This window comes from Vigna umbellata, chromosome 1 (assembly GCF_029865625.1).
Source record: "Vigna umbellata cultivar VRB3 chromosome 1, Vumbellata_1.0, whole genome shotgun sequence".
In the NCBI taxonomy this organism is placed as follows: Eukaryota; Viridiplantae; Streptophyta; class Magnoliopsida; order Fabales; family Fabaceae; genus Vigna; species Vigna umbellata.
This window is the reverse complement of record NC_142165.1, coordinates 10,114,519-10,220,535: the sequence shown is the minus strand read 5'-3', so window position 1 is coordinate 10,220,535 and position 106,017 is coordinate 10,114,519. Positions and strand designations below refer to the sequence as shown.

The window sequence follows — 106,017 nt, the reverse complement described above, 5'->3', positions numbered from 1 at the left end:
CCATACAAATACCACTTTTTTGTTACCATAATCAAACAATAGTTTGGAGAAATTGTGTAAAAGTAAAAGTGAATAGGACTAAGTACATACAAGGATAGAGACATTTACTTTAAGATGTCGGAAAATTAGGTCATGTATTTGATTTGTTATAATGATTAACAGGGGTCTTGCATGTTTCATGCCCGAAGGCCATAAATTTAGGTCTTCACATCTCTGAAGATCTCAGACCTTGATTTTTCTCCTTTCGCTATTTTGGAAGATCATTTTTGGTTTTAAAAAATGTAGGAACTTGGTTATCTTAGTTTGTGATAGGAATAAAATGAACACACATGTGATGGTTGGGGGACGCCACCATCCTCCATGTGATTAATTAGGGAAGATGAATAATATTTCATTTCATCAAGTTTCTGGCTTCAGTTAGACACCATAAAATTCCATGACATGGTTTGAATGTCAAACTTTTTCTGCATGGTATTTACTTAAAGCTTGAGATCGGTACCTTCTCAACAACCCTATTGATAAGGCAAATGAAAGTGTGTTGTGCACAAGAAGAATTTTCTGGCTTTTGTTTTGAAATAAACTTCTACTGAGATGATTGATTTCTGAACAGAAAGTGGATACTGTGCTATTTTCTGCCTATAATATTAATCAATAATAGCATAAAGTTATACCTTTATCACTAGGAGTGTTACCGAAAATGAATGGTTAACATATATTAAAGCCATCATGTTAATGGTTTTAATAAAGTAGAAGGAACATTGAGAATATCTGGTTTATACTAAATATGAAAAAACATCTGTGTTGTGTTAACGTTTTTTGATTTGAACATATAAAAGATACGAACAAATATGATTTTTCTCTGTTGATATGGATATCATTATCTTTTTCTGTAAATTTAAGCGAAAGAATCCAACTTTGTAATGATTGTATAAAACGAATATTCTTCACCGTCCTTGTGAATAGTAATTCTTTAACAAATAAACATATTACTTACAATAAAAACAAGAAAGAAGGAACAAAACTTATCCTTCATGAATAAAATAGCACTAAGAAAAGCTGGAAAGAAAAGAAGAAGCTTATAGCGAAAGTATTAAGGAAAAGAAGCATATTTCCATGAATCAAAATAATACTTTACACGCACATATAGTTTGGATGGTTCTACGTTAATTTTTTTTATATACTTAGATTCAGCTTCTAAATAACAGATCAATAGTATTTTTAAGTGCAGCAAACATTATTCTATTTCCATATGTTGTGAGACTGAAAATTTGTTTCGAATTTAGTTAAAATTAATTTCAGGAAGAAACCTTATCTATGTTAGACTTGGATACGAATTTAACAAAAATGGGTATAAAACAATGTTAGACAATTATTGTAATTAAAGATGGATTAGACAAACCTTTGAGAAGATTACAAATTAACCCCTTGTGTGGGTTTGCGAGAACTTAACGAATTGCAGAGAAGGACAGTTTGCGTTGAGTTGTGATAAAAAATTTACCCACATACTTAATCCAAAATTGCAAAAAGGGCCTTAGGTGAATGTAAATGGAGATCTACCAGACCCTACAAATGGGCACATATCTCATTCAACAAAGATAAAGCATCTATGTACCTTAATTATGTTTCAACAACATAGGTTTAGTTTGCATGTATTGCTATAAGCACATGTTCTAATGTTTTTTTTTTCTTCAGTTGGCCTAATTTGTGAAGCAATGGAGAATGAACAAAAATATTCCTACTGTTTGATATCTTTTTACTGGAAAATTAATGTATTTGCATTCTCTTTCAAGGAAAATAACAATAAAAGGGTTAGTATATGGGAGAGATTGAATAAACTATCAATAAATATTGTATCAGTAATACTTTTGTATATAAAATGAAATTATTGACCTAAGAATTTAATTATCTGTATTGACTTTTTTAAAATTGAATAACAATAAAATTATCGAATTATTTTTATTTTTATTTTTTTAAAACTATATTTAATCTAATAAGATAACAAATAATTATATATAAAATGTGTGAGATATAAACTTACAATCCAATGAAAAGCTTTAAAAAGTAAAGTATGATTCAATTAAAAGTTATTAACCATTATAAAAATTACTTTAGTGGAACATTGTCTCCCCCTTGGCTTATTATACTTATGAGGGGAATTCGAATTGCGTCTATGGTATTCAAAACTCGCTATTAGGTAGAAAATTTACTTCATAGTGATAATAAATTTAATACTTTACATTAATATAAAATAATTTAATGTCTTGATTAAATATATAATGGCTAATGTATGGTTTTTTAAATATGATAAAAATATATATAATTTGATAAAATTATTATTATTATGAAATTCAACTTTTAAATATTTAAATAATCTCATATGTAACAAATGATAATGAGTATAAACAAATATATAACATATAAGTTTATAAAATGTATTTATAGCTTTTTATGAAGAATTATAGTTTTAAACTTTTAAAATATATAAACACACTATTAATAATCACACTTGTATGTCTCCCTCATATTGTCATTTGTTTATATAGTTGACAAAATAAGTTAGTCCAGTCTATGGTTGTTGCTCCTTCCACCATCCCAAGTGTTTCTGCATCTCCCCACTATTTTCTTTTATTCCAAAAATACTTTACACCTCTCCACTAATTTCTTTTATTCCAAAAATACCTACACCTCCCCACTATTCTCAATAATCTTTCTCTTTCTCTCTCAGCATTAATGAAGCATTTATATGGCTTATATTTAAACTTGTGATATATTGCAAAATATAAAATTCAGAGAAACTTCAATATTAGTGCTTCTATCACTTTCATTTTATAAACTTAAAAGTTAGATGCAAATACAAAATAATAAACATAATAATATTAATAGTAAATAATATATTATTATTATATACTAACTTTATAATGACGAAAGAACTAAATAATTCCAAATCTTTAACAAATAACTTTTCTTTTATATTTTAAGTATTTAATAATATTTTTATATTATTTATCTAATAAATTAAATACTTTATTCAAGTTATTTGAGTCAAACATGTCGGTAAGTTAAAACATAATATAATGTTAAAATTATAGATATTAAATGTTAATTTATTAGATATTTAAGCTTGCCTCTCTGTAATTTCCAAAAATCATTTTTGCCTAGCTACAATTCTACTTGCTTATCAGCAATTTCCTTTGGAAGTTTGTTTTACCTAGCTCGCCCAAAGAACTTTAACTGCCTAGTGAGTGGAAAGGTTTGAAACTCTTTGTGATTTTATTTTTTGCTCTCATTCAATGGAGTTTTGGATCACCTAACAAGTCTACATAAATAAAAATGAGAGTGATTTATGAGTTTGATCAATTGATTATAATTGGTGTTTGTATCTCTTTTACAGACAATGCTTGACACAAATTAATTCGAAAAAGGACTATTATGAGCCAATTGGTCCAAATTCATATACATATGCTCAAATATTTCATATATCATACATCAATTTAGCACACAAAATTTTACACAAACATTTCACAAATACTAATTTACTTAAGTTCATGAGAGGTTTCTAACTCAACCAAAAATTACAAACTAGACATAATACAATTTCATTAGAAATCAATATATAAATCACAACAAGCATAAACATTTATAAAAATATTACCAACTTCCCTTATTTGGATTATAAACCACTAGTACAAAATTTTTCGCTATCTTTAAATACCTCTACTCATACAAATAACTCATATCAATGATTTGGTTATACTCGGACGATACTAACGAGGAGAGATTCAACTTGAACTCTTAAACATTACATGCAAGCCCAAAAAACCCAAGTTTAAAACAACTCAAATGCAACAAATTTTTTAAAAGACCAAAATAAAGGACAACAAAATGAACTTATCTTCTTTCATAAATCAATTTTATAATATTACCTCGACAACATAAGTTCTATTTTGATTTTAAACAATTATATAAATTCGTTAGAATCTTAAAGAAAAATTAGAAGAGAAAAAAATTCAAGAAAATAATGATTTTCATAAAATAAAATTGAGTAACTCATACTTCTGTATATAAATTAGACTTTTATTAATAAAATAATTAAGTTTATTTTTTAAAAGACACTTATTTTTTTACACATTTTCTGTTCCATGTTAATTACTTATATTTAAATAACATTTTTATTTTCAAAATTTCAAAGTTCCCTTCCCCTAGACTAAATTTTATACTAATCTTATATTATTTGTATAGATGTAATAAAATTTTTAAAATATACTAAAATATGAATAATTTCATTATTTTATTACTTTTTTAATTTTTTCACAATTTAACGGAAATATTTATGATGATATAAAAACACATGCAACTATTTTTATTCAAATAAAACAGGTGAGTTGGGAAAATACTTACTTTATATATATAAACTTATTAACTGTGCAACTAACTATTCCTAAAAGGTATACTTAAAATCACATTGTAAAACAAAAAAGGATTACTCCAAATTATATTGCTAACATAGCGTAACTATACATAATGAAAGATAAAAAACTTCACGTAAATAGAAAAATTAAAAGGTGACAATTTATGATTTAACTTATAGCCTTTCTTATTCTCACTGCACCTTGATTTAACAAAATATTTAATTTGACATAAGAAATGTAAGAGAAGTTTAAATATTATGTAGATAACATGAAATTCTAAAATAATTTGTCAATTCTAAACATATACATCCAAATTATCACAACTTGTTTGGACATCTTGTAGTCCAATAACTAAATTGCAAAATAATTTTACTATTAATAGACAACATTAAATACAAGGCTTCTTACATAAAATATCAAATTTTATAGTAGAAATTTATTACATAAAATATCAAAATTTTATAAGATTTCGAGTTTTTGTACTTTTTTTTAGCTGCTATGTAAAATACCTATGAAAAATTCCCTATCAAACTATAATATCATTACATTTTCAAATTATAACAATTTTTTAATTATTATAAATATATATTTTAATATATAACTTAACAATTGTTTCGGTGTAAATGTTTTCCGGTGTGTCTTTGTTGCTTCTAAATGTCTGGGGCGCTCTCTTCTCCTCCATTGTTGTCATTCGCGCTCCTTCAGCTCGTACCGCTCGTCTACTTTCGCCAAGGGAGGGGAAGTACCTGCGAAGATACTCCGACGCTCAAGTCAGATGTGAGTTATGGAACCTCAGCTCTCAAGAAAGTGATTATATTATCACTGTAGAATATTATCTAGAGTTCCTCGGGCATAAGTGGAACATAGAGGAACGTACCTGGACTTTTGCCGTGTCATTGTATTTATAGGCCAATAAAAATAACCTTACCTAAAAATGTGGTTAGTTACTCATAAATATCTTAACCGCTTAAAATATCTAAGATATTTTATCCAATAAATATCTTACTATACATACGATACAACAATTATATTTATTATTATGCTTTTCAAATTGACACTTTTTTTTATCATTCATCCAAACATAGTTAAAACATGAAGTTACTTTAAAATGGTTGATAATAGGCATGAACTTTGATTTTAGTTTTTATGAAAAATAGTTTTTTATTTTTCAAAAATTTAAATTACTATATTGATTTAAACATGATTTTTTTAACTCAATAACTAGTGTGATGTGATATTAAGAAAAACATAATAAATTTTAATTTTAGAGTAATTAAAAATATTTTTTTATGGAAACCAAAATAAAAAATATCAGTATTAAAAGTATATTTAAGCTTAATTTAAAATATATTTAGATAAAATTATAAGTACATAAAATTAAATACTATTTTATAAATGAAAATGGTCAATTGCTATTTACAAATATAAAAAATGCAGAAAGTGGTTCCACTGCACATCACCCTAAACTTGAGTAAATGTGTTTTCTCTGGTGTGCTGTGTGACTCCATTTCTTTTGTTTATCATTGAGAACTCTGAAGAATTGAGCAAGTTTTGATCTGGATTCCTAATGCTGTGGTCGTTTTGTTAAAAATTTCAGAATCTCAATGGAAAACTCAGACCACGACGAACCCGAGAAGAAGAGGCCTCATCTCACCTCTGTTTCTTCTCGCACATCTAGAAACTCCATCAACTCTCCTACCACCAACAAAACTGTAAGCCCTTTCTCTCGCTATATGTTTTTGTTGTGCATCCATGTGTTCATATATATGTTGCTTTTCACCTCTTTCATCACACTATTGTGCTCTGTTGATGATCCGGTTCTGAATTTTTGTAGAGTTTGCTTTGAATTTGGTGTATAATTGCATTCTTTGAACTGCTTGGTACTGTGGACACAGAATGAATTGTTTCTTTTAATCTGGGTGGATGAAATTTTGGATAAAGTTTTGATTTTTATGACAAGGGGGTAACAGCGAGATTGTGCTTATTGTCAACTTAGTAAAGTCCATTAACGAACTTAGCTTCTTAAGATAATTATTGGTGATACTTTTTTACTAGTTATAGGAAAAGTACATGATGTATGCTGTAAACAAAAAAGAGAAAGGTAGTGAGAAAGAGAATCAAAATATCTGTAGTAAGTTTTAAACTAATCTCGTGACAGTTGAGAATTCTAATTTATGCATATATCATTCTAAAAGAGAATTACAAACGAAAAAAATTGGTGTGGTTGCTAAGGGGTTTAGCTCACTTCATTGAGCAGTGTGTGTGGGCTGCCAAGAGGGGAGTAATTAGCAAGGGTGACTTTGATGTCTTGTGATTGTTGATGTTTTCATGACACTGAGAGCCTTTCATTTAGAAGATTCAGGCAAGGGTTTTTATGAGCATTGAGATGCTTAACTAGATTCAGGTAAAAAAAATGTTTGGTTTCTTGTTTATCATGCAATTACTCTTTCTGTGTGGCATCAAGATTCTTTTTCAATGTTAGTTGTTCAATAGTTTTACTTGTGTAACGCGGATGGTATGCTCCCCCAGGCTGATGCAGGAGTCTTACAGTTTCAGAATCAGCAGCTTGTTCAACAGATCGACGTCCAGAAACATGCTTTGCATGGCCTTGAAGAAAAAATTAGAGAATTAAAAGGAAAGCAAAGTTCTTATGATGACTTGTTAATTGCTTTGAACCAACTCTGGACTCAGGTTATTCTTTATCATCATGCTCTGGTTTCTTTCACCCTCCGTTGAGTTTAGTGTTCTCCTCTCTTGAAAATAGCACTACCATATATAGAGTATGCCCGGGATGTCATTGGATGGCAGGCAATGCACTTTTTCTCATATTCCTGTAGGATAATATGCTATCTGGCTTAATTTTCTTATGTCTTTCTAGTTGGTTGACGATATGATTCTTCTTGGAATACAAGCTGGGAGAGGCAAAGGCAAAGACAAGTTGCGGTATTTGACTGACATTGAAAATCCTGAAGGTATATACACACCTACAAGTACTCTTTTCTTAGTGTAAAGGTAATTCAATAGACTGACTTGACTTACTCTCTAGGTTCACTTCCTTTGTGTCCTGCTGAGGATATATTTCTATGTAGATTAATCCAGAAAGATTCCATTAAAGGAATCAGTGATGATGAGATCACTGGTTATGTTGAGGAGGCCCTTGGTTTGCGTCAATCATCTACAATAGAGTTGTTGAAACTCCTAAAAGATATTATTGATGATCAGATGGAAAGATCAGGCGGTATAGCTCAGCTTTTGGACGGAGATATATCTTCAGAAGGTAAAAAATAGGATATGCAATCCTGTTGTTGAAGCATATAGTTTTTGTTTAAAATATTTTTATATCATATATCAGTGTTGTAGAATAGTTAGAAAATATTTATACAAATGACCTGTTGTTACTCATTCTGGTTTGCAGATGCTATAACCCTAATGACTAAGATTGATGATATGATGAAAGAGGAGGCAAATAATTTGCAAGAAGTGATTGATACTCTCCATGCAAAGCATAAAGAGTATACTGTTGGTATTCAAAATTTTATCAATGAGTGCTTACAAGAAAAATCTGATATTAAACATCTAGCAGGTCTGTAAAATGTTCTTTTTTTTCTTTTTCTTTTAAATTAGTTATTGTGAACTTTAGAAATAAAAAAATGTGAAATTTAATGAACTTGATTATCATATGCTATGGTTTAAATGGATTACAACATGGTTTAATAGAAGAAGATTTCCTCGTATTTAATAGTCCTTTTTTTTTCTGTTAAAGTGGTAATATTATATGTTGTATGAATAAATCTCCCATTTGATCCCCAAATATGTATCATTCATTTAGACTGAATTTATGTAATAATCCTTCTAGAAATGAATTGAATGTTTTGAAAAAATTTCAAGGACCAAATGGGGCCTTGCTCCAAAATTTTTGGAGCTTCTCTTACTGGAAAATTGTTTTTGAATGTCTTGCACACATTATTCTTCTCTTATTGCTTTGGTAATTGATTAGCTTTTTGTTTGAAAATTATTTTCGTTTTGTAACTCTTTCTTTATAGATGAACGTGCTTAAAAGGTTAAGCTAAAGTTAAATTAGGAAATCTTTTATTCAGTCTATATGATGCTATGTAAAAGAATGCATAGTACTTTGATTAGACCAGCAATCTTCCTAAGCGATAGTCATTAAAAGTTGAAAAGTCAATCAAGCTACGTAGTTTGGAATGAGCTGATCTTGTTTTATCCAATTGAAAAATGGAAGAAAATTTGTTAGTGCGGAATGAAACATTTTTAAGAAATTAATATGATTTATAGTTGGATTATTTTATTGGAAAATTATAATATTGAAATTTCTTGTTTTGCAAAATTATAAAATAGGTATTGATTTGATTTTGAAATCCTATTGATTTTAGATTTGTATAAATCCTCCATCCAATTTGGTTGATTTGGGTGGATATGTTTTTATTTTAGTTTTAATTGTTGGATATACCAATTCATGTGCACGTTTTAAGGTTGGTGAATAGAAGAACAACTACTTAAAAAAGTTGACTTAGGTCATGACGCTCCCACCAATTGAGGCTTGGGGGGTTGATGTACTTGCCCTACTAGTGGATAGGCTAGTTGGAGGGTTTGAACCTATGGCTGATCACAAGGCAGCAACCTTACCATTATGCCAAGGCTTGCTTGTAAGCTTTTCTGAAATTCAAATATAATTTNGTGAAATAAATTGCCTTAAAGTTCAATTGGTGACAAAAGGATATATACAAATTTATGGACCTGACTACAATGACAATTCTATTGGTGAAAAACAAGCTCCTACAAGCATTGGCACGTAAGAGCTTGTTCCTCTTCCATTTGGAAAGAATACTATTGATTGTAAATAGGTCTATGCTATTAAACTTGGACCTAAGGGTGAAATAAATTGTCTTAAAGTTCGATTGGTGGCCAAAGGATATATACAAAATTTATGGACCTGACTACAATGACAATTCTTTCTCATGGCCAAAATCAACATTGTTAGATGTTTTCTTGCAATGGCTATTATTGTCATTGGACACTTCCCCAACTTGATATTAAACTTTATGACATTAAACTTTATGGTGATCTTGAGGAGAAAACTTACATGGAGAAATCTCCTAGATTTGTTGCTCGATAAAAGTCCGGTGTTGTGATTCCACTAAGCAATAACCCCAAGCTTAATTTGGTAAATTAAGTTATATTATGGAGGCTTTCGGATTGAAGCAAAGTGAGAGAAATCATTCAATTTTCTATTTCCATACTTCTCCTAGGAAGTTTGTTTATATATTAGTCCATGTTGATACCACTAGGACCTCTCTAACCAAAGGAGCATTTAATTAGCCATTTTCAGACTAAAGATCTTGGTTTTTGAAATACCTTTTGGGTACCAAAGTTAGTCAATCATAGGAAAGTGTTATCATTTCACCAAGAAAATATGCTCTTGACATTATATAGGTTAGTGAATTGCAAGCTTATTGATAGTCCCACGGATCCAAATCAAAAGTTGATAGGGACCAAGTTGAAACTTTTCCAGATCCAAAAAGATATAAGAGGTTGGTGAGAAAACTCATTTATCACAATATTACAAGACCTGACATTTCTTATGTCGTGGGAGTTGTTTATCAATTCATGCAGAATCCTCACATTGATCATTGGAATGTTGTAATTCACATTTTCAAATACACCAAAAAGGCTCTATGACAAGGTGTTAGGAGATGGAGTGTTTACGAGAGAAGGAATAAAACATTAAATGCCTAACTACCTTAACTGCTATTGCCTTAGCAGTTAAGAGGAGCAGGGTTATTGGTTGTATAAATAGCAAATAAACAATGGTAGTTGTTTTGTTGATTGTTTGATTGTAGTTCTAACAGGATTTGTCATCCTGAAGGGGGAGGTTAGGCTCTTTGTATTTTCCTAGACATTGGATTCTTACTATGATAATACAAGAGGTTATTCATTCTTTCTGTCTTGTTGATCTGGGGTGTTAGAGAGAGTTTTACCTGGGTTTCTTGATAGGAAACCTAACAATTTGGTCTGACCTGTCAGATCCCAAATTGGGCGCAAGAACGAGTTATGGAGAGAACGACGAAGGGAAGACTGGAGGGGTTGGAGATTACAATGGAAGGAGTGAAGGTTGAGTCCGCCGCCGTACGATAGGACCTACAATAATTAATGCGGATGTTGGGGGCACAGACTAACAACCACGACGGAGACTCCGATGGGAGTCAAACGTCCGTGAATGATAATTCGCTGAGGCACGATGAGGAGAATGGAGGAAGAGGGAGCGGCGATCATCAGGGGGTGAAAAATAATTGGAGGAAGAGGGTGGACTTACCCACGTTCGAAGGGCTGGAACCTCACAGTTGGATCAATCGGGCTGAACGATTTTTCGATATCCAGGTGGCGGAGGAAGATAAGGTGGAACTCGCGTACATCAGCATGGAGGGCAGCACGAGTTACTAGTTCAAGTTTTAGAAAGAAAAGGCCACGAATCGTTCGTGGGAGGGCCTTAAAGCAGCCATGATCGACCGATTTTGGAGTGGGTTTCGGGGGTCCGTATTTGAACGAACGGCGACGTTGCGGCAAGAGGGAACCGTGGAAGATTACGTTCGCGAATTTGAGATGTTGGTGGGGCAAACCCGTGGCGTACCGGAGGAGCAGGTTTTTGGGTTATTTCCTCGCCGGTCTACGCGAGGACATCAAGGGGCAGGTTCGAATTCTTGATCCTCAAAAGCTAATGGTCGCAATGAGAATTGCGAGAGACGTGGAGGACGCGACAATCAGAGCGAGAGGGGGAAGTTGGAATGCGACAAAGAATTCGCAATCTTGGGGACGAACGGTCGGGGCAATGACAAGAAACGAGAACAATCGCCCTAATTCTAGTTGACCGAGCGGGGTGGAAAGCGTAGCATCGGTGAGAAGAGAAGGACCGAACGGTATGGGAGGACTGAGTGTCAACACTAGACCAAACGGTATGGGCAGATTGAACGGTATTGGAGGGAGCGACAATCGAAGCCGAACGGTGAGGAACCTACCCTATCCTGAGTTCCTGAAGAGAAGAGCAGAGGGACGATGTTTTCGATGCGGTGGACCGTTCGGCCCTGGTCACCAATGTCCAGAGAGGAGTTTGAGGGTGGTACTCTTAGCAGAGGATGAAGAGGGTGATGAGGAAGTAATGACCGAACGGGTGGAGGACATGTCCGAACGGGCGGATGACTTGACCGGTCGGGAGCAAAGGCACATGGAACTGTCGGTCTTTTCAGCCAAAGGTTTAACTCAGCCCAAGACCATGAATTAGGGAAAGACAGTGTTGGTGTTGATAGATAGTGGCCCACAACTTTATTAGCCGGAAATTAGTTGAGGAGCTGAAACTACCCATAGCAGACACACCACCTTATCAGGTGAGTCTAGGAGATGGACAAAAGAAGCTGACCCGTGGGTGGTGTGAGAAGGTTCGGATGAGTTTAGGGGAAGCGATCGTGGAGGAGGAATTCCATTTGTTTGAACTGGGAGGTGTGGATATCATTTTGGGTGTAGAGTGGTTGGCTGAGTTGGGAGACGTGATGATAAACTGGAGAGAGATGACTATGGTGTACAGCCAGGAGGGTACGAAGGTGAAGATAAAAGGGGATCCGACGCTAGCCAGGCAACTAGTAGAACCGAAAGCTTTATTAAAGCTGACAGAGGTGGAGACGTGGACGTTGGTTTGGGATCTGGGTCTAGCCGAGAAGGAGGTGGAAAGTGAGGGGCAGATGGAGTAGACAGATGTATAGAGGGCAGAGCTAGATAAGGTTCTGAAGATACATTCCAGTGTCTTTCAGGAGGTACAGGGGCTGCCCCCAAACAGAGATATGGAGCACTGAATACCTCTTAAGGAAGGGGTGGATCCAATTAACGTTCGGCCCTATAGATATCCTCACCTCATGAAGGGAGAGATTGAAAGACAGGTGGCAGATATGTTGAGAGCTGGGATAATAAGACCAAGTACTAGTCCCTACTCTAGTCCGGTCATCATGGTCAAAAAGAAGGATGGGAGCTGGCGGTTCTGTGTAGATTATAGAGCTCTGAATCGTGCGACTATACCGGACAAATTTCCAATTTCGGTGATAGAGGAGCTCCTAGATGAGTTGAGGGGGGCTAAATATTTCTCTAAGATTGACTTAAAGGTCGGATATCATCGGATTTGGATGGGTGAAGGAGACATTCATAAGACCGCTTTTAGGACTCATCAGGGTCATTATGAGTTCCTGGTGATGCCGTTCGGCCTTACCAACACGCCGTCCACTTTTCAGAGCGCCATGAACGGCTTGTTGCACCCACATTTGCGGAAGTTTGTGCTGGTTTTTTTGACGATATATTAGTGTACAGCCCGACATGGGGGAAACACGTGGACCATGTCAAAATAGTATTACAGGTGTTGGAGCGGAGTAAGTAGGTGGCTAATAAGAAGAAGTGCGAATTCGGGTAGACGCAGATTCAGTATCTAGGGCATCAGATCTCCGAGAAGGGGGTAGAGATGGACTCGGATAAGACGAAGGCCGTTCGGGAGTGGGAGGAGCCGAGAACCTTGAAGGGTTTGAGAGGTTTTTAGGGCTTGACGGGGTATTATAGGAGGTTCGTGAAGGACTATGGCAAGATAGCAAAACCCCTAACTGAATTGTTGAAAAAGGGGCAGTTCGCTTGGACCGAACGGGCCAAAGAGGCGATGAACAGATTGAAGGAGGCGGTAACCTCGACACCAGTTCTAACGTTGCCAGATTTTAACCAGACTTTTCATATAGAATGTGATGCTTCAAGGGGAGGAATAGGGGGAGTGTTGACGCAAGGGAAGAAGCCCATTGCTTTCTTTAGTAAGGCGTTGTCGGAGGGATCTTTAAATAAGTCAATATATGAAAAGGAGTTGATGGCTTTAGTCTTGGTGATCCAACATTGGAGACCTACTTGTTGGGACAGAAATTTATAGTGCACACGGACCAGCGTAGCCTGAAATTCTTGTTGGAACAGAGAATAACTACACAGAACCAGCAGAACTGGATAGCAAAGTTACTGGGATGTGATTTTGAGATTCGGTATAAAGCTGGCAACACAAATTGGGTGGCGGACGCACTGTCCAAAAGGGGAGAGAGCGGAGAAGAAGAGGAGAAGGAGATAAGGCTGATAGCAAGGCCATACTGGCAGGATTTTGAAGAAATATTACAGGAGGTGGAGGAGGATGAGGAGTTGGCAAAGGTGATTAAAGATCTTAAGAAGGATTCCGTGGCCCATGCAGCTTTCACTTTAGAACAGGACCGATTGCATTACAAAGGGAGGTTGGTGTTGTCGACAAAATCGGTTTGGATACCCAAGCTGCTAGCTGAGTTCCATGTAACCCGAACGGGGCGGTCACTCAGGGGTGTATAGGACGTATAGGAGGGTTGCACAGTCGTTGTATTGGAGGGGGATGAAGAAGTTTGTTACTGATTTTGTTGCAGGGTGTTTGGTCTGCCAACAGCACAAATACTTAGCAGCCTCTCCTCAAGGCTTACCCATACCGAACGCAGTTTGGGAAGAAGTGAGTATGGACTTCATAGTAAAGCTGCCAAAATCCCAAGGTTACGATGCAATTCTGGTGGTAGTTGATCGGCTGAGTAAGTGATTTTGTGTTACTCAAGCATCCTTATTCGGCCAAAAACAGTAGCGGAGGTGTTTGTGAGAGAGATAGTAAGGCTACATGGGATTCCGGTCTCAATTGTGAGTGACAGGGACCCTCTATTCTTAAGCACTTTCTAGAAGGAGTTGTTTAGGCTGCAGGGGACCCAACTCAGGATGAGTAAGAGTCAGACGGCCAAACCGAGGTGATAAATAGGATTCTAGAAGGTTATTTACGATGCTTTTGTTCGGAACAACCAAAGAGCTAGAGTACAATGTTGCCCTGGGTTGAATACTGGTAGAATACCAGCTATCAGAGTGCAGCCAGGTGCATTCCTTTTGAGATGGTGTATGGGAGAGCTCCACCTTCCCTTAGTAGGTTCGTACCGGGGGAGACTCAAGTAGAAGCAGTGGCCCAGGATTTACTGACGAGGGATGAGGCTATCAAACAGTTGAAATTTCATTTGAATCGGGCTCAAGACCTGATGGTGCAGCAAGCAAACAAAAAGAGACGACCAACAGACATAGAGGTGGAGGACTGGGTTTACTTGAAGATTCGCCCTCACAGGCAGTCCTCTATGCCCTCAAGGCTTCATCCGAAATTAGCAGCTCGTTACTACGGCCCTTTTCAAGTGTTGCAAAAGGTGGGAGAAGTAGCGTATAAGCTCAAGTTGCTGGAAACAACTAGGATACACCCAGTCTTCCATGTGTCCCAGCTAAAGAAGGCAGTGGGCAAAAAGCAGGAGGAGAAGGAGCTGCCACCAGAGTTGCAGGCTGAAGGACCTTCCTTTCGCCGAGTCAGACTCCTGGACAGTAGACAGATTCAACAGGGAGAAGAACTGGTGCAGCAAGTTCTGGTGGAATGGCAAGAGGAAGGATGAGAAGGAGCAACTTAGGAGGACAGGAGTACTATGAAAGACCAATATCCTGAGTTCAACCTTGAGGACAAGGTTGTTAAAGGAGGGGAGGGTAATGTTAGGAGATGGAGAGTTTACGAGAGAAGGAATAAAACATTAAATGCCTAACTGCCTTAGCAGTTAGGAGGAGCGGGGTTATTGATTGTATAAATAGCAAATAAACAATGATAGTTGTTTTGTTGATTGTTTGATTGTAGTTCTAACAGGATTTGTCATCCTGAAGGGGGAGGTTAGGCTCTCTCTATTTTCCTATGCATTGGATTCTTACTGTGATAATACAAGAAGAGGTTATTCATTCTTTCTGACTTGTTGATCTGGGTGTTAGAGAGAGTTTTACCCGGGTTTCTTGATAGGAAACCTAACACAAGGATTGTTGTATGAAGACAAAGGAAATACTAAAATGAAGGGTATTGTGATGAAGATTGGGTGGGTTATCCCATTGACTAAAGATTCACCATATGATACTGTGAATTCATTACAGGGAACATTGTCCCTTGGAAGAACAAGAAACAAAATGTTGTTTCCCAATCTAATGCAGAAGTTGGATATAGATCTATGGCTCTAGCTACTTGTGAACTTATGTAGATTAAACAACTCCTTCACGAGTTGAAATTTTGTGAAGTTGAGCAAATGAAGTTGTATTGTGATAATCAAGCAGCCTTTCATATTGCTTTCAATACTTTGTTTCATGAAAGAACCAAACAAATAGAGATTGATTGTCATTTAGTATTGGATTTATCAGCCACGACCAGCCTCCATACATTTTCACTATGTTCCTGAGAAGGCCTAAAATTAAATTTATATGTTTCAACCATGGTGCATACAATTAATATGCTTTAGCTTGAGGGAGAGTTTTAAAAGTATGACTCCTCTGCAGCTTACATAAAGTTGTTTTTGGGATGTACTTGTACTCAGCTTTGTATACATACATACATACATATACATACATACATACATACATACATACATACATACATATATATATATATATATATATATATATATATATATATACACACACAAACACAAACACGTATATACATCAGCTGAGAATACATAATCACTGATTTTTCATCACTTTAAGTAGCACAGATAGTTTTGGCATTGGGGTTCCTTAAACAAGGTCTACAGTTCAATCCCTAGCTTGGACACAAAGTTAAGGTACTACAGTACTACTTTACCTCAAAAACTGTGACCCACTACGAGGGAGACTACACCTCCTGGTTATACCAAAAAGGAATAAAACCCGCTCCAGTTATAATATAATCCTCTTCCATCTGCTCTACTATTATTAGATGGTCCAATTATAGAAACATCTACAGACATTCTTCTACGCTTATATTCATAATTTAACAGAACACAAAAAGTAAGATGAACAGACTAAGATACAACAAAAACCTCTTACTATTGCACAAGTAACATGTTCACCAATGGACAAATTCTAATCAAGAAAAAGAGTGAAAGCACAACTAACCTTTTGCAATGCCTGCCGGAAATGTTCCACAGGTGAAGCAGTTTTTGATATTTGACGCGCAGAAGTCTTCTTCAGTAGCTACAATGAGGTACATAAACCGTTCAACAATGAGCTGCATTTCCAATATATTTGGAAGATAAAAGTCACACTCAAAAAACTACGACGTTTCAGTCAGCAACATTGCAAGTGTCAATAATTAATTACAAGCGCCAAAAGAAATATCAAAATACTCCAGACAGCTTCACTCGCAACACACATTCTGCTGAAAACTTAACGATTCTTCTCTTAAACACAGGGTTTAAGAAAACTCGCAAGCGAAAATCAATTCAAGTTTCGGTGCAAAAGCAACGGAACTATAGAGGAGGTGATGAACGAATCACACGCTAAAAGTTTTAGTAAGCAACATTACAAGGAGAAATTAGTAATTACAAGCACTACAAGAGCAAACAGAAAGATCTAGGGACTCGAACCAGCATTTTTCGCCACACACATTACTCACAAAAATAAAATAAAAGTAAAAATAAAAAACTAAACGATTCTTCACTTTCCGGAAACTCGCAAGTGAAAACGAACATTGCATAATGAAACGTAAGTATATTCTATAGAGAAGAGGATAAAAAGGAAGCGAACCCTGTCGAGTAAAATGTTAGGGAACAAGTTGGTGTTGGTGAGGTAGTGGCCGCAGCAAGGGCAATCGTTCTTGTTGCGGAGGTGAGTGATGATGCACATGTAACAGAAGCTGTGGCCGCACGCGGTAAGGAACGCGTCCTTGATGATCTGCATGCAAATCGGACAGAGAAATTCCCTGTCCGGCTCCGACGTGGAGGCCGGGAACGTGTCACCAGATGCGGCGGCGGATGCGCCTGTGTCGGCGGCGGCTCTGGAAGCCTCCGGTTTGACGACGGCGGGGACGAGAGGCCCCGCGGAGAGCTCTTCCATGAGGTTAGTTACCTTTTTTTATCGCAGAGTTGAGGTTGAGAACTTGTGATGGTTGTTTTGGTTCGGCTTTGGGATTTTGGAGAGAGTGAAAGAGAGAGAGAGAGAAAGAGAGAGAAAGCGTGTGGGTGTGATGGCTTGCTCTTGAGATTTGAGGGAGAGAGGGAGGGAGTGGGGCCCACAGTTGTAGTGATGTGAGGGTGAGAGAACTCCACGTGACGGATACGCTAGCACCATGATGTTGCAAGCCACGTCACAGAATGCCAACCTCCAGTGCGAATATAAATAAAGCAGAAAATAAAAACATAATGAATATCAACATCTATTTAGTGGTGGATGATACATGAACATTCATTTTTTAAATTATTTTATTAAACAGTTTAGGATTGTAGAAAGATAGAAAGGCTGAACGTATAAATATTTTTCTTTTTTATTGTAAGACATGCCCAATAAATAGAAATTTATAGATCTGAGTTGAATATATATGAAGAAAATTATTATTTATAATATTCTATTTTTCTTGAGCAGCCTCTCATTGTACACAAAATTAAATATCTTTTGTCTCAATTTTATAACTGTCTGATAAATTTCATTAATAATATGTATACAAAAATCAGCACAGTAGATTAAAAGTTGTGCGATTAATTTTCGAATTTATTTTATTTATCCGTTGAGTTTCATGTTTCTGCTAGACTGTAATCTCGTTTTCCTACAAGATCACACGAAACGGAAGCGGCATATTCGTTATGTTTGGAAGATATAATGGTTATGCATAAAAAGGATAGCTGTGAGTTTAAGAAAAACAAAATCTGTGATTTTTACAAATTTAAAATTTATTTAAAAAAAAAATTGCGTAACTTATTGTAACACACTTAAAAAAAAGATAGCATCTCTTTATGTTCAATACTTTTTTATCCAAATTAACATTATTTATGACTTTTTCGAATCAACTTTCTAGTCTATTTTGATACTTTTCACATTTTACAATTTGTTAGTAGAGGAGAAACTATATTTAATTGACTATTTTTTGAATTTTTGATAATAATAAATATTAGTGTAATTAAATAAGATAATAAAAGTAATAAAATAATTATAATTTTCAAAAATCATATATCACTATGAACTATGAACTTTTGAGAATGAAAATAGTTATTTTTTATAGTAAATATCATTTTAATCTTCCTTAAAAAGTATCTCTCTTATATTTATTTTTTATTGTGTATTTACCTTTTAATATCGGGATTGACTAAAGTATTTGAAAAAAGAAGTGAAAATTTAGCAAAAAAAATATCTATCACATTAAAAATATAATATTGTTTTAACCATATATGTCAGTGTTAGATAGTTATAATGAATTTGGAAAGTTGATGGGAGATAGCGGTAGCAGTTAGTAGTATTAATGCATAAAGGTTTGTACAACAAAACAATGAAAGGTCGGACTCACCTTTTGTAAAACATCCTTCCATTAATTGAGGGTAGGTACGTATGATGATATTTTGTGGATTGGTTTAGACCAAAAATTGTATATACATCTTTCACTTGTATAATAATAAATAAATAAAACAATGTTGTGTATTTTACGTGATAATGAGTTAAATTTTTAATACGTTCATGATATAAAATTAAAACTTATACTATTTTTAAGTGGACATTTTAAAAGCTAATAAATTCTAAGTATATCATAAATTGATTGTGTAAATATTTTTCACGTTAGATTAATTTATTCTAATTAGAACTAAAGAAGAAAAAGTTACATTTGTTAATATCTTTTTTTTCAGCCTCTGTAGGTAGACTTTTCCAACTCATCGATGTCGATATAGATATTTTGTTTTATTAAGTAGAGGTTGACATACATCTTCTTTTTTTGAGAAAATATGATCATGATAAATAAAAATAAAAGTTTAAATAAGTTATAAATATCTAATATATTAAAGTGTTCATGTCATTGATTTTGTAAATCTTTTATATTTTTGTTCAAAATATTTGTTGTCTATTTTTTCAAATAAAGTGACCTATTACATTATATAATATTTTTCTTATGTATTTGTTCGTTATTTTTTTAATATTTAGTTTAAGAAAAAAAAATGACATTTTTGTAATGTTTATATTGGATTTTAATTATGATTTTTACTGAGTTTGTACTCTGGTGTTATCTCAACTCGTTTTTTTATGTAATATTATAATTTCTTTTCAATGCTTTTGTTTTTCGTTATGAGCTCTCACTTACCTGCTTAAGAAGAACTAGCAAGACCGTAGGGTGATATCCTTCCTTTGATGCTTGGCTCTGGACAGGGAAGAACCCGGATAAGACTTCAAAGTGAAAGGGTAGTGTAATTTTTCTAGTCCTCCATGCAATTAATATATTTAGCATTGAGCACCAATTCCTTTTCGTTAGGCGCTAGCATTACATAGGTCAAACCTGGAAACTCAACATCCAATGCTAAGAGGCAGAACCCCAGCATCAAAGACAATTATGTTCGAAAAAATGTAGCATTGAGTGGCTTAAACACTTAGCGACACATATGTTGATGTGGCAAGTTTGTTATATTTCTTCTGGTTGCTCGAAGGAAACCAAATCTTTAGTTGTTAAAGACACGAAAATACATCTTTGGAGAGCTTGGAGGTTTGTTAGGACTTGTGGAAACAATCTCTTCTTCCTCTTTGTATCTTCATTTTCTTCCATCTTCCATTTTATAAGCTTGAGCTCTTCATGACAACAAAAAGTTAAACCCATTTTGTTGGGAGTAGATGTAACCACTAAACTCTTGTGTGTTTTGCAAATGTTTATGTGGTCATTCATAGCTTAATACTTGGTTCATTGGGTATTGGAAAATATCTTTTGAAACTTATACTTGAAACAAGATACCTAATGGAGTTTATATCTAAGGATGAAACTTAACCCATTAGTTGTCTTAAATCCTAATTCATAAAATGAGCTTGCTTATTCAAGGGATTGACTTACAATAAGGAAACATAATCTCGTTCTACTGAGGGATAAGGGTTTGAATAGTCTTGTGGGTCGACATTAGGATATTAATGGCAAGGATGTGAGTTTTTTATATCCATGGAAAACTATATTCAATCTTAATCTTATCAGTTTACTACTTGAACGATTTGATACACTTACCAAAATGTTAACAGTCATGCACTAATTTACCATGTTGGTAAACTTGTATGAGCAAACTCATTTCTTTGAAAACTTAGAAAAAAACATAAAAAAATATATTACTCCTCTTTGTAGTGACAATACGTGTTTCCTACCAAGGTAAAAATTAAAAATAATATCAACAAGGATCACAACAAAAAGTAAAAGACTTTTGAAAATTTATCTTACGAAACCATTATTTTCACATGCATGAGGTTATTTGTGTGAGTGCAAGCTAACACCGAACATGTTGATTTCACCACTTTCAATTACCATGTATGAGTCATAACTCCTACAATTAGGTGTCCTCTTCCACTTTCAATATACACCATAACATTATCATCACATTTAATAACATGTTCCCTTTTCTATACCACTACTTACTTTGGCTTTTGTTTCTCGTCATACAAAATAATTTTAGTTTATAATATCTCCTTAAAGAAATGTGTTTGTTTTTTAATTATAACTATAAAAATGTGTTGGAGTTTTAACATATCATTGTTGTTGTAAATTCTTCAACCAACATGTTATCATGTGTTAAGAAAATTTAATCAATACACTGTTAACATGTTGGCAATAATAACAATAATGATCATCTCACTCATTAATGGAAAGATCAAATGGAAAAGATCTTGGACAAAGAATTTTAAATTTAATACATAATTGCATGAAAAAATTTAATGGATACTAATTTTTTTAAGAAATTAAAATTTACTTAGGTTAGAAAAAACTTAAGAATTATTTGGATGATTTCGTGGATAGAAAAGGTCATTTGCAAAAGCAAAGTATGTATTAAGTGGTGTTTCTGATAAAATATGTGCTAACTTAAGATTTCTAACTCAATATTGTTATTAGCTACTGAATCAATTTTACATTTTTGTTCACAAAGATTAAACTAAAATTTGTATGTTGCTATCAGTTTGCTTTAATCAATTTTAAGAAAAAAAATTAAAATACTAATTTATATATTATTATTTGATGCATTCATAATGATTATTTTAAAATAACTATTTATTATATGATACAGTTAGACTATTAGTTTTTTTAATATGATAAAATTATTAATATCTTTTAAAATAATTTTAAATAAAATAGATAAATAAATTATTGATTATAAAATTAATGAAAAATAATTAATAAATATTTTTTTATTTTAAAAATTATATATATATATATATATATATATATATATATATATATATATATATAAACGATTTTTTATGTTTTAAAACCTTTAATATGTGTGAAATGATAATAAAATATGATATATTTCTGGATAGATTTTAATTGTCAAAATATGATAAAATATTATAGGGTTAAATATGTTTTTAGTCCCTATACTATCAAGTGATTTTGGTTTTAGTCTCTCTTTCAAAGTAAGGTACATTTTAGTCATCCTCCTTAAAGAAACTTTGATTTTAGTCCTCTAAAACTAACACCGTTAAAAATTAGCTGACGTGACTAACGGTAGACTGACCTACAATTTTTTTTTCAAGTGTTTCTCACCTTTTCTCCCTCTCTCTCTCTTCCTTCCATCTTCCACCCAACTTCATCTTTCACAGCATCCCTGGTCACATCTCTAACTAACCAGCTTTCTTTCTCATGGAAATGGCAATCCCTTTCTTTGTCTCCTCCATCACCAAAGCAATTTTTTCCCCAATATCATCACACTTAACTTCACAACTCTTCCCTCTCGCAACCTCCACGCATATCCCAACCGCTTCCTCCAACAACTTGTAGTTGTAAAACTGCTCCGCCGCCATCGGCCATCCCGGAATAGGCACCGCCTGACTCAGTGATTCCAGCACCAAGTTCCCCGTAGTGACTCAGAAGCACTGAAACCGCATAATGCCACAAAATCTCCAACTAGGGCGTCCAATCACGAACCACCAAACCCTTCCCCAATTCTTGAACCCTCTCGACAAAACCCTCCGGCAATCCCTTTCAATCCCTCCCAGCACGGTCTCCCTCCTAAGACATTTTCCAAAGACAAGGACGAGTTTTCCTCTGACTTTCTCAGGTTTAGAGGTTTTTGTGTCTTGATGTCGAAAGTTGGGATGACAACATTGGTCAATGTTTGATTAAGTCGTGTATCCTTCAACAATTCACGAGTTATATTATGTAAAAACTCTCCATTGAATTGGGGACCGTTTCCAGGTCTACATGTTGGTTGTTTCATCATCATCAGAAACAGAAACGAAATCACGTTATTATTTGTTGCCGTCAATTGTTAATATTGATTAATAGTAATGTTATTATTATACCCAAATTCATTGAATATACGAGGGTCATTTTGTTTGTAGAAGTCTATAATTTGTGATAGTTGACAGGATGATTTTAACTTATACTTTATAAAAACCTCATAGAAAATTATTAATAAGGATATTGTGAGGGCTGTAAACTGTTTTCATAGAAAATTATTAATAAGTTAGGCTGTGTTGATAGTAGCCAAACTAAATTGCATCTTGAAAGACTATCAGATAAGTAAAAAGTATAAAAGAAATTAGTTAAGTTAATAAGATTTATAAATAAAAAACCTTGAAAAATTTTACATTGGTGTTAGATCTTTTGTATAATCATATTATACTTTGAAAATAGTTAATATATCGCAATTAAAACATTTTCCAATTAAAATATAAAGAAAACATAAATGTTTAAAACAGTTTGTGTTTAATAATGGGAGAAAAAGTTTTACGCATTCTTCATTAAAATATACATAATATGATGGAATGGATTTTATTGTATTATCCTTTCCATTTGGAACAATTTTAAAACTCTGCAGCTTATGTAAGCACCATTATCATGCAGAAAAAATAAGCTCTGGCCAACATTTGCTTAATAATGGTACATGCATGTATCTTGCAATCGGGTTGTGGAAAGAGTTTCATCTGGGTTGTGAGACCACCAATCGGGTTCGACATAAATTCGGAGTTCAGAGAAGATGAATGGTTGCCGGAGGGTTTTGTCGAGAGGGTTCAAGAATCGGGGAAGGGTTTGGTGGTTCACGATTGGGCGCCCCAGTTGGAGATTTAATGGCATTCTGCGGTTTCAGTGTTTCTGAGTCATTGCGGGTGGAACTCGGTGTTGGAATCACTGAGTCAGGCGGTGCCTATTCTGGGATGGCCGACGGCGGCGGAGTAGTTTTACAACTGCAAGTTGTTGGAGGAAGAGGTTGGGATATGCGTGGAGGTTGCGAGAGGGAAGAGTTGTGAAGTTAAGTGTGATGATATTGGGGAAAAATTGCTTTGGTGATGGAGGAGACAAAGAAAGGGATTGCCATTTCCATGAGAAAGAAAGCTGGTTACGTTAGAGATGTGACCAGGGATGCTCTGAAAGATGAAGTTGGGTGGAAGATGGAAGGAAGAGAGAGAGGGAGAAAAGGTAAGAAACACTTGAAAAAAAAATTGTGTGTTAGTCTACCGTTAGTCACGTCAGCTAATTTTTAACGGTGTTAGTTTTAGAGGACTAAAATCAAAGTTTCTTTAAGGACGAGGACTAAAATGTACCTTACTTTGAAAGAGAGACTAAAACCAAAATCGCTTGATAGTATAGAGACTAAAAACATATTTAATCCAATATTATACAATAAGAGTAAAATTCTGACGGTTTTTAATTATTAGTAACTTTTTTTCTAAAATAATATCAACATTTAAATTTTTGTTGCATAAATACTTTTTAACATATAATTTTGATAATTATTTTAATTGTCAGAAATTTTATTTTCGATTATTTTTAACTGTTAAAATCTACAATTTTCACTTTTACAAATGTACACTTTTGTTAGTGAATTATTCTACAAAAGATCATTTTGTGGTTCACATAACTTCTTTGTCTATCTTTGTTCTTCTCTCATTTTGTATTATTTAAGAAAATAATCTAGATTTTTCAAAGCTTATTAAGATTGAACATTATGCTTTAGCATGTGAAATTCAGTAGCTCATTTATATTTTACAATATTTTCATATTTTCTTAGTTCAACGTGTCATTTTATATTGGGACAAACGATTTATCATTCAAATTGTTTCAAATCAAGTTTTTTTCATGAAAAATAACTAAGTATATCAATATTGATTATCATATCATTTTTAACAAGGTCAATGCTTGTTTACTGAAGCTTCTTCCAATATCATACTTCATGCAATTAATTAATACGTATACATTTTCTACTTAAGGAGACTCTCTTGAAAGAGATTTGTTTGTTTGTTAACTTTTTCTTATTTTATTTTTCATATTTACTATACTGAATCAAACTTTTAATCATTAATACAACATATTATTGTTGATCCATGTTCTTTGTGAACATAAAGATATTTGTTGGCCACATTTTCACAATTTTTTAGACATAACTTTGCAAACCTTAAAAGAAACATATATGTTGGAACTATAAGATACAAGATAAAAAAAAAGACTAAATTTGCATTTGCGCTAATAAAAGAATGTTATACTTAATATATCTTCTAACTCACTTGTCTTTTATTGTCTTAAATGTTCTTTGTAGGTAGTAGGACAACTTATGCATCTAAATATTTTTTTAAGAAAAAAATTATTCATTTTTATAAATTTGAAAAAGGAAATACATTTTAGTAAAAAAAAACATATTATCTTAGTCTTGTCATACACTAATCATTTAACAAATGATATTTTTTAGTATGATTTTTTTTCCACTTCTAATTAGACACCTTCAACAATAAATGTTGTGACAAAAGATTTATAATGTGTAATTGGTGTGACATTAAATTAGAGTGGACCATGATGGAAGAAGCAATAATAATGACATAGTGAAAGGAAATACAGAGAATGGAAAAATTACAATAGTAGCATGGTAGAAGAGAGTTATTATTTTGTGTTGAAAATGTTGCTCACAAAGATAAAAATATTTGCAACATTGTATATACTAAAATAAAAGGGTAAAACTGAAAAAGTGCATCTGTGATTTGTGTCCTAAGATCAACAAACTACATTGGTTCTAGTAATAATTGATTTAAAATATACAAAAAATATACAAAATCGTACAAGTAATAATTTTTTATGGTTTATTGAGTTTTCAATAAATTTATAGTTTTCAATTAAATTTATATTATCTAATATTTTTATCAACAAAATGACATACCTAGTATTGTAGAAGTTTCACATAATAATTAAAGATAAGTTGGTTTTATAAGGTTGGATTAGGTTTATCATTTTATTCTTTTAATAAATACAAATTTTTAACTTAAAAAGTTATTTAAGAATAAAAAATTATACAAATTTTTTATTTTTATATTATTTTTAATAAAAGCGTTGTATAGTTTAATTTTTTTTACTAAAGTAAAATATATAAAAAGTTGACACATATGCACTGTTTTCACTACTATATAAAGAGAATATAAGTTAATATTAAATTTATATTTTAGTATTTATTTAAAATATAATTATATAATAAATAGAATGTTGTGGTTAATATTAAATTGAAATTAATTATAAAAGTTATATATACACAATATTAATTTAATAATTTATTTCTTCATTAAATTTAAATTAGTAAAAATTAAATTTAAATACATTGAATGGAAAGTGAACTTCATCTAAATTTGTCAAACTTTCCACATTGCCTTAAATGATCTGGGCATTACAAGTGTTCTCTGTCAAGGAAAGACAAAGCCATCTTTTTTGTTCCTAAATAGATTGAAAGTGCAATGTCTTATCAGACATTCAAGACCAAATAAAGGGTTAGAAAACGTTCTCTATCATCACCTAACACGGATTAAGAAAATATATTTTGGGAAATAGTTTTCGTTAGAGATTTTTTTCTGTTTTTAGAATAAAAAACTATTTTTAATTTTAATTGTAATTATTTTTGATAGTTTATTTTTTGTTTCTACCATATAAGTATATCTTTTGTAGGTAAAAAACTGTTTTTTTCTAGATCCAGAGAAATTTAATTATTTAAAAATTATTACATTTTAATTATAATTAATTATTAAAATAATTTAATCTTTACAACTATCTTAAACACAAATTTAAGCTATTTCATTCCTCATTCTAATAGTAAATCATATATAGACAATAATAAAGTTCAAAAATAACATATAAAAATAGTTAAAAATTTCTCATTTATCTATCAAATAGTAGAATAAATGGTCTAATCAGGCTCTCAAATTGTTTTTCTTTATCATCCTGGCCCCTGCAACAAAGAAAAAAATCAAATAAATTCCTGATTTTCATTTTATAATCCTGATCTGGATATTTAAGTAATAATATAACATATTTTTAACATAAATAAAAAAGATTAACTTTAATTATTTAAACCAAATCCTATTAAAAAATTAATTAACTTCTATTCAGCTTGAGATAAAGTAAAATTTCCAAATGAAATTAATCATTTAGTCTTTAATACTCTTCTATAGAACTCTATACCTCTAGTTATTTGAACCATCCCTTTTAAAAAAGTTATTTGACTTCTCTTCCTATATTAATGTAAAATTTCAAAAATTAAATTAACCATTTAATCATTAATGTTTTTCGGATTCCAGTTATATTTTAACTTGGTATTTGAGTTTAAATATGTCAAAAATATATAAATAATTCAAATATTATCTTAAAATGTGTTTGACACCTCAAACAAATTTAACTTAATTAAATTAGAAAGAATATCTATTAATTTTTAAAATTTAAGAAGTTAAATATATTAAAATTTAAAACAATAACAAATTTCAATTTTACATTTAAGATATAAGTTTAAAAACTAAAAACATATTTAATCTATTTTTTTTTATAAAAACTTAAATCCAAGTTTATAAATACTAGAAATTCCTATGGATAACACTTCATGGTTAGAAGAGTCTTGGCTGCAACATGAAATGCATCTCACCTCTTTCTCTTTCCTTCCTGTTATGTCTATGTGCAATTCAAAGGTATTTCAACATCACATTCCCTTGCCTGTGGGTTTCAATATTAATTCATTGCAAAAAGATAAAGAAAAGAGAGTATTTTATGATCTTATGAACACTACTTTAGCTTACAAGTTTTGGGTTAGAAAAAGTTCATTCTCTTGTATTTCTTTAGTCAGTGTCTCTGTTATTATCTCTGTATTGAAAATATTCTATACAAAAGGTTAAACAAGTGTGTCTCGTTATAATGAACTGAGAAGAATTTGTGTTTAACATGAGAAAAAGTATTAATGTGAAACGACTCAAACCGTTGATTTACTCTTGATTTCAGTGTGTCATCTCAAAATGCTGTGATCCCTCCAAGAGGTTGGAACTCCTACGATGCATTTAGCTGGGTCATTTCCGAAGAAGAATTCTTACAGAATGCAAATATAGTTTCTCAGAAGTTACTTTGTCATGGATATGAGGTGTTGTATTGCAGTCTCATACTCTGAATATGTTTAGTAATGAAAAAACTGTGTGTAACATTTCCTCTGAAAGCATGCAGTATGCTGTTGTGGATTTCCTCTGGTACAGGAGTCTGAAGGGTGACAAAAATTCTATTGATTTTGATATGATTGATGAATGGGGAAGAATGCTCCCTGACACTGAAAGATGGCCTTCTTCGGGAGGAAGAAGAGGGTTCACTGATGTAGCTAACAAAGTGCATAATATGAGTTTGAAGTTTGGGATTCATCTTATGGCTGGAATCAGTACACAGGCATTCAATCATAACACGCCAATACTAGATACAACTACGGTATATTGCTTCTCCATCATCTTTTCATTCTTCTACTATACATTCCAACTCCATGATATCTTATTTAAAACATAAACTTAATTCTACACTTGGATAAAAGATTATTGATTCTAGTTTGATAAATTTTTGTAATATTTAAACTAAGTATTTTTAATTACAATTTAACTAATTAATTATCTTTAGTTTTTATCCTCCATTAATATAATATTAAATTAACAAATATCTCACCCACTCCAAGTTGAAATAGAAAAACGTAAGTAGTTTGGTTTTTAATAAAAAAATGTCGATATTTAAGATTTTCTATGTAAAAAAGATTTTAATATAAATAGTTTTTTTTTAATCAAAGTGCATGTTTGAAAACTGATAACGTAAATAAACAATTTTAAATATTTTGATTTTCGATCTAGGATATTAATGTCATAATAAAAAGAGATCAAAAGGTGAATAATGAACTATAACAGTATGATGTTAGCATGATAAAATTTAAATTTGAATTTTTATGTCAAAATTCTATAAGGCTCTTATAAAAGAACATTTTGATTTTGATTCAAAATTTATATACTATCATCCTTATACTATATCTCTTTATAGGCTAAATTTATCAACAACTCTGACCCTATTGACTAAAAAACATGGCCTACTAATTACTCAATTACTTCTCACTGGATAGTCTTTATTTTCACTAATTTTGATCTCCAATCATAACTTAGGCTTATGATAATTCAAAAAAAATTAAAAAATCTAAAAGAAAATATGATGGGGTGAAACTTTTTTTTCCATGCAGATAACATTAGTGTTTCAATGTCATAGGTTTATATTTATGTCCAAAACATAATCAACATTATTTTAAAAAATAAACTAAAATGACATCAATAAAGATATAAAGTACTAATAATAGGAAAAATATATTTTCGTAGATTATTTTATAAGATTTTGACACAATACTGATTCATTATTTATTTGTTACTGTATTGACATACTCTAAATCCAATAAAAAGATTACACATGTATTTTTATCAAAATATTCTCAAAAAATTATATTATTGCCCTTAATAATAATACATGCAAAATAGTATAGCCTTACATTTTTAATAAACGCTTCTTTTTATTTTAATTAACACTTCTTTTAGTCATACAATTTTCGGTTTAACACGTATATCTATATAAACATTATAAAAATATATAAATTCATAAATATGACAATATAATTTAAAAATAAAATATTGGTGTATAATATACCGGTCAATTTTATTTGAAATATTTTTCTGCTTTTGAACCTTACCAGGGACAACCTTACATGGAATCTGGTCGAGTGTGGTACGCGAAAGACATTGGAATCCCATCAAGGGCTTGTAGATGGATGAATAATGGTTTCATGGCTATAAACACAACAACAGGAGCTGGAAAAGCCTTCCTAAGATCAATTTATGAGTTATATGCTTCTTGGGGAGTTGATTTTGGTATTCAATCCACTATAATACATTCTTCTTATCATGTTTGTACTATCACAAATTATGCAACACATTCATTTCTTACAGTAGATCGTGCATTTTACTTTCAGCTTTGACACATTTATACGAATTTTCTGCTTTGATCTGTTACAGTGAAACTAGATTGTGTATTTGGTGAGGACCTGGATTTGGGTGAGATAACATATGTATCAGAGGTATACTGCAAAATTTTAAAAGCCAAGACGTGGAAAACATTTCCTCATTTAAGTTACATTGTATGCAGATTCTGAATGGCCTTAACAATTCCATTGCATTTTCTTTGTCTCCTGGAGTCAGTGCAACACCAGAAATGGCTGAGATGGTTAGTGGTCTAGTTAACATGTACCGTGTAACAAAAGATGACTGGGATAAATGGCCAACAATCTTATCTCATTTTAATGTATCAAGGTATTTGATAAAATGCCATCCAATGTTTGACTTCAAAACATGTCAATTTCTCTTCAAAATATGTCAATCTTCGACATTTTTCATTCGTTTCATTTACCTTTCAGAGACTTTGCCGCATCTAATTTAACAGGAGCAAAAGGTTTAAAGGGACAATCTTGGCCTGATTTGGACATGCTACCATTTGGATGGCTAACTGATCCAGGTTAGCCTAAATTCCCTTGCATTTCTACTTTTTCCTTGATTCATTAGGATCAATGCATAATAGTTTTCTAATTTACATTCAGTGAGTTTTTTTGTTAGATGTTTAAGAATATAAAGTACAAAAACTTCTTTTTTTCTGTTTTGTTTTTCCATAGACGCTCATGAAGGTCCACACAGGTTTACTAACCTTACTCAAGATGAGAAAAGAACTCAGGTACATATGCAAAAGCACACAGCATAATTGAATTACTGTATATTGGAGAGAGGACATATATTCATGTAAAGTAATGAATTCTAAGTGGTGTTATTCTCATCTCACAGATGACTTTGTGGTGTATGGCAAAGTCTCCCATTATGTATGGAGGGGATCTACGGAACATTGATCCACAGACCTATGATCTTATCACAAATCCTACCCTTCTGGAGATAAACTCTTTTAGCTCAAACAATCAGGAGGCACGTGAAAAATTTCTTGCTTTTTCTTTTGCAATCAATGTTTCTTAAATCTTACACTGGCACTGTTTCTGCTTTTTTTATGTAGTTTCCTCATATCACAACATTAGATGGTGCCAAGACCGCAGGACACAATGTCACAAAAGTACAGTCTACTTACTCCAATCTTGCAGCTGAAGGTTATCCTGATGGAGTTAGATCTTGGATTGCAACTGGAAGAAACGGTTCGTCTTAACGATAACTAAATTAAGAAACTACTAAAAGTTTTGTCCAACTAACATTAATTGTTGTTTTGGTTTTGGTTTCTTTCAGGGGAGGTCTATGTTGCTTTTTTCAATCTAAATGATGGGAAAACAACAATATCTGCAAACATAGTAGACCTGGCTATTGTGCAACCAGGTGGAAGCATGTTGAGACTTTGCTGGGGAATCGAAACATGGAGTGAAACATATGTAACAACGAATGATGCATTATCAGCAGAAGTGGCAGGTCATGGAAGCGCATTGTTTGTCCTTCGTTGCTTTTAAAATTTGGCATCAAATCTTATTTCAATATTTATATTTTCATATTTCAACTTCAATCGATGCTTTTAATTTAGCAAATATTTTGTTCGACTATACTTCTATTAAAAACACAAATCAAATGTTTATATAATCTCATGTAAGAAATTCTTGACTTTGTGAGAAAATCGAACAAAGCTTGGAATTGAAAGATCAAAGAACCTATTGTTTTCTTCAAAAATGTGTTAAAATTGTTTTTTATATATATGTATGGGCTTTGGAAAATCCCCATAGGACTATTGGACTCACTTACTTGGCCCAACGGACAATTTCTTTTACTATCCCGTTATTTCTTCCTACAGCTCCATAAGTGTGAAAAAAATCCAAATTATCTATATATCAGGATATTTTATATTACATAATCCGAAAATAAATTTCAAATATTATACAATCTGAATATATATTTTATATCATATAATATAAAATACTTTTCTAAATTACATAATCTAAAAATATGTATTGTATAATATGAAACACGTTTCTGGATGACGTAATATAAAATTTAAAATATATTTTTGAAATAAAAAATGAATTTCAAATTATGTAATTTGAGACATATTTTCGAATTATATGTTCAAAATATTTTCTGAATTATACAATCTTAAACATGTGTCTAAATCCTACAATTTACAAATTTAAAACATGATTATTATTTGTTTATTCTGAAATGGGATGAGGATAATCCCTTGTGTTGAATCCGTACCGTTCGGGATTAACTTGCAGAAGACACTCTAACGCTCAAGTCAGATTTTATCTCCGTAGATCTTTCTTAATTTAATTATTTGTCCAAAAAGTCCTTTTACCTCGAAAGTAAACCCCTATTTATAGAGTTCAAAGGAATCTGACCAATTAATTTACCTCTTAATGATTATTAATGCAAACCCTAATTACTTAATAGTAGCCGTTGTGACATTAATTGCGTCTTAACTCTGTTCAACGGTTGTCAGAACCAAATGATTGTGGAACGCTTTCTTGGACATCCACCCGCTGGGTTTAAATGCGCCTTAACTCTGCAATTTGTCATCCTACAGATCCGCTAGCTTCAGGCCATAGTAACATTATTGTTTTTTTACTTTTTCAAAACCCATTGAAATGAAGAAACAGAGGTAGGAAAAAAATAGTCAGCCAAATGAACATTGCCTGATTTCAAGAACTTTGATGCTATTGGACTAGTTATTTTCAATTTTCATTCTTATTGTCATTGATTTACATCTGACTTTACAAAATAATAAATATTTTAAAAATAAAAAGTAACAAAAATATAAGAATGTTAGAGTGAGATGCGAAAACACTACTTGAAATAAAATATCATATAAAATGTTAGAACTCAAATTACAAAAGAATGTTTATTTACCATACATTGGTAATATGTTACAACTCAAACAAGATAATAATGAAATAGGTGGTAAGTGGTTCCATTTTTTCCATGGAAATTGAATGTGTTTCTCTTTCACATGTGTTGACGAATGCAAAGTTGGTTGATTTTACTTAGCATTTGGGTGTCAAGTTTGTGCATAATATGTTGGTGGCTTCATGCCAAAGTTTGACCATTGTGGCCATGGAGTGCTTTTAAAATTCTATGACCCCACTATGGTTACTGTTGTGACCTTCAAAGTCAATGATTATTATCACTCTTCATGCACCTATTCGCCTATTCTTCTTCATTCAAAGTTTTTTGCATGCAAGTTACCCCTTCTTGCTATGTTATGTTAATACAAAGAATCAGAATATTTGTGGCCAAATTCCAGGAAAATAGCACAAGCTTGAGTGCAATTTTCATGCTATTCGTATTATTTCCTCTCTTTTTAGTCAAAGGTGAACAAATTCCTTTCAAGTGATATTAATGAATCAAATTAATGTATAAAAATAAAATTTTAAAAATTTATTGTTAAAATTTTGAGTTAGAAGTGATAGTTTAATATCTATTGTAGCATTTTGTTTTCCTTGATAGGGAACATATGCAAGTGCATGGAGGAAGGAATATGTGCTTTAGATTGATTATTTGACCATATCTTCTTACCTTTGCTTGATACATTGAAAATTCTGAGTGCTTCTTCCCAAATTTATTCCTTGTTTGACCTTATTTCTTTGTTGCCCAATGGAAGGGAAAATAAATTTCTTCACATCATTGTGTTCTATATTCCTGTATTGGAAATTGTGAGGATGAGAATCATGAGTTTTATTGTTTAGGAATAGTCTATTATTAAATGTTACAAATTATTGTTAATTTATTTATGGTTTGTTTTAAATAATTGAGTTTTCCAATATTGAATTGGAGGAAAAGAATTGATTCACAATATTTTTATTTATTTATTAATTTTGATCTATATTATGTGTATACTGCCTTTTCAATTAATATAAAATTGTTTTAGATTAATTAATGGTGTGTGGTAAAAATTTCAAATTTATAATCATATTAAATATTTAAACTGCTATCTAACACTTTTGTAATAATCTTATTTACTTTAGTATGTTTTTTTTTCCGTTGCCTAAAAATATCACTCCTGCGAATTAAAAGTGATCATGGGCTTTTTTTTTTGGTCTGGTCCAGGTACTATAAACATGAAACATACGATTAACTCGTTTTTTATTCAAATGCTAGAGATTTTAACTGGTGAATTCAATTTGATTCTTACAATATGAATTATAATAGTATATTATTTTTAAAACTTAAGTGAGAAAGTTTTTAAAATTAAAAAAAAAATACATTTTTTAAAATAAAAGAAATGTTTGTATATAATTTTAAAAAATTGAGATATGTTATAGGACTTATTTGTTCATCTTTATAATATAATTTAAAAAAAAAAACATTGTCTATCTTGCATTAATCTAAAATATGAAATTAAATATAGCAATGTCAAAGAAACATAATTAGTTCAATCATTTTAAACAATTTTAAGAACTAAAATGTTGTTGGAATCGAAATTACATTATATCATCAGACAAAATAAACTTAAAAGTTAATTACTAAATATTTAAATATGTGTCATCAATTGTTGTCATATTTGTAATATATTATTTTTGGATAATGAGATTGAATCGTGTCAATTATCATAAATATAAATGGTAAATGGGGTGTCAAAGTAATAAGAATGTCCCCAATATAACAGAAACTAAACATACCAATTAGGTATTTCAATTTCTTAAATTTATGTAAATAAAAAAACTAAAAAGTTATAAAATAATTAGTATGTAACTAAAATATTCATAACTCTATCACTGTTTGGATTAAAAGTATTATTCTGATATTTTATACCAATTTGTTCAATGTTCATTTAAATAAAATCTCAAAAGAAAATACACATATATCTATCTAGCATTTATATGTTAGGCTAAAAACTCTTTTATATCATTCTTACAAGTAAATTTAAAATAATTGTTCGTAATATACAAATTAAAGCCAAATAATATTATAGAAGAATTTTGAATGTGACATTTAACTTCTTGATTGAAAAATGTTGCTGATTACTTGACCTTCATCAATTTACATGAAAATGTTTTTGACCCTTTAGAAACCAACTCATGTTTTTGTTTAACATGCTTGTCGTACACGAGTCTCACTGTCGGCTTTTATTTATTTTTAGTATGACTCTCTTGCAACCACTACTAAATAATTAATAAGTCATGCAAATTATAAAAATTATTAATTAAAATATTGAAACAAAAATTTTAAAATTGAATTTCACTTCCTAGTGTGTATAACACTAGTATCTATCTTCAAAGGAGAAAAAAAAACATAACAATTTAAAATCAGTTTATTTTGGAAAAAAAAAGTTATCAACTAAACCACTGAACTTTTACATGTACGTTTTTTCTCTTTTTCTACAGTCTTTATTTTATATATTTAAATTTTTATATTAGTTAAAAATATAAACTGATTGGTTTTGTATGTTATTTTTTCCATTGTAATAAAATAATTTAAATAGCGTGGTATATATGTAGTCAACAACACTCTCTATGCCTTGTTGCACAATTCATGATTATTGTTGACTCGTTATCTTTATATTTGACTATTAAATATGACGTCACAAACAAGATTATTTTCTAAATAAAAGACTATCAGCATTTTAAAGTTTCCATAAATAATAAAACATCTTAAGTTTTAAATGCATATTTTTTGTACCTTATGCTGAAAAGATGGATGAGTGTTGAATGAAACAATAATGCGTTTTAATACTCAAAAGAAATATTTTCATAATAATTAATTTTAATAACAAAAGTAATAATTTAGATATTATTTTTAAATTAGAAATTATTGATAATTTAAATATTTCTAAGAAATTATAATTAATTTCTATAAATTAGTTTTAAAATTAGTCATTAATATTAATTATCAAAATTTTGATTAAAAAATTATTTTTAATTAAAAAATAATTTTTAAATATATTTTTATACTAGAATTAATTATTATTTAAAAATTTTCTTGTAATTTTCTTATAGTATTATTTATATTTAACTTAAATTACAAAAAGAATGAATCAAGTTCTTACTCATTAAGTAAATAAATTTAAAGTACATTTTTTTGTGTTACTAAAAAATAAATGAATAAATATCTAAACAAATACCATACAAAGATATCTAAGGTAAGTTCCGTGGGTGACAAAAAATTATTAGTTGTATTAATAAAACTTCTATATATATAACAATTAAAATTCTATATTAATAAAATACTAATAACCATTACTATCTAAAAATAAAATAAAATAAAAAAACTTTTAAGTTAAGTATTTGATCCCAACAATTTTTATTCATGTTTTATCTTTATTAATTTTTTTCATTGAGCTTTTCTCCAATTAATTTCTTAAGTTATTATTTTCTCATTAAATTTCGTGCGTTATTGTTTAGTTCATGTGTTTTTATGATAATTTCACTTTCCAGTAATACTAATTTCTAGCTGAGAGATGAAGAGGAAAAAAAAAATTAAATACTACTTCTATTTTTTTCTATGAAATAAAGAGAAAGATAAATTTTCTTCTCTATTACTAAAAGAGTCAGATCACTTTTCATCTTGTTTTGTCTCTCCTGTTATTAAATTGACTATGTTATTAAATTGACTAAATTTGTACATTAACGACAACATCACATGAAAGGACATATTAAAAAAATAATAAAAAATATAATTATCCAATAAATTGGTTTTTAATTTTTAAATTTTTTAAATTGTAACACAAAATTAAGACTAGTCCATTTTCAAAGCTTTAATAAAGTTAATTACAATTTTTATAAGATAAAATAGATTTAGTGTTTTTAACCTTTCATTTTTTTTACACATCAAATGGTGTTTCAGATTGATGTATGAGTTGTTTATATCGTTTGATATTATCTAAATTATCGTTCTGAAATACTATTTAAAACGTAAAAAAAATTAATCCCATAAGTTAGTAAGAGTGTATCCGTTTGTTTTTTAAGTTGAAAACCAAAATGTATTAAAGTTTTAAACATTAACAAATTTTAATTTTGCATCTAAATTTAGAGTAAAAACATGTTTAATCCTAAATTGCAAATTGTAGTTTTACAAATGAAAATATTTATCATTGATTAAAACTTCAAGTGTTTAACAAATTTAGGAATAATTAATTTATTTTTCATTAAACTTTTCTAATTTTAAAATTTTCAATTAAAATTTTAATGTTTTTATTAGTTAGATAATGGGATTCTTATCTCGCTTCTTTATTAAAATTTAGACAAGTCATTTCATACAAGATGAGTATAACAAAAATTACTAAACAAGTTAAAGAATATATTGATTAGATGAGCAAAGTAAAACAACTAGACGAGATTGTGGATGTATTGACATAATAATATACATTAGACAAATCATTCACATATTTATTAAACGACTTTATCAATATATATTATACATATTAGACGAGTCTTTCCACTCACAAATAAGACTAGTCTATGAATAAACATTAGACAAATCTATTCATTTTCTGCTTAGATGAATATTGCAATACGACAAATTTTTTCATACATTAATTATATGACTATAGCAAAAGCCATTACAGATGTCCATTAATATATTAGACGAGTTTATTTATATATTGATTAGATGAATATAACAAAAAAATATTATGAGTCATTCCATACATGAATTAGATGAATATAAGAATAGCATGTATAACACACATCACACGAGTTTAGTTATATGTTAGACAAATTCGTTCATTGACATAATAAATGAATTTATTAATACACATTATGAGTCTTGCAATATAGATTACACAAATTTGTTTGTATACTAATTAATCGAGTATAATAATATATACACATTAGACTAAAATGTCCATAAACTGATTAGACAATCTAACAACTCATGTTGAACAAGTTTGTTTATGTATTAATTATATGAGTCTAGCAATTTACATTACATCATTTTGTTTATACATCAGTTTATATTTTTAGCGAGTAAAACTCAACATTATTTATATCTTTTATAATTTAAAAAAATTTACTCTATTTTTACACATATTTTATCCTTTATAATTTTACAAAATCTATTATTTATGATTTTATAAACAATAACTTTTAAACCTATAAATTAATTTTATTGATTCTATTCAAAATTTAATTATAAATTTTAAAAATATTTATTAACTTTTTCTCAATGCCTAATTTTCTTTAATAAACAGACAAATGAACATCATCCACAATGTGCGTAGACACATTTTAAAACTAATAAATAAATAAAATGATTGAAATTTATTTAGATTAAAAGAATAATAATATTAAAAATATAAGATTAAAACAGTTTTATTTAATATTAATAAATCTATTTGTTACTATTACCATAATTGAAAAACTCTGTCGAGACAATTTTTTTGTTCTTTCTCTCTTTCTCATAACACTTGTTTCCCAATCACTTTTACACTAATTATTCAGTCTAACTTTTCGCAGTTCTTTCTTCGGAATCATAACAGTGAACCCTAACATATTTAAAAAAGAAAGATAACAAATTAAAGTTGAAACATATTCTGAAGGAGCTTATCATGAATATACAATTCCAATCAAAATCAAAGACATAATCAAAAGACATACATACAGTTTTCTTCGGTAACAAGGAAAACTGAATACTGTCGTCAATGGTGACAGTGTTGAACTGAGAACACGTGGCAGAAGGTAGTGACTAGTTGATGAATCATAGTGTGCACTCATCAAGTTTCTTGACTTGGCCAAAAGATACAGTTACAGTTGTATTCATATTTTACTGTTCCTGGAGACCACCTGATTCAAAATTGATTTTGGAGGAATGGGTCATTTGACACGTGTTCGTCCACCATTGGTGGATACATTTGTTCCGACGTGTCGCAGGACCACCAAATCTTACGTTGTCTGCCGTGAGAGCGAAAGATACTCGGCCTCGTTCCTCGTGCCCACTCGCATCGTAATACGTATCCAACGCTCACTTTTTCACTGGGACCCACTTTGATTCACCACCATCACGTTATTTCATTCATCATCAACCTAATATAACAAAATCAAGCCCACTCAAATTCTTTACTGTACAAATTAACATAAAATCATTTCATTTCTAAATATAAATAACTTTTTAATAAAAATAAACATATTTTTTTTTATCATAACTAAATTTAAATTTGTCATTCAAAACATTGCAGTATATGATTATACTAATATACGAGTGATTTATGGTCCAAGTTTTATCAAGATTTCAATTTTCAACTTTTATATGTTCACTTTTTCCCCCCGTAAAATCTAATTAAAAAAATTCAATAATGTGTATTAACAAATTCAATTTGAAATACAGACTAATTTTGTTTAATTGTGCATTTATTTTTTTTCAAATAATAACAAGTAGAAAAAATAATAATAAAAAGTTTATTTCTCGAATTAATTGAAGATAAAATACAAAATTAATAAGTTATAAAAATACTAATATATTAGCATGGCTCTTTCCATGTGTTGGTAAAAAAATAGTTAACTTAGTCAAACTAGAGTGACTTGAAAAAGTTGCAAATCCACTTTTATTATGGGTTGTGAATTATACTTAGGTTAAAGACTAAAAAGATATACTTATACATTAAGTTAAGACTTGAGAATCTAATAGACAAAAATGTTGTAAAACACATAATATTGAGTTACTAAATTAGCCATTAGATGTTACCATAAGTTACTGATAATATTTAAAATAATCTTTGTATTAAAATCCTTTATTAAAATAAGAAATTGAGATTATGGGGTGCAAAAGATGCATAGTAGTTTTAAGGGTATAATGGCATATGGGAAAAAGATAGGTATGAGACGTCCTTCTATAGCTACCTTCCACCCTTCATTTCTAAGAAAGTTTTGAGACACATAAATCTTTCATAAATGAAGCCCATATTTTTTTCAAAAATAAAACAATGATTATGTTGTCTTTCTCATAGCGTGGGAGAACAAAACCAATTTTTTTTTTCAAATATCTTCAAGTTAGGTTTCTTCTTTTCGTGTCACTTTTCCATACTTAGGAATCTATAGTAATACTGATGTATATATAAGAAAAACTATTTCCCATTTAGATCCAATTATATGTATTTTATTTATTTATTACTGTATTTTCATTTATAAATAGATGTGTTAAAAGTTATCAATAGAGATATAATCAAATAATAATAATAATAATATATAAGTGAGTGTATATTTATTATCAGATCTCATACTGCTCTTTATATGTAATGTCTTCAGCATAACAGAGTATTTTGAAGATCCTATATAAAAATATAAACTATAAGTATTATAGATACAAACTTTATTTTAATAAACATATTGTATGACTACGAATTAAACTTAAAATATTTTTTCTTAAGAAGATAGATTAAAAAATGAAAAATAAAAATAATAATAATATTGTGTTTATGTATGAAAAATGTTGTTTATACAACTTCAAAAAATAAAATGTGAAAAATAAACTTAAAAATATGAAATGCAAAAAAATATCTAATGTTAAACTTTCAATATTTTGTAATAATTCAGTAAACAAATACAACACATATGTTTAATATTTATCTTTACATTCATTAAACAAAATGTTTTATTAATTATAATATAAATATTATTAATATATACACTCATATATTATAATAAAATAAATAATAAAATAAGAAATAAAAAATAAAATAATTTAATATTTTATTAATATATGTTTCTGTATTATGAAAAACCGATAATTAAATGCGTGTGTGTTTTCATATTATAATAAAATAAATATTTTTAAATATTTAAACAGTAAATAAAATAAAAATAATTAATTTAGATTTTGAAACTTTTAAAATTAATATATTTATATTATTTTAAAATATACTTTTTTATATTCAGATTTGGTAATATTTTTTATTTTAATTTTATTTTAACCTTTTATATTTCATTTTATATTTTTTAAATTATATATATATATATATATATATATATATATATATATATATATATATATTATATTTCTTCCTGCACCTCACCGCCTTTGTCCTGCACCCCCAATTTTACTTCTTTACCCTTTATTTAACAAAATGTCAAAACTTAATTAATTGTTTTGTTTCCTAGTGGTCGCACTTTGAAATGCATTTTATATATTTATGTTGTTTCCTAACCGCACTTCAAAGTGCGTTTGCTAGTGGTCGCACTTCGAAGTGCGTTTATATATTTATGTGCATATTTTTATGGTACCTAATTCCAAAAAAATTACATATATAATAATTAAATTATTATAAATAAATCCAAAATAATATTTAACATTACATATAATAATTATTATTTAATTCAATAAACAATTTAATAATTATTTCAATTTCATAAAAAATTAAAAACTTAAATAAAATTAAATACATAATAAATAATATATTACGAAAATAATAATATGTTGAAAAATAACAAATTCAACAAAATTTAACAAACAAATAAAATAATTCAAAATATATTAAAACAAAAAATTTTATTTAACAACTAACATAAAAAATTAAATTTATTATACTAACCTAATAAAAATAAAACCTAATAAATAAATATATACTAACCTAATAAAAAATAAAAAAACTAAACCCTAAAAATCTAACGCACTTCGAAGTGCGGTTTGTCTTACGCATTTCGAACTGTGGTGGGTGGGTTTGTGCTTTCCGCAGATCGAACTGTGGTGTGTGGGATCTCCGTGCTTTACGCATTTCGAACTGTGGTGGGTGGGTTTGTGCTTTCCGCATATCGAACTGCGGTTTGTTTTTTCCGCAGTTCGAAATGCGGTTTCTCTGTGCACCTGACCACACTTCCAACTGCAGACGTTTGTGACCGCAACTCCAACTGCGGACGTCTGTGACCGCAACTCCAACTGCGGACGTCTGTGACCGTAACTCCAACGGCGTTTAAGTTCTTCGGCGACGAACACGAACCAACCTCCGGCGCACGAAGCGAGCACCCAACCAAGCACATGCATAGAACAACAAACAAAGCAGATGGAAGGTTTTGCAGATGGAAGGTACTAGACGCCAGAAAAACCTCACTGTGAAAAACAGACGAACCACGACGAACGCAAGCACGGACGAACGCAAAGCACGAAGGACGAACGCTTTGCACGACACGAACGTAGCTTGGCACAGGGAACCCGGAGAAAAAATGGCAGAATACGGGGGAGAGAAAAATGGCAGAATGAGGGAGAGAAAAAGAGAGAGAACTGATCTGGAAAGGGGGTGTAGGGTTTGAGTTTGAGATGCGGCAGACAGTTAACTTTTTAAAAGATTCAAAATATTCTCGTTAAATGTGTGAAAGACGAAGGGTATGATTGAAATTAAAATATGTTTTGGAGATGAAGGGAGAATCATCATATATATATATATATATATATATACACACACATACGTGTGTATGTATAAAAAAAAATATATATATATATATATAATATATATATATATATATATATATATATATATATATATACACACACATACGTGTGTATGTATAAAAAAAAATATTCCATTACAATAATAAACCCATTACAATTTTTTCAATTTTCACTCAATTCAAACAATTTCCCTTTTCAATTTTTTTTTCACTTCTTTTCCTTTCTATTCTCCCTCTTATCCAAACAAAACATAAATATAAAAAAATAAAAAAAGTGTGACATCTAAAAGAAATTTTCATTAACCAGATTAAAAAAATGCTATTTGATTGCATAATTTATATCTTCACCCATAATAAGCTATATTACTTAAAAACACTATGATTTTTTTAAATATAATAATTAATATAATATAATTGATTAGATATACTTTTATTATAGTAAAAAAATATTTATTTTTATTTTCTAATTTTATCGTAGAACCATCCTAAAAGAGTCATTAAATATCAATTAATTTTAGAGATTTTAGAGACAGAAAATAATTGATCACTGTGTTAACTAATTTAAAACTAAAAATCATTGACATTTAAATTAAAATATATTATGAATAAAAAGTTATAATTAATTTATTTATCAAAGTATAAATTGATTTTTAATATTAATTACCAAAATTTTAGCTATGTTATTCTAGAAACAAATTCTTTGGTGCAATTTTTCCTCTTTACTGGAAACATATAGTTCATGCATTAGTCTTATTCCTAAAGTAATGTGGATTGTTACTTGATCTAATATATTTATAATTAATGTTAAAGAATAAATTAAAATTTTTAATTCACAATTTAAATATACATTTTTATTTAATGAAAACTATTTTAACTATTAATAAGTTTTGTTTATAATTTAACAAATTAATTATTTTTTAACTTTAAAATTAATTTTTATTTAATGATTTTGTTATAATACGTGTAAACAATAATCAGGGAGATGCTGTAATAATGCTTCAGATATATTACATCTATAAATTTGTTATGATGTTATTTTGATATGGAAACAAATAATCAGGCATTTTTTTTTTCAAATCAATGCCTGATATTTACTTAAAGGAGTCTAAATAGTTTGCATGATGTATCCAAATATACTGATAATGATTAAGAATTGTATTATATGTTGGCAAGAAAGGATAATGGTTTCACTTTCCAACTCTTTTAACTGTGAAATGAAAAAGAAACAGACATTGTTGTAATTGTTTGATGGTGGATGACACTACTGGAGAACAGAAGTTGATATTAAGACAACCTAATTCTCTGACCAGAGGATGAACAAAAATGGTAAAGAATGTTGTTAATGAGTTGTGCTAGTTGGTTGATGCTTACCCCACAAAGATAATGCCATTAGTAAAAAATACAAATGGGTTAAACATGGACCACCCTTACCCATTCTTAAAGGACACCAATCATCATAATCAACCACATCTTCAAGATATACTAGCCTAATATTTCCTTCTTAACCCAAACAAATCACTCATTTAATATTATTTCATTACCTTTTCTAATTCCCCTTCAAACAATGGATCAGTCTCAATTATATTTCAACTATATTTATTATACAATATTTTCTGGTGAAAATTATAATTTTTTCGTGTATTGTTGAAATGATAATTATGATATTAGCCATACTAATATTACATCATGGGTGTACTGATGATGCAAAAACGCATGCTTCATTGATTAAATTAAAATAACGCTGCCGACAAGAAGAAACGAAGGGCCCACCACTCACTTTTCCAATCAATGGCCAATTCATTTCCACGTGGCGCGTATCTAAGTTAGCTTCTCTCAGTTCCCTTTAACGGCGACGATTTTCGGCAACACCACCGATACGTCAATGCTGCACTGATCTTTTTACCAGAAGTTCTGGCACTCATTTGAAATGACGTCTCTACCCTTGTAACGACCTGGAATATTTCACCGTTCTACACGGTTCCACCGTAAATCGGACGGCGAAGTCCTCCTTCTCGTAATTTGACTGTTTAGATCCTCCAAATTATCATCTCATTCTTTGAAAGAAAATTGAAAAGTCTTCCATTTTTTTCTTCGTTAGTATTGACAACAAATACATCAACCGTCGGTAATATCTGAAAGTCAAAATATATTCAACAAATAAATCCCATTTTTAAATAATTTTTTAATTATACCATTTACAATTTTAGCAAATCATTTATACTATGAAATATAATAATATGTTTTAATCCTAAACGAAAGACTAAAGTAATATCAAATGAGACTTAAATCCTTATCCTTCCAAAAAGAACATAAAAAAAACAAATTAAATTTGAATAGAAATTAAAAAATATAATTTGAGGATCAAATTATGTTTGGAAATCCAACTGAGATTGTACGACTGTGGAATGCGCAGAGACCGTTACACGGTTTGACTGATAAGTTTGTTGAGATTATTTTTTTACTTTCTAAAATATTGCAAATTATAATTATTGACTTGTGATGCTATTTTTAATGACACACATCTCATGTTTCAAAGTTATATTACATGTTAAAATACAATTATTAATAGCTTTTAACTATGTATAAGTAATTATATATATATATATATATATATATATATATATATATATATATATATATTATATATATATATATATATACGAGTTGTCAAAATGATAATAAATAATTTTTTATCGTTTTATTTAACACTCTCTCACTTTGTTATAATGCAAATTTCATCTTATCTTTTTACCAGTAACTAATTTTTTATTATAATAATAAATCTGAATATCATAAAATCTGATATTCACAAATCATTTTAAAATCCTTCGTGTATGAGTGTGGGATACAAACCATTCTACCAGTTAATTAAAAAATGTATATAATTGTGTATAGTGGATCTACGTATAGCTCAACGAAACGTTTCAAACCAACGGTTAACAACAAAGTTCAATGTTGATAATAAAAGCTAATATTAATTAATTTAATAAATTGAATAGATTCTAATATAATTTCGAATATTATTGTTTACGGACAACAAAAATGCAATAAAAAAATTGCAATTAGAAATCTAACGTTACATAACATTACTGAAAAGCAATCGAACGATGGTTGATAGAAAACGATGGTTTTTCATAATGTCAAATCTCCAAAGTAATTAGATTTTAAATAGTGTTGCACCATTATTTTCACCACCAACGGCACACTTACTATAAACTATTCATGAATTTTATTTTTCTAATAGAATAGAATGCTTGAAGAAATTCAAAAAAAAAAAAAAACTATATCAATTTCAAAGTTAAAAACAGGACTAGGCTCATCTAAAAACAAATCATTATTTATATGATATTTAATAATAACATTTTCAATGCATACTTATTTTTGGGTAGTATTAAATGCATAATTCTATCTAAAAAAGGTATGGTACAAATTTATAATATTGGATGTTTGGTTCTCCGTGTCTCAAAAGGTCATACTTTGTGGCTCCGTCCTATTAAAAAAAGAGTTCAATGGAAAGTAACGGTAAAAAGTTGTATACGAAAACTAAGCAGAAATTGTAATAAATACAGATTTTGGATAATTAAATTTTAAAAATTATCGTACATTTTAATCAGATAATAATACTAAAAAGAAATATATATATTGTTTTACAATAATAGCATTGTGGTGCAAAGAATGGGAGAAGAAAGTTTTGAGGCCATGAAATTAAAAATAGGCAAATTAAGATATGAAAATTATGATATAAAAGTGGTATATATAGGGTTATCTGTTGAAAAAAGATGATGAATGGTTGAATATGAAGCTAAAAATGGAGAGGTCTATTTATGAAAAGAATTAAAGTGGTTAATTGAGGAGATTTGAGATAATATTAAGAGTTGGTAAAAACTTGAGAATTCCAAAATTGGCATCTACTTTTTCAGGCTAATTAAATTTTGTTAAGAATCCAAATTTGTAGTAGTGGTTGAAGAGCACGCGCCAAGTGAAGGAAATAAATATTGGTTCACGTAAACGTGTTGTGGAGGTGCCACGTGGAGGGCAATATGGTACAGAGAATTAAATGTTCGTACACGCGCGCAAGAACCTTACTTTAGTATTACTGTATTAACATTATTATTATTAACTTGTCGGGTTTCACATTCAAAGATCCAAAATGTTCCGTAGATTGCAGAACCACAGCCAGGAACTCTAATCTAATTTGACGCCAACTTTCATCCAATTGGAATATTACTAAATCTCTTTTCACGATTTCACATTTGATTCTTCTCAATTTTACCTCCGATTCTCTCTTTGCACCTTTGTTTTTGTGTTGGTTTTAATAATTTTCTTTTCCGGGCAAAGTTTTGTTTATTTTATTGTTTTCAGTCTTTGGTCAATTTTCACTCTCTCCTGATGATCATTTTACCATGTGGGGTGAGTTAATTTGAGAGTGTTGTGCGCTGATTTCTTCTTAAAGGCTCAAAAAGGGTCTTCTGGGTTTGATCGAACAACCAAAAGAGTCTCTTGTTATCATTTCAACGCTACCAGATGCCAGAAAACAGGCAGGTTCTCAGGAATGCTGATTCTACACCTTCTGGTGACAACATTGAAGGTGGTGCAGATTTTTCTGGTGATTCATTTTCCTCTGTTTTTCTGTCATGATTCCTGCTTTAAATGGTCCTGATCATCGCTTAATCATGTTGCCTTTCTTTTGTTTCGCTAGGGAATGTTAGGTATTAGATTGTCTTCACAGAACCATTTTCTTTCGTTTATGATATCGTGGCTTTCTTTTTTTGGTACGACGATTTTGATTTTGAGAATTCTGGTGATTCACACAATGTATTGCGAGAGACCTTTGGGGATTTTTTAAAACATGTTTTAGTTTTTTCTTTTCAAAGTTTACTTTTCTAAGCTGAGCTTTTATGCTTGATCACCCGTGGGTTTACATAGTTGATGAACCTCTTTTAACGATGCAACGAAGGATCGCCTACATGTTTTGATCTTAAAATCTTTTAGGGAACACTATTGTGCTTTTTGAGGTGAAAATGTTAGCTATTGGTTTAATTTGCTCAAATGAGAGCTTGAATAGACTTTGCCTGATTCCTGACTGATCTGTTTCGTAGAAGCGATTCGTCGTTTGAAAATCAATGATAATTGGGACAGAGATGCTGCAGCTCAATCTACCCAATATCCAGATCGACCCGGTGAACCCGATTGCTTGTATTATTTGAGGACTGGAATGTGTGGTTATGGGAGTAACTGTCGCTACCATCACCCTGCCCATATTTCAATTGTAAGAGCTCTTTCTTTTGTTTCCTTTTCATTCCTTGTCTTCTGAATATATATTAAGCAACCCCTTTGGCCAAACACTGGATTAGTTTGTATAATTGTAATCTCTTGGTTCCTATTGAAATTCTTAAATCTGCTTCTCAGTTTTATCATATGCAAACAAAGGGAAGTTTCTAATACTTAATTAGATGTTCAGGGTTCTCATTATGGTGAAGAACTCCCCCAGAGGACCGGGCAACCTGATTGTGAGGTATGTTTATTTTGGTGATCAAAATGTAAATGTTTTGCAACTTTTCCCTCTGTTGAATTTGTTAGGAGTGTAATTTAGAACCGTTCTTGTGTCTCTGCCTAGCAACTTAAGCTTAGTCATAACAGATTATTCTTTATGAAACTGATTGTGGATGCGTTTTTATATTAGAACTCTACAGTGAAATCAAACGAAGTTTGAGGTTTGTTTTGTTATTAATAATAAATAAAATACCTTGCGTCTGTAGAAAACTCCATAAGAAGTTCCAAAGTTATGCGTTTCATATTTTGCAATGTCCCTCTGGCAGAAACTTTACCTGGTCTTTTGCATTTATGTTTGTCCTTTTTGTGGTCCCTTTCAATAATAGATCTGATCTGTTTGAAATGTTTAGCTTACTGATTACTGGTGCACTGATAACAAACCATTAAATGATGGAAAAGAAAATGTCAAACTGAAGTAGCGATACCTAATGAACTGGACAAAAGTAGAGTAGTTATGCTGTCAGTGTAACGTCAACCATTTTGTTTTCTATTGATGATTTGTTTGATTTTTACTGGTCATTTTATGCGGTTTTTGTCTTATAGATCTTAATCATAAGATTTCATATGATGGCAAAATTTTATTGATGCCAGCTATGGCATGCTTGAACTAGGAAAGGAATAAAATATATGAACTTGAGGTACACATCTATCATACTATAAATATCGGGTTACGGAACCCAAGTGTAATCTGAAGAATTTTGTATGCTACACAGTCCATTTCAATGGAAGATTTATTGTTCTATTCCGGTGCTTTTCAATTTGATTAACTTGTTTGAGATGTGCATTGCAGTATTTTCTTAAGACAGGGACATGCAAATATGGATCCACATGTAAATACCATCATCCAAAGGACAGGCGTGGTGCTGCTCCTGTGTCATTCAATACTTTAGGTCTTCCAATGCGTCAGGTTTGCGCATCCCTTTGCACCTTCAGCATTTTTATAATTGATTGCTGATCATTTTGTTTTTGTTGATAAAAGAAACCGTTGCAATCTTTCAACATTCTTTGATTGTTGTTGCATTTAGGAAGAAAAATCATGTCCCTATTACATGAGAACCGGGTCTTGTAAGTTTGGTGTTGCATGCAAGTTTCATCATCCACAGCATGCTTCCATTGGAGCATATCCCTTGGCTGGATCTCCTACCTCAACAATTATCCCTACATCAGGTTTACCATATGCCGGAGGGTTTCCTGCATGGTCAGCAGTGCCAAGAATGTCATATTTATCTGGGCAAGGTGTTCAATCTTATGTGCCACCTTTTCTCTCTTCTTCACAAGGCATTATACCCGTGCAGAGCTGGAACAACTACATGGTTAGTTAAGGATGTTGAATGTCCTGTTCATCTATATATTTGCTCTGGCCTTACTCAGTGTTATTCTGTCGTTGAATTCGACCTGTGTGGCCAGTATTTCTCTTCATGAATGATTGCAAGGGTTATTTACGTTTGCTAATTGTTACAGAAAAAAAGATGGAAGTGGATATTATTATATCTATTCTCTCTTACTGAAATTTTACTCTCACTCATAATGTTTTGGATGGCTGAATGAAGCATTAAGCAATAGTTATTTTTTACTTGGTGGCATCTAAAATTTTGTCGTCTGATTGATGTATAAATGCAAGGGGATTATAGTCCATCGTTACCATGTTTTAATTCCAAGTGTCTGACTGACATGTCTAGATACATATACCTATAGTTATTCATCATACTTTCCATCTATTTTATTATGGTGATGGCGAAGCACATTTGGAATCCATATCCCTGTTAATATCTGAAACGAAAAAGTGTCTTGTTCTTAAGGAAATCTTTGGAGCATCTGGCCTTTTAATGATAATTAATGATGTTGGGTTTTGGTTACTAAATTAAAAAGGAGCATACAGTTAACAGCAGTTTCTGCAAATTGAGTTAAAATCTTTTGTTTTGACTGTGACTTTGTTTCTCAAAATAGGGAAGTATGAATCCAACAATGCCTACTGGTTATCTTGGATCTAATCTTGTTTATGACTTCATGAATCTGGGGGAGTCACTTTTCGGCGGGCAGGCGATAAATTCAGCTCTCCCAAATCGACCTGATCAACCAGAATGTAGATACTTTATGAGCACTGGGACCTGCAAATATGGATCCGATTGCAAGTTCCACCATCCAAAGGAAAGAGTATCTCAATCATTAATAAATCCACTTGGCCTTCCTGTGAGACCTGTAAGTTCAGCTTCTCCAAAAATAATTTGTGATATCACTTTTAAAGTAATTCTTATGAAAGTTCACAAACTGTCGTAACAGAGTGTGACTGCATGATAGTAGGAAAAATCAGAGTATTTATTGCTCCTAATATACTGACAAGTTATTTTGACAATCCATATTGCTACCAAATATGGCTCTTTAGTGTTTAGATTCCTGATTTCAAACTTGGCTTATCTGCAGGGGCAAGCTGTATGCTCTTACTACAGAATCTATGGAATGTGCAAATTTGGTCCAACATGCAAATTTGATCATCCAGTGTTGACTATCCCTCAGAACTATGGCTTGACCTCACCTGCTCTAGCACTTGATGCTCCTCTTATTAGTAACCAAAGAGGGTTGTCAAGTGTACAACCACCTGAGACATCTCCTTCTAAATTATCAAGTGACAACAAGCTTCAGCACTCTGATGCAAAAGCTGCCACAGAAGATTCATCCAAACAAGCTGATACTACACCAAATTCCTTCCCAGCCTCCTCAGAGCCTTTACATGACTAAACTACTTCAAGTTTTATTTTTCTTTGGGACAATTTATTTTTTCCCCACATTTTCAGGAGAAGTATATCATACACACATACCATCGATTCCCCCCTTTTCACCTGCAATTCTGTCGAGTTGGATAGTTTGTTCAGAGGTTGTTGTGACAACCACTACCTTGTGGGGAATGGAAGGCATTTTTTGTGGTGAATAAAATGCAGGTAGAAAGTTTATGACCCTTCTTTTTTCCCTCTCTCTGCTGAGGTTGGTTTGGTATAACACTTAAAAAAGGTAAATGAAAAACTCAGGGATGCATGACAAACTTGTCACCAAATTTTTACCCCATTTTTTAAGGGTCTGCCTAACTGATAACAATTAATAATTTAGAGTGGTGGCTATGTAGAGTTTGGAAGTTCTAGATTATTGTCGGGTGTTTTCCAGCAGATTTGGTCATTTGTGTCTTTCATGTCTCTGATGTGAGTATAAACAAGAAAGACAATAATTATAGGAAGACTTGTTTATCACGTGAGTAGGGTCTATTAACCTTATTTTGTCTTTTTATCTTGTAATTTAGGAAAAGTACGTGAATGATTTAATTGTTCTGTGGCATGGTTAGAATTCTAAATACCAATTTGAAGGAGAAAAACAAGAAGCATAGAAAATAAAATACAAAGAAAGAAGACAAATAAGAGAATACGGAATCCATGAGCATTACCAAATGGGGTGGTGTTGGTGCTGGTTTTCTAATGGATTTAGATTCTCTTTTTCTTAAATAGTAAGATCTGATCTTGTTTGAGTACAAAAGATATTTTTTTTACATAATTAGGAGATTCTCCAACCACTCCTGCCAAGTTTTTGCTTGGCAAAACTTATTTCCAAAAAGATCTCTAATTGAAGAAAATCAAAGGTCTCAATCTCATTTTTCAAAGTTCAAATTATGATGAATTTGATAATATGGACCTTGGCTGGAATAAAAGGCCAACACAGGCCAAACCCTTTGGATTGAACAAATTTATTTAAATTTTGTTTAAGATTCCTCTAATCGTAAACAACAAAATTTACAATTTAGATTGATCAAATTTTAGTACTTAGATTGATTTTAGTGGAAGAAACTGACACTCACAAAACAATACATTATGGTTTAAATTTTTACGTAATATAAGATAAATACATTTACGTACCGCCGTTTTTTCAACAGGATTGATTCTTACGTAAGACATTTATGAAAAAAAAAACATATTAACGTGTAAGCATATATTTAAACACGTGTTGATTGGTTACAATAAAATCTATATTATTTAACTCCGCCTTTTGTTATTCCATTCTCTTTCCTACATTTTAAATCAATATATATGGATGCCTCTCGATTTTAATATGTTAGAACATTCTTGTATTGGTCACTTCAGCTACGACAGAATAAATTTTGTGAGAAAAAAAATTACTATGATAGATTAAAGTATACAAAAAAGATAATAGATGTACCAACCATTATATATAGGTTTAAATTTGATTTTCCAAATTAAGCAGGAGTTTATTATCCAATTAATATAGTTGAAAAAAGAAATACAAAAAAAACAGGAATGTTCCCGTAAATGAAAACAAAGTGGGGGAGAAAAAGACAAGCAATATCACATACATTCCCTTCCAATTAGCAATGGTACATTAAAGTTGGAAGAGTTAGGCCAATAAATGATTAACTCATCATTAATCACACTTATTGTAAGAATTAAGCGTTGATTAATGATATATTACTAGGTAGAATTTAGCAGGCGATGCATTAAAGTTGGAGACATCAACATTGTGGAAGTATTTTGGAATATTGGAGAAGAGAATAATAGCATTAAGGGTGTTGGGTTATACGTTTTCATGTCACACCACCATCGAATAAAATGGAATGATTGCTTTGGGAATAAAAACACGATGGCTGCACATCGTGGACCAAGTTGCCTACTCGTTTCAATATTCAGTACAATTCAAGACTTACTGAATAATAATTCTCATCAGTTTCGATGAATTGTGACCTATACATGTATTAATGCTAGATACACTGTCTTTAACTTTTGAACGATTTTGAGATCAACATGAAAATTATGCTTGCAAGATATGGGTTATGTATTCAATAAGTATGTAAAATTTGTGTTCAAATTCTATATGCATACTTTTCTATACTTTATCCAAGTCTCCAAAACCAAATGGAGCCTAAAGACTATTGTCTCCTCGTATTTGTAATTTTTTTTTCACCTTTTATAAAAAACAAATTAAAATCTTCACATTTTCAGAAAAATAAAATTCAATGTACTTAAAATTAAAATTTTAAATTACATGTTTGCACTCTAAATCATGTGCAACAAGTTTGTTAACGGAGTTCAATCAGATTATTAGTTAGGAAGGAAGAAAAAACCGTTAAAACATTTATTAAACATAAGATTAAATATGTTTTTAGTTTTTAATTTTGAAAGTAAAATTAATTTTTTTTCTATCTCAAACTTTGATATAATTTGGTTTTCAAAATTAAAAAATAATAAATATGGTTTTCTTAATTCAACTGTCTTAAAAATAATTTTGATGTATTAAATGATGTTTTAAACTTATATTTGAATTCCTCATACTTTTTGATACGTTTTAAGTTAAATATGAGATTGAAACACATTTAAAATATGAAAGAAATAAATAATTTCATTGAGTTAAGAGAACTATATCCATTTTAGAGATGATAATGGGTCGAATCAAATACAAATAGTGTCAATCCGCAATCCGATCCGCAATAAAAAATTCACTTATTACTCCGCTCTACTATCCGCTTGATACCTGTTAAAAAATACCCGTAGGTATTTTAAAACGGGTTGGTACTTGTGGATGCTAGTGAATATTTAAAAAATATATTTTATAAATTTTTAAAATAAAATATAAATAAAATTAGAAAAATATAAATTAAATAAATATAAATTAAAATTTAATTTAATTAAATTTAACCTATTAAAAAATAGAATAATTTTAATTTTAATTAAATTAAATTAATAAAATATAAATTAATTTTTTTATTTTAATATTTTGTGGGTAATGGATACTTCAAGTACAATATAGTACAGGTAGAATAAAATAAGATTAAAGTTAAGAAAAAGTTGATTTATTCATGACATCAAACACACAAAAGTAGATAAAAGTGGATGTTATCTATGTGTATAATTGAACTTTGCAGGACTAAAAGACAAGGGTGTGCATGGGAGAAGGGTGGAACTTCTACATGATCATAGTTTGAATTTTGATTTTTGTGTAATTGGCATGTGATAGTTCAAATTTATTGTTATTGCAATGTGTTGGTATTCAATGTTTGGTCGTATGGGTTTGTGTTCTTTCTTGTTTTAAAATTTGTTTATATTAGAGTTTCATGTTTATATATTTTATCTTCGAAGTGAACACGATTATGAATGTTTTAGGGTGTTTAAAGCACATTTAAATTCCTTTTGGATGATGTCATTGTTTGGTTTCCAACAATCGAAGATTGGTTTTAGCATGAAATGGAAGAAATTTAGTTTTTGCAATGTGAATAGGGCAATTCATGCCACCACCAATTAATACTTGTCTAAGGCTCTTAACACTTGGTTACTTAGTTAAGCCTTATGTGCTTGTAGTTTTAGCCTTTGCCCCTCCCTAACTTTAGAACTAGTAATTCTTCTCTTACATATTCAATGTTTATGTTATTTATGCATTTTTCTTTTCCATCTAGCGTTAGACCTTCCCTAACTTTATGACCAGTATATTCTTTTTCATTTATCTCAAAATAATTTTTTTTAAAATATTTATGGATTGAAACGAGTATCTAGCGGGTACTTGCGGATTGAAAAAACTCTTCAGATTTTTTTGTACGGATAGTGAAACAAGTAGTGAGTACAATTTTTTATGCGGATTATGTAGTGGGTTAATCATATCCGTACTTGACCCGATTCATTACCATCCCTAGATGTGACACACCACTAAACTATCTTGACAACTTGAAAACATAATACACATGTCTTAAACAGGTTGGGAATGTGGTACAATGTCTACCACATAAAAAAAAACTAATAATATTGGTCATTGAAAACTAAATTCATAACTTTCTTAAATGAAAATAGAATAAAATTTGAAAGAAAAACAAAACTAAAAAATAAATAATAGTTTAGAGATTAAAAGTATATTTAACTATATTAAATTTTATTTTTTTATTTTTTTATTTAAGTTTTTTTTATCGACATTTCTTTTATTGAAATACTAAATAAGATCTAAAATATGCTAAAAAGTTGTCACCTTTTAAGGACAACCATATTGGCTTAGCATGTCAAAAGGATGAATTCACAAGTTAAACTCTTGGAGTTATTTTTAACCTTTTAATTCATTAAACTAGTACTAATCCACTAAAACTATCAGTTATAAATTTACATGACTCTCTTTATTCCTTACACAATTGAATAATCAGTTTAAGAAGATGATCTAAATACTTTTTCATACCATATATGTTTACACATAAAAGTGATTCTTAATAATTTGAGCTTAGCATGACATTTTCTACACCCAATAAGCAATAGAAAATATACCTGATTCATATAATATTAGTTAAGAATAATGAGACTGTTTTATACATGTTTTTTTTATACATTTTAAATTATATTATCTGACAAATGTAAGAATTTTAAAAAAATTATTTAATTTCTAAAAAAGGTGCAGACAACCATACACTTTATAGATCTCGTGAAATAATTTTGGAGTAAATGTTGTTGAAAAAATGTAATATATCAAAGTAATATATCTATCAACGATAGATTAATGTAGAAAATATTATAACTTTATGATATTTTATCTTAAGGTCATGTTAGTATATTGAAATCTCAAAATTCATCAAGTGGGATTACACTAAATTCATAATAAATAAAATGTACTCATCATAAAAAAATTTAAATAAATACATTAAGATAAAATATTAAATTATTTTCTAGGAATGAAAGCTAACATATCAGTATAATAATGTTTTTTTACGAAAAACATGATAAAGTTTTAATTGCATATGCATATATAAATACAAACACATTTTATACTATTTTATCCGGGATACATTACATTTATAGTGAAAACACAATTATTATAAACAAAAATAATAAAATTGTTGTTACTATAATTAAAGAAAATAAATGTAAATAATTTTCACAAATTCATTAGAAATAATTATTTTAGTTTTAAAAAGTAGTTAAATTTAAAAAAAGGAAAATGATTAGATTTAAAAAAAATCGGTATATAAAAAAAGAAAATCTCCATTATAAGATATATAAATGTTTAAATCATAACAATTTGCAATTTCAAGAGTTTGACTGATATTATCATGTTGTCTAGATAATACAATGAAGTATAAAACTTACAATAACATAATACTGGTTTTCTATTATAGCTCCAAGAGCAAGTATATTTATTGAAGGAAATAAAAGAACAAAATTGAAAATAAGTTGTTTTTATAAGAAAAAAATACATAAAATAACACAAACATCTCTTACAAAACACAAAGTATAATTATTATTTCTTTTGGTTATATGATAGAAAATAAGCATAGATGTAATTGGTTAACCATCCAGTACTTTTAAATTGTATATCCATTGAATTAGCTCTATTGTATTATTATAAATATATCAAATAATATTTGAAATAGTTTATAAAATACATTATATATATATATATATATATATATATATATATATATATATTCAAACTATTTTAATTTTCTATGTTTAAATTATAATATATCTATTTCATCTTTACTTATAAAAAATATCATTTTCAGTAAACAAAAACATGAAGGTTATATATAACTCAGTGAAAAGTTTCATTTGTTACATAATAAACATGCATAATAGTTTACAAAATTTTTATAAAGTGCACAAACAAAATAAATATATATTTAATTTAGAAACAAAACAATTTTTTTGAAAAATATTTTTGGAACTTAAAAGACACTCAATCTTAAATTTTAATTACTGTACATCCTTTCATGATATTTTCTTAAAATGCTTTAATTTTAATTAATTCATGGCTTTTGTTACATTATTATCCAATGCATTTTGCTTTTTTTGATCGATAAAAGATATTCCATAAAAAATATTAAAAAATTAGTAAAATTCACACACACACAATAATGGATGTAAGTGTAAAAAAATAATTAACCATATAATTTAATCATTTATTGAAATACCATTAAATTTAATTTATTTAGATTTAGGTTTAAATTATGAAACTAAATATGTACGTGTATATTTATTTATTTATTTATTTATAAGGTATATAATGAATAACAAAAAAAATGTTAATTTTTTTTTATTAAAGTCAGCATTGCATCATGAATTTATTCAATGAAGAATTTTTTTTTTGGAAAAAAATTGATTATATTTTTATGAGATAAAAATTTAAGAATAAATTTAATATAATACCAAAAAAATTTAATTAATAACAAAAATTATTAAAGTTCTTTAAAAGATGAAAAAAAAGTGTATTTTATATTGTTAGTAAATTCTTGGAATTTTTGTAATATATATACGTTTAAAATCTTGAAAAGGTTTTGGGATGCTCGAGTTTAAGTGGAGTGCATTCATACCTCTTGTTGCCTCCTTAATACTAATTCCTTTTGGTTTAACATGTTATCATGATGCCTTTGAATTCCAAAATATTTATATACATTTTTTAGTTTTCTTTGTGTGGGAGTCTTACTGTTGGCAGATTGGTCTTATACATACTACTAAAACGGTTTAAAACATATTTTACTTATAATTTTAATATTCAAATATATAATAATTTTATGACTAACTCTCCGCGTTATGCTTAAAAATATTAAATAAAATTTGTGATAATTTTAATAAAAATATTATTTATTTTATATACATAAATATTTATTAAAATATTCTATCATGTTTTAAAACAATGAAAGTTAAAAAAAATTATAATAATAACATTTTTAAAATAATGAAATTCTTAAAAAAATTATTTATATTAGATTATTTTAATATTAAAATAATTAATTTTTACTCTTTTTAAATTATTTTCATTTTCTAAAATATCATTTTTTAATCTTTATAAAACACATTTTTACTTTGTGCTAATCAAAAAGTGTTTTAACATTTTTTTAAAAGAGACATGGTGAATTATGTCTAAGGATATAAAGGATTATGCTTCAACACAATAATTTTTCAAAATTGATTATGTGCTGATTACACTCTCAACCTTACTTAACAAACCAAATAACAGTATTTTTTTTACATTACCTTCATCCATAAAACTTCTAAAGAATACATAAGTCTAATAGACAAAATACTAGAATAGTAATATTTGATTGTGTTTCTCATTTCTTTCTTCACATCTCCAATAGGACACCTTTGTCTTTTTTGTTTTTTGTTTTTTGTTTTTTTTTTACCGTTTCCTCCTCAAACCTTTATGTTGAAATGTGAACAATAAATAACTTAAAATTCAAATATAATATATAAAATATAAATAGGAGACTTTTTCTCACCGTACGCATACACAAACTAATTTAATGTGTGAATACTAAATATCTTAATTCATGCAAACTAAATGAAGCATTACTTGGTATACTTGGTACACTTTTACTTTTTATAGCGTTACTTTAGGTTATAAATCGTGATTTAAGGAACCTAAAAGATCACTAACAGTTCAATTACTGAACAAGAGACACACTATGATTGAAACCATGCTATTTCATCTGTCTATCCATACTTTATTACTTTCCCATTCATTTAACTTTCCAATAGAAGGCAAATTCAAGTTAAACCAACAGAAAATGTTTGCAATGTAATAAATATGCAATGAATAATAGTAAAGAAGAAGTGTGAATATTTGTGGAAAATTATGTTTGTTTTATGAAAAGATTTTAAACATGAATGGTGAAAAGAAAAAACATGTGAAAATTAGAGAAGTGTGGTTAAAAGTGAAAAGGTGTGATTAGAATTGGGAAAACGGTTGCTGAGAATTGTGGTGGTTGGACATTGCGCTTTGGTCCGAATAACAACAATAATTACGACAAGCAAACGCCTAACACCATAATCACATCAGGGGCAGAGAGCCCCCAAACACCACCACACAACGACAAAAGGGTAAAAAGGACATTTAAAGTCACCATAATGAATCTATTGGAGCAAACGAGGCAAGACCACATCATGCGACTCCAAACCTAAACGAGAAAGGAAAAGAAATGGAGAAGAAACGAGATTAAGAACTGGGGTTTGGAAAAGGTGGTCTCTTGCGTCTCGATCGAAACCATCTTCTTCTTCCAAACGATTCCAGTAAAACATGCGACGAGGGAGAGCCACCGCTGCTGTCGCCGCCGTCCATCCCTCGGCGGACCAGGAACCTCCCACCAAGGAGACGCGCTTCCGTGGCGTCAGGAAGCGCCCCTGGGGACGATTTGCGGCAGAGATTAGAGATCCGTGGAAAAAACAGCGCGTGTGGCTCGGCACCTTCGATTCAGCCGAGGATGCAGCGCGGGCCTACGACGCTGCGGCCCGATCCTTCCGCGGGCCCAAGGCAAAAACCAATTTTCCTTTCCCGAACCCGGATACTGACCACTCCCACTCGCAGATTCCGCTCTACCAGGCTCACGGGCTCTCCAAGTTCGACCAGGTCCAGGTGAACCGGCCCACCACCAGCGGCATGAGCAGCACGGTCGAGTCCTTCAGCGGGCCTAGGGTTCCTTCTTCCTCCACTTTCCACCCTCGCAAGCCCATCGTTAACCCTATTGTCCCTCCTCTCGACGATTGCCACAGTGATTGTGACTCTTCTTCCTCCGTCGTCGAGGACGAGGACTGCGTCCTCACTTCCTCGTTCCGGCAACCTCTCCCCTTCGATCTCAACCTCCCGCCTCCCGGCGCCGACGATGACATCCCGGCCACCGCCCTCTGCCTCTGATGACGGATCGGTATAATCCTCCTCCTCCTCTTGATCCTCTTGTTCCATCGATGTCCTTTAATTAATTAATGTTTACAAGTTGTTAGATTGTTGTGGTGTTGTAGAGTAATATTATAGGCACGGAGGGATGGAGGTTTGTGTTGTGGTGGTTGTGGCTGTGTTGTTGTAAGTTATTTGGATCCTGTGTCATAGCATTGGACCTGATCTGAAAACTGGTTGGTGCTTATGCTTTCTTCGTGGATCTCCTTCTTACCTTACCTTACCCAATTAGAACTTACTCTTTTTGTTTTCTTTTTGTACAAAAATTATGGCAATCAGATCATAGAATAAATTACATTCTAATCAATTGCACACTGTCCTTGCTTGCTTCTTCGTCATCATCTTGCATAATCTGCATTCCATCATTGCATATGGATTGGATTTTTTGTGCAACAGTGAGTAGGACTCTGCATTCAGATGCTGCTTTGTTTTATCTTAATTCTTGTTCTTTGTTATGAGAAAAAATCGTTCAAGAATCTGGATTTTTTTCAATAAATCTTTGATGTTAATTGCAAGAGTTTAAAATATAATCACCATCATTGCTTTGTAGACCATAACTTAGTTGATGACGATGATATGGATCTGATTTATAGGGGGGTAGTTCGTATTACTTCTGTAACTTTTTGTTTGAACAAGGACTTTCTTAAAATAGAGAAAGATATGTTTTTTATCCTTCACTATATCTCAAGATTTGATTTGAGTTCATGTAAAATTTTAACATGTTTGTGTAAACATTTCTCAAAAGTGATATATAAGCGATGTGAATATCAAATACTAAAACCATGTGTTTCTTTGAAGATGTTGGGATAAAAAACAGCATATCACATTTTGATTAAGTATTGTCTTTAGGATAGTTTGAATAACCAAAACATGTTATTACCCATACAAATACCACTTTTTTGTTACCATAATCAAACAATAGTTTGGAGAAATTGTGTAAAAGTAAAAGTGAATAGGACTAAGTACATACAAGGATAGAGACATTTACTTTAAGATGTCGGAAAATTAGGTCATGTATTTGATTTGTTATAATGATTAACAGGGGTCTTGCATGTTTCATGCCCGAAGGCCATAAATTTAGGTCTTCACATCTCTGAAGATCTCAGACCTTGATTTTTCTCCTTTCGCTATTTTGGAAGATCATTTTTGGTTTTAAAAAATGTAGGAACTTGGTTATCTTAGTTTGTGATAGGAATAAAATGAACACACATGTGATGGTTGGGGGACGCCACCATCCTCCATGTGATTAATTAGGGAAGATGAATAATATTTCATTTCATCAAGTTTCTGGCTTCAGTTAGACACCATAAAATTCCATGACATGGTTTGAATGTCAAACTTTTTCTGCATGGTATTTACTTAAAGCTTGAGATCGGTACCTTCTCAACAACCCTATTGATAAGGCAAATGAAAGTGTGTTGTGCACAAGAAGAATTTTCTGGCTTTTGTTTTGAAATAAACTTCTACTGAGATGATTGATTTCTGAACAGAAAGTGGATACTGTGCTATTTTCTGCCTATAATATTAATCAATAATAGCATAAAGTTATACCTTTATCACTAGGAGTGTTACCGAAAATGAATGGTTAACATATATTAAAGCCATCATGTTAATGGTTTTAATAAAGTAGAAGGAACATTGAGAATATCTGGTTTATACTAAATATGAAAAAACATCTGTGTTGTGTTAACGTTTTTTGATTTGAACATATAAAAGATACGAACAAATATGATTTTTCTCTGTTGATATGGATATCATTATCTTTTTCTGTAAATTTAAGCGAAAGAATCCAACTTTGTAATGATTGTATAAAACGAATATTCTTCACCGTCCTTGTGAATAGTAATTCTTTAACAAATAAACATATTACTTACAATAAAAACAAGAAAGAAGGAACAAAACTTATCCTTCATGAATAAAATAGCACTAAGAAAAGCTGGAAAGAAAAGAAGAAGCTTATAGCGAAAGTATTAAGGAAAAGAAGCATATTTCCATGAATCAAAATAATACTTTACACGCACATATAGTTTGGATGGTTCTACGTTAATTTTTTTTATATACTTAGATTCAGCTTCTAAATAACAGATCAATAGTATTTTTAAGTGCAGCAAACATTATTCTATTTCCATATGTTGTGAGACTGAAAATTTGTTTCGAATTTAGTTAAAATTAATTTCAGGAAGAAACCTTATCTATGTTAGACTTGGATACGAATTTAACAAAAATGGGTATAAAACAATGTTAGACAATTATTGTAATTAAAGATGGATTAGACAAACCTTTGAGAAGATTACAAATTAACCCCTTGTGTGGGTTTGCGAGAACTTAACGAATTGCAGAGAAGGACAGTTTGCGTTGAGTTGTGATAAAAAATTTACCCACATACTTAATCCAAAATTGCAAAAAGGGCCTTAGGTGAATGTAAATGGAGATCTACCAGACCCTACAAATGGGCACATATCTCATTCAACAAAGATAAAGCATCTATGTACCTTAATTATGTTTCAACAACATAGGTTTAGTTTGCATGTATTGCTATAAGCACATGTTCTAATGTTTTTTTTTTCTTCAGTTGGCCTAATTTGTGAAGCAATGGAGAATGAACAAAAATATTCCTACTGTTTGATATCTTTTTACTGGAAAATTAATGTATTTGCATTCTCTTTCAAGGAAAATAACAATAAAAGGGTTAGTATATGGGAGAGATTGAATAAACTATCAATAAATATTGTATCAGTAATACTTTTGTATATAAAATGAAATTATTGACCTAAGAATTTAATTATCTGTATTGACTTTTTTAAAATTGAATAACAATAAAATTATCGAATTATTTTTATTTTTATTTTTTTAAAACTATATTTAATCTAATAAGATAACAAATAATTATATATAAAATGTGTGAGATATAAACTTACAATCCAATGAAAAGCTTTAAAAAGTAAAGTATGATTCAATTAAAAGTTATTAACCATTATAAAAATTACTTTAGTGGAACATTGTCTCCCCCTTGGCTTATTATACTTATGAGGGGAATTCGAATTGCGTCTATGGTATTCAAAACTCGCTATTAGGTAGAAAATTTACTTCATAGTGATAATAAATTTAATACTTTACATTAATATAAAATAATTTAATGTCTTGATTAAATATATAATGGCTAATGTATGGTTTTTTAAATATGATAAAAATATATATAATTTGATAAAATTATTATTATTATGAAATTCAACTTTTAAATATTTAAATAATCTCATATGTAACAAATGATAATGAGTATAAACAAATATATAACATATAAGTTTATAAAATGTATTTATAGCTTTTTATGAAGAATTATAGTTTTAAACTTTTAAAATATATAAACACACTATTAATAATCACACTTGTATGTCTCCCTCGTCATTTGTTTATATAGTTGATAAAATAAGCTAGTCCAGTTTATGATTGTTGCTCCTTCCACCACCCCAAGTGCTTCTGCACCTCCCCACTATTTTCTTTTATTCCAAAAATACTTTACACCTCCCCACTAATTTCTTTTATTCCAAAAATACCCTACACCTCCCCACTATTCTCAATAATCTTTCTCTTTCTCTCTCTCCATTAATGGACCATTTATATGGCTTATATTTAAACTTGTGATATATTGCAAAATATAAAATTCAGAGAAAACTTCAATATTAGTGCTTCTATCACTTTCATTTTATAAACTTAAAAGTTAGATGCAAATACAAAATAATAAACATAATAATATTAATAGTAAATAATATATTATTATTATATACTAACTTTATAATGACGAAAGAACTAAATAAATTCCAAATCTTTAACAAATAAATTTTCTTTTATATTTTAAGTATTTAATAATATTTTTATATTATTTATCTAATAAATTAAATACTTTATTCAAGTTATTTGAGTCAAACATGTCGGTAAGTTAAAACATAATATAATGTTAAAAATTATAGATATTAAATGTAAAAAAAAACACATACATATATATAAACATTTTTCTAGAAATTTAAAACAAAATTTTACCATTTATTAAGTAATTTGAAGAAAAAAAATATATTGAACAGTGAAAATAAGATTGAATCAAACTTATTTAAGGAAAGTGTAAATAAAATTTTGCTGGTGGAGGGAGTAACACCCCCAGTCTATTTTTACTCGACCCGTTCCTGGCTCACCAAATATTGGTTGAGTTGGGTTGAATTACTAAAAAAAAACTACAAATTGTCACATGTCTCACCACAAGACAAACTCACAGGTTGGCTGGCTGACCACGGGCTGATTCACCACTTTTTTTTAATTTTAATTTTTAATTTTTTTAATTTTTAATTTTTAAAATTTTGTTTGTATTTATAAATAAATATTTAACATATATTTAATCATATAAATATTTTTTATGCTTTTAATTGATTAATAAATATTTATAATTGGATAAATTAAAATAATTATTACATTTACATGTTAAATTACTCTATTATAACTAATAATTGGAACTTAAATGGTAAGTGTTAATAATTTAAATTATAATAGTATTGCATATTTATATCTTTATTGAAATATATAAAAAGTTTAATCTTTAATTATTTTTATTTTAATTTTAAAAAATAAAAAACAAAATGGATTAGCGAGTCACGGGTCGGGCTAGGCGGGTACGACTAAAACGGGTTGACAGGTTCGGCCAAAATAGGTTGACGAGTTCATAATTCCAACCCAACCCACGTTATTTTGGCGGGCTAGCGTGTTGGTTCGTGAGCCGCAGTCCATTTTGACACCCTATATTTAACATACAATCATAGTATGCAAACAAACTACAACATCATATAATAGAGTACGGTAGTGAAAATTTCAATAAGTCATATGCTCAAAAACCCATTAATACAAACATTTAAATGTTCATATTCATAATCACATAATTCAATGTTAGTATAACATTAATTAAATTACATATATATTCTGGACTCAAATTATACACATGCATTGAGTCAGATGCTCATAAAATATTGCATCTGTCATATAATCTCATAGTGTATTGTAATGATTGACCTTGGTTCTGCTCACTCTAAATTCCCCATGATAGGGTTAGTTCCTTCTATATATTTTCTAAGTCATGACGCTATTTCATAAGGATCCCGTAGACTAGGATCTTTCTTCAACTCTTGCCACTTAAACTACATTCTCTCAATGAATTTATTAGTTTAGTAGAGTTAGAATGACTTCATACTTCCCCACTCAATGCACACACTAGATTATACCATATGATACTTCTCCTTATAAATGATCATATTCATACAATCATACCATTCCATCATAATTTCAAAAGATTTTTTACATTAAATCTCAAACTACATTTGAGAAATCATCACCATCACCAGTCGAACCTTATTCTTCCCTTCTCATTCATACAACATATCCACACATAATACAAACTAGTTTCAATCCATTATATTCATAGCATAAAAGACTGGTTCTACTTACACTTACCTTTATTTTGTACAACAAAACAATCACTTTCCTCAAAATTGTGATTTCTCACCCAACCACCATACAATTTGTTTAATACTCTGAGATAGATTATTCCTTGAACTTAGACTCGCTCGACGATACGTGTTTTCGCTCAACAAATTGTATTCTCACTCAACAAAACACCTGTGGAAGTATACTCGCACAATAAAGCCTTGACTTGCCAAACAACGTAGGTCCTTTAGTTAAATTCCACTAGATTCGCCTAGCAAGGCTAGGCTCGCTCAACAACCAAAACTCCTCTACCTCTCTGTAATTTCCAAAAATCATTTTTGCCTAGCTACAATTCTACTTGCTTATCAGCAATTTCCTTTGGAAGTTTGTTTTACCTAGCTCGCCTAAAGAACTTTAACTGCCTAGTGAGTGGAAAGGTTTGAAACTCTTTGTGATTTTATTTTTTGCTCTTATTCAATGGAGTTTTGGATCACCTAACAAGTCTACATAAACAAAAATAAGAGTGATTTATGAGTTTGATCAATTGATTCTAATTGGTGTTAGTATCTCTTTTACAGACAATGCTTGACACAAATTAATTCGAAAAAGGACTATTATGAGCCAATTGGTCCAAATTCATATACATATGCTCAAATATTTCATATATCATACATCAATTTAGCATACAAAATTTTACACAAACATTACACAAATACTAATTTACTTAAGTTCATGAGTGATAACTTTTTGGCAAGTATACCAAATCGTTCCAAGTAATACAGTGAATAAGTAAAAGTATCGTCTCCCAAGGGACTTGTGCAACACATGACAATTCTTCCTTTTATAACTCAATTAGACATCAAAATGCACAAAACAACACAAGAAACTATTTTTGGTATTTTATCAAACAGTTGGTGCGCAAGAAATTTATATTTAAAAGAAACATCGTTGGAATTGGGTTTCATGAATCATATGAAGATAAAACTCTGTACAATATATCATTATTTCATTCAAACATTCACACCAAGGCATACTAGTCCTAATCCCTTAGCAACTAGTTCTAAATTAATATATCAAAATGCTAATCCCTTAGTCAATTTAATATACAATTTGCATTAAGTCCGATGTTAAGAATGATCAAGTTATTGAGTCTATCCCTAGATCCCAAATCACTTAAGTGCTCTATCTACGTTCGTTCATGTTCAAAGTTACTTTCCAGTAATCAAAGACAGTAAAAGAACGTTATATTTTCATACAATGATAATAAATTCAAGAAAGAGCATATGAACAAACAACGATATATTGAGCAGGAAAATTACAGTGAGTTCATTACATCCAATCCCAACGAAAGAGAAATTTAACTACTCCTAATCATCTAAAACGTACACATTTGAAGCAATCCCTTGCAACAATGGTGTCTTGATGCCTTGAAGTAGTCTCCGGAAGTTCCTGAGATGTTTTCGTTTCTTTCTTTTGTCTGGAACTTCTGTTCGAAGGGAATGTTTCTGTCGCTCTGTCACGTCTTTTAAAGCCACTTAAATTCATTAATTCGCTTAGCGCACATGTATTGGTGCGCTATGCGAATTTTGTGTAACCGCTGCCTCTCAACTGATGTTATTCGCACAGCGCACAAGTAATGGTGCGCTATGCGAATTTTCATTTCCTGGCAGTGCGAATTTTGGCTTTCGCTTTGCGAAAATTGGCTGACAGAATCTAAATAATACACCATTCCCTGTACAATATTTTACATAACAATCTACTACCTATTACAACTTTTCAATGAGGAACAACATGAATAATTACAAGATTGAGTTCATTTATAAGTATAAAAACAACTCTTTTTCACACTTATCAATGAGAGGTTTCTAACTCAACCAAAAATTACAAACTAGACATAATACAATTTCATTAGAAATCAATATATAAATCAAAACAAGCATAAACATGTATAAAAATATTACCAACTTCCCTTATTTGGATTATGAGCCACTAGTACAAAATTTTTCGCTATCTTTAAATACCTCTACTCATACAAATAACTCATATCAATGATTTGGTTATACTCGGACGATACTAACGAGGAGAGATTCAACTTGAACTCTTAAATATTACATGCAAGTCCAAAAAATCCAAGTTTAAAACAACTCAAATGCAACAAATTTTTTAAAAGACCAAAATAAAGGACAACAAAATGAACTTATCTTCTTTGATAAATCAATTTTATAATATTACCTCGAAGTTCTATTTTGATTTTAAACAATTATATAAATTCGTTAGAATCTTAAAGAAAAATTAGAAGAGAAAAAAATTCAAGAAAATAATGATTTTCATAAAATAAAATTGAGTAACTCATACTTCTGCATATAAATTAGACTTTTATTAATAAAATAATTAAGTTTATTTTTTAAAAGACACTTATTTTTTTACACATTTTCTGTTCCATGTTAATTACTTATATTTAAATAACATTTTTATTTTCAAAATTTCAAAGTTCCCTTCCCCTAGACTAAATTTTATACTAATCTTATATTATTTGTATAGATGTAATAAAATTTTTAAAATATACTAAAATATGAATAATTTCATTATTTTATTACTTTTTAAATTTTTTCACAATTTAACAGAAATATTTATGATGATATAAAAACACATGCAACTATTTTTATTCAAATAAAACAGGTGAGTTGAGAAAATACTTACTTTTTATATATAAACTTATTAACTGTGCAACTAACTATTCCTAAAAGGTATACTTAAAATCACATTGTAAAACAAAAAAGGATTACTCCAAATTATATTGCTAACATAGCGTAACTATACATAATGAAAGATAAAAAACTTCACGTAAATAGAAAAATTAAAAGGTGACAATTTATGATTTAACTTATAGCCTTTCTTATTCTCACTGCACCTTGATTTAACAAAATATTTAATTTGACATAAGAAATGTAAGAGAAGTTTAAATATTATGTAGATAACATGAAATTCTAAAATAATTTGTCAATTCTAAACATATACATCCAAATTATCACAACTTGTTTGGACATCTTGTAGTCCAATAACTAAATTGCAAAATAATTTTACTATTAATAGACAACATTAAATACAAGGCTTCTTACATAAAATATCAAATTTTATAGTAGAAATTTATTACATAAAATATCAAAATTTTATAAGATTTCGAGTTTTTGTACTTTTTTTTAGCTGCTATGTAAAATACCTATGAAAAATTCCCTATCAAACTATAATATCATTACATTTTCAAATTATAACAATTTTTTAATTATTATAAATATATATTTTAATATATAACTTAACAATTATATTTATTATTATGCTTTTCAAATTGACACTTTTTTTTTATCATTCATCCAAACAGAGTTAAAACATGAAGTTACTTTAAAATGGTTGATAATAGGCATGAACTTTGATTTTAGTTTTTATGAAAAATAGTTTTTTATTTTTCAAAAATTTAAATTACTATATTGATTTAAACGTGATTTTTTTTAACTCAATAACTAGTGTGATGTGATATTAAGAAAAACATAATAAATTTTAATTTTAGAGTAATCAAAAACATTTTTTTATGGAAACCAAAATAAAAAATATCAGTATTAAAAGTATATTTAAGCTTAATTTAAAATATATTTAGATAAAATTATAAGTACATAAAATTAAATACTATTTTATAAATGAAAATGGTCAATTGCTATTTACAAATATAAAAAATGCAGAAAGTGGTTCCACTGCACATCACCCTAAACTTGAGTAAATGTGTTTTCTCTGGTGTGCTGTGTGACTCCATTTCTTTTGTTTATCATTGAGAACTCTGAAGAATTGAGCAAGTTTTGATCTGGATTCCTAATGCTGTGGTCGTTTTGTTAAAAATTTCAGAATCTCAATGGAAAACTCAGACCACGACGAACCCGAGAAGAAGAGGCCTCATCTCACCTCTGTTTCTTCTCGCACATCTAGAAACTCCATCAACTCTCCTACCACCAACAAAACTGTAAGCCCTTTTTCTCTCGCTATATGTTTTTGTTGTGCATCCATGTGTTCATATATATGTTGCTTTTCACCTCTTTCATTACACTATTGTGCTCTGTTGATGATCCGGTTCTGAATTTTTGTAGAGTTTGCTTTGAATTTGGTGTATAATTGCATTCTTTGAACTGCTTGGTATTGTGGACACAGAATGAATTGTTTCTTTTAATCTGGGTGGATGGAATTTTGGATAAAGTTTTGATTTTTATGACAAGGGGGTAACAGTGAGATTGTGCTTATTGTCAACTTAGTAAAGTCCATTAACGAACTTAGCTTCTTAAGATAATTATTGGTGATACTTTTTTACTAGTTATAGGAAAAGTACATGATGTATGCTGTAAACAAAAAAGAAAAAGGTAGTGAGAAAGAGAATCAAAATATCTGTAGTAAGTTTTAAACTAATCTCGTGACAGTTGAGAATTCTAATTTATGCATATATCATTCTAAAAGAGAATTACAAACGAAAAAAATTGGTGTGGTTACTAAGGGGTTTAGCTCACTTCATTGAGCAGTGTGTGTGGGCTGCCAAGAGGGGAGTAATTAGCAAGGGTGACTTTGATGTCTTGTGATTGTTGATGTTTTCATGACACTGAGAGCCTTTCATTTAGAAGAGTCAGGCAAGGGTTTTTATGAGCATTGAGATGCTTAACTAGATTCAGGTAAAAAAAATGTTTGGTTTCTTGTTTATCATGCAATTACTCTTTCTGTGTGGCATCAAGATTCTTTTTCAATGTTAGTTGTTCAATAGTTTTACTTGTGTAACGCCGGATGGTATGCTCCCCCAGGCTGATGCAGGAGTCTTACAGTTTCAGAATCAGCAGCTTGTTCAACAGATCGACGTCCAGAAACATGCTTTGCATGGCCTTGAAGAAAAAATTAGAGAATTAAAAGGAAAGCAAAGTTCTTATGATGACTTGTTAATTGCTTTGAACCAACTCTGGACTCAGGTTATTCTTTATCATCATGCTCTGGTTTCTTTCACCCTCCGTTGAGTTTAGTGTTCTCCTCTCTTGAAAATAGCACTACCATATATAGAGTATGCCCGGGATGTCATTGGATGGCAGGCAATGCACTTTTTCTCATATTCCTGTAGGATAATATGCTATCTGGCTTAATTTTCTTATGTCTTTCTAGTTGGTTGACGATATGATTCTTCTTGGAATACAAGCTGGGAGAGGCAAAGGCAAAGACAAGTTGCGGTATTTGACTGACATTGAAAATCCTGAAGGTATATACACACCTACAAGTACTCTTTTCTTAGTGTAAAGGTAATTAAATAGACTGACTTGACTTACTCTCTAGGTTCACTTCCTTTGTGTCCTGCTGAGGATATATTTCTATGTAGATTAATCCAGAAAGATTCCATTAAAGGAATCAGTGATGATGAGATCACTGGTTATGTTGAGGAGGCCCTTGGTTTGCGTCAATCATCTACAATGGAGTTGTTGAAACTCCTAAAAGATATTATTGATGATCAGATGGAAAGATCAGACGGTATAGCTCAGCTTTTGGACGGAGATATATCTTCAGAAGGTAAAAAATATGATATGCAATCCTGTTGTTGAAGCATATAGTTTTTGTTTAAAATATTTTTATATCATATATCAGTGTTGTAGAATAGTTAGAAAATATTTATACAAATGACCTGTTGTTACTCATTCTGGTTTGCAGATGCTATAACCCTAATGACTAAGATTGATGATATGATGAAAGAGGAGGCAAATAATTTGCAAGAAGTGATTGATACTCTCCATGCAAAGCATAAAGAGTATACTGTTGGTATTCAAAATTTTATCAATGAGTGCTTACAAGAAAAATCTGATATTAAACATCTAGCAGGTCTGTAAAATGTTCTTTTTTTTCTTTTTCTTTTAAATTAGTTATTGTGAACTTTAGAAATAAAAAAATGTGAAATTTAATGAACTTGATTATCATATGCTATGGTTTAAATGGATTGCAACATGGTTTAATAGAAGAAGATTTCCTCGTATTTAATAGTCCTTTTTTTTCTGTTAAAGTGGTAATATTATATGTTGTATGAATAAATCTCCCATTTGATCCCCAAATATGTATCATTCATTTAGACTGAATTTATGTAATAATCCTTCTAGAAATGAATTGAATGTTTTGAAAAAATTTCAAGGACCAAATGGGGCCTTGCTCCAAAATTTTTGGAGCTTCTCTTACTGGAAAATTGTTTTTGAATGTCTTGCACACATTATTCTTCTCTTATTGCTTTGGTAATTGATTAGCTTTTTGTTTGAAAATTATTTTCGTTTTGTAACTCTTTCTTTATAGATGAACGTGCTTAAAAGGTTAAGCTAAAGTTAAATTAGGAAATCTTTTATTCAGTCTATATGATGCTATGTAAAAGAATGCATAGTACTTTGATTAGACCAGCAATCTTCCTAAGCGATAGTCATTAAAAGTTGAAAAGTCAATCAAGCTACGTAGTTTGGAATGAGCTGATCTTGTTTTATCCAATTGAAAAATGGAAGAAAATTTGTTAGTGCGGAATGAAACATTTTTAAGAAATTAATATGATTTATAGTTGGATTATTTTATTGGAAAATTATAATATTGAAATTTCTTGTTTTGCAAAATTATAAAATAGGTATTGATTTGATTTTGAAATCCTATTGATTTTAGATTTGTATAAATCCTTCATCCAATTTGGTTGATTTGGGTGGATATGTTTTTATTTTAGTTTTAATTGTTGGATATACCAATTCATGTGCACGTTTTAAGGTTGGTGAATAGAAGAACAACTACTTAAAAAAGTTGACTTAGGTCATGACGCTCCCACCAATTGAGGCTTGGGGGGTTGATGTACTTGCCCTACTAGTGGATAGGCTAGTTGGAGGGTTTGAACCTATGGCTGATCACAAGGCAGCAACCTTACCATTATGCCAAGGCTTGCTTGTAAGCTTTTCTGAAATTCAAATATAATTTAGAAATAACAACATCCTCAGAAGAGGACGATGGTTCTTTTGTCCTGTGCTTAGGAGGGAGAGAATTTTAGTTATGCAGTTGCATAATTCAATAATGTTGGAAAATTATAAAGAGTTAGATTACAGTGTTTTAATTGGTCTGGTTAAAATTAATCAGGAATCGATATGACCAGAATTAATGTCCTTAGATTTATGCAGAGATTTTATGCGTACTTTTAGAAATCATAGAAGGAGAACTGTGATTGCTTTTATTTTTTGGCTGATTGCTTTTCATAATCATCACTAGAGTTTTTCTTGTCTTATGTAAAGGTGAGCTTGATGAGATTGTGGCTGAACTTGAAGAGAGTAGAAGAAAACTAGTCAATTTGGAAATGCAAAAGGATACGTCAATAGGGATGAATTCTCCCAATGCAGATGCAGTAAATGGAAATCTGTCTCCTGAAAACATTGCGGACAGGACCATGGGTTTGCGTGAGTTGAAGGATTCAATTGAAGAAGCAAAGGTTTTGCTCACGTGATTTTCTTTCCCTGAATCTGTAATTCCTTTGTCCTTGTTCTTTATCTAAAGAAGATATATGATTGCATAATATCATAGATTGTGGATGCTGATCGTATCTCTGAGCTCCAAGAGGCACAGGAAGACAATCAGACCTTGACAAAGCAATTCCAAGATCTTCAGGTTTGTAAGTTTGGATTATCTAGTATGATCATATTTTCTCGAATTGTTGAGATCAGTTCGTTATAGAATCCCATGTAAAAGTTAGTTTCATCTATATTTATTTCCAGAATGAACTGAAAGATGATAAGTACATACGCAGTTCACGAATATACTCTTTAGCTAATGATCAACTTCAACATTGGACATCTGAATTGACGCGGTATAAAACATTGGTAGAATCTCTGCAGGTTAACAGTGCTTTCCTTTTTTTTTTTTTCCTTTAGTTGTATTACAGTTTGGTTTTAATTTCATATTTGCGGTTTCCTCTTTTACAATTTCTTTTAAATGTTATTTTAGGCTGGCAGTGTTCATATTGCAAAATGGGAGAATGAACAAAATTTGAAATTGGAGTCTGCTGATTCTGCAAGGCAGCTCCTTGACAATTCTGATCATAGGATTGATGACCTAGAGCACCAGTTGCAGAAGTGTATTATTGAAAAGAATGATCTTGAAATTAAAATGGAAGAAGCTAAACAGGATGCTGGTCAGCCTTTAACTTGTTTTGTGTTAGAATTGTGCTGGATGTGATTTGATCGCTCAGTTTCTTACAGTGTTATATATTTCAGGGAGAAAAGATATCAAATCTGAGTTTCGTGTCATGGCTTCAGCTTTATCTAAAGAAATGGGAATGATGGAAGCTCAATTAAAGCGATGGAAAGATGCAGCTCACGAGGCTGTATCATTACGGGAGAAAGCACATTCACTAAGAGAAGTATTGAACGTGAAGGTTGTTGCACAAACTCATTTGATATTAATATAATTTGCCATTTCATTTTCTTTCCCACCCACTTTGTGACAAGTCTTCCAAATAAATTTATCTAGTTAGATTGAATCTACAATGTTCTCTGCTTTGTCACTTACAAGGAATTTGGGTTTCACAAGAGCATGTCTTTTAGCTGACTTAATTTTTGTTGTTAAATGTAAAGAAATGATTCAATCAAATGCTAACCTGGCTTGTTTTTGAAATATTACTCTAGCATACCGGAACAAGTAAAAGGACTTTTAATTCAGTATAAAGTGACATTATTGAATGCAATAAATATATCCTTCAAAATTGTTAATTGTTCCTATAGACATTGAATTCCAAGTGTCCATTTCTTTGTTTAATGAAGATGATGCAGTTCTGTATGCATGTTAAATTATAGCAAGTCAATGAAAGACTTCTAAATTGATGCAAGTTAACAAAAAAAATACACTTCCATTGCAATAAATCATGGTTACTGGATAAAACACTATGGTTAGTATATGATAGTTTGTGGTTATAAATAAAAATGGAATTTTTTTTTGTGGACTAACCACCTTGAATTTAATGACATAAAATTGTTAGTTGGAAAAATGAAGGAAGAGCATATGGGTGGAGGGTTTTGCCACTTACCACTAGTAGTGTATAGAGTAGTTTACAGTTTTAATCAGTTTAGTACTTAACTAACTAACTACAGTCAGTTAGGGCGAGCTGTAGTCTAGTCAAAATAGGCTGCACAAGAACTTATTTATTATATTTAAATACCTGAATTTTTAGTTTACATAAACCTCTCTCTCCTTTGGCTTAGTTCTACTTTCTTCAAATACAAACAGTATCCACTGTAAATAACTAACTGCAGTCAGTTATGCTGAGCTGTCAGTTAGCTATGCTGAGATGAAGACTAGTCAGCATAGCCTCCATAGCAAGTTACTGGTTCTACATAGATACCTGTATTTTCAGTTTACATGAATCACTCTCTTTCAGCTTAGTTTTACTTTCTTCAACCACATACAAGATATACCTTATTAGCATTAAGGTTGGCTAATTACTTTGTTGTGATGCAGACAAGTGAACTAAAGAGCCTTGCAAACAAATGTGCTGAGCAGGTTTTGGAAATCAGGTCTTTAAAAATGCTGGTAAGTCTGCCTTGGCCTTTAACTTTGTGTCACTCTTGATCTATAGGCATTTTCTTCTTTAATGGCTTTGCTGTATAGCAGTGACTCTTCTCAGTTTTCTTGTTGGGGTTTAAGTTGATTGATGCCACTTACATATTACTTTCTGAATCTAGAGTATGTCTGTGACTGAATCAGATATGATTGCAAATCTTTTCTGTTGTCTTTGATTTGTATCTTGCATGTGCACGATCATCTTTTCTTCCAAAGGTTACATAAAGATATTTTAGTTGTGATTTTAGGGGGATTCTTGATTCTCTAAACTAATTTTCAAATAAATTGATTGTGATATTTTGGTGCAGACTGAAAAGTTACAGAAAGAGAATCAGGAGTTAGAATTTGTTTTGGATATGTATGGCCAGGAGAATTATGATAAAAGGTATGCTGATTTGAATTATTAAAATGGTGGGGTGAGTTTCTTGAGGTTAATTTATGAGGTAGCATTTCTTATAAAGTATATGCTGAGTTTCTGATACATCACAAATGTAGCGATCTTTTTGCACATATTGTTTGCAAATAATATTTGTTAATGCACTTAAGAACCAGTATGTTCATGTATTGCTTAATAGAACACAATTAGTGTTCATGGGTATTAGTGTGTGATGGTTTGCACTCAATATTATCCCATTAACTAAGTCTCCAATTATATCATACCAAGTTATGTGCTGATTGAGTACAGAGACTACCAATGGACTCTTTTATGGTAGTTCCTTGAATCTCCTTGTAAGTTCAATATTTGTCTTACACTACATGTGATATTTGGAAGAAGGCTCTAAGTGTGTATTTTAATGATTTCCAACAACTGTATGATATTATTTTTTTGGTTTAGCCACCCTCTAGAATCCAAACTATATTCCGATACTTCTAGCATGGAACCCCATACCTCGCAATTGGATTTTAACATAGTGGATCCCAAATAAGCTCAGAATCTTCTGTGTTCTCTATCTCTATATTCATTATTCATGTATCCTTTGTACAGTTTAATCAACGGAGGCAATATCCCAAATAAGTCCGTAATTTTCCTTTGGTCCTAAGTGTTTCCATTCATGGTGTGCAACTTGTTAAGCTTTTACTGTTACTTGAGATTGAAAAGAAATAATTCTTGAGGGCTTGATTGATCCCTCTCATAATCTTCTATTTATAAAAATAAATTGATACAAGATTACATGATAAGTAGGGTAACCTTAGACACAATATAATCATGATAGGGTAACCTAGACACAATATAATCATGATAAATAGGATAACCTAGACACAATATAATCATGATAAATAGGGTAACCCTAGACATAATATAATCATGATAAATAGGATAAATATTCTAACACTCCTCCTCAAGCTAGAGCATATAAATTGTATGTGCCAAGCTTGGAATAAATAAACTCAGTCCAACAAAATCAACTTGTCTAAAATGTCGAGGCAATAGACGTGGTAACTCTGACTTCGAATAAGATGTACATATGCTTCAGAACATCAAGAGAGAATGTCTATAAACCAAATTGGACTCACAAACCAGCGTAACCAAAGAGACTCTTCATAAGCTTATGGAGAATAATATTGGACAACCACGAAACTTCATCTAGCACCATGAACCTTTAAGTAGGATGACTTTGACAAAGTTGATTTCCATCAAAAGTGAATGATGAGTGGTAGACAACGACAAACTGCAGAGACTGGATTTCCATCCAGTAAGGATGGGCCTGCATGGCTAAAAGCGACAAAAATGCAGGGACTGCTATATCTGATTAGTTGGGGCCTATAGTGGCTGAAAGCGAAAAAAAATGCAGGGACTGCTATCTCTGACTAGTTGGGGCCTGCAGTGGCTGAAAGAGACAAAACTGCAGGGAGTGTCATCTCTGACTAATTGGGGCCTGCAGTGGCTGAAAGCAGGGACTGTCATCTCTGACTAGTTGGGGCCTCTGACTAGTGGCTAGAAACATACTCCCCCTCACTGCAGGGACTAAATTGCCATTACTGACTGATGGGGCCTGCAGTGACTAAATTGCCATCACTAACTGATGGAGCCTGCAGGAACTAAATTGTCATCACTGACTGATGGGGCCTGTAGTGGCTGGAAACATACTCCCCTCACTGCAGGGACTAAATTGCCATTATTGACAGATGGGGCATGCATGGACTAAATTGCCATATGGAGCTTGCAGGGACTAAATTGTCATCACTGACTGATGGGGCCAGTAGTGGCTGGAAGCGACAAAACTACAAGCACTGCCATCACTGACTGACAAGGTGATGGGGCCTGCAGTGGCTGAAAGGACAAAACTGCAGGGACTGTGACTGATGGGGCATGCAGTGGCTGGAAACATATTGCAGTGTTTGGAAACATACTCCCTTCACGACAAACGACGAAAATGACGATGGTGTCGATGACAAATCGTGAAGGTGGAAGATCATAATGGTCTCCTTTATTCATCAAAGCATCCAAAAACATATCTGACCAGGGACTGGTGAAATTGTTTGACTTAGATTCTGAATCTTGCTAGAAATAAACTTCCCTCATGCCATGAGGAACCTTCAACCTGTGACTTTGTTGTTGAAATTCCTTGGTGTTAACGAACTAATAGCACTGACTCTCTTTGGAGACTTGTAAATAAATGACACAAGCTATCAGGAACATCACAACTGCTACAATACGCAAATGCTGAAACAGAGGTATAAGGCTGAAATAGAGTTTTTTTTTTTTATTTGGTCGAGCGACAAACAAGCGCCGAAAGCTTATCGAAGAGAAGTCGTGTGTGACAAGATGAGAATGAGGCAACGACTAGGGATGAGTCGCACTCCTCAAGGCGCACAAAACCCCTAACTTCGCCAGAGAAAATGTGACAATGGCGGAGGCGAACTTCGGACAAATGTGGCGTGCATGGCGGCGCCTGGATGAGAGCTAGCCCTCTCGCTCAAGGAGGCGATCCAGATCACTAGTCGTCGGACTAAACTGTGGCAGCAGATGGCAACAGACGACAATAGACGGTGGTCGGCAGCGGACAATGGCGGACGGTGACAAACGGCGTCGGGAACAGAAGTTGATGGTGACAGACTTCTGTGGACAGCTCCTCACAGTGGCAAAACAGGGTTTGATGGACAACGACAAATGGCACCAGACAACGACAAACGACGTCGAACAACTGCAAACGACGCCTAGACAGCAGCAAACTGCGCCGGGACAGCGGCAAACTGCGCCGGGACAGCGGCAAACTGCGCCTGGACAGCGGCAAACGGCACCTGGACAGCGGAAAACGGTGCTTGACAGTTGTGGACAACAACTAAGGTTTGAAGACTGAATATAAATCAGAACGAGACTACTCATTGAAGTATTTCAGAAAAGATGAAATTTTTAAGACCGCCGGTGGCCAGTGCCGCCACCGGCGGCAACAAACACAGAGTAGGAAGAGACTCAGACAACCTGCTCTGATACCAACTTGAGATTGAAAAGAAATAATTCTTGAGGGCTTGATTGATCTCTCTCATAATCTTCTATTTATAAAAATAAATTGATACAAGAGTACATGATAATTAGGGTAGCCTTAGACACAATATAATCATGATAGGGTAACCTAGACACAATATAATCATGATAAATAGGATAACCTAGACACAATATAGTCATGATAAATAGGATAACCCTAGACATAATATAATCATGATAAATAGGGTAAATATTCTAACACTGTTAAATTTAACTTAAGGTAAGTATTTAGTTGTTCGTGGTAACTTGCTACAGAATTTATTTTGCATTGAAATCAAAATTATGTATACTGGGATGATTCGATCTTGATTTTCTGTAAAACTTGGCTATCAGTTATTCAGAGGTTAGAGAATCTGAAAGTAAGGCTCACTCTCAAGCTGAAATACTAAAAAATGCTTTGGATGAGCATAGCCTAGAGTTGAGAGTAAAAGCTGCTAATGAAGCTGAAGCTGCTTGTGAACAAAGGCTTTCTGCCGCTGAAGCTGAAATAGAGGACTTGAGGGCCAAGCTGGATACGTCTGAGAGGTTGGTCTTTAGGTGTACTTCTGTATTGAGTATGGCTTTGCTTAATCGACAAACTTGTCTATCGATTTTACTTCCCTCACAAACCCATATTTGTGCCTGTTTATTTTGGGAGAGAAATTTGTTGTTATGAAGAGTGGTTCTGATACCTTGTCATTAACCAATTAACCTAAAAGCTCAGGCTGTTAAGATACAACATCCCTTTTATGCTTTATATCTTTGGCATGTACAGTTTTATTGAAATAAAAAATCTATTTTGAAATTTGTTTAACTCAAGAATGTCTTGACAGTTTATTTTTATTTTGTTTTTTTCAGTTGTTTGTTAGAGTGTTCTTTATCAGATAGAAGTCCAATGTGTCCTCTTAGTATTTTCAATTTTTTATATTGACTGTTGTCATATGAATGGAATAAACATTTACAAACTAGCTTGTCTGTTAATATGCTGATACATACCATTTCCATGTTTTATCTGTCCATGTTCAGGGGTATTTTGGAGCTAACTGAGGCTATTAAAGTTAAAGAAGCTGAGGCAGAGGCATATATATCTGAAATTGAGGTTTGCTATCTGACTTTTTCTCCCCCTTCATACTAGATGAACAGAAATAAGTGGATTTGTTTACACTAACTCTCATTTCTTGTGATATAATTATTTGATTGCTATCATGAAGACTATTGGTCAAGCATATGAAGATATGCAGACACAGAACCAAAATCTGTTGGACCAGGTGATTGAGAGGGATGACTATAATATTAAGGTATATCTTATTTTCATCTTCAGTAAACACCATCTCATTATGATCTTCACCGTTTTTCCATGAACAACAGCAATGCATAGGTTATTTTCCTGGCTTTTGCTGTTCTGGTTGATGAAAAATATCTGGTTCGACTTTGTAGCTAATATATTAACTTCTGCTGTTTTGTGTAGAAATATATGTCAATATTTTGAAGAACTGATTATTCATGAATCCACATGTAAAAGTTAGCATCTGGTTAATTTATAGAAAAATCATTTTAAAAGGGTGGACTACTTAAGTGGATTTTATAGATCATGGATATAAGATGGAATCATTATTAGGAAGTTTTTTTTTTTGGAGAACGTGTGAGCAGCATATTCTAGAATCAGCTCTGGATCAACCTAGAAATTTGGGATAATCAATTTTGGGAAAAATCTTAGACAATAATCAATTTTCTCAAACATCGTGAAATTTTGCTGTATGAGAATTGATTTTGGCAGGGATAAAATCTCACTCAAACAAGAACTTTTTTACCCAGAAAGTTGTGCAATTTACTAAATCCTAGTGATATTTGCTCAAATAATTCGACTTTTGGTTAGTGAGATTATGTTTTTATAATATTCTGATTCTAATGCAGCTTGTATCAGATAGCGTGAAGGCAAAACAGGCCTACAACACTCTATTGACCCAGAAACAGGCCTTAGCTAAACAACTTCAACAACTAAATACTTCAATAGAAAATTCAAAAGCGAGGATTGCACATAGTGAAGAACAGGTCCAACTTCCCCCGCTGCCAGACCCCTCCCCCCTCCACTGGTCCCTTTTTTTTTCTAATATATTGGGAAATTATGCTGAACAAGTTTGCTACAGCAGCAGTTGCTTACTGTTTTGTTAAACAATATTTTGAATCCTGCAGATGAAAACCATTCTATCTGAAGCCATTAAGTGTAATCAAGAAGAAAAACACCTTGCGGTCACCCTGGAATTTGCAAGGTGGGAATTGGCAGATGCCGAGAAGGAATTGAAGCTGCTCAAGTCTTCTGTTTCCTCTTCAGAGAAAGAGTACGATCAAATTCAGAAAGACACGGAAGCTATTGAAATGGAATTGGAGAGTGAAAGGTATTTTTTCTTTTCAAGGAGGTTGGTCATACATCAAGTCCTGATCAGGGATAGATTTTCAAAGAAAGATTTTACATTGCCACAACTTGCAGATACAATTTCAATTCTAATAATGATCCTCTAGACTCAATAAATTGAGGGATTAGTAAGGTTGGTTAGGGGTTGAATAAACAATGAGTCGCAAAAGTAGTCTTGGAACTTAGGAATCTTGGGATATGTCGTGCAGGAGTTCAAGGAAGAAGCTAGAGGAAGAATTAAGGGAATTGAACAGCCAAATTGCTGAGCTGACTTCTGAAACTGGAGAAACCACAATACAAAAACTTGAAAAAGAAATAAGGATATGCAAGAACATGATCAAGTGTACTGTCTGCACTGATCGTCCTAAGGAGGTAACAACATGCCGACTTATCCAATTTCATTGACTTGTCTAAAAGAAGTGTCATGATTTTTATGAAATAGGGATAATAGCCCAAGTTGATTTGACATATTTTCTTGGACTTACAACTGCACATATGTAGTATCTAAGTTATAATTTACAACAGCAACAAGTAAAAGTTGATGTGTGTATTTGGCAGGTTGTGATTGTCAAATGCTATCATTTGTTCTGCAATCCATGCATTCAGAGAAATCTAGAGCTTCGGCACCGCAAATGTCCTGCATGTGGAACAGCATTTGGACAGAGTGATGTCCGTTTTGTAAAGATATGAGACAGATGTTTAGATAACTTGTAGATAGGAGTTGATTTTATTGTTTTGGTTCCTTGGTTCCTACTGTTTGTCATTGTTACCTTCATTATATAGGTTCAAACAAGCATTCCTACCTCATGAGCAATTAATATATGCATTAGAGAATTCACTTTTTGTTGCACTTTTTTGTGTCACATACTCCTTCCTTTCTCACACGATATAACTTCTCAAACTCCGACATTTTTTTACTGAATTTATACGATTCCAAACCCAGAATACGTTTGAAAGAAAATTAGTTCATTGCAGTCTGACTGAAGAGGCGTTGACCAGCTTTATTTAACCACTTGAAGTATTTTTCTGAGCTACTTTTTACAGAACAAAGCCCTTTTTTCTTTGTTTATACAGGAAGAAGTGTTGACATGTTTTACTACAGTCTAACATATTTTTAATATGCTCTGGCTTAGGAATTAGAATTAGAATTGCTTTTATAATATGCATTGTTGCGTTTCGGAAATAATTACGATTTTTATTCAGAAATGTTTGTTTTGCCAACGTAAAAATTCAAAATTTCCAGGATGTTATATCCGGATACTTTTTTCTGTAAAACGTGTCTTGTCGAAAATAATTTGTTTAAAATACTTTTATAACGTGTAATCAGCGAGCTTTTTAATAAATTCTAGATTTGTATCTATTCACATAAGTATTTTGTATAATATCTAACAAAGTCAGTTTATAACAATTCTCTATTACAAAACACAACTTATTTGTTTTACCATAATAGAATATCTTAACAACTTAATTACATTTATTTTTGTTTATATTTATACAGGGATAGCTTCTTCCTATGTAATATATCATTTAATACCATACAACTATTTACATAATCAATATTTAAGAATAAATAACTAACTAACTATATATATATATATATATATATATATATATATATATATATATATTTATATAATTAAGATAATGTTACATTGATCACAAATATAATAAATATTTTCAAAAAAAAAAACTTATACAAAATAAGATCACCTTAGATTTATACTACAAAACCATCATCATTTGGAATTGTATCCACCACTACGTCATCATTTGCTTACACTATTAAGATAATCATTGTAAACAAAGAGAACACAAACAAAAACAACACAGAAGAAAATGCTAAGCTATGTGCAAAAAAAAATTCATAAAATAGGTATAAAGATGTTAGCATACATAACTCATTCATAACAACAATCATATCACATATAAAGACTCATACTAGACTCAATGATCTGGATACATGTTTTGATATCAGACTTTAGCGAATTATGCACTTGTGGTGGCTTCTACTGCTATGTAGAGTCATTGCTAATGGTTTCACCCTACCACACACAAGGATAGTATATTAACATCTTTAGCCAAAATAAAGCTCCTAGACTAAGACTTCATGTTCCTCTCTCCACATACCTTACCCTTTTCTATCCCATTCGCAAAATAGGACTTTCAACATCACCCTAATGCCGTTGAACGCTATACTAGATATCAAATCTATATTTTGTACTTTTTAAGAAAACTTATACATGTTCAATTGATTAAAGGAATACTTTTTTCTAAGTGAATTAGTTCAAAACAATTTTAAATATTGAAACTTGTACTACTTGACCAATTACTCAGATTATAACTCTTTTAAACACACAAAAATCAAATCCAAACCAATAGGTTCACAAACCAAACATTCCAACAAAAATTATCAATTCATCAAAGTTCACCCTACAACATAGTCATACAATTTTTGAGCCTACCCACAAATCAACGAGACTCAACACACAATTCAATCATTCAATCAATTAACCATACAATCATACAATTCTATATTTCAAGGTATACATATCTTAAAATAAAGCAATTAGCTTCCCTTACATGAGAGACAAACCAAACTGTTCAACAACCCTTAAAACACTTTCAGATACATAAGAAGTCCAACTGCCTCTAAGAACAATACAAACATGTAATCAATAGAGACTCCCATAGAAGACTAAAATACTACATGTGATCTAAGGTGAGTCACATACATAGAGAAAACATATAGACCAAAAAAAGTGGCAAAAAAATCAATTTACTCTATTGAAGAAATTGATCAGACAAAAGTGGAGAGTTTGTCTCAAGAATCACTCTAACAATTTTCAATCTTAAAAAACATGAAGAGAAATTAAGAAAACCTAGAGGAAAGGAAGATAGCTCATGATGAAAGGTTTTTAAAAAGATGATGTTTTTAAATAATAAAACTCAATTATAAAAATTCTATTTATACTTTAAACTTTTGATTTTTAAATAATTGAATAACACTATTTTAAATATAGGGTTAAATATGTTTTTGATCCCTTAACTTTCAGTGAAAATTGGAATTAGTCCCTCTTCAAAACTTTGGACTAATTTAGTCCCCAAACTTTAGAAATGTGTAAATTTAGTCCTTTTAACCAAATTTTGTTAACTTTATTTGATGTTTCGAACACATTTCTCAGTTAACATGGAAGCAAAAATGTGTCAAACGGTATAAACAACTCAAATATTATAATGAAACGCACTTGAAACATCTAATAAACCTAACAAAATTTAGTTAAAAGGACTAAATTCACACATTTCTAAAGTTTGGGGACTAAATTAGGCCAAAGTTTTGAAGAGGGACTAATTCCAATTTTCACTTAAAGTTAAGGGACCAAAAACATATTTAACCCTTAAATATATTATCGATTCTAAAACACCCATCTCCACAAATTTCTCCTTTATTTCCTTATATATAAAAAAATCTAGTTTTGTCCAATTTAAACATTGTAATTTGAAAGTAAAAAATATTTAGAAACTAGATAACTTTTAAATGGTGTAATTTGAAAGATAAACATGATTTGCAAATTATGTAATTCGAAAGTAAATAATAAATAAAAAATATTTTTCAAATTACACAAGTTTTGAAAGATTTTATTTCTGAATTATATAATTTGAAAATTATTTTTAACTTTTGGATTGTTTAATTTAGAAATCATTTTGGAAGGAAAAAATTGGCTTCCAAATTGTAAAATCCAAAAATTTAGGTTACATAATTTATATAGGTGCACTAAGAAACTACCATATATAGGTAAAGGAAAGTTTATTAACATTTTGGGTCAAAGCCCAAAGGTGTAGATGAAGCGAATGAGAAAGGTGAATACTGGCTTGAGGAAGAAGTAGAAGAAAACGTTTTTCCCTGGCAGTTTGAGAAAGCGAGCACTGGTTTTCGTGATTTGGCGTGGGAAGAACGCTTCTTCTCATAGAATCGCAAATGCAGCGATTAAGGAGTTCTGTGTTTTCGGCGCCCAACCTTAAGAAAAAGTATCTCAATTCACGGGCTGCGATTCAAGACACTTTTTTTTCCACAAAGGTTTTCTCTTTCTTTCTCTATCTCCATTCCCTTTTCTCATCTCAACTCACATCTCTCTGTGTTTTAGGATACGTTTGAGAGACATCGCGTGGTCTTCACTGTTGGAACTTCCATTGCTTCCGTTGCCACTGCTTGGTTCGGTCTGTCTTCTCTCTTCTCTTCTACTCTTTGCCCATTAACCACGATCACTCACTCACTTTTTTTTTTTTAATTTCATAGGTTACACCTTGCGCCATTTACATGACACCAAAGTGGATCAAAGGCTTCAATCCATTGAAAATGCTGTATACATATAAATCACTTTGCTTCTATTATTGCCTTTTCCTTTATCTTGTTTGAAATTTATATCATGTGCTCTGTTCTTGTCTCTGTCAGATGCAAAACAATTCCAATCTCCATCATACCGAAATCAAAGACATTGTCGCAGGTTCGGGAGGTTGTAGCATTCCTGCTTGTATTGCTACCGCGGGAACTTCCTTGGTTATCGGGTTAGTCTCTCCTCCCTCACAAACAACAACATGCTCCTTAACATTACTGCATCAATTTTGAAAAATTTGCGTGGTTAATTTACCAAACATAATTATTATAGCATGCTATGATGGTTGTTATTCATTACGAAATGACCGAAAATTGCCGACCTCATTCTATTGGGAAAGGGCTGTGGTCGCTGTATAATGGTAATGCTTTGATTATAAAAAGCAGAGATTAACAAGAAAATAATAATTACTTAATTATGTAGCTGTAATGTTCTGCTAGAAATTCCCAACCTTTCATGACTCTTGATCTGTTATTCAGAACCTTGTGAATCTTTTTGTTTCTCGCAGTTTGCATGGATTAAATTAGGTTACTTGATGCTGAAGGTTGAACAGTACTTAATTTTCCTAATAATCCAGTGATGTGGTTCAGTTTTCCAACTAGTTTTACATCGACTGAGAAGGGACCAGTGGTGATACAACTCTCCTGTTTTAGCTGGGCCTGGGACCGGCTATTCTATAAGACTAGGCACAGTAAATTTTCCAACTAGCACCTGAGAAAAAAATTGCAAAAGGAAAAGAGAGATAGATGAAAAAGAATTTAAAAGGATAGTTGGAACCAATAAAATTATAATGCAAAACTCAACATGTTAGCAAACTAAATTTTAGATTTTTTAAGAGGATGAATTTACCATTCTGATTTTGGCATAGCATAGCACATATTAATTTACTGGCTCTAGCCCTATTATTGTTTGGGTTCCTCATTCACGCCTACAGTTAAATCTATCGCCCCAACATTCTGCAAGTTTACTTTACATACCGTGCTACTACCCTTGTCTAGGGATGGCAAATGAACCCATCTATGAGGATGTCTAAAGTCATCCTAATTTTAATGGGGAATCCCCGTATTGACTGGGCGTGAATATGAATAATACTTAAGTTTTTAAATTGGGTATGAGGATGGGATGATAACATGCATATGACCCCTTTATATCCATTCCCATGCCCATTCCTGTCCCCGTACTTATTCTCATTTTAAATTACTAAAATCCTTTAATTTATTAAGTAATCTCACAAACTTGCATTAACCTGTCTTTGTTTTTTAGTTTCCTAACTTATTTCTTAGGCACACATTGATCAATTTTATTTTCTTTAACTCTTACCCACACCTGCCCCACCTCTTTGCCATTAATTACAAACCTCATCAATTTATCTATTTTAGATATTTCTTGAATTTCTTTTTTATGTACTGGGGAAACATGGGACAGGATATTGATTTTTGCTTAGAGATAGCGACACTGTGATCAAGGTAAATACACTGCGAGGAGGAATGTGGATGACAATACTAAAATGTTACATGAATGATTTCGTGAATTACAATTTTAAACCCCACATACCAACATCTCTTTACACATAAATTTGATGCTTCTTAGCTTCTAGATCTCAAGCTTCTAAAATTTGGGGATGACAAAAAAATAATTAGGTGTTGTTTTGCAAATCGGAAGGACTTTGGGTGTGGGAGGAAAACAGGGAGGGGGGAGGTGTCATTCCATTTCTTATGTCTGGGTTTTGTTTTCTCAAACTCAAATCATTCTTCCAGTGGATCTGCTTTTGAATTTGGAATATTGTTCCAGTATGATGTCAAGTTTATTCGTTATATGGACAAGATGCCTCAGTTAAAATCACTTAAAAATGTATTAATCTGTGAAAGGAAATACTGCCATGCATTTGACCTGTTGATTGATTCTAGGTGTTGGCGTACATGTTTGACGAGAACATGTCTCCTCTGTTGATTTGTTGTTGCTTGTTTCATAAGCCATTCATATTGACTTTTATTTTCTTTGATACTTTGCTATCAGTGGATTTAAACATTCTGATTTTCTTTTTGCTATGAGTTCTCACTTTAGCTGATATACAGGTATGCCTTAGGATGGAGGGGTGGAAGCTGGTATGCAACTAAGAAGTTCAGAAAGGAGCAAATGAAAATGCTAGGACAGATTACACCTAGAAGATGGCAATTGCTTGGGAAGATAAAACCTAAAGGGTTGCAATTCCAATTCCTTAGAAGGAACCTTACAAAACTCAAATTATCTGATAGTGCCATGAAAACATCCGAGTCAAGTATAAAGGATGCAGCTACTACACATGTTACTGGAAAATCTAATTAGTATACTACTATAAAATGGTTCTTTAAGCAACAATATTTATTCAGATGGCTGTAGATACCAGATTAGGCATTCAATTAGATAAAAATATTAGCAACTTGGTATAACCAATTATCATCAAATTTTGCACTGATAATTTATTTTGGCCTGCAGCTGCTCACCCTTAGCTTCATAAATTCTTCATCCTTCATGATAAGTTCTTTAGAAACTTGTGTTGTATTTGATTGTTAAATTTATAATCGAGTAAATACACATACTTTGATTTTGGTGGGTGGCAAATAGAACTCTCTTTATTGGAGGAAATACACATTAGATTTGTGTTATGTAGGGAATGAACAAGTTCTCGATGGTCTAATTTTACTAACAAAATTTTCGACCAAGATAATATAATTCAAGAGTGACAGTCTAAGAAAAATGGAACAGAAAAGAGAGAATAACGATGAATGAATCTGTGTATAGCAGCTCTCAAATACTTTAATACCCATATAGACATCAAATCAAATAACTAAACATATTACTATTATCACAATTGAATACATTTATTTTGAATTAATTTAAGATACATGCACGAACTCTAACCATTTGTAATTCAAAATACTTAAATGTTTATGAAGATATATAAAAGGTGAACTTATCTTATTTTTAATTCTGATCAAGTAAATACGTAAAATTCTTTATTATATCACTATTAGCTGTTTCTCATTATAAGACAAATGGAATTAAAAACTTATAGAGAAGGTAGGAGATGTTTTAAAAATAGTTTTAGAAAAATAAATAGTTTTTATAAAATAAAATTCAATTATCACTTTTTTATAAATTAACCTTTTAAGAATAAAATAATCGAATATTATTTTTTAAAAACTATTACTACTAATCTTTACTCATTTTCTAGCTGCTTAAATAAATAAATCTCAAAGATTTAATTAAAAATATTTTCATAAGATGTTGAAGTATATGAATGGATGAACTAAAAATATATTTAAATTATTGATTAGTTAGCAAAACCTCCTTCTCCTATCTCTATAAATTTAAGGTTAATGAACAAAAATTAACAAATATTTAATAGAAAAAATATTAATATATTTTTGTTGCTTAGCATAACCTCCTTACTTAATGCATTGAATTTTATGTCTATATTATTTGTTGTGCAAAATAAGTAAAGACTTATTTAGAAAAATATTAACTAAGTTGTTAGAAATTCTAAAATATCAATTGTACAAAAAAAATGTAATACATATAAAAGACATGGGAATTAGGTAGTATATGTATTATTATAACTTCAGCTGTTCAGTCTTCATTAATACTCAAAAGGAATGAGTAATAATGATTCAGTTCTCACCATCCCTTGTTATCTTATTACTAATTGTACATATGGGTGTGAAAGTAGATTATGTAAACAGAGCAGATTGAATTTTAATTTTTAATACATTAATCTGTTTTGATCTGTCTTGTTTAATATGTCAAATTGATGAGTTAAAGACAGATAAGTTTATTTCTAATTGGTTAGTGCGTTTTGTTTTAATTTTTTAATTTTTTAATTTTTTTAATTTAAAAATTAAAATTAAAATAATTAAAAGATTAAATTTTTCTATTAAATTTTTTGTAAAAATATAAATGTGTAATATTATTATAATTTAAATCATTTACATTTATTAATTAAGTTTTAATTATTAATGTAATTGAATAATTGAATATATAAATGTAATAATTATTATTTAATTAAAATATTAATTAAAATATTTGAAAATATTCATATTACTAAATATATTTTAAATATTTATTTATAAATATGTATACAAATAAATTAAAAAAAAATTAAAGAAAAAGTGGCTGGCTAACTTTTCAGTCTGTCAGTTAGGTGGTAGAGCCAGTTGCAAGTTATGATCATCTTTTGGTGATTCAGTTTCATCCGATTCATTTTGTCTGTTTTGTTTTGTCACTTTTAACTAAAAGTTTGTGTAACATATTTATTTGTTTATATTTCAATTAAAATTTTAAATATTTTTCTTCTAACTTGAAAAATATTGGATTCTTATTAATTAAGTTTAATATGTTGATTCAGGCCTAAGTATGAACGCATATGTTAATTCCATGGTAGTTTGGTAACTGGTTTTTGCTTTGTGGTACAATACATTAGTAAGAATTACATAATATTTTGGTCTAAGCACATGTTTTGGCTTTTTGTATGCGACACATAGGTCTGGTCAGGAGTGGCCTCTGCAGTGAAAAACCATCCACAAATTTCTGGCATAGTAAAAGAAGCTTGGCAACAAAGTCCAAAAATTCATATAATTTAATAGTGGGTCCTTGGTAGACCCCACATATGCTTTTGTTTAAACCACTGTTGACAAAAAAGGTGGTTTAAAACCCCTCATGTGAATACCTTACAACTATTATTTTTTCCCGTTTTCTGCGTGTATAAATAATGTCTGGATTGGGAAGATTAATGTACCAGGAAACAGAACATGGCCAACACATCACTCTCACCAATCCTTGTGATTCTCTTCTGGGGTTTAACTCTTGCAACTGGAAGAAAACTCTCACCACTCACCACCACTACTGCAACATTGTCATCATCCCCCACTGATGGTATTTGCTCATCTATGGTGAAAACACAAGCCTACACTTGCGAAGAACACTTGGTATGTACTGTGCTTGCATCTGTTTCTGTTTCTGCTCAGAAATCAACAAGATTTAGAACACCTACTAGCTACTAACTCGCTTATTGTGTAATATTTTAGGTGACAACTCAAGATGGTTATATTCTTAACATGCCAAGAATTAAAGTGGGAGAATTAAGGGGGCCACCTGTTCTTCTACAGCATGGGCTTTTCATGGTTATTAAGAGTTTTATAAGCAACTATATATCATAGATTTTGTTGTTGATGTTGGCAATTAATGTGGTGCTTTGGTTGCAGGATGGCATAACATGGTTATTACTACCTTCAAAGCAGTCTCTTGCATTTCTTTTGGCGGATAATGGGTTTGATGTTTGGGTTGCTAACACTCGTGGAACCAAATATAGCCGGCAACATATAACTTTACCTACTAATAGCTCGGTTAGTTTTGTCTACTAAAATAGTTGATGCATTTCTGTGGTCGGCAATTTGTTTGGTTCTATTGATCATATCAGTTTTATTCTTTAGGATTACTGGAATTGGTCATGGGATGAATTAGTTGCATATGATCTTCCAGCCACAGTCAAGTATGTGCATGATCTAACTGGACAAAAACTGCACTATGTTGGTCACTCACAGGTGAATTTCACATTCTACTCTTCATAAACTGCACCGTTCTTGTCTTTGACCTCTTCATGTGATGCTGAGTGTAGAGTGTTGAATTCCTCTGTAGGGAACTTTGATTGCATTGGCTGCTTTTTCCCAAGACCAGTTACTGAACATATTGAGATCTGCTGCCTTGCTTAGCCCAATTGCTTATGTTGGTCAGATGACTTCACCCCTTGCTAAAAATGCAGCTGAAAACTTCATTGCAGAGGTATTAGTCATAAGAATTATTTTATTGTCTGTCAAAAGAAAAAATTCCTTTTACAATTCAAATAATTGACAATGAAAATCTGTGTTTTCCTCTTTACAGTCACTGTACAACTTTGGAGTCTTTGAATTTAATATGAGAGGGTATGCAATTCTTATTGTCTATTATTCATTATCATTCATTTCTTTGCACTGTAGTTATAAGAATAAGAAGGCTGCAATGTTGGTTCCTCGTAGTTCTAACTTTAATATTGTAAGAATGTAATATGCAGACATTTCTCAAATTCTTAGTGGGTAGAATAAGATCGGATCCAGAAGTCATCCTGATGTTAAACTGTGTTTACCATTGAATGAAAAGTTTAACTATAATTTAAGAAACCACGAATTTGATCCTCCAAAGTTATATGCATCCTCACATTAGTCTTTATGTCACCACTTTAGCCCTTCAAAGATTTTGACTCCGAAACATTCTTTCAAATGCTTAATATATCACCAAATTTGACCATAAAGAGTGTTCTTTCACCACTTTGTTTATTCAAAAGGACCAATATGCTGATATTTTAAGTCTCTGATAGACTGATTTGGTGACAGATTAAATCTTTAGAGAATTAAATCTTTGCAGGACTAATTCAGCAATGTTTTAAATGGAGGAACTAATTTGTTACCAAAAATTTGGTAAGACATGGTAATGAATGTAACTTTGGAGAATGAAATTGGGAAGTAAGCTAGTTTATGACTAATGTTATGACTCCAATCGTATGAAGGCTTATATCACTTCATTTTTCTCATGTCTGAATAGGGTCTCTGTTATAAAGTTTCTAAAGGACTTGTGCAATAACACAGGCATTGATTGCACCAACTTGTTGACCTCTTTCACAGGTGGCATTCATGTTCTTATTCAGCTATTATTCAACCTCCAAAACTAACACTTGTTTTCCTTCATTGACAACACTGATATGCTTTCAGGCCCAAATTGCTGCCTCAACCCTTCCATTGTAAATGTTTTTTTGGATCACGAGCCTCAGTCAACAGCAACAAAGAACATGATCCATCTATCTCAGAGTAAGTGGTTCGTTCTATTTTCCTGATTTAAATACCATTATATCCTATACTTCATGATAAAAAAGTAAGCTTTAGTTTTAGCAGAGATTTTGAAAATTTGACTGGAATCAGCTGTTAGTAAGAGTACTTTTTTCTTTCATGAGTGGTGATGAATCTTAATCATATATGAATATCAGTGATCAGAGAAGGAACCACTTCAATGTTTGATTACCAGAATCAAGATGAGAACATAAAACACTATGGACAACCCACTCCCCCTGCATACGACATGACAAGAATTCCAAATGAGCTTCCTCTCTTCCTGAGTTATGGAGGCGCTGATGCTCTTTCTGATGTTAAGGATGTGCAACGTCTGCTGGAAATTCTTAAAGATCATCATCCAGATAAGCTTGTAGTGCAGTACAGAAATGATTATGCACATGCAGATTATGTTATGGGTGAAAATGCTTATCGAGATGTCTATGAACCTCTTATATCTTTCTTTAGGCTCCAGTGATATCTAGTGAATAATACATCCTATAGAATTTTATCATTACCTGTCTCTACATCATAGAATTGAATAGCACAGAAATGTCACATGTAATTTTACAGAATATGGTATTATTAAAGGAAAGTCCTATAATATTACTTTAGTATGTTATAGTATTACAACATTTTAACTCTTTGCTTCCTATAGAAATTAAGTAACACATGTCAAATCTAACATATTTAGAAAATATTTTTAAAAATTAAAAGTAAATATTATATAATTAAAATACATTTTTATGTCAATTAAAAGTATATTTAAGTATTAATTTTATTTTCTATTAATTTTTATATAACTTATATACTGAAAAATAACGAGTTATAAATAACCAAAAGGTTATACATATTTATTCAATATAAGTGTTTATTATTTAATTAGGTATCACAAATATATTACATTGAGACATTATTTTTGACGTAATTCTCAAAGGATGAAGCTAAACTCATGGACGAAACTGATAAATTGTTTATGTTATACAAATTTAAATACAAGATAATAATACATTAAAATTAGTGGGGTTTTTAATATTAAATAGTCTTTTTAAATTTTTTATTGAATACTATTTATTTTTTTTGCTATTTTAAAAACTTATAGTCTTGAAGAAATGCTTTTTAAAGATTTTTACAATGACCAAAAATCTTGATGGAATAGTATCACATTGTTTTTTTTTTTTAATTTGTTAAAATATGTTAAAATTCAAATTGAATTCACTTCCTTTGAAGATTGTTTTATTTTATATTATAATTATATAACAATCTTCTGTCTAAAAGTAATTTACTTTTATCATAAAAAAGAGAATATTTCTGAACATTAATCAAATTCGTTATTTGGACTTTGAAACGAAGAAATAAAATTGATTTGCCAACACGAGTGTCTGACGTGTAAGTATATAATTGGCGGACACACGTAGCAATAGAAAGTACTCGAACAGACAAAACAAACTAAGAAGGGTTCTTTCTTCCTTGCGTAGATTCAGAGTGCATAGAGTGAGAGAAAGACAGTACCAATGTCTCAATTTCGAACACCATTTTTCGTTTCATTTCCTCTTTTGCTAATCATCTTCAACCTTGCCCCTTCCTACGCACTCTATGGAGCATCCTCGCCCGTGCTTCAACTCACACCCTCCAACTTCAAGTCCAAGGTGAATCATGTTTAAATCTCGAACTCTTTCCCAGTGCCCCATTTCGTGATCTCACCGTATTTACCATTTTCCCAAATTGGTATTTTGTAGAAACGTTAAATTTTGTATCTTTGTTCTTGAAATCTATCTGGGCATGTACATGGATATTTGTGGCGTTGCGATGTGGTTGTAGTTTTGATGGCTGAAATCAAGGTTCATGGCAGGTTCTGAATTCAAATGGAGTTGTTCTCGTTGAATTCTTTGCTCCATGGTGTGGACACTGTCAGGCTCTGACTCCGATATGGGAGAAGGCAGCTACTGTGTTGAAGGGTGTGGTTACTGTGGCAGCACTTGATGCTGATGCTCACTCGTCTTTGGCTCAGGTTGTGTATTGTTCATTTGTTTATTAATGATACTATTTTTAGATGTAATGAAATCTTGAAATCTGTTAAATGAAGACTATGATGTTCTTTGGTTTTTGCAATCAGCCTTTCTGAAATGTGAAGGTGCTGTATTATATGCTTGACTTTTATGTTAATGTACACTGGAATTTCCTTTATGTGAACCAGGCAGGATGCGAAACAATGGGTTGTTATGCGTACTTATTTGAGCTCTTGGAACTGTATGTTTGGAACAATTGAATGTTATTAATTGAATTGGACCTAATCATTTGGACCATTTTAGATTACTTGTTTGTTTTGTGGAATATCAACATTCAAGAACTATTGTATATCAACATTCCTTGCTGTTGGATCTAGCACCAAACTCTTTTTTGTGCAAAGCAACCAAAGAATATAGTACCCGTACAAGATAGAATATTTCCTTGGAGATTCTTTCTTTGCCTCTTGCTTCATAACATCAGCTGTCTACGCATGAGATTTTTACTTGTAGATTTTGAATTATGGTTTACAACGTTTGCCTGTTTCTTAGTTTGTTTTTATAACTTTATGTTGGACCTTTATTCACATTTGCGCACGTGTGTGTGCATGATTTTTTCTTGATTCCCCACAGGAATATGGAATCAGAGGATTTCCAACTATAAAAGTGTTTGCTCCAGGAAAGCCACCGGTTGATTACCAAGGAGCCAGAGATGTCAAACCAATTGCTGAATTTGCACTTCAACAGGTTCGTTGGAATTTGCATCCGTTATTTTCACACCCCCCCAAAGGAACCAGTTAAAAGTTGAGCAAATTTAACTAAAATTACGTGCACACACCACTTTTCTAGTGTAAAAACCCTAAGCAGAGAAAGGTTTGAATGTATTATTAGGTGAGCGTTATGTGACTACTTGTAAGTACAGGTCTATAGAAAAACAACTCATTCAGTTTTGTTTTAATTCATGATTTGCATGATTTATTGACTGATGTTTGATAAATAAACAAAGTCATACTTCGCAGACTATCACAAGCAAACTCACTAATTAATTTTTGTGACTAGTTACTCAATGCTAAATAATTTTGTCGTGTTTCAAATATGCAGTATTTATTTTAGAAAAAGAAATCAGTAAATAGTATACCTTTACTCTGAAGTATTGCCTCCTTATTTTATATCTCATGTACAGGTAAAGGCTCTTTTGAAGGAGCGGTTAAGTGGAAAAGCAACAGGGGGTTCAAATGAAAAGACAGAAACCAGTTCTTCAGTAGAATTAAACTCTGGAAACTTTGATGAATTGGTCCTCAAGAGCAAAGAACTCTGGATTGTGGAATTTTTTGCACCTTGGTAAGTGCTGTTTGTGTTCTGAAATCTAAAGTATTCTCATGTTGACATTTCAGACGTGTAGCTCTAATAACATTTATCCTCTTTTATTTCCCAAAGGTGTGGACATTGTAAAAAGTTGGCTCCTGAGTGGAAGAAAGCATCCAATAATTTGAAAGGAAAGGTTAAACTGGGCCATGTTGACTGTGATGCCGAAAAGGTACTGTTATACTTCTAAATAGATTGTAAGAACTGTTCAAAACTATTATGCCTGTGATCAAGATGGTCATTGCATAGTTTTTTATTTTTATTTTTTATTTTTTTATGTATTCTTGTTAAGCGTAAGACTCTCATTGCTGTCTTATTTTATAATGTTTTATTACGCACTTTAGTTTATATTGTTCTGATAGGAAATTTTTTTACCAGTCACTAATGAGCAGGTTCAAAGTCCAAGGATTCCCAACAATCTTGGTATTTGGTGCTGATAAAGATAGTCCTATTCCTTATGAAGGTGCAAGGACCGCCGCAGCTATTGAATCATTTGCATTAGAGCAGCTGGAAACAAATGTGGCTCCTCCAGAAGTGACAGAGATACACAGTCCAGTAAGCATTTTCTCTCCTGCCTAATTAGTGTGCATTGGTTTGAAAAAGAGGATAATAAGATAATCGATCTTGCTAAGGAAGAGTGACCTAAGGGCACTGATTGTGAAACATTTAATTTAACATGTGTGTGTGTGTATTCTGTTAAATGATTTCAATTATTCACAAAAGCATGTGTTAAGTGATAATTAACATGAACCTTCTCTGTAGGATGTTTTGGAAGAGAAATGTGGTTCTGCCGCAATCTGTTTTGTTGCATTCCTTCCTGACATTTTGGATTCCAAGGCTGAGGGAAGGAACAGATATCTTCAGCAACTATTATCAGTTGCAGAAAAGTTTAAAAGAAGTCCATACAGGCAAGTTAAAAAAACATTTTTGCTTTGCTTCCATCCTCTAATATCACTTCACGTGTTAATCTCTACATCGTAATATTGTTTGATTCTGTCGGTGTTGCAAATGCTTTATTTATGTGTATTTTTAATAAATCTTTGTTGGCGAATTCTTTTTAATTGAATTTTTGTGTCTTTGAGCACAGCTATGTCTGGGTAGCTGCAGGGAAGCAGCTGGATCTTGAGAAGCAAGTGGGTGTTGGTGGATATGGTTATCCAGCTTTAGTAGCCCTTAACCTTAAGAAAGCTGTTTATGCTCCTCTCAAGAGTGCTTTTGAACTTGACCAAATTATGTAAGTTTATTCCTTCTAACTTTATGCTAAATACTAAACAAACTATTGAGATGAACAAGCTCTTGAACATTAGTTATCTATTTTCTGCAGACAATTTGTGAAAGATGCTGGACGTGGAGGCAAAGGGAATTTGCCCCTGCAAAGCACTCCGACCATTGTAAAGACAGAACCATGGGATGGAAAAGATGGAGAAATAATTGAGGAGGATGAATTTTCACTTGAAGAATTAATGGGGGATGCTTCAAGCAAGGACGAGCTATGATCAATTGAGAAGGAAATTATGGCAAAATTTTCAACCACTGATTTTTACGTTACAGGCAATATGTTTCTCATGATGATTGTGATCACTGTTCTGTTTTACCATGTTACAAGTTAAAGACCAGTCTAGTGATGTGTGATCTTATGAGGATTTTGAAATGTTCAGTGGTACTGATATTTATCCAGGGAAAATGTCAGCGATGTTTTTATTTTACCTATCAATAAGCATTGAGCTAACAGGTACAACGTTTATAACAAATGATCTTTGATGATTTATATACTACTCTGTTGGTTATGTTTAGAAAATGTATTCTAGAAGAAGAGATTTATTATAAGGAGAAGTTTAAACAATTTTTTTAAGACTCTCTCTCTCTCTTTATATATAAAGAAAAAATGTAATAAAAAATAACATACAAAGGGTCTCTCTTTATGTATATAAAGAAAAAATGTAATAAAAAATAACATACAAAGGCTCTCAATGTTAACTTCCTAAATACCTAATATATTTCTCTCAATTTAAGTAGTATTTTAAAAATTGAAACATAAAGAAACTCTTAAAACTAACTAATTTAAATTAAAGTATAAATATTTAGACATAAACTCTAATCAAAATCATTAGCTATTGAAAGAGTGATGTCATTGAGATATATAAATCTTAGGTGTAGTGGATCATTGAGATATAATTACAAATCTTTAAAAACAGGTATCCAAATATATATCAATTAAATATAATAACAAATAAAACAAAAATGTAGAACAGTTACACGGGATTGAATCTCGTTGACAATTTGAGATATGTATAAAAATTACAATTAAATATTAGGTTTAATTGCTTCCTTTGTCCCCAGTTTGGTTGACTTGTGTCAAATTCATTCTCATTTTTAAAAAAGTTTCATTGTCGTCCTCACGTGGTGTAAAAGTGTCAATTGAATCTAAACATAGAAAAAATTTGTGTCAAAGTAGTCATTTTTCCTATATCTCTGTGTCTTCCTTTCATACAATCAAGTACAGATGTTCATTTTACCTTATCCAATTTAAGGCTTTTCATAGCTCCAGAGAAGTGACATATGAAAGGAAGACACAGATATATAGGAAAAATGACTACTTTGACACAAATTTTTTCTATGTTTGGATTCAATTGACACTTTTATACCACGTGAGGACGACAATGAAACTTTTTTAAAAATGAGAATGAATTTGACACAATTCAACCAAACTGGGGACAAAGGAAGCAATTAAACCTAAATATTATGTTGAAAACATGCGTGTTACATACTGTTGAGAGTTTGTGTCTACGTAAGTTTTATTGATCAAGGTGGATGTGTTGTGACTGAGCAATGTATAGTGTTGCTGTAAATTTCTTGATGTGTTGAATTTGTTTGAATAAAATAAAAATTTAGAGTTTAAATGATCTTTGACTATATTTGTATGTGGAAATTAGCGGTTAATGTACAGTTAGTACTAGTTAGAGCTATTACTTTCACTCTTACCTCTATATCTCTATTTGACAGCAGTATTGTATAGTTGGTTAGATTTCACTCTTACATCTTCAGATTTCAGTACTAAAATTTTCCTTAATTTCATTTCTCTCTGATTTCCCTGAAACAGTCCCGGATACGATTTCCCCACTTGCATCCCCAGTGAAATCTATTAATATTTCACATAATTCAATGACTAGGTTTTAACTTATAATGAAAAGTTGTCTTCTCATTGACCAAATATTAAGCTCGACCAAAAGACTCTGAAAACCTCAATCATGTCTTATTTCCTAAATGGGAGAATGAGAAATAACGTATCAAGTATCAAAAGCATATTTTTTCTTCCTAAATCTCAACATGAGAGCATTGATATAAAAAAAAACTAGCCCAATTCAACTTGCCAGTATTTCATAGTGCTTTGGATTGAATTTAAATATAAAATCAAATCATTTCTATTACATTTGAGGTCGATACAATCCAATAGTTGCATGACCACCATGTAGGTAACTATTTATGACGTAATAATGCGAATCACAACACCTGAAAAATAATTATATTTCCAACATCTGAGCGATAATCGTTTACTCTATGTGCATCTAAAAATGGTCTCACTGAATCTATCTTGAAGTAGTAGCATTACATGCAGGTATCTACCATTGGATTCATACCAGTGATTCCTATTGATACCAATTAGGATTCTCTACAAGAGAAACGAGGCACAAGTCTGCACAACCCCCTCCCTACATTGCTTTAAACGAAAAAGGAATAAAAATGTAAAAAGAAAGACTATCACTCGTACAGCGTACACTTTTGTCAACAAAATCTTTATCAGGAAGCCTCCTCATCAGAATTTATCAGCACGAATCTGCTTCAAATGCACTTTCTGGTACCCGTAGTATTTGGAGTGGCAGCTCAAACTCCAGCATGCCTTTACCAAGGTGATCGATCATCTCTAAATCTCAAACTCCAGTGTTTTCTTCGTGATTTATAGATTCAGCACGAAGTTAGATGAATCCTAAAAGCTCGCATTTTGTATCCTCCATAAACATGCTTTTCTTAAAGGCGAGTCTGTAAATATAGCTTTTATGAAATCTTCCACCTACCAAAAAGGTCAACAATCAACATAAGAAACCTTCCAGACTCTCATCAAATACGGTTATTATACATAGTTCCAAAATTCCAAAACATGAACAAGACAAAGGAAAAGATATCAGATCAGGCCATTTAACATAATTTTTTATGGAACAAAACATACAAGTCAGTCATATGAAACAACCCACTCAAACATGTTCTTATTTCCTGTAGTAGCAATATGATCCACAATTTTTTCTCTTTGAAAAAAAGTGTTTTTGATATGGATAGAGGAGGAACAAAAATTCAACCACAGGAAAATAAAGAAAAAATTGGTAAAATAACGAGACTCATCAAATTCATATACACAGTGATCTCTGGGTGACAAATGGGATAAAGCATATAAAAAATGAGAATGTATTTAAAGTAAGCAAGGTTGCATTCGTCCATTAATTTTAGTAAGTCAACATCGTGATTCACTTTTAATTAGATGAATATTAGAATTTCAGAGGCGCTTCGTCCAATAAAAAGGAGGTTTGAAGTTTAATTTTTGGAACCAAAAACTTCTTTCAGCATCTACATTTTGATTGAAGCATTGACATAAAATCACAATCCAAGATCAGTTTTAAAATAATTAAAAGAAATGGAGGAAATAAAATATATTGTCCCAAGAAGACCAAAAAATAAAGACATCAATAATCAAATAATACCTCAGTTACTGTAAAGCCACAAGAGAGTAATTCTTTATTCTCCCAAGATGATGTAATGGATTTTAAAGGCATATCTAATAATTCTGAGGTAAAATGAAAGATGAGGAGATTAGCTGTTAACAGATAGTGAGTTGATGACAATTCAATCTGTGTTTTAAGGAAATAATTGAGAAGATTCTACATCATACCTGATAGTTTCCGGATTTTACGCAAGGATGGGATTAAATCTTCAGGAGACTGTGCAGGGAACTCTTGCAAAGTCTGCCCCCCAGGGGACAAAGACTCCAATAATGAGGATAGGTTTTCCAGCATTAGATGAACAAGTCTTTGAAGCTGAAAATATGAGTGAAATAATGCTTAAGACCAACTAATGAATTAGAATAGTGCTACTACAAGCATTAATTAGTTGACTTATGGTATAAATTCTACCTGTAAAGTCTCCTCTGCAGCTATGTCGTCTAACAGAAGTATATCTCTAGCAATTCTTGAGAAAACTGACTCTAAGACAGTACACATGCTTTTCCTGTAGGTTGAAGGCAGCAAAAGTGGCTCCCATATGATATGTATTTTTTCCAGAATAAAAACAACCTAATCAAGTACATGCAGTTTCATGTCATTTGTGAAACTAAAAAGACATCAACTAATACTAGAAATCCATGGTAACAAATCCACCACATGTTCTGGATACAGGGGAGGAAAAAGGGGAATAAAAGATATAAGGTATAACAAATTGTAAAGTGTTCTAGACAGACACATTATGAATACAAGGAAATTACCTGCTCTATACTAAATTTAGCTGACTCAAATTGTTGCATCTGGTGAGTATTTTGAAACCCATCAGCACCATCTATAGCCTATAAACAGGCAAATATGGGGAAGCACTAGGTCAGTAATGCAAGTGTCAATTATATCACTGCATGCTTCAAGCATTTTAATTACAATAGTACCTCCTTCAAATTATAAATAACAAGGTGAACTTGTTTCTGCAGTATTTCTTCTGCCAACAGCTGAAATCTTGGAGCCAAATCAACAAACACAGCATGCTCCTTAATGGAACTAGGAAAGTCTGTCCGATACTGAGAAAAGCAAACAAATGCATGAGGTGCAAAGAAAAAACAATAAACGTATAAAATTGAGAAGGTTTATATGGTATGATTGTCTGGAATTTTTCATTTGAGGAGTCACAGTTACGTTTTAAGCAAATACTACAAACTAAAGTTAAAATAAAAGCTGATTTTTTGGTTAAACAATAGTAAATTACTTAAATCTTACGAATTTACTTCATCCTTAGCTATTAAAGGTGTTTACCTCAAATGCAAACCCAAGTATCTCCTGGGAGAGATAAAGACAGTCATTATGCAACAAAACAGCTACTTGATTAATGCCATTGAGCTGCCTCTCTAGCTTCACAAAATTAAAAACAGAAGTTATTACTGTAAGATGAAAGTATACACAGACAAGTAACACCCGGTGGTAACTTTGACAAGGACAACAACTGCATAAAGAAGATAAATTCTCCACATAAGTATAGGATGCCAATTATAGGTTATCTCAGCCAAAGATCAGGAAAGGTATACACATTAGTACAAAAGGGCGTTACTCTAGAATTAATAGTGCTATTGACAATAAACTGCCAATCATTCATTAGATTCACTCATAAGTTTACTCCATGAAAGAAATACTAAAATGTGCTGCGCTGCTATAAATGGACTAACCTTTACAGGGACAACTACTTCATAAAGGAGTATGGCATCTCTAGCTGTCTGATAAAATTCCAAAGCAACTCTTGTAGATGATAGACAAACATCCTGAACAATTTTTGTTGCAAAGATCAGCTTCACTACTAATATAAAAATTCTTGTAAGTAAATAAACTGAAAAAATTTAAGAGAATGTTAACTAAATTAAGGGTATTGGTTCAGTTCAATAATCAAACAATTGTCACCACATTATTAGTAACATGAAAGAAGAAGAAAAAAAATGCACTCCGATCACCATGTTCAAAACTAAAATCAATTTTAGCCAGGACAGAGTAACTTCAATGCTATAGACAACATCAACAATAGCTTTATCTCAAAAGGTGAGTTTGGCTTATAGATTAAACTGTGCCATTTGGGTTGGTTAAAAACTAAATTCTCAAAAATGTTATTCATCCATTGCATTTAATAACTTTTCCCAAAGTCTTTTTTGGTTTCTCCCCTCCCTATTTCACAGGACTAAGATCCATGCTATCTATTCTCTTAATTGGTGCCTCCACTGCCCTTCTTTCCATGTGTCTAACTACTTTAACCATTTTTCTGCCATCTTTCAGTCGGAAGTCACCAATATCACGTTATATAATCATTTTGTCTCCTTTCCTTTTCTGTGATCAAATATTCATCTTGACATTCTTATTTTTGTTACTCCCACTTTTTGTAGTTTATCTCTTTAAAGGCTAAACACTCAGAATATAGTTGGTCAGAAGTATAACAAAACTTCCCTTGAGCTTGATAGGTATTTCCACCAATAAACCCACCCTTGACGTCTTTCAGTCAGAACTCACACCATTATCTCCTTATATATAACCATTCTATATCCTATGTGATCATACATCCATCTTAAAATTTTAATATTTTTACACCCTAGTTCCCTTTAAAGCCAAACACTCATACAATATAGTTGTTCAGCAGTATGACGCAAACTTCCCTTTGAGCTTGATAGGTATTTTCACCAATAAAACCACCCATGACATGTTTCTTCATTTTAACCACTCAATTTTAATCTTGTATGTGACATCTCTTAGTAATTTTCCCATCATTTCATTATACATAATTAATCTTACAAACCTGTGGTATAACATCTTCAATTAATACATCCAAGTTATTCCTCTCTATCGTCAAAAATTAAACACCCCCCTACCACCTAGCCATTATAGTGTGACATCTTCAGCGATATCTGCACCATTTTGTAATATTGCTCCCATATACTTCAATTTAGAAACTGCTAAACTATAGCAAAGAGAGGCATTGATCTATACCCATGTGCTTCTGGAACAACATGGAAGGTTTATTTATACTGAGAAAACTGAATCAATACAATAAGCAGAGTTTTGATATCCTCTAGTAATAAAGATAAGATACGGGAATAGACAAAAAAACGTTGCTTTTCGCTATATAGGACTTCTAGTGATCGAAATGATATATATATAACAGAAGTCCAGAGTTTATATTTCAAACAAAATATGCTGCATAGAGTCATCATTATACTTGAAGAGCTTGAATGAAGTAAAACAGTATGTACTTCTAACACTGTTAAAATTTTACTACTGTCTTTATAGAGTACAAAGGAGCATACATACAAAGGTCAAGGCACTGCCTTAAAGCCTAACCCTAAAGTTGGGTTCCCATACATAAATAATAATAAAAGTGAAACATTACACTTCAACAATTAGATACTTCTATTTTTATGGATGGTATACCTGCAGTGTCTGATGAATTAGCCCCATCAATTCTTTGGCTGCTTTGGATACTAGACACCTCTCTGATAAGAAAAGTAAATTTACAACATGGCTGGATGACTGAACAGACGTTTCATCATTCTTCCAAATAGAACCATCCCTTGTATACTCCTGCAGCAACCTTCTTCATAAATAATTACAAATCAAAATAGAAAAAGAAGAATTTTCCCAGTCTGGAAACTCACTTGAGGAATTGAAAAGTCACATTCTAGAAGCAGATTTCTAGTTTTAGCCAAGATCTCTGTCTTTTTCTTAAATGCAAAGTGAACCTCAACAGTTTTCAGCAAAATTGCTCAGCCTGTTATCATTGTCAGATGAAATGTACATAAGCTCTTTCAAAGCTGCCTCAAATTCAGATGTACGGATGATAATCTTCTGAAAGTCAGGAAGTTTTGATGCATCAGTTGGGACAACCTGAAATCAGAGATCTCGAGTCACACTATCTGCAAATTATTAAAGACACACTTCCTCACCTGGCTTTCAGACACTACAACTAACCACCAAGTAATCATTCTAGATCAGAAGATAGACAGGGATAGGAATAACCTCATTTTTGTTCTTAGGGATGACATAGATCATGTGCACTAGCAGTATTACAAGGCAATAGCAGCATTCATTTCAATTTCATTTGAAATCAATAAAATGGTATTTATCACATCCTTAGACTCGTTTCAAAGCACACAATGCTTAGATAAGGTCTTTGGTTCTAACAGCATAGGGATGAAGGGCAAACCTTTGAGAGAAAACTAGATATTATTAGCTCTGATATCCTTGGCCATGTCAACCGTCCAAAACATTGCATCCAAGAACTCTTCTGGAGGCAAATACTTCTGTAAATAAATTTGATAAATAGCAGAATCCCCGAATAGAGAAACTCTCCATCTAAATATTCACACTGAAAAATGAAAATAAGATTAATATCAGTTAAATGAAAATTCTTCCTGATCTAATCAATATAAGTTCAACTTAAAAATTGTGAATGCTGTCCATGAATAATATTCCATGACCCTAGCACATCACACGCACCTTAATATCTGGTGATGCAACTATCTTCAGGACAGCTGATTCTTGATGCAATTCCTCTAAAAATGAAAGAGGTTGTCCATGATTTATAAATGGAGTAATAACATATTTGATCATCAAATCAGCAACTTTAGCAAGCCCATACTCTAGAATACTAACAACCTAAAATGAAATAAATAAGAGGAAGAACAAATAGTACAATCGGAACACAATAGAAGATCGCAAATAGAGAGTTAAAATTATAACGAATTAACTTACATCCATTGCCTCCAGTACTGTTTGAAACTGAATCCTGTTCACATTCTCAACTTCTAACTGATACTTGACCTCAACTTGATTCAACTCCGCATCAAATCGTACAGCTTTTTCCATATATTTCACAAGGACCTCTTGAATCTACAAACCCAAATCGAATTCCTCTAAAAACAATCACAAACTCAATAAAAATCACAAACGACCCAAACATCATTACTATGGCACAAATCACACAATTGATTCTATTGTGGAATATATCAATGAAAATAAAACTCAGCTATCATCTTCAAAGCAAATATGAGGTAGTCATCCAGAGAAAATGCATTAACCATTACCATCATTGTGTTTAGTTGAAGACTTCCGACTGAAATGTACTTGGCATAACTTATAACTTCTTACTGCATGTTGTTTCCATATAACTGAGTACTTAGCCTTTATTTGGGAGGCAATATGAAGAGCAAATAATGTATAAATCCAGGAATCTAGTTTTTGTTTATTGCACATTCCCCCCCGAGACCACCCTGATTTCCATTGTTTCCACACTAGATTGTCAATGCAACTCAAATCATCACTTACAAAAACCTATTTCATTTTCCACATACTGAAAGGCTTCACCTCAATTGGCACACGAAAAATACACTCAAAGCACGACGTATTAACACATAAACCATCAACCTAATGCACCAAATCAAGCCATAAAAAATTGCAAGGAAGCAGAGCAGTACCTCTTCAAAGCACTGAGACCACTCCTTCCTCAACAAACCATACACCAAAGGCTCCCTATCATCCTTCTCGTCAATCCTCAACGCCACTTTCAACTCCTGCAACCCTTGTGCTGCAAATTCGAACCTTCCACTCCTCAACGCTTCCTTCACACTTTCTATCCTCTTGTTCAACCCCACAACGGTTCCAACCAGCCCTAGGAGCTCCTTCTTCACCTTTAGCTCCTCTTTCTTCACCTTCATTTCCGACACAACCTCGCGCACCTCGGCATCGATCGGTCGGTCGGAGAGGAGTCGGATAATGGCGGCGACGTCGTCGGAGACCTCGCGAGTCTGCGAAACGGCATCGTTGCAGAGAGAGAAGAGGCGCGCGAAGTCTTCACGGTGTGAGACGAGGTAGGACTGGACCTGAGAGCGGATCTGGAGGGACTGCGACTCGAGGCGCTGGATCAGGAGGTGCAGATCGGGCGCTGATAGAGGGGAGGTTGGGTCCGAGAGGTCCTGCGCCGAGAGAAGGTCGCGGACGTTGATATTGTCGAAGAGAGACTCCATCGACGGCGCTAGCGCGGTGGCGAAGATGGCGGAGACTGCTAACGTGCGCTTGGAGTGTGTGTTTGTGTGGAGGGTGTTAGCGTGATTGGTGCGTTTGGACTTGATGGACTTTTGGTTTCAGCTCTGCGTGACTCGCTGTGACCCAACCACGACCGGCCCAGTTCATGGAGCAAAAATTCTATACAAGCCCAAAGTTTGCATTTGTAGAACATCAGTTTAAATTCCTCGATTTTTTTCAAAATTAGATTAAAATA

At 31.5% G+C, this 106,017-nt stretch overlaps 11 protein-coding genes and 2 pseudogenes across 15 annotated transcripts; 10 read left to right on the top strand and 3 right to left on the bottom strand.

Annotated features, from left to right (window-relative positions):
* The first annotated feature begins 5,848 nt into the window (after positions 1-5,848).
* Positions 5,849-8,000, top strand: LOC124827251 (E3 ubiquitin-protein ligase BRE1-like 2). Its single transcript, XM_088114099.1, has 6 exons — positions 5,849-5,898; positions 6,007-6,121; positions 6,939-7,100; positions 7,288-7,381; positions 7,456-7,686; positions 7,825-8,000. Exons 2-6 carry the CDS (start codon positions 6,014-6,016, stop codon positions 7,998-8,000), a joined length of 771 nt encoding a protein of 256 aa, XP_087970225.1. The 5' UTR covers positions 5,849-5,898; positions 6,007-6,013.
* A 4,331-nt stretch (positions 8,001-12,331) lies between these two features.
* LOC148204584 (uncharacterized) lies at positions 12,332-14,917 on the top strand. The gene is made up of 4 exons (XM_088113985.1): positions 12,332-12,748; positions 13,362-13,772; positions 13,900-14,019; positions 14,339-14,917. Exons 1-4 carry the CDS (start codon positions 12,332-12,334, stop codon positions 14,915-14,917), a joined length of 1,527 nt encoding a protein of 508 aa, XP_087970111.1.
* A 1,455-nt stretch (positions 14,918-16,372) lies between these two features.
* LOC148204583 (E3 ubiquitin-protein ligase COP1-like) lies at positions 16,373-17,479 on the bottom strand. The gene is made up of 2 exons (XM_088094022.1): positions 17,058-17,479; positions 16,373-16,505 (listed from the first exon to the last, which is right to left on the bottom strand). The coding sequence occupies exons 1-2, from the start codon at positions 17,364-17,366 to the stop codon at positions 16,395-16,397; spliced, it is 420 nt and encodes a 139-aa protein (XP_087950148.1). The 5' UTR covers positions 17,367-17,479; the 3' UTR covers positions 16,373-16,394.
* A 4,520-nt stretch (positions 17,480-21,999) lies between these two features.
* On the bottom strand, positions 22,000-22,800 carry LOC148204582 (UDP-glycosyltransferase 92A1 pseudogene; annotated as a pseudogene).
* A 549-nt stretch (positions 22,801-23,349) lies between these two features.
* Positions 23,350-23,904, top strand: LOC148204581 (UDP-glycosyltransferase 92A1 pseudogene; annotated as a pseudogene).
* Positions 23,905-27,331: 3,427 nt separating this feature from the next.
* Positions 27,332-31,342, top strand: LOC124845096 (alpha-galactosidase-like). Of its 3 annotated transcripts, XM_088104573.1 has the most exons (11): positions 27,332-27,401; positions 27,709-27,844; positions 27,925-28,176; positions 29,462-29,636; positions 29,781-29,842; positions 29,911-30,074; positions 30,179-30,276; positions 30,431-30,489; positions 30,597-30,731; positions 30,817-30,952; positions 31,041-31,342. In XM_088104573.1, the coding sequence occupies exons 1-11, from the start codon at positions 27,343-27,345 to the stop codon at positions 31,253-31,255; spliced, it is 1,491 nt and encodes a 496-aa protein (XP_087960699.1). In that variant the 5' UTR covers positions 27,332-27,342; the 3' UTR covers positions 31,256-31,342. The 3 variants fall into 3 exon arrangements, with proteins under 3 accessions (XP_087960699.1, XP_087960738.1, XP_087960718.1); XM_088104612.1 differs by lacking the exon at positions 27,332-27,401 and having other exon boundaries at positions 27,729-27,844; positions 27,954-28,176; XM_088104592.1 differs by lacking the exons at positions 27,332-27,401; positions 27,709-27,844 and having other exon boundaries at positions 27,919-28,176.
* Positions 31,343-46,599: 15,257 nt separating this feature from the next.
* Positions 46,600-50,898, top strand: LOC148204580 (zinc finger CCCH domain-containing protein 3-like). 3 transcript variants are annotated; one of them, XM_088093980.1, is made up of 7 exons: positions 46,600-46,694; positions 47,206-47,375; positions 47,568-47,621; positions 48,450-48,566; positions 48,685-48,972; positions 49,607-49,858; positions 50,081-50,898. In XM_088093980.1, exons 1-7 carry the CDS (start codon positions 46,631-46,633, stop codon positions 50,393-50,395), a joined length of 1,260 nt encoding a protein of 419 aa, XP_087950106.1. In that variant the 5' UTR covers positions 46,600-46,630; the 3' UTR covers positions 50,396-50,898. The 3 variants fall into 3 exon arrangements, with proteins under 3 accessions (XP_087950106.1, XP_087950102.1, XP_087950110.1); XM_088093976.1 differs by having other exon boundaries at positions 46,602-46,712; XM_088093984.1 differs by lacking the exon at positions 46,600-46,694 and adding an exon at positions 46,738-47,121.
* A 7,627-nt stretch (positions 50,899-58,525) lies between these two features.
* On the top strand, positions 58,526-59,654 carry LOC148204579 (ethylene-responsive transcription factor 3-like). Its single transcript, XM_088093970.1, has one exon. The coding sequence runs from the start codon at positions 58,694-58,696 to the stop codon at positions 59,306-59,308; it is 615 nt and encodes a 204-aa protein (XP_087950096.1). The 5' UTR covers positions 58,526-58,693; the 3' UTR covers positions 59,309-59,654.
* Positions 59,655-68,576: 8,922 nt separating this feature from the next.
* LOC124827232 (E3 ubiquitin-protein ligase BRE1-like 2) lies at positions 68,577-81,160 on the top strand. Its single transcript, XM_088093967.1, has 20 exons — positions 68,577-68,596; positions 68,705-68,819; positions 69,640-69,801; positions 69,989-70,082; positions 70,157-70,387; positions 70,526-70,693; positions 72,115-72,308; positions 72,401-72,484; positions 72,592-72,711; positions 72,821-73,007; positions 73,090-73,250; positions 74,330-74,401; positions 74,740-74,816; positions 78,252-78,443; positions 78,924-78,996; positions 79,109-79,195; positions 79,812-79,949; positions 80,091-80,293; positions 80,520-80,682; positions 80,869-81,160. Exons 2-20 carry the CDS (start codon positions 68,712-68,714, stop codon positions 80,998-81,000), a joined length of 2,646 nt encoding a protein of 881 aa, XP_087950093.1. The 5' UTR covers positions 68,577-68,596; positions 68,705-68,711; the 3' UTR covers positions 81,001-81,160.
* A 2,972-nt stretch (positions 81,161-84,132) lies between these two features.
* On the top strand, positions 84,133-87,289 carry LOC148204578 (uncharacterized). Its single transcript, XM_088093962.1, has 5 exons — positions 84,133-84,385; positions 84,453-84,525; positions 84,605-84,669; positions 84,761-84,873; positions 86,777-87,289. Exons 1-5 carry the CDS (start codon positions 84,287-84,289, stop codon positions 87,024-87,026), a joined length of 600 nt encoding a protein of 199 aa, XP_087950088.1. The 5' UTR covers positions 84,133-84,286; the 3' UTR covers positions 87,027-87,289.
* Positions 87,290-89,470: 2,181 nt separating this feature from the next.
* On the top strand, positions 89,471-92,211 carry LOC148204577 (triacylglycerol lipase 2-like). Its single transcript, XM_088093958.1, has 9 exons — positions 89,471-89,665; positions 89,765-89,860; positions 89,942-90,082; positions 90,170-90,280; positions 90,375-90,518; positions 90,618-90,658; positions 91,314-91,393; positions 91,481-91,576; positions 91,753-92,211. The coding sequence occupies exons 1-9, from the start codon at positions 89,489-89,491 to the stop codon at positions 92,070-92,072; spliced, it is 1,206 nt and encodes a 401-aa protein (XP_087950084.1). The 5' UTR covers positions 89,471-89,488; the 3' UTR covers positions 92,073-92,211.
* An 819-nt stretch (positions 92,212-93,030) lies between these two features.
* LOC148204576 (protein disulfide isomerase-like 2-3) lies at positions 93,031-96,733 on the top strand. The gene is made up of 9 exons (XM_088093951.1): positions 93,031-93,243; positions 93,447-93,605; positions 94,234-94,347; positions 94,784-94,941; positions 95,038-95,137; positions 95,344-95,520; positions 95,728-95,873; positions 96,053-96,199; positions 96,290-96,733. Exons 1-9 carry the CDS (start codon positions 93,109-93,111, stop codon positions 96,459-96,461), a joined length of 1,308 nt encoding a protein of 435 aa, XP_087950077.1. The 5' UTR covers positions 93,031-93,108; the 3' UTR covers positions 96,462-96,733.
* A 1,738-nt stretch (positions 96,734-98,471) lies between these two features.
* On the bottom strand, positions 98,472-105,900 carry LOC124845900 (centromere/kinetochore protein zw10 homolog). The gene is given in 15 exon segments (XM_088093938.1): positions 98,472-99,034; positions 99,717-99,799; positions 99,905-100,049; positions 100,146-100,304; positions 100,493-100,570; positions 100,664-100,792; positions 101,025-101,120; positions 101,432-101,524; positions 103,173-103,322; positions 103,397-103,486; positions 103,488-103,625; positions 103,945-104,106; positions 104,238-104,396; positions 104,493-104,630; positions 105,215-105,900. Coding segments are annotated over 15 exon segments (2,253 nt in total). The 5' UTR covers positions 105,764-105,900; the 3' UTR covers positions 98,472-98,950.
* Positions 105,901-106,017: the final 117 nt, after the last annotated feature.

Bases quoted from the DNA above. Each gene is read 5' to 3' on its own strand.
- LOC148204578 (XM_088093962.1), top strand. From the start codon at position 84,287: ATGCAGCGATTAAGGAGTTCTGTGTTTTCGGCGCCCAACCTTAAGAAA. The intron at 84,526-84,604 runs GTCTGTCTTCTC...TTAATTTCATAG, and splicing joins CGTTGCCACTGCTTGGTTCG to GTTACACCTTGCGCCATTTA. The intron at 84,874-86,776 runs GTTAGTCTCTCC...GCTGATATACAG, and splicing joins GGAACTTCCTTGGTTATCGG to GTATGCCTTAGGATGGAGGG.
- LOC124827232 (XM_088093967.1), top strand. From the start codon at position 68,712: ATGGAAAACTCAGACCACGACGAACCCGAGAAGAAGAGGCCTCATCTC. The intron at 79,950-80,090 runs GTCCAACTTCCC...TGAATCCTGCAG, and splicing joins TTGCACATAGTGAAGAACAG to ATGAAAACCATTCTATCTGA. The intron at 80,294-80,519 runs GTATTTTTTCTT...TATGTCGTGCAG, and splicing joins ATGGAATTGGAGAGTGAAAG to GAGTTCAAGGAAGAAGCTAG.
- LOC148204576 (XM_088093951.1), top strand. From the start codon at position 93,109: ATGTCTCAATTTCGAACACCATTTTTCGTTTCATTTCCTCTTTTGCTA. The intron at 94,348-94,783 runs GTTCGTTGGAAT...TCTCATGTACAG, and splicing joins CTGAATTTGCACTTCAACAG to GTAAAGGCTCTTTTGAAGGA. The intron at 95,874-96,052 runs GCAAGTTAAAAA...CTTTGAGCACAG, and splicing joins TTTAAAAGAAGTCCATACAG to CTATGTCTGGGTAGCTGCAG.
- LOC148204584 (XM_088113985.1), top strand. From the start codon at position 12,332: ATGAAGGGAGAGATTGAAAGACAGGTGGCAGATATGTTGAGAGCTGGG. The intron at 13,773-13,899 runs GTAACCCGAACG...GTCTGCCAACAG, and splicing joins AGCTGCTAGCTGAGTTCCAT to CACAAATACTTAGCAGCCTC. The intron at 14,020-14,338 runs GTAGTTGATCGG...GAATACTGGTAG, and splicing joins GTTACGATGCAATTCTGGTG to AATACCAGCTATCAGAGTGC.
- LOC148204583 (XM_088094022.1), bottom strand. From the start codon at position 17,366: ATGGAAGAGCTCTCCGCGGGGCCTCTCGTCCCCGCCGTCGTCAAACCG. The intron at 16,506-17,057 runs GTTCGCTTCCTT...ACCTCATTGTAG, and splicing joins CTAACATTTTACTCGACAGG to CTACTGAAGAAGACTTCTGC.
- LOC148204579 (XM_088093970.1), top strand. From the start codon at position 58,694: ATGCGACGAGGGAGAGCCACCGCTGCTGTCGCCGCCGTCCATCCCTCG.
- LOC124827251 (XM_088114099.1), top strand. From the start codon at position 6,014: ATGGAAAACTCAGACCACGACGAACCCGAGAAGAAGAGGCCTCATCTC. The intron at 7,101-7,287 runs GTTATTCTTTAT...ATGTCTTTCTAG, and splicing joins TGAACCAACTCTGGACTCAG to TTGGTTGACGATATGATTCT. The intron at 7,687-7,824 runs GTAAAAAATAGG...TCTGGTTTGCAG, and splicing joins CGGAGATATATCTTCAGAAG to ATGCTATAACCCTAATGACT.
- LOC148204580 (XM_088093976.1), top strand. From the start codon at position 46,631: ATGCCAGAAAACAGGCAGGTTCTCAGGAATGCTGATTCTACACCTTCT. The intron at 46,713-47,205 runs GTGATTCATTTT...TCTGTTTCGTAG, and splicing joins AGGTGGTGCAGATTTTTCTG to AAGCGATTCGTCGTTTGAAA. The intron at 49,859-50,080 runs GTAAGTTCAGCT...GCTTATCTGCAG, and splicing joins TTGGCCTTCCTGTGAGACCT to GGGCAAGCTGTATGCTCTTA.
- LOC148204577 (XM_088093958.1), top strand. From the start codon at position 89,489: ATGGCCAACACATCACTCTCACCAATCCTTGTGATTCTCTTCTGGGGT. The intron at 89,861-89,941 runs GTTATTAAGAGT...CTTTGGTTGCAG, and splicing joins TACAGCATGGGCTTTTCATG to GATGGCATAACATGGTTATT. The intron at 90,659-91,313 runs GTATGCAATTCT...ATGTCTGAATAG, and splicing joins TTTGAATTTAATATGAGAGG to GGTCTCTGTTATAAAGTTTC.
- LOC124845096 (XM_088104573.1), top strand. From the start codon at position 27,343: ATGAAATGCATCTCACCTCTTTCTCTTTCCTTCCTGTTATGTCTATGT. The intron at 28,177-29,461 runs GTATATTGCTTC...GAACCTTACCAG, and splicing joins CAATACTAGATACAACTACG to GGACAACCTTACATGGAATC. The intron at 29,843-29,910 runs GTATACTGCAAA...CATTGTATGCAG, and splicing joins AGATAACATATGTATCAGAG to ATTCTGAATGGCCTTAACAA.